We start from the raw sequence: 133,616 nt of genomic DNA, 5'->3' as shown, positions 1-133,616 counted from the left end.
ACTTTCCTGTGACCTGTAAGCTAAGCTCCAGCTATAGGCATGAAAAAACTGAGAAGCTGGCTTCTCAGGACCTGAGAAACTCTTTTCTCTGAGGAAGTACAGAATCAACATATCGCCTGTTCTACCAGCATTTTGGTTCTGTTGTCCCTGCAGTATTGGAACTGCTTTACAATGGTTGTCACTCCTGCTCACTGTACTGGGAGATTAGCTCCGTGAACAATCTAGCTTCTGGCACAGACCTGAATGAGGAATAAAACTGGTGAGTGTGCTTGTATTACTGCTAATCCACCCCTCCGGGCGGGGGGTGGTGGGGTGAATACAAGGAGACCATGCAAGACAAATGCTGGGGCATGGCGCCAAATGACGGCATGTGGTTATTTTTGAACATGAGGGGTATTGGGAATTATTCCTACTCATGTCAGGTATCCTCTCATAAGAGACAGCAGATGCCCTAATGGATGTGGATTTGCTGCATCCTATAGCAAAGGTCCTATAGGGACGCTGGTGGCGCTGTGGGTTAAACCACAGAGCCTAGGACTTGCCGATCAGAAGGTCGGCAGTTTGAATCCCTGCAGCGGGGTGAGCTCCCGTTGCTCAGTCCCTGCTCCTGCCAACCTAGCAGTTTGAAAGCACATCAAAGTGCAAGTAGATAAATAGATACCACTCCTGCGGGAAGGTAAATGGCGTTTCCGTGCGCTGCTCCATGCACCAGAAGCAGCTTAGTCATGCTGGCCACATGACCCGGAAGCTGTACGCCGATAAAGCGAGATGAGCCAATAAAGCGAGATGAGTGCCGCAACCCCAGAGTCGGTCACTACTGGACCTAATGGTCAGGGGTCCCCTTTACCCTTTTATAGCAAAGGTGAGGAGCCTTAGGCCTGGGGTCCAAATTGGTCCTGACCCTCAGGACTCTGCCCAGGCCACATCCCCTGCATAGCAAAACACTCTTTCATTGGGCCATACCCCTCACTAACCCTGCCTTGCGTTCCCCTTGGGCATGTTTGCCTGCCTGCAGTGTTCCTGGACTCAAGGGTGGGGGAGGTGAGTGTGTGCAGAAACTAGTCTGGTGTACAAAGGCAAAGTTTGCATTAGCTGCTCTGCTTGCTTTTGCCGCTGCCCCTTGCTACCACCGTCATGTGCTCCCCAGAGGGGAGGTACCTCAGGCTAAGATTCCCCCCATCCCTGATCTACAGTATCTTTTCCCTCCTGTGGAATAAAGTCAGAGCCTGTAAAAGCAGCTGAACCCATTTCACAAACTCCAGCTTTGTCAGTTCAGTGGATTTGTCTCTCAACGGTAAGATTAATCCAACAAAATTCCTGGAAAAGTCTTACTCTGTTTCAGGCCTGCTGTGAGGCTGCTCCTTTTAACATATATGGTGATCATGGAATAATCCCTGCTTGCTGCCCATTTCCCCAATTATGAATGCGCATCCATCTCATTGCAGCGTGCTTCTGAATAGTTCCGACATGGGGACTGCCTTCCTGTACAGCAGCAAGCACATTAACCACAGTGGGGACTGTTTTGCCATTTGGTTTTTAACAGCAGGCCAGCAACTTTGACCCAGTTGGAGACAGATAATGAAGAGATTTCCTTATGCCCCAGTAACAAATCTGGGACGCATCACTTAAGGCTGCAATGTGGAGATTTGAATGCTTTCCCCTGCATGTAGAAAACTAATTGTTGGGAGAAAGGGGCCTTGTTTTGTCATCACCCTGGCATGCTATTTTCCACTTGTCAAAGTGTTTTCTAGCCAGCAGAATATAGTGCAGAGTAGGCTGCAGTTGGGTGGGGCATTTCTGAAATCCAGCAAGATTTGGGGATACGGCCTTTGCATTCACCCACAGTTAGGGTCAACACACAAAGCAGTCTACTTCGTATAACTTTCATTTCTGTGTCACATTTTTAAAAACAAGTTCCAGGCATGTGTATGTTGGTGATTTTGGTTCTTATGCTTCAGGTGCTAAACTATTTTAAGCTGGATTTCCTCACAAATAGCATCTGCACTAACTGATTCGCAGTATTGCCTGAAGGTGAGAGGGTGAGTTTACCCACCTGTGTTCATAACTTTGGGGCCATAGCATCAAATGGTTTCCATGTACAAAACGGGTTCTCCATCAAGCACATGGATGCAGCCTTCATGCAATCTCACATCACTTCTAACAAAATTTCAGTGGAGGCTGTTCTCACAAGCTTGCTGCTTTGGTGAATCAGCCCCGGTGTCCTTATTTTTTGTGCTATGCTTGTCCCTTATCTCAGAACTTCTGCCTTCCTTTTCCTAATCCACCTTCCTCCACATGCCTCATATCACAGCATCATCTCTGGAGCAAATGGGATTGACTTGCGCTTCTTGACTCGCAGACCTGACACACAGGAGGGGGCGTAAAATGATTTCCAGTCAATGTTCTTCCTTGCTAGCTCAAGGTTCCCTTGAGCTCCAATCTGAGGCAAAATTGTGGTTTTATTGAAGCTGGTGGCTAAAAGCTTCCATTATCCTAAAAGACCCCAAGCTTTTGCTACCAACCGCTCAGCAGGAAAATGTGTGTGATTGAAGGTGGGGCAGGAAAGAAGGATTTGGGCAATTTGATCACATGACCTAACAAGAAGCACAGATTCCTCCCACTGCAGCTCAGTTCTCTTTGCTACCTCTTCAGTCATCATAATCTTGAGTGGGAAAGCACATTTTTTGTAAATCAAGTTGTGTAACTGCACCCTGTAACAATGAAAGGTGTACAGGGGTACTGTTATTCATTGTACCTGCCAAAGTATCCGCTAGAGGGCACCCAAATACTTTTCTACACCGCCTGGGAAAAGTTCAGGTTTGGATTTTTACATATTAAATTTATTTTATAACAGCTGCTTTGTAAAATCAATTCTGCTGTGGGAGATGGCTGGGAGAAATTTTTGTGTGTGTTATAAGCCAGACTGCCACTTTGCCTCTTCAGGCCTTCTCTGGATTGGGTTTAACAAGGTTTTTATCATTAGGAATCCTTCCATTTCTGGTCTGAAAAGTTATTTACACTCTCTGCCATCATGCACACAACTGGTTGGTCATTACTATTATCAGTCCTGTTTAACAGATAAGGAACAGAGGCTGAGAGTTCGTTGGGAGTTCAGAGTCTCTAAGATTTGGTATTAAACTTAGATTTGTATGTATGTCTGTATCCAGTATTTCCATGGCATATTCATATCTATAGAGACCTATGAAAACCGATTCTCTTAAGTGTGAGATGGGTTTCCCTACTGTTGTGCAAATGATTCCAAAGGGATACATTATTTGCTATGTAATTGATTTATTATAGGCATATAATAAATATACTCCATCCGTTAAACATTCCCAAGGCAGGTTGCGAAGTTTCAAGATCCAAATTGCCTCTTCACGTCCCTAACTCCTCCTGGATCTATTTTCCCTTTCTGAATGCCTTGACCTGAATACCTTGATCTTCCACCAGCCACCCATTCCTATTGGTACAATGTGAGCACTTTTTGTTCCATTCACTGCTGGCCAGTGAAACGTTTTCTATTTTAGGTGAGCTTTTGTTTCCTCTGGGCAGGACTCACCTGGAGAACCTCAACTCATGTCTTTATCTATCCTTCTCCTATTGATCTGATTCACGTCATTCATAGAACTAGAGTAGACTCTGCCTGGCAAGCTTGGTTTTGACTTGTTAAAGAGTATTTTTATACCATCCTTCCAGCATATTCCCTGGACATTTTACAAAACGGACAACACCACTAGATATGAAAATTAGTAAGATAAATCCATAAAATTATTTGAAAAAACAGCATAAAGCAGTCAGTCTAGGGTGTGTGGAAGCAAAGGGGAACATTACTTTTGCACTGTTGCCATCTGGGTAGAAGAAACTTTGGCAGGTGCATTTTCCATGCAGAGGAGAGAGGAAGCCAAGTATGTCCAAAACACTCTTTTCTACCTAATTGTTAATAGGACAGTGACCCTACCCACATTGCTTCTAGACAGCTTCATCCAGATGCAAAGTTTCCTTGATCATGGATGGTCTTTTGCAGAAAATAAGCAAAGTGGGCAATCTTGCAAAAACGGGGATTGTGGTTTGGAGTTGTTTCTGAAACCATTTTTTATGCAGGCACATAGCATGGCTCCTGCTAGGCAGACTGCATTGCTTAGTTTAGTTGTCCCCATGGTGTAGTCTGGTGAGGACAGCAGGCAGGGGACCAGCAGGAGAGGGAGCAACCAGGATGTATAGCTGTGAGCTTTTGATGTATAATGAAGGTAAATCCATTGTCCTTTGGAGTACTAATGGGGATGGCATGTTTAGCCATCATTGGGGAGGTTGAAACAGTTGAGAGAGGAGGGCTTTAACTGGGTATCCCCTGCATTTGATTGTTTTTATCTGTGCACTGTAGCACTTTGCTTCCTACAAAGATCCTAGATTTTTCCTTCTGAAGGGGTGAGCAGAACTAAGCTGGGAAATACAAGCTCTGTGGAGCTGAACAGCTGGCTCCCATGCATATTCATCACTGAAACCGCCGCAAACATAGTGCATAAGTTACCACAGCAGAAGGGTAACTGAGCTAGCAGCTGACCTTTCATGTTGAAAATCAATGAAGCATGTCTATGGCTGTTCCTCAGGTTGATAAGAGCTCCCAGGGAAAGCAGCCCTCACCTGTCTCACTGCCATTCATACCTGCACCACCTCCATCTTTTAATACAATTACCAGCTAAACTTGCTTTGTTATGTATAATTTAACTCCGGCAGGAAGCTTGAAGATAAAGGAGACCTTTGCAGGCATCACTTTTAATTTCAGGAGATTCTTCCTCGCTTAAAGATGTGACTGAATTATTAGCAGGTTGCAGCAAGCTGTACTACTTGCCTTTGGGCCAACAACTCTCTTAAGAATGCACCAAATATAGAAAGTCTTAACATTCCATTTGCACATACAAGTAATTCAGAATGTAATGCTAATGTGGCTATTCCAGACATTAACTAATCCACACAGTTCCCTCCCCCCCATTTGGTGGCCTGAACAAAGGCACAGAGGTTAATCCTTTTAGAGATGGGTGCTTTCAGAGATGACATTCTCTGCTCACCTGCATAGTGAAGTGGGAAATCTCATTCAGCTGGAGGGCAATCAAGAAGCAGCTGGAACATCTTCGACTGAAACTGAATTGCCACAGGCTGGCACACCCACTGTAAGAGTACTGTCAATGGGACACAAAGAGTAACTTTATTCACTACCAAGCAGAAATTCAGTGTGTGTGTGCTCAGGTGAGAATTAAATGGAGCCTGGGCCAATTTTCAAAGAGTTCAAGATGGTTTAACATCTGTCAGCCCTGATCTAAGTCAATTTTGTGATGTAACTTCTGCTGTCTGCTACCTAGGTCCACGTGCTTTGTTTACAGTTTAATATTCCAGGACGTGATTTTAAGGTTCACAAGTAGACATGGAGCCTGTTGATAATCCTGGCTCTGTTCTTTGGATAGGACACTTGGCCACACCTTCAGAAAAAAGACAAGGGGCCCCTGAATCTTCAGGGGAAACTGGCAACTTTGGTTGGGAACAGCATGATCAATAGAATGATCAAGATTACTAGATTCATACATTCCAACTTTTTCCAACACAAAACCAGGACGCGAGTCATGTGACCTGTGCCTCGCTCTCACTTTTTCAGCTTTTTTCCTGGGGCAAAAGCACAGGGCAAGAGCTTGTAAGATCACAGCATCCAAAATGGCTGTCGAGATCTTGTGCCTGTTTGTTTCAGTGTGCTTAGAAGGTATGTCATGTTAGGATTGCACTAGTACTGTACGTTGAATGTAATTTGAGTGCAAAGTCACAAATCAGCAAATAGGATTTAGAGGGAGTGAAATTCAGGTTGCAGCTATGCAGTCAATACTTTACACATCTTCTCAGAAGTAAATGCTACTGGGATCAATGGGATTTACACCCAGGAAAAAGTGTGTTTAGGATTGGAGCCTGAGTCCTGTATATTGCATCTGCTGGAAATAATCCGAGAGCCAGTCAAAGCTGCTCCATATTTATAACACTGAATTGGAATATTTATCTTAATCTCTCTCAAAATTGGACTCCTGCTGACCTTTGAAAATAGTTAAGCAAAATAGAATGTTTAGAGTTTATGCATTTTGTGGGTGGTGGGGAGGGAATGAAATGAAAATCCTATTTTAATATCCTTCTAAGCAGCACATTTTAAAATTCGAATTGTTTTTTTCCAAAGTTAAATGTTTGGCATTCTAACGAATTTAAGGGATATCAGTATTTCTAGACTGGTTTTTATACATATTTAATGAAAATGCTTCTGTTGCTTTTGATATACCTGAATTATGGACCCATACCTTAGAAAAGGCAGACCTAAATATTTGTGTGCATCTGTTAGAAATCTCCAGAGGAAATGGAAATAATTCAGTGTTATATATAAAATCCGTATATTCCACACGCTGACTAATCAAGTCTGAGTCTTAAGTAACTCACTAGCTGGCTTTGTGCCCACAAGCATTGAGACAGGCATTGTCAGGGTAGAAATCTGGGTGCTGCTTTTAGTAGCTGATTGGCTTATAGCGCTGTGGGTTAAACCACAGAGCCTAGTACTTGCCAATCAGAAGGTCGGCGGTTCGAATCCCTGCAACGGGGTGAGTTCCCATTGATTGGTCCCTGCTCCTGCCAACCTAGCAGTTTGAAAGCACGTCAAAGTGCAAGTAGATAAATAGGTACCGCTCTGGCGGGAAGGTAAACGGCGTTTCCGTGTGCTGCTGTGGTTCGCCAGAAGCGGCTTAGACATGCTGGCCACATGACCCAGAAGCTGTACGCCGATAAAGCGAGATGAGCCAATAAAGCGAGATGAGCGCCGCAACCCCAGAGTCAGTCACGACTGGACCTAATGGTCAGGGGTCCCTTTACCTTTACCTTATGGCTTATCTGACTATCCTGATCATTAAAAATACACATCTTGGGGCTCAGTATCCTTGGATGGGGTTAATTAAATTCTGTTTAATTTTGGCATTTCCAACTGAGAAATGCAAACTAAAGTGGAAAACTGAATGTTAGATTTAGGGTTGCCGTACAGGTGGAATTTCCTGGACATATCTGGAATACTGCAGTCAGCAGCAGTGTCTGGGCAGAAAAGCTCAACTTATCTGTCCAGATTTTTCCAACCCTATTGGAAAAATGAGAAACTGAGAGAAATAGAAACCGACCGATTCACCCTTTCCTACTTGGAATAAAGGACATTGAGAGAAAACTATCTGACAGTCCAATCTCTGTTAAATACTTTACACGTTGTTCTCTGATATTTTGTACAGTGGTACCTCGGGTTAAGTACTTAATTTGTTCCGGAGGTCCGTTCTTAACCTGAAACTGTTCTTAACCTGAAGCACCACTTTAGCTAATGGGGCCTCCTGCTGCCGCCGGAGCAGAATTTCTGTTCTCATCCTGAAGCAAAGTTCTTAACCTGAAGCACTATTTCTGGGTTAGCGGAGTGTGTAACCTGAAGTGTATGTAACCCAAGGTACCACTGTAGTGCATTCTGTAAGATACCAGCTGGAAAATGGTAACATAACAGTGCAATCCTAATACTGTATAAGTCCTATTGAATTCAATGGAGCAGCTTATTTCCCAGGTAAGTAGGGTTAAGACTGCGGTCAGAGGCTGTGTATACTCTGTGTACACACTACACCTCTGAAGCACATTCAAAGCAATTCTGCCACATAAAAAAAGAATTCTGTGAATTGTAGTTTGCCCCTTACAGAGCTACAATTCCCAGCACCTTTAATCTACCGTGCTGAGGATTCTTTGATTGGGGAAGTGTGCTTTAAACATATGGTATGTATGTGGCCGTTAACAGCTTAAAATGCAGCAGGCCACATTTTTTCTCCATTTAGATTGAACTCACATGTGCCATGTGAACCTGAGTAACAGCTCTTCTTAGTTTTTGAATCTGTGGAGGTTAAAGATATCATTAATATTGTTGCCCGAAACATGAGGGTGAGGGAGCTAAGCATTCCCCAAAGAATTAAAGTTACATCAAAAGAAGTCATTAAAGCTCAACATCCCTGGGAACAAACTGGAAATGTTGAGCGCTGCATACGTGTGTGTTTAGAAGTAAAAATGCTGTAAGACTTGTTCTTAAACAGAAACCCAAGTTCACATTTGCACCGCCCACCTTTGCAGCATTTACACGAAGTCATGGTTTTATTTTAACTCTCCTTTAACAAAGGGCCTTTTTAGTCATCGAATTCCAGTCATGTTTGGTTTCTCTGGCTATCCTTCCTTTCCCCATTCAACTTCCTTCTCTGGTTTCTAGGCCTTGTTGATTGCCAAGTGGGGGGGTTGTGGAAGCGGGACATCTTCTACCTGCTTTCAGTGATGTGAGACACAAATCCCAGAAAAAAAAAAAATTCTCAGACTTCTCCTCTCCCCCCTCCCCCCGTTTAATCTGCATTTGCTTGAGTGACGGGAAATATCTATCTCAAAATCTATCCATCCCAATAATTGCTTGAAGGTAAAGGGACCCCTGACCATTAGGTGCAGTCGTGACCGACTCTGGGGTTGCGGCGCTCATCTTGCTTTATTGGCCGAGGGAGTCGGTGTACAGCTTCTGGGTCATGTGGCCAGCATGACTAAGCTGCTTCTGGCGAACCAGAGCAGCACACGGAAACGCCGTTTACCTTCCCGTTGGAGCAGTACCTATTGATCTACTTGCACTTTGACGTGCTTTCGAACTGCTAGGTTGGCAGGAGCAGGGACCGAGCAACGGGAGCTCACCCCTTTGTGGGGATTTGAACTGCCGACCTTCTGACTGGCAAGTCCCAAGCTCTGTGGTTTAACCCACAGCGCCACCCACGCCCCAGAATAATTGCTTAGTAGTTACATTACTTTCATGGACCTGGAGAATAACAGATGGCCTTGCTGTCGCTTTCCCCATGTGATGTTGAAGTCATACTTCTCCTTCAGGCAATAAAAGGCTGGTGACTTGGGAGGGCTTTCTGACTGATGAAAAGGCACAGGGTGGTGGTGGTTAGCCTTCCCTCCCTTTACAATGCCATGCCTAGCCATCACACTCAGGTAAGTTAGCCCCACAAGTGATGACAGCAGCAGGAAACACAGGTCTCAACTAGTGTTTCCTGCAGGAAGAACCTAAACTATGGCTGTCCTACAGATCGTTAAAGGTCCACAGGTTCATGCACCTGGGAACCCTAACTGGCACAGGGTCGACAATGTATGATGCCCCTAATTTACAAGTATGCTGCAGACAACACCACCTGTATTACCACTAAGTTCTTTGCATACCCTCCAACATTTGTCTGACAAAAATAGGGACATCCTATTTAATCATCATCATCATAATTATATTATTTATACTCTGCCCATTTGACTGGGTTACCCCACGCACTCTGGGCAGCTTCCAACATATATATAAACATCATAAAACATAAAACATAAAAAACCTTCCCTATACAGGGCTGCCTTCAGATGTCTTCTAAAGGTTTGGGGGGTCGCATAACTCCATACCCATATTTCTCTGATGAAAGTAGGGACATCCTAAGGAAAAGTGGGACATTCCAGGATCAAATCAGAACCTGGGACAGCTTCTGTAAATCAGGGACTGTCCATTGTAAATAGGGACACTTGGAAGGGTGAAATACAAAATGAAAGACCCTCCCCTCCCAGCTTTTCGTCGTTGCAGAAAGAGCCTTAAATGGGACAAGGGAGATCTGTGGCCAGGTCTCGAAAGATACCCCCCCCCCAGTTAAAAAGCTGTAACACCCATCCTCTCTTCAGATTTGGATTGAAGATTCAGTGCTGGGGCTGGGTAGGAATAGGAAGCAGCAGGCTTGGAAGCTAAATGTGGTCCTCCATGGCTTTCTATCTGGTCCTCATGGTTCTCCCTATAGCAGTCCTCTTCCCTAGGCCACACCTATCACCAATCTGGCACCATGCCCTCCCGGAGCGATGCTGTCTGGGCAGAATGTGTCTTTGATCTGTGTATTTCCTCTTCCTTCCTTGAACGGAGCTTTAAGAGTGTGCAGAAAGCTCTGATGGTAGGAGTCACAACACTTACTCTGCTCACTTTTGCCTCTGGCCCCACCCACAATTAGCATGCACCAAAGGTTGTTCACTAGGGACCGGTGGCTTTCAGGCTAAAAGAGGTTCACTGTTTCTGGGATTAACCCCTTTTTCTTTGTGCCATTACTTTAGTGGTCCTGAGGCTGCTATTAGCTGCAGAGGGGAGCAAATAACAGGTACCGGGCAGGTTAGCGCTTCTCAGACCTGAATTCCTTGTTTGTTTCTGTACAGCCATCCCATGCTGCGTCTCTTAAAAATTCATGTGAAGCAGTTTCTAACGTTTGCACGATTCCACAAAAGCAAACCCAAACACAGCAAACTTAATTCAATGTTGGTCTCAAATCCTGCTTTGAAGCCAGCTTTACTCGGAATAATTCACAAAGTTCGGAGCGCAGGGGGTGTACAAAGGCTCTTTGAAAAGGGAAATATTTAATTGCTGTCAACCCTAGTCTGTCTTGACCAGAATCCCTAAGGCAGGTATAAAAATCCACCACAATATTCATGGTGGGGTTTCTCTCCCATAGACCAAAAGGGGGGAGGCTGTCACTGTTCATTTGCATACTTTTTTTTGTTTTAATTTATGCATTCTTTTTCCTTTTCCTTTATTTTTTCCTGAATTTTCCAATACATATATTGGCCAATAAATGTAAGCCAAATGTCAACTGCTGGGGGGGGGGGATGGAACAGAGATGGAAAGTGAGATAAATGTTTGTGTTTCATATAATCTTAATTCACCAAGTTTCCTATGCTTGAGAATTTGTATTGTTTTCTCCAGTGCTTAAGTAACTGACCTGGTGTGTATTTGTATTTGATTGGCTGATCTCTCCATGCTTAATTTCTGCACTGTGCCCCTGCAGACCCTCCAAGTGTCCCTATTTTCCAGGAACGTCCCTGATTTTGAGAAGCCATCCTGGTTTCTGATTTGATCCCAGAATGTCCTGCTTTTCCTAGGACATCCCTATTTTCATTGGAGAAATGTTGGAGGGTTTGGAGTTATCCGACCCCCAAGCTGTCCGAAGGCAATCCTGTATAGGGAAGTTTTTTTTAAAAAAAATGTTTAATGTTTTTTTTATTTTTTTTATATGTTGTAAGGTGCCCAGAGTGGCTGGGGCAACCCAGTAAGAAGTGTGGGGTATAAACAGTAAAATTATCATTATGGAATGGGACGTCCCTATTTTCACTGGAGAAATGTTGGAGGCAGCTTTCCTTGTTGGGTCGAATTGCAGTTATAAAGATGAATGTATTGCCTAGAATGTTGTTTTTGTTTCAAACACTGCAAATTTTGGACAAAATGGATTGTTTCAAGAGGTGGCAGAAAGACATTTCTAAATTTGTCTGGCAGGGCAAGAAGCCCAGAATAAAATTTAAGATATTAACTGATGTAAAGGAAAGGGGTGGATTTGCCCTGCCAGACTTTAAACTTTACTATGAATCAGCAGCATTCTGCTGGTTGAAAGAGTGGCTGCTTCTTGAGAACACAGACATTTTGGATTTAGAAGGTTTTAATAATGTGTTTGGGTGGCATGCATATTTGTGGTACGACAAGGTTAAAGCACACAAAGCTTTCAAAAACCATATTGTCAGGAAAGCATTGTTTAACGTTTGGATAAGATACAAGGATTTACTAGAAAATAAAACCCCAAGGTGGTTGTCACCAATGGAGGCTAAGGCTCAGAAAAAACTTAACATGGAGGCCAAATGGCCAAAATATTGGGAAATTTTGGAGCAAGAAGGGGACAGTTTGAAATCGCAGAGTTTTGAGAAATTAAAAGATAAAGTGCGAGACTGGCTTCATTATTATCAGATAATGGAGGCTTACAATTTGGATAAGAAAGTTGGCTTCCAGGTGGAAAAATCTAAACTGGAAACAGAACTGTTAGAACCCAAAACTAAGACTTTGTTAAAAATGTATAATTTGCTGTTGAAATGGAATACTCAGGATGAGACGGTTAAATCTGCTATGATTAAATGGGCACAAGACGTTGGACATAATATTATGTTTGCTGACTGGGAACAGTTATGGACCACAGGTATGAAGTTTACGGCATGTAATGCCTTAAGAGAGAATATTATGAAAATGATATACAGGTGGTACATGACCCCAGTCAAGCTTGCAAAAATCTATCATTTGCCCGATAATAAATGTTGGAAATGTAAGGAAACTGAAGGTACATTCTTTCACCTTTGGTGGACGTGCCCTAAGATTAAGGCTTTCTGGGAAATGATATATAATGAATTGAAAAAGGTATTTAAATATACCTTCTTGAAGAAACCAGAGGCCTTTCTCTTGGGCATGGTCAGCCAATTGGTGCCAAAGAAGGACAGAACATTTTTTATGTATGCTACAACAGCAGCAAGAATACTTATTGCAAAGTATTGGAAGACGCAAGTTTTACCCACTCTGGAAGAATGGCAGATGAAGATGATCGACTGTATGGGATTGGCAGAAATGACTGGCAGAATCCGTGACCAGGGAGAAGAGTTGGCGGAAGAAGACTGGAAGAAATTTAAGGACTATTTACAGAAATATTGTAAAATTAAAGAATGTTGAATGATGTTGGATTGAAATTAAGGGGTTTCCAGCTGCAATGTTTTGAGATAAGGATTTGCTGAATAAATAATTTGAATTGGAATACAAGAAGGGGAGGTATGAGGAGGTCAGGGAAATATGTCATTGAAAATTGAGTAATGTGAACTGTATGTGTTTTTATTTTATTTTTTGCTTTTTTCTTTTTGTTTGTATAAAATTGGAAACTTAATAAATATCTTTATAAAAAAAAGAGAGAAATGTTGGAGGCTATGCCAGTGTGGTGTAGTGGTTAAGAGCAGTAGTCTCGTAATCTGGTGAAGCGGGTTCGTGTCTCCGCTCCTCCACATGCAGCTGCTGGGTGACCTTCGGCTAGTTACACTTCTTTGAAGTCTCTCAGCCCCACTCACCTCACAGAGTGTTTGTTGTGGGGGAGGAAGGGAAAGGAGATTGTTAGCCACTTTGAGACTCCTTAGGGTAGTGATAAAGCGGGATATCAAATCCAAGCTCCTCCTCCTCCTCTTCGTCTCCTTTTCATTCTTCTTCTTCTGAGCATTTTGCTTTGCTCACTTTCTTGAACAATCTGCGCTCTTCTCCTTTCTTCGTATTCTACCATGGATTCACTGTCCCCCCATTGGGTAAAATGATTTTTAGAAACTTCAAACCCTTGACTATATCATTATTATAACTCAGAAAGGTTACCTAGGCCATATACTGCAGATCAAAATGCACATATGCATTATAGCATAATATGTGTGTGACTTGACCTGTTAGTGTGTCACCTGGCTCATTCTCTTAAGCTACCTGCTCTGCATATTCTTTTATTTTCTGTGCTGTTTGTGACACAATTGTAGAGGCCACAGCTAGTTGGTAGAGCAGATACACATTCCGGGCATCTCAAGGTACAGCTGGGAAATACCCCTTTCTCAAATCCTGGAGAGCTGCTGCCAGTCAGTACAGACAACACTGGGTGAGATGTGGGGGCCTGGTATCATTTACAGATGGTACCACTTGGTAGCAGGGGACTTGTGTTGTTGTTGTGTAGTTGTTTAGTCATGTCTGACTCTTCATGACCCCATGGACCAGAGCATGCCAGGCACTCCTGTCTTCCACTGCCTCCCGCAGTTTGGTCAAACTCATGTTTGTAGCTTTGAGAACACTATACAACCATCTCGTCCTCTGTCGTCCCCTTTTCCTTGTGCCCTCCATCTTTCCCAACATCAGGGTCTTTTCCAGGGAGTCTTCTCTTCTCATGAGGTGGCCAAAGTATTGGAGCCTCAGCTTCAGGATCTGTCCTTCCAGTGAGCACTCAGGGCTGATTTCCTTAAGAATGGATAGGTTTGATCTTCTTGCAGTCCATGGGACTCTCAAGAGTCTCCTCCAGCACCATAATTCAAAAGCATCGGTTCTTCGGTGATCAGCTTTCTTTATGGTCCAGCTCTCACTTCCATGGAAAACCATGGCTTTAACTATACGGACCTTTGTTGGCAAGGTGATATCTCTGCTTTTTAAGATGCTGTCTAGGTTTGTCATTGCTTTTCTCCCAAGAAGCAGGCATCTTTAATTTCATGACTGCTGTCACCATCTGCAGTGATCATGGAGCCCAAGAAAGTAAAATCTCATGGGCAAAAGCTCCACACCGTGGGTATAGCCAGGATTTTTGTTAGGGGGGCAGAACCACAGTTAGCTACATATTTTTATTGATTTTGGGGGGGGGCAGCTTCCCCTCCTTGCACCCCCTGGCTGTGCCCATGCTCTACACCGAACATCAACAGTACCCTGTGGCTCCACCTGTATGAGTTCCCAGCTTCATCCTGTGCTGTTCCTTGATCCTTTGTATTTCAAGAGCTGGCAAAGCTAGAATAGGATTGTTTAATGACCTGCAGACATATAGGTATGTAGGGCAAAGACACTGTCCTTCTGTGTGTATGTGCAACTCCCCCCTCCCATTCCTTGCAATCAAAGACATTCAGGTGTAGCAAATAAGGTGTAGCATAGAGTTATATGTGCCTTGCTTTAAACTGCATCTGCCTGGCAAGGCAACTCGGTTCTGCTGGGGTATTTTTAATCCCTCCTCCTTCACCCCCACTTGCTTATCTTCAAAGTATCAGCCTTATTCTCCCCAAACCAGAATGCAGTTGACGTTCTATGGTGGTTCTGCCTGGTCCCCGTGGATTTCCTCTGCGGGTGGTTGATTTGACACAGGCAGCTTCTTTCCTACATCATGATGGAAGATAGCTTCTTTTCAACTAAAATGCTCTTTTGTAACAATTCCTAATTGAATGGCATTTTTCTTCTGAATCTCAGCAAAGATCAAGATGCAGAAAGTTAATTATCTAAGAAGAAATACATTTTCAAAGGTAATAGAATTTGGATTTCTTTTTTCTTTTTTCCCCCTTGCAGAAAAAAATCCCCACACAGATAAGATGCGGGAGGACTGTTTCAGTGCATTGACTTTTATGACATAATCCTGTAATCATTTCCATGGAATCCATTGTTAATCTCTGCCACTGGATACTTAATTTATTTACATCTTTAGCTTGCCTAGTACCAGAGGCATGAATCAGTAAGCAATATATTTTAAAACATATGAAATTGTCACATTAAAATGAAACAGATCAAGATTAAACATTGTCAAGTCCCCCCCCCCCGCAGGATCTGGTGCCTTTATCAGCTATGTGTGTGACAAGCGAAGATTCTGCATGCAGATTTCTCCTCATTCAACTGGTTTAATACCACAGAAATCCCATCAGAAAAAAGAGTCAGCAGTAACTCTTCTTAATTTCCTTCCTAAACCGGCATTAAGCACCGACACCAAACACCAGTGTGTGTAAAAGGTCTTACAGCAAAAGGTGTGGATTGGGTTGCCTGGCAGGTGCCCAAACTGCACCTTTGACACGCTCCTTTCCCTGACAGGAGGTTGCCATATCTGATGAGGGATGTGTTTGAAAGTGCAGCTGAGAGTGGCTATTGCTGGCCCAATCCATGCTTAAAAGCTCTGCTCAGGTGGGAGAAGTGAGGGTTTCTGTTATGTGTGTATTGTCCCCACCCCGTCTTAAAGTTTCCGGAAGATGCTTAGGCTCTGGCCTCTCTCTCTATGGCATAGCTGTCAACTTTTCCCTTTTTTAAAAGGGAAATTCCATTATTCCAAATAGGATTCCTCGCAAGAAAAGGGAAAAGTTGACATCTATGCTCTATGGGCCAGATTTTTTTGGGGGGGGAGGAGGGGCAGACACCAGGAATGCCTTTGTGTGTCTGCAATGTTGGTAGCCACAAGGATTCTTTCAGGATGGAGCATGACCTGTCTGACTGTACAGAGGGATCAGATTATGCCTTTCAGCACCATGGATGATACTGCAGTATCATTTTAGCAACCAGAAAAACGACGACGAAAATGCCCCATTCTTCACTGCAAGAAGCACAAACAATGAAAATAGCCAGAAATGGCAGCTGGCTGATTTTCTTGCTGGTTTTAAATCACACTATGTACATCAGGGATGGGGAACCTCAGGCCTTGTAGCTGAATTTGACCCTCAAGGCCTCTCTATATGCCCTTTCAAATGCTTCCCAGGCCAGTATTTCTGCCTGGCTGGAATGTGGCCTTGAATTCTGGCAATGTCTCTTGCTTCTCTGGCTGGTAGTCAGAGAGAAGTGTGTGTGTGTGTGTGTGTGTGTGTGTGTGCGCGCGCGTGTGTAGAAACTAGTCTACTGTACAAAAGCTAAAAATTACATTTATTGCTCTACCCACCTTTGGCTCTGGCACGTGGGCCCTGGAAGACTGCCCAGAATGAGAGAATGAAGCCCTCAGGCTGAAAAAGGTTTCTTCACCCCTGACACACTTGAACTTATTTTTCCAGCTCCGTGTGCTAGGAGATGACGACAAAAGCCAGGAATTCCATTTGGACAATGGAAGCCTGCTGCCCAGTCCAAAAAAGTCCTGTGTCTGGTAAGAGTTTTGGGTTTGGATGTGGAGGACCTTGGCTCAAAGGGAGAGGAAACCAAGTGTTCCAGGCAGGCATGAGTCACAGCACCTCCCTGATTCTAGAAGCAATTGCTGCTTGGGGCATCTCCTGTTTTGACCGGAAACTACAATGGCCCCAATTCTCACCCCCCAGGGTTGTTATGGGAACGAACATAGTAAGGAATATGCATTATTAATTGACAAACAAGCACAACAGCAATTATACAGCAGTGGATAATAACAGTAGGAAAAATAATACTACAGCACCACAACGATAATAATCACAGGCAGTGGCATGTTTGTTACTCAAGGAAGTTTGAACCCCTTTGGTGGCATTTTAGGATTAACTCTGTGACTAATTGCCACTTTAGATCCTGGAGAGTCTTCTGCAGGGGGCTTGCCTGAGCAGCCTACCAGGTGTCTTTTAACTCAGCTTCTGGGAAATCTTAGTTTGAATTATGATGTGGACACCATATATTATGTAGCCATCAGCATGCATCACGAGACCTTGAGTTTTGTAAGTTGTGCAAACAGCCCCAAGCCAGCACATTGTATAATGATGTTCCCAAGGCCTTTTTTATGACACCCAGGATCACTGAATGTTTTTTCCTAGATCAGAGTTGACCTAACTTCTATCAATCAGCTGGAAACATTCCTAAAACATCAATCGTGCAGCAGGGTAGTGTCTTAAGAGAGTGAGTACAGGGTGTCTGCAGGACACCCTCATTATAGTAAACAGTAAGGTAGTCTCATTAAAGGGTGAGTTAAACAGCAGCAAACAAAACATTTCTCTGCTTGGGAATTAAGCCAGATCCTAAGCAGTCCTCCATTAATCTCTTGTGCTGACCACCTCTTGTTAAGCTAGGCCCTGAAAAACACCAGGTGAGCCTAACAGCATTTTAAAAGTCTAAGTAAGCCTCATCCTTGGATCTTTCCCTGACGTTTCCTTAACAATGAAAGTAGCTGGCTCTCTCCATCTTTCTTTCACAGCTATTACTTTCTGCATTATATTTGAACATCCACATGATGTAAAAGTCACTTCTTGAAAACTAGTGGAACACAGAACATGTTTAGTGTTCAACTCTGTGCTATTTGATTTCAGAGAAAAAACATACCAATTTGCCTAGAAAATTAGCCCAGAAAATTGTGGGAATAAAGTGATGAAATTTGGATATACCAGCATACAGTTCTTTCCTGCTGTTTTTTGTTTTTTTTTTTGTGGGGGAATCATGGAGAAACAGAAACACACATGTGCAGAGAGGGTGGGGGAGTAGCATCATTGTCCGATGATGTTCACTGTGTCACACCATGCCCACTGGTGTGGATGAAATTTATTGTGGCATGCCAATATCATCACTCAAAAAGGCACAGTTCCATAATGCAACAGGTTACTGCAGTGTGACTGGAACATTAGAAAACAGGGCAGGATGATAGAATTGTAGAGTTGCAAGGAATATGAAAACAATTATAATCAGGAAAACAAACACACTATTCCACATGTCTGAATGCACCTTTAATCTGGCTGCAACGAGTCTTTGCAAGATTAGGCCCTAGAACAGCTATATTTGACAGGTACGCTGACTGACCTATTTGTTAGGGGAAGGATTGATTGAAGAGAGGCGCTGGCTCCAGGCCCAGAGAGAATCTCTTCTCCTCACAGCATTGCTACAATAAGGATGACATGCCTATTATGGAAGGTGGCCTCTTCCGCCTTTCTAAGCTGTACATCCTGACTCAAATCGGTGTGCTACATTATGGTCTGTAGCTTCTAACTATAAAGTTAGAAGAGGGACTCTCTGTCCATCTGAGAGACATCAGCATTTCCCTGACAACCAGATCCAGGTTGCCGTGCTTCTGCTCTGCTTCTCTCTCACACTCACACACCTGTCAGTCACTCTGCACCTGACTTGACAGCAAAGAAACCCAGTGCCTCTGAGCAGCCTGGAGCTGACACCAGGTAACAAGCTCTTCTCTGAGGCCTGACCTTGTGCCCAAGCAAGTGATGAGGCTGCCTGGGTCTTATGCAGAACAGGCACCGAGTCATATAGGCCACACTTGATACCTGCTATGAACGTTTTATCTCTCTAGCTCACTGGGAGCTTAGAAGACCAAAGCGGGAAGAAAGCTTGCTTTTACTGGTAAACGAAATAAAGCCTAATGTGTGCCACTGTGACATTGCTAGAATGCTTAAGATTACATGCTATCCCCCCCCCCCACAATTCTGCTGTTGAAAGACAATGGGTAGCTTAGCAATGCAGAGATGTGCTTGGTTTCTGTGCAAGTTTTGCTCTCCCACCAGAATTCCAGTTGGCTATCATTTGAGACTTTCTTATGCCCCTGTTTTTCAGTTCGGCGACTAGGCTAAAAATATTCTGGGTCACTAGTTGGGAGGTTTCCCCCCTATGCTTTTAAAAACTGCCATTGCTATTGCTTGTGCTGTGAAAATCACAAAAGCCAATGTTTTTCTTCTAAAGCGACAAAGCCACAGAAGACTGCACGTGTCACACCTCATCTTGTTCCTTGGCTTGCTTCTCCCTCCATCTTCCTCCCCACCTGCTCCATATGGAAGGTGGCTGGCTGGAGGGAGCTGTGGAGAAGCTGACCTGGATGGGGTCGTACTCTTCTTGCTGGTTCCCTGGGTCAAGTACTGGCAAGTAAACAAAGATCAAGACTCATGAGCAAGAAATGGCAATAGGGGCAGGAACTGGTAATGATAGGAAGAAGGTGGAAGCTGAGTAAAGGCCACCTAGTCTCCTTCTGGTTTCTTCAGCTCCTTTTATGGGAGATCGCCTATTCTCTGCAACCATAAAGGTTAGAAATACCAGATTTTCTTTGGAAGAGGGTTGGGGAACTGAGGGCCAAATGTGCTCCTCCAGGACTCTCTCTGGCTCTTCAAACTCTCCTCTGGCCACACCTTTCACCACATCTGCTTAGCAACCCCCTTGGGTGTTTTTGCCTGGCTAAAACATGATCATGCTTCTTGTTTGCCTAGATGGACAAGAGAGGAGTGTGAAAGCTCACATTTGTTGCTCTGACCACTTTTGGCCACACCCACCAAAAGGTTGCCTGGGAGGAAAAGTGGTCCCTGGGCTAAAAAATGTCCCCCAGCCCTGCCTTAGAATAAAACAGAAGCTTTCTCAGAGCTCTTCAGCAATGACCTGCTTTGAAGGTTCTCCCCCCCCCCCGCATTTTGCAATGTAATGGGCCAAAGCATTTTTGGGAGACATTGTGACTTGCCCAAAGCAGAGCTGGGATTTGACTTCTGCCTCATCTCCAATATTTATATCAAACCCTCTTATTTGATGTTTGCTCTAATTGACAGAGCAATATCTTGCTAATGGAACACATCTGTGCTGGTGAGAAGGATGCTGCCTTTGAGGAAATCTTCCTTTTGTTTGGTGCACTTTTTTCATCCACACACATTGACCAAACCACTTCCGGCAAGGGAAAGAGAGAGAGGCTGTCAAAGGCAAGCAGGGGCTTTGTCCATCTATGGCATGGATGTTCTTGATATGCTGCTGCCAAGTGATGCTCTACTCTGAAATGAGGTAAGACTTCTTCCCTTTGGCACTGAAAAGCCATACTAAGGAGTTCTGCCCTTGAGTTGAGGACTTGGCTTTTTGCAAGTGTGAAGGGATAGCAGCTGGAGCTGGAAGTGCAAAGGCTGAATGCCTTCCTTCTACTGCCACCAGATTTTATGTCTGTTGTAAAAGTTCCAGAGGACGGTCAGCATGCAAGTTTCCAATGAAAGTGAATGGGGGTGGGGGAATCTGGACTGGGGCCAGTCTTTGCTATATCCATTAAGCAAAGTGTCATTAGGTTCTGGTAAAGCAGCAGATTAAAATAATAATAATGGGGTGATGATGGCTTTTCATAGAACATGGCCACTTGTATACCACGCAGAAACAGGGCAATTTGCATAAGCTAATAGGTGTGTGTGTGAATACAAAAATTTAGAAATGCTTCTTCCAATAGACCGTGACCAAGTGACCTGGATCCATCTCTGCTCAATCTGCTGCCCAGGTGCTCACTGTTGACCAGCAACTTCAAGGCCCTTCTTGCTCCCCCTTTTTAGGGTTCCTTTTCCAGCTTGGGCCAGGCTGTCCTTTCAAACAGAGGGCTTCTCCTTTGTAATTTATCTAAATAGGTTTGCTTTTAGTTTTACTGAAAGTGTTGGGGCTGCCCACTCCTTTTGGGGCCGTTTTTCTTTTCTTTTAATACAAGCAGTGCAAGAAGAAATGGAAGGTGAAAGCCAACACACAACATGGTGTCAGCGAAATTAACTTTTTATTCAAAGAAACTGAAACAGTGCAGGTCTAGAAGAAGAAGTTTGGATTTGATATCCCACTTTATCACTACCCTAAGGAGTCTCAAAGCGGCTAACAATCTCCTTTCCCTTCCTCCCCTACAACAAATACTCTGTGAGGTGAGTGAGGCTGAAAGTCTTCAGAGAATTGTGACTAGCCCAAGGTCACGCAGCAGCTGCATGGGGAGGAGCGGGGAAGCGAACCCGGTTCACCAGATTACAAGTCCACCGCTCTTAACCCAACAACTTTCCCCAGTAGGTCTTGCCCTGATGAGACAGTTGCAAGGACTGTAGGTTCCTGCCTTCCCACAGCTGCCTAAGTTGCCTCCTTTCCTTTCTGCTCATTTCAGAAGACCTTGCAGAAGAGGAACTCTTGATGGATTTTGCAGTAGATTGTGAAAGGGATCCATGGCACTTCAGCCATGGATATTGCGCAGAGCCACAGTTTGGGAATGAATGATCACACTATAGTATTCCCAATGCCTAACTGCTTAGGAATTAACTTTCCTCCAGTTTTCAGCCCTAGATCGTAATGTTCAAGGTCCTCTTGAATTCTTTTTTTAAAAAAAAGATATTTATTGAAGTTTTCAAAAAATAGAGAAAAAACAAAAAAAAACACCAATTAAAAACACATAAAATTTACATTCCTTACTTTCAATAACATGTTTCCCTGGTCCTCTTGAATTCTTAACGAACTTGAGGGGAACTGAGAGATCCTGGTTTTCAAAGTGAGATTGTCTGTCTCTAAGGAGGATCCATAAGGGCAGTTTCCCAACTTAAAAAGTGATCTTGTTTACAGTGCAGTTACAGTACAGGACTCAGAGGCAAGTCCTGTTGAGTTCAGTAAGACTTCTAGCCACCTTAAAACACTCTCGTGCATCCCCATCTTATGAACAATATTACTTGTGTTCATATGGAAGGCCTGCAAGCCCTCAGCAGCCAAAGTTTTAAACACAATTGGCTTAAGAGCTGAACCCAGCTCAGCCCTCACTGATCATAGGCATGGAGTCAATGTGGACAGTGATGGCAAGCAACTGCTGCACTCTAACCTGTGCAGGCAAATTGGCCCTTATCACAGATGGTTTATGTTTTATGCAGGTGATGACTAGCAAAGTAGCTGTTTGACTACTGTGTGCCCATCTTACAACTTAACCAACCAACATTTAATGGGTTACTAATGTGGATGAACTAACATACATATTATGCCTGACCTGTGTGGCAATTAGACACACATCCTTGCCATATGCTGAACTAATCCATGTAACCTGTATCTCCAAATAAAGTTCTTAGTGAGCTGAGCAGTTCTCCTATCAGGAATCTGCACAACAAGCCTGTGTTGTAGGCCAATGTCCCCATCAGGCAAATAATGGCCAAGGCTGGTAGTGGCTTGCCTAAGGCATCCTATGACTTCATGGCAGAGGTGCGGCTTGAACTGAAAACTGCATGGATTCACTGACATTGCTATCCCCATATGTCTACTACTTGTGTGCATTTTCTAATCTACAGGGTGAGTCATATGTGTAAAGGATTCATGGGGGTTGCCTGAAATCCTTGTGTGCACTAACCCTTTGCCTGTATGCAGCTGCTACCACCCACAGACTTATTTCTGGCATACTCTTGTAAACCACCAGCTCTTCCACCCGCGGAGCAGTGTAATATTTGAAGCCGGGGAGCACACAGGGGTGGAGCTAGCATGCTTACTTTTTAAAGAATGCCCACATCAGTATCACCCCAACTCTTCTGTGGTGGGGCAACATTGGCAAGGGAACTGATCCCCACTAACTCCTCTCACAAGGTCTGCCAACCTGGTCCAAATGGATCTGGTAGGAAATGGCTCTTCTCCTTTATGAATGGACTCTACCACCACAACCCTGTGCACACCCACCTGGGAAAAAGCCCAACTGAAGGCACTGGGACCGGTAGGATCACTCTGCACCTGTGAGTTTGTGGTGGTGTGCAGAAACACAGACCTGCTCTGTCTCCAGTTGGCAGTGATGGCCGTAGGGTAGGAACCACAATCCCGAGGCTTGGTTGGGGACTACGGTAGGGTACCGGTATGTTGTCGTTGGAATGTTGACATCTTTCCTAAGCTGGAAAGAGATGCCCACCTCCACCTGGCACAGGCGAAGGTGGCGAGGCTGGCTTCTCCAGGATTCCCGGTGGCCCACAGCCGCAAGCTGGCTCGCTCTCCCCGCCTCCCTAGCCGCTCCAGTCATCTGCCACTGACTGTGGAGCACCTGAGCAAAGGAGGAAGAGGGACGAGCCAGGCTGCAGGTAGTGCCGCCGCCGCCGCCGCCACTACCCTCGCTGGCAACACCTGCCTGCCTGCTGCCCTCCCTTCCCCACCCAGCCTGCCTGGTCCAGGAGATCCTGCTCCGTGCGCCTGCCGGGCTCCAGCGGACGCCACTTCTTAGCGGCAGCAGAAGCAGCAGCAGTAACGCCTCGCCTGCGAGAACCGCCGCCTCCCCGCTGTTGAACCAGGCGGGCGGGCGGGCGAGCTCCCAGCAGAGGGAGGCGCTTGGCGCCGCACCTCCAAACTCAGCGCGCGCGATCCACCCCCTCCGCCGAGTTTACTTCCCCTGTTCCCCAGGCTCTGCCGATCCGCGGGCGGCGACCCGAGGAGGCGGGGAAAGCGCCGTGCCTTGGGCGGAGGGGCGCAGCAAGATGCCCGCCTGCCCCCGGCCATGAGCCCGGCCCGCTCGCCTTCCCCGCCTCTCTGCCCTGCCCAGCCGGCAAGCGCGGAGGGAGGGCGGAGAGGCTCGGAGCGCGCAGGTAGCCGACGACAACAACGGGGAGAAGAAGGCAGCAAGCGCCGGCAGGCGGCGGCGGCGGCGGAGCGGGTGGCCGTAGCCTCCTGGCGCCGATGGGCGAGCAAGAGGCGGGCGAGAAGTCCGGGCCCGGCGCGCCCGGCCCCCCGGACGGGGTGGCCGGCGGAGAGCGCCCCCACGCCGGGGCAGGGCGGCGACGCCGAGGAGCCGTGCGCGCCCTGAGCAGGCTGGCGCGGCGCCTCTTGCAAACTTTGCGCGGCGCCCGGCAGCAGCAGCAGCAGGCGCGGCGGCGAGAAGGCGCCGAGCCCGAGGACGACGAGGGCGGCTTCAAGCGCCCGCCCGGGCCCGAGCGCGAGAGAGGCCAAGCCAGTGGCGGCGGCGGCGGCAGCGGTGGCAGCGCCCGGCTGTCGTGGGGCGCGCAGAGTCCCCTGCCGGCGGCCGTTCCCGGGGACCCTCGGCCGCTCACGCCGGGCGCGCAGGGGCTGAAGAACCACGGCAACACGTGCTTCCTGAACGCCGTGGTGCAGTGCCTGAGCCACACCGAGCTGCTGGCCGCCTTCCTCCTGTTGGCGCTGCCCGACCAGCAAGGGCCACCCGGACCTGGAGCCGGAGCCGCCTCCGGGGAAGTCACCCAGCACTTGGCGGCGCTCGTACGCGCGCTCTGGACCCTCGAGTATACGCCGCAGCTCTCCGCGGACTTCAAGGTAGGGGGCGCACTTTTGCGCGGGATCTGTCCCTCTCTCCGGGGGGCCCCGGGGAGAGGGGAGGGGCGCTCGGGAAAGAGGCTCCGCGTCTAATGCCGGAGTCCTTCTCAGCCACCTGTAGGCAGTCTTCGACGCTGCATTTCCAACCCCCCCACCCATCCCCAGTGTGACCTGCTGCTCAGGATCTGGCTCCGGCGAGCGGTCTGACCTCAACTCTGCCAGGCGCTGCGGGGACACTGGCTGCTCACAGGTGGATTGCTAACCGTCACGCAGCTTCTGCACTTCGAGATGTGCTCCTTGGTGGCAAACGGCTCCATTGGGCAGAGTTAGAAGGATTCCTTCACGCGCTCTCTCTCTCACACACACTCTTCTCTCTTTCTTTTTTCTCCAGCCACCTGTTTAGTCACACCGCACGCTTTAAAGCAAGCTACTGTGCTGCAGGCGGATTTGGCAGTGGGGCCAGGTTGACTGCCTAGGCAGGTGGAGGAGTTGGAGGGCATTGCTAACAGATGGGCTCGTGGTGCCACATCAGGGAGGCTAACCAGGATTTTTAAAAAGAAAAAAGGAGCGGGACAATAAAATGCTCTTATGTGTTTTTTTTGTGAGGAATTTCCAGATTGTTTGTGATCTCACCCTGCTTCAAGTTCATACTTCCAGCAGCCTGAGCTCTTCCTGTTCTGTGTAAGCATAGTGTTTGCTGGTGTTGTGACAACTTGGTCAGGTCCTTGCCCATAGCCAGAAATGAGGAAAGTGCTACTTTTTATCTTGAGGATTTTTAATTTAATAAATAAATAAATTTCTGGGAGGGTAGTAAGAGAAACATTTGTGTGCCTTATAGAGCCTTTCATAAAGAATTTCACTCCTGCTTGGCTCCACCAGACACACAAATGCTTCCATAATCACCTTCCCAGAACCTCCCCCCCCTTTTTAAAAAAACCTCATTCCCTTTCTCTTTTTTCTGGGCAAAGGCGCTGAAGGTAGGGATGTGCTGGAGAGGGTTTTGCTTGCGAACGTTGCACACCTGGGAAGCTCTCCTGAAGTCTGTGGTGCTGCTGAACATTTGTACATTGCTCAGCATTTGTGAGCTGTGCTTTGAAGTTGGAAATGAAATACTCATTACTGAGCAATTGCTGTGGGACTGCTTCCCTTCCTCCTCCTCTTCCGGAAACCCCATTTTTCTATCATGAGGGCCATGAAGCTGAATGGGTCACCCTAACTGGATGTCTCTGCTTCTGGAAGTTCAGAACTGTTCTGGTGAGCGTTCTGGGTTTCCCACCCAACCAGTTCGTTGTGATCCCCCAGCTAGGTTCGCAGCACTTCGGGAATAGTCAGGCATGATACTCTGCACTCTGTGTGTCAACACTGCCTGCTTGCCTTTAGTTCACACTCTGAGGGGTAAGGAGCATTTAATCTGGGGAAGCAGACTTGGTTCTAGAACTGCTTAGAAACGCCAGCTGGAAGGGAAGAGATTGTCAAGTCCACAATTTCCTGCCTGCCACAGGGCATGGTTGCCTGTATAGCAACCCCAATCTGACTGGCAAGAAATAATAATGACAATAACAGCAATACAATATTGTTATTTATATGCCACCCATCTGTCTGAGTTGCCCCAGCCACTCTGGGTGGTTTCCAACAAATTAAAACATCAAACACAGTAAAACATCAAACATTAAAAACTTCCCTATTCCAGGGTGCCCTCAGATGTCTTCTAAACGTCAGATAGTTGTTTATTTCCTTGACATCTGATGGAAAGGCATTTCACAGGGTGGGCATAGCAATGAGGGAACCGCCAGAAGGTCCTTGGAGCTGGATCTCGGTGTCTGGACTGAATAATGGGGGTGGAGATGCTCCTTCAGGTATACAGGGGTGAAGCATTTATTTTTGGGTGGGTGGGAGTCCCAGGTGTTGCTTGCAAGTGGACTTCCACCCATCTCCTAATCAAGTGATGCATAGACTATTCAGCCACTTCATTAGGGGGCTGAGCATGGTCCAGTGTGCTGAGCCAGTGATTTGCCCTGGTGGCTTGTTTAAATGCCTGTAGTTTACTGAAGAAAAGACAGATGAGTGTGCACTGTGGAGGGTTTGAGTAGCAATGGTGAAAGATAGGCCTCTCTTCCATGGGTGGAAGGGAGAGGAATTGCCATTGGAATTTTTTGTTTTGTTTTGGGAATTCCTTCCCTAGAAGAGTGGACCTAGGGAGCTAGGATCAGGAGGTTCTGTGCAGTTGAGGGATTCTGATTTATTTCTGTTGTTTTGAAGCTACAGTACTATCTGGTCACTTTTGTTGACAGATTGTATTTCTTCAGAGGTGAGCCTTTTCTCCTTCTCTGATGCTCACATTTGGCTGCTGGCTGTCAGAGGCTTCTTTGAAGCAAATGCCTGAGCTGTAGCTTTGGCAAATCTTGTGTTACTAATTCAGCTCCTTGACAGTCCTGCTGATACTAGAGTGGAGTGTGTGTGTGTGTGTTTCTTTCCCTGTTGATGCAGCAAGCCACTGTCAAAGGTGAAATTGTCTCAGCGTCATCTGGTTATTATTATTTTTATACCATGCACAGGAGCTGTATGCTAAGAAGGAACCCCAGGTGGATACTGAATTATAGGCGAGGCATCTGAATCTTTCAGCACTTTGCATTTTGTGGCGGTTTCTGGAAACATAGATTTCAAATTCTATTTGGAGAAAATTCTCAGAGTGGAATGTGAAACAAAAATGTCTCAACATCGAACCTTAAAATGGGGCATGCGGTGGTATAAGGAAGGGGCTAGATTCAGCCCCTGAAGGTGATGACACGCTCTCACCTTCAGAGTTACGGTATTTCCAAATTAGTCATACTCAAGTTCATTTAAAATTCCTGTTTTATGTCGGATGCAAAAAAGCTTTGGGTAAGGAGAATGGTGGTGGAAAGACGATGTACTGGGCAATGTTGGGTGGTGGGTTTGAGCCCCACATTGGGCAAAATATTCCTGGATTGCAGGGCTTTAGACTAGCTGACCCTCACGGTCCTTTGCAATTCTACAATTCTGTGGTTCTGTGGAAAGAAGCTGGGGCAGCCACATCCTCACTCAACGATGGCAGCATCAAGACAGTTGCTTACTTACATCTTGAATTGCCACCATATATCTAACACCACAAAAAAACCCAAAAAACAGAAAGGCACACTTTTGTGGTGCCTCAAATGCAACTTGGTGGCGCCTCAAATGCATCACTTTGGTGTCTCTTCACACACATGTATCAATGGGCCTTCTCAGTGGTGACTCCACACTAACGGAATGCTCTCCCCAGGGAGGCACCCCAGTTCCATCATCACATATCTTTGTGTGCCAGGACAAAACATTAATTTTCTACCAGGCCTTTGGCTTTTAATTATCTGTGGCCTCCTTCAAGTGTGTGTGTGTGTGTGTGTTTAACTCTTCCTTTTAAAAATATAAATGAGTTTTGGATTTTACTCTGTCTCAGTTTTATGCTATTTACTTTTCTAGTTGTAAATTGCTTTGAGTTACTTTTTGCAAAAAAGTGTCTAGTAAGTTTAAATAATAAAGATACTAAATGTTTAGTAATCAAACAGTGTTACTAGACAGAGTGTACAGGTCTACAGTTGGCAGATGCTCTGCATACTTTCAAAAGGAGAACTTCTCAAGTTCCTCCTTATGTCATCAACATCTATACAAAGCATAGTAGTGGAGGTGCAAATTTCTAAAACTAGTTGATTCTCCATATTGTTTTCACTGCACTCTTGTTACAAGTTGGTAGCATCATGCCACTCAGGCTGCAGAAGGAAATTTGAATTCTCTGTGGAAAGCCGTGAGCTTCCTGTTTGTAACTACAGTCAATCATCATGATACCATTGAAATATCAGGTATTTCTTGTGCACACATACCTGACACTCTAATAGTCTCTGGTGAGGCAGGTATCATGTTGCCTCAGATTCTCAGTATAGCACTTTAGGGCAGGTATGTTCAATTTTTGGCCTTGCAAAAGCTGTTGGACTATATTTAGTTCACATCCTCCCTGACCATTAGCCATTCTGCCCAGGGCAAAAGTTTGAGTCCAACATCACCTGGATGGCCACAGGTTCTCCACCTTTGCTTTTAACATAAACTTTACAAATGGGCCATAGGTTGTGGAATTGGCGATGCTTTCGAATGGTTGTAGAGAGTGGCTTGGGATGTGGAACTTGAAGCATGGCATGATCGTTCATATCTCACCTCTGCCATGACTTTCCCAGGGGCTCTGAGTGCAGCATCTGCGATATGGTGATGACTTACCTGAGATTATCAAGGACAAAGCTGTCAGTATCTCCTGTTGATGACAACAGGTGGTGGGAATGATGATTGGTTTGCACTGTTTAACAGACATGGGTTTTTTGTGATGAAGGCTCCCATGCTCTGCAATATTATTATGGTTGTACACTACCCTAGTCTCCATCTGTACATGATTCCAGGTGCTTACCTAGGGTTGGTGTTTCCTTTTGAAATGAGGCAGTGGAGACTGTGGTGTCTTTCTGATATATGGCTTTTTTTACACACATATATACAACCTGAGCCTGTGACGGAGGGGTTCCCAACATTAGCACCTTAAGAGGGCCTTGCTCCCCCTGAAGCTGTGACCTTGGATTCAAACAGATATCAAACATTGCTCTGTCTCTCTCAGTTCCTTGTTTGATTCTTTGCTTCTAACCCTCATCACTCCAGCTCTCTGCTCTCAACTCTGGCTTTGTCCTTCTAACTATCTGTGGGCTGAGGGAGGGGCCCCACCTATTTGCCATCTCACACAGAGCCCCTTTCCTTTGTCCCCCTTAATGGCCCATCACCCAGGCCCATCACTTTTCAGGAAGCTAGCCTGGCTGATCTTTTAACACTTGCTGGATCCAGGGGTTAGGAGGGTCTTGGGCATACAGCCTATTCCCCCTCCTCCAAATCATAACATTATTATCATTTTACTTGGGGAGGGAGTGACTTCCATCGAACACAGTAGGGCTTTCTTTTGTGTAATCCTCCATAGGCTCCTTTTACAATTGCTGATACACACACACACACACACACACACACACACTTGTGACTGGATCATCACAGATCTAGCTAACATTGCAGAAATAAATAAGAACTTCCACATTGCCCAGTGTCACCTCACGTGCAGGTTTTCCTTGGCATCAGCCCACGCATTCATCTGCCAGCCCTTGAGAATTGGGTAATCAAAATGATGTATATATGTTCGTGAGCCAATTCTACTCCCTGCTGGCTGTCAGTCTGGGAACCCACCAGCTTCTCATATATGCCAGGCGGACGTGGCCTCTCTTACTTGAATGGGAGCTGGGAACCAAGCCGTGCAGAGGGAGGATTTCCCCTGAGGGGCCTGGTATAAAATGGGAACATAAAACTTAGGACCTCCAGACAACACTTCACATTTCTGAAATGTACCAGCCAGCCAGACTTTATGTAGTATTTTTTAGCTGAGGGTTTGAGTTTGGGGGATTAAAATTGGATCACCATCTCCAAAAGCTGAAAGAAGAACGCCCTTGTTCAACCTCAGTCCATGTATGACAGTTGTAGCTGCTGGTGGGTTTGAAGGCACTTTAGCATGTACACACCCTCTGTTTATTTATTGTGAGGCTGAGTAGTGATGTGTTTGTGACGGGCTCTGTTTCTAGGAAACAGCAAGGCAAAGGACTCCGGGAAGGAGACTGTGCAGGGAAAAGACGGCGAGCGCAGAGAGTCCTGTTGAGAAAATTCCTCTTGTGCCGGTGCCATCACAGGCAATTTTCGCATTCCCGCAGAACAGAATCTGCCCTTTTCCAGTTCCACTTGAGTCTGCCTAGCACACTTCTGGTTTACAAAAGGACTTGGGAGTGTAGGGGCCTCATTGAGTCTCTCACACAAATCCCCCTGTTGTCTGGTCACTTGGGAACCGATTGCTACAAGGAGCCTCTTTGGTAACCTTACCCTGGGAACACCCGAGAAGATCTTTTTTCATTCAGTTCTGTTCCTGATGATCAGGTGGAGAGGAGGGAGGCTTCTGGCTGCTGGCAGACAGGCAGACAGGCAGGGGACCTCTGGCTGCTTGGATTGAACTGGGTTGCTCCTGTAACAGCCTTTTTAAACACCCAAGCGCAGATGCTGAGTTTGAAGCCCTCTTCAGTATCCAGGGCTCTCATTCTGCAGCAGCATTTTTAACCTCAGGGCATTTCAAGAGTGAGAGCGGAATCTTTATCCATCACCTCTGCTACTCTTGAGCTGCCCTAGATCATCCGTGGGCCTCTTTGCTCTTTCCAAATAAGTTTGCCTCAGCTATTCTTAGTCCCCATGAGACAGTGGAAGGGGGTGGGGTGCAGCTCCAGGGCTTACAGTGGTACCTCGGGTTACAGATGCTTCAGGTTACAGACTCTGCTAACCCAGAAATAGTACCCCGGGTTAAGAACTTTGCTTCAGGGTGAGAATAGAAATTGCGTGGAGGCGGCAGCGGGAGGCCCCATTAGCTAAAGTGGTACCTCAGGTCAAGAGCAGTTTCAGGTTAAGAACGGACCTCCAGAACGAATTAAGTTCTTAACCCGAGGTACCACTGTACTTTCTTTTCAGAATAGGAACTATGAAATCATCAGCCAGAGATCCTCCGGGCTACCTGGGGGCAGAACATCCCAATTTATCCTCATAATAGCAGCAGCCCTATGAGGTAGGCTAGGCTCAGATGGTGACTGAGGTCCAACGATGGTCACACACTGAATTTGATGGCCGATCAGAGTTATGAAGTCAGATAGACTCCTCAGCCCAAATGCTAACCTGGTGGGAGAGGACCTTTTTTGGCCCAGAAGGCCAGATCTTTCTCTGTCCTCACCCCTGTGGGTGAACATTGACAGATGGGCAGTGCCTTCAACCTTGCTTTCTGCAGGGATCACCTGAGTGATCGGGTTCCCCATGGGGAACTGAACTGCACAGCCGACCCAGCTGTGTCTCTTCCTGGCCCATACCTGATGTCACATATGATATCAGGTGGTGGGACAGGTGGGCCTGGTTTGTGGATCACCCTTTGCGAACTGATCATTCTATGACTATCAGCTGATCCTAACAAGACTGAGTAATGCGGTGTGTACTATCACTCTTTGGGTGTGTACAGTAAACTAGCACAGCTGTCTTCATTCTTGGACTCTCCTGGAGAACAAGGCTATAGACTCTCCTTAGGGGTACAGCTGTGGAGGCCATCACAACAAACTCCTGTCATTCAAAATTTACAACTACATCACTGCTTAGACTGAGAAGCCCACATTCCAATTGTGCATTCCACTGTGCTGTATGAGTAAAAAAAGGGAAAGGACCCCTGACAGTTAAGTCTAGTCTCGAACTACTCTGGGGCTGCAGCGCTCATCTCGCTTTACTGGCCGAGGGAGCCGACGTTTGGCCATAGACAGTTATTCCGGGTCATGTGGCCAGCATGACTAAGCCGCTTCTGGTGAAACCAGAGCAGCGTACTTTACCTTCCCACCAAAGTGGTACCTATTTATCTACTTGCACTTTGACGTGCTTTCGAATTGTTAGGTTGGCAGGAGCAGGGACCGAGCAACGGGAGTTCACCCTGTCGCAGGGATTTGAACCGCCGACCTTCTGATCGGCAAGCCCTAGGTTCAGTGGTTTAGACCACAGCGCCACCCGCGTCCCTTGTATGAGTACCAGAAGGTTAATCCAGTACTGTTTCTTTTTTTAAAAAAGGTTTGAAGAGCAACAAGGGTAAACACATCCTATGTATACTCTGCAGTTTCAGGAGTGTTTTGAAAAAAATAGCACAGCTTCCTGGCTGTGCATCCTCCTGTTGAGAACACAATACCCTTGGAGGGCAAAAATATCCCTCCATCATTGCCAGAGTGCAGGTTCTGGAATAATCCTTGAAAGGGCTAAGTATCACTTTCTGCCCCACTGCTTCTTTGTGGAAATATGTCCTTTCGAAGATCTGCTTTTCTTTACAAAACCCAGCTACCAGGGCAATATATATATATCCCACCTTTCTAGTTTATTTAATAAATGTATGCCCAGCTTTCCCAAGTTATCCGTGGCAGCATTCATGGGTAATAAAACCCATAGAACCCATAGGCAGTACTAGACGACCTCCCGTAACAAGGCTGCCATGATGCAAGAATGGCAAGCTAGCAATAAAATTCCATCAGGAAAGACATGGGGTTTACCTGGCTCCTTAAAGAAAACAGTGCAGGTGCCAGGCACACTGTTTTGGAAAAGGTATCCTACCAACAAGGTGCCACAACTTAAAAGTCCCTGTCTCCAGCAGCTTCCTACCTAAGCTCGATTGGTGGAGATACCTGGAGTAGTATTTCTGGTGATGATTACAATGGATGGGCCAGTTTCAGTGGTAACATGTGGTTTGCTCCTCAGACAGTAGAGTTATTGGGGCCAGAAGGATCCAAGATCTGATTCTCACAGGCCTCCATTGGAAAATGGAGACAAATGAGCAATACTTTTATTGGGTTTCTGAAATGCTGTTTCCACATTTGACTAATAATTTGCCTATGGGTGTTAGGAACCTCTGTTCTCATTCTCGGGTATTGTGAGGTGAGGGACATGCAAATAAGGGTTGTGTAGATGATCTTCTCTCCTCCAGCTCCAAACTGTGTGGAACCATTCCCCTTCTTTCAGTGGCTTCTGTGAATAGTTGGTGAATCCTGTTTGGCATACTCTGTCCTGTGCTGAAAATGGTACATGTTGTCCTAGCAATTCAGCTGGGACAATCAGACAGGGCTAGAGGACTGGCTGGCTCTTCCTTGCTCAGCCCAGATGCCTGTCAGTTTGGTCTGCTCTGAGATGGTTTGGCTCATGTTTATTTATTGCCCATGTTTCTGCTGAGCCCATACCAGTAATATCATACTTTTCATCGCAATGCTGCCACTACCACACCACTGACCTTCCTTTTCATTCTTCGCCACATACTTGATCAGCAATAAATGAGGTGTGTGGGGGAATTAAACAAAGCCCACAGCAGGCATTCAGATCCCAGACTTCAAGAGATAAAAGCAACAGTCCTTTTCAACTCATTTTGGAAATCGGTTAACCAGGAGTACCTGAATTTGAGGCTGTTTACTCCCACGCACGAACATGACTAAAATCCACATTCCCTCACTTAAGTCACTGGGATATAAGAGCAGCTGAAAGGAATGGTTCATATACAGCGACAAAGAGAAGCTTATGCCTTAATAAAATGGTTAGCCTTTAAGGGGCCACAAAACTCTTCTAGTGTTTATGCTGCAGTAGACTAACACAATTATCTTTCTGGGAATCACTAATGTGAGTTGCCACTCACCATTTGTTCTGCAGTTATATATTCATGAGTTGGAGATGCAATGTATAGTGTTCTGCATAATTTTGGTATTCTTGTGACACAAGAGTGGGCAGTTTGGGTGTGTTATTGTCTCCAGAATGCTGGCCTCCAGCTGCAGGCCCAGGACCCACTTCTGCAGGGATAAGGAATCAAGCCTTCTAGGCCTCTCTTATCTGGCCCTTGGGACTCTTCCCAGGTCACATCCCACCACCAGGAGTGCCCCACACCACTCCAACGTTGTTATTTCCTAGAGTGCTTTTGCCTGGCTTGAATGTGTTCTTGAATTGTAGACATGCTTCCTGTTTGCTGGTAAGGAGGTGTGTGTGAGAGAGAAAGAGAGAAAGAAAGAAAGGCTTTCTGGGAAATGATCTATAATGAATTGAAAAAGGTATTTAAATATACCTTCCTGAAGAAACCAGAGGCCTTTCTCCTGGGCATGGTCGGCCAATTGGTGCCAAAGAAGGATAGAACTTTCTTTATGTATGCTACAACAGCAGCAAGAATACTTATCGCAAAGTACTGGAAGATGCAAGATTTACCCACTCTGGAAGAATGGCAGATGAAGATGATTGACTGCATGGGATTGGCAGAAATGACTGGCAGAATCCGTGACCAGGGAGAAGAGTCGGCGGAAGAAGATTGGAAGAAATTCAAGGACTATTTACAGAAATATTGTAAAATGAATGGATGTTGAATGATGTTGGATAGAAATTAAGGGGTTTTTAGCTGTAATGCTTTGAGCGATATGGAAAAAAGAAAAAAGAAAAAAGGGGTATAGAAATAGGTTAAAAATTATGGATAAGGATTTGCTGAACTAACAATTTGAATTGGAATACAAGAAGGGGAGGTATGAGGAGGTCAGGGAAATATGTTATTGAAAAATAAGTATTGTGAACTTTATGTGTTTTTAAACTTTTTGGCTTTTTTCTTTTTGATTCTTTTTTATTGTATTAAATTTGAAAACTTTAATAAATATATTTAAAAAAAGAAAGAAAGAAAGAAATAGGGTGTCTGTGTGTCACCAGTTGAGTGGGGATTGGAACTCTGGTCTCCAAGGTCCAACCAGTACACCATTGCATCTGCCAGCATCCCTTCTTCCGGGTGTCCAGAAAATAATTGATAGAAAGTCTTTAGGTTGGAAGCTTTTGAGTGTGTGTGTGTGTGTGTGTGTGTGTGTAAGTAGTGCCTACTTTAGAGCAGTACTTTTGCCAGAATTCAACAATTAAGGTTGCATAAATTTTCTCTGGAGAAACAGTTTTACTCTTCCCGCCTTTCCAGCTCAGACTGAAATACTTCAGCAGCTCACCGTTTGGCCATGCCCACATTGAATTAGCAGTCAGTTTTCATCAGCCACATCTCCATACTGCCCCTTCAGAGATCGGGAAAACCGGTGACCAATCTTGATGCAGGGGAATTTAACCCCCATCATTCTGTCTGAAAGTGGGAGGGAGACAAAATGGTGATGGAATAACCAGACATGCTTCATTTGACTTCTACATTTCTTGCCTTTCTTAATGTGGGGGTGGGGGGAACTGCCCTAGGTTAATATCTGCATCTCGGGGGGGGGGGGCAGGGCTTTTTTCCCTGGGGGTACGCATACCGCTAAACATTTTGTGAATCTAAGTTTGGCCTCATTGAGGGGCAATATTTCAATATGAGTAGGAAAATGAAAGTACCCCTAAACATTTTTTTTAAAAAAAGCACTGGTAAGGGGCACAGGTATAGGAAGAGTTCAAAAAGTTGGCAAGCCTAAGTTTTTTAAAAAGCCCAGACACTTCATCACCAGAAATTTCTCATAAATTTCCCCTGCCTCCTGTTTTCCCAAATTAAATGTTAATTTGCACAGACACAGTAGCCTCTGCGTGTAGCATGAAGCAGAGTAACTGACCTGCCTTTTTGTGGGTTGTGCAGCGCAGCAATTTCTGGTGATTGCTGCCCACTCCTTCATGATGTATAGGCTCACCAAGGGAGGCTGCTGAGAACAATGTTTTGTTATAGTAATATTTCCCTTGCAAGTCTGGGTTTAATTTCTGTTTAATAGGATGGTTATTATGCAGCCACAAGGCTTCAGCGATGAGCTACCTGCTGAGGTTTCACTACATGTTACAGATAAGTATCTGGAGGGCAGATCTGTTAACACTCAGTTGGCTATATAGTTCCGTTAATAATCAAGGGCTTGTTAGCGTTTAATTGCTCTTCACTACCCAAAGAGCATGGGAAGGAGCCTTGCTTGAGGAGGAAGCGGGTATGAACTGCTTCCACAGCCTGCCCTCTAGGCTTTTGGACTGTGTGTGGCAAGATGGCTGCTGATGGACCTGGTCTCCTAGAACAGAGACCAGTCTCCTGTGATCCTCCAGCATTTGTTGGACTCCCAACTTCCACCAGCCACAGCCAGCATGGCCAGTGGTCTAGAATGGTTGGAGCTGGAGTCCAGCAACACCTGGAGAAACGAAAGGTAGAGGATGCTGGTGATGTCTCACATCTGACCTCACCTGTTAGAGGGACCCTCAGGCATTCTAGTCTCACTGGGTAATGTGTTACATCAGCAGAAGCCCTGGGCTTCTTCTGGCACAACTGGGCTCCCCTCTTCTCCTCCCCCTGCACACCCAAAAATTGGCTCAGAGGGGTGTTTTGGGAGAACACCCAGAACACTTGGGGGCAGTCTAGGAAGCTGCAATGCTTGACAAGGACGTTCAGCAGAGTACAACACTGAATTCCACCCACTATGCTGAGGACTCCTTGAAGGGAACTTTCCAATTTTACCTCAGGCACGACTTTTGTTCCAGCTAGTGAGTCCTGTCACATAATATCACTGCAGGGGTACAGGGTGCAAGACATTATACTGCCTGAGATGGGAAAATCAAATGGTGTTCTCTCCCCCTTCTCCCGTCCCCAAATCTCACTGTCCATAATAAACATACACACAATAAACATAGACACCTTCGCCACAGGAGCTGTGCAGAGGTCAAGCCAGGATCTGGATATGAAAGGGGTAAGCTGTTGATAATGCCTCCAGACCAGGAAGGCTACGTCCTAGCTGAAATATGAAGCTGTCTATAGCTCTGCCAATGACCAGCCTGGGAGAGTGGTGCCAGTCCACAGCCTGAGGTTACAAAGATAATGTCAAGTGTAGGCTGCACATCAAATGCCGATTGAATCCCTTTCCTTTGGAGTTGGCATGTGCCATGATAATTTTACACTTCTCAGCCCTTCAGCTGAGAAGGGCTGCACCTTCTCCCCACCCTCACAATACTCTTCAGAAGCTTTCACCTCCCTGCTGTTCCGGGCTAGTACCAAAATCCTATGGGGAGTGAGAGAGTCTCTCACCTGCCTGATTTTAGTCCAGCCCATTTCACTGAAGCTCAGGTGTGGTGTGGGCAGCCCTGTAACTAGTGTTGCTTTGTACACCTGCATTCCAGCACAGCCTGGCACAATGCCCCGTGCTTGGCACACATTCTTTCTGTGCATGCTTTTTGCTGCATATTTCCAGGCTCTTAGTATTCCCGTCTCGGCATACTGAATGTCACACTTAAACAAGCATAGCAGTATTTAGGGAGCAGCTTGCTCTTGAAATAGAGCGTGTGGGAGACGTTAGTGTGGAGAGATGGGGGAGTAAGGGGGAATAGACCTTTTGGAGCACAGGAGATAGATCCTTAAGGCGTGGAAGTGCCCCGGATTGCACAGGAAAGGGGAGGCAGCCTAATTCTGATCACAAGATGCTAAGAAGGAACAAGGAGTGGCCATCACATTCATACCTTGCTTGCATTTGGTGGCCAGAGGCATTTGGCTGCCTGCCAGAGAAGCGATAATGTGGGACTAGATGTACCTATTCCCCCTCATTCTGATTTAGAAACAGAGTGTTTATTTACATTCTTAAAAAGGTCATCCCTTCTGCAATTATGGCATTGGGGTAGGCTTGGAGACTTAGGCTGTCACATTAGAGCATCACAATCTCTAGCAGGCTAGTGCTTTAGATTTCCTCTTGCGTTGCAATTCTGCTTTTTCAGTACCTAGCTTGGGGACAGAACTGATGGGGGGAAACCCATGCAACTCTTGGCCATCGTGCACAAAGAGAGCTCTGTCTTCGGTAGCCGTTGGATCTGCTGGTTGCAAGTAGGGTTGATACCACTGCCCTCCCAATAGGGCACCTGTGGCTTCAAGGGAGGGGTGGGAACTGTGGGTCCTCAATTTTTTTTTGCTGAACTACAACCAGAGCCATCTTTCCCATAGGGCTTAGTGGTGCATCGCGCCAGGGCGCCGGCCTCTCAGGGGCGCCCCAGCAAGTGGGGGAGTGCTGGGGCTTTGCCTGCGGCCTCCACTTTCCCTGCATGCCCGCCAGCAGTGCCCCACCAACCATAAGGCTGGCGGGCATGCAGCTTCCCTCCCAAGCCTCCTTGGGAGGAGAGCGATCCCCACAGAGGCTTAGGATGGAAGCTGCGCCCCGCCAACCATACAGCTGGCTGGAGTGCAGCTTGCCTCCCAATCCTCCCAAGCCTATGCGGGGATCGCTCTCCTCCTGAGGAGGCTTGGGAGAGGCACAACTTCACTCCCAAGCCTCTGTGGGCATCGCCCTCCCACAGCGGCATAGAGGAGAGTTGTGCACCCCCCAATGGCTGGCAGTGCACAGCTACGGTCAACCCAACACTATCTGTGGTAATTTGGGGTGCTGGGCAGATATTTGCACCCCAGCACCGCATCTACTAAAGACGGCCCTGACTACAGCTCCCATCACTCCTGGCCAGTGCTGTAGCGTGGGTTGCCAGTGTCTGGGGCCGTGCGGAGGAGTGGGTGGGAGAGAGGGAAACGGATGGAGTACACATGCACATGCAGCTGCCTAACAGTGTCGCGTCACCCAGGAGATCGCTGCTGCAGAGATAAGAAAAGAAGAGTCCTTCCATTCTCTGGAGAAGCCATTTCCTGGTTTGCATGGAGAAGCCGTTTCAGCGGAGCACAAAAATTGAAGTACACAGTTGTCTTGAGGCAGCACTGGGTATTGATAATTAGTGCCTCCTGGGCTACCACCCCTGCCCCCCACGCTACACCACTGCTGGGGTAGATGGGAGTCATAGTGCTGAAGCATCTGTTAGGCCACCACTGCTTACCAGCTTCATGAGAGACAGACCACTGCTTTTCCCAGCATAGATGGGGGGGCAGTTCTCCTTGTGAGTTTGTGCCCATCCCACAGCTCTTAAAGGCACAGGCACCTTGCCAGAACAAAGTGTGTGGGGTGGCTTCATGGGTACCTGGGGCAAGCTCCTAGTGAGTGGCTTTGGGCACAGGAATGGTGTGTCAGAGGAAGGTTTTCCAGTTTTTGTTAAGCTGGACAGGGTGATGTTCAGAGCTGCAACTGACTAGACTCTTCTTCATAGCAGAGATAATTGGCTCCTTCAAAATGTCCCCTTGTCAGCAAAGCACAGCAGGAAGTGGCTGGTTTTGCTTTGTGATCTAGGAGGACTTCTTTGCCCAGGAGCTGCAGGTAGGGCATCAAGGTGTAGCCTCCAAGAGGAAAGAGCAAAGTGGCCCTGACAGGCAAAAAAGAGAAAGATCCTGAACTCTTCTTGTCTTCGCCCTCCTGGGTTCCCAACAGTGTAGCTTTGGTTGTCATGGTAACTGTTGGGCAACTCAGAGGCAGGCAGAGAGCCTGTGTTTGTCTCCTGTAGATCCGACATTGGGGATCAATTTAGCATCCTCTTCTATTGCTGCAGGGATAAACCGTGTCGTCCCAATTCTTTCCTTGTGAAATGTAAGCAGGGGTCAAACTGCAGAGGGACATGATTTAGGAACTCGGTTGGTCTGGGGATTATTATTATGATTTTTGAAATGTGGAGTGAGCAATTCTGGTTTTGGTAAGTCAGGGGAAGATCACTTGCACAAAATTGACATGGTAATGATGTTGAGGATGATGCCACACATTGTGGGATAAGCTTTTCTAGGGCACGAGCATGGTGTAGCTGTTAAAAAGCCAATGTGTTTTAGTGGTTGTCCTAGACTAGGAAGACTTAGGCTCAAATCCCTGCTCAGCCATGCAACGCAGCCTAACCTACCTTACAATGGGCGGGGGGGGGGGCTGTGGATGCCACCTTGTGCTTCCTGCGGGAAAGGTTGGTGAGAAACCTAATAAATAAATTGAAAACTTTTGCTAGATTATCTGCAAGAATTGGACCTTTTATTCAGCAGGGGAGAAATAGTCTTCTTTGTAGCTTCAAGAGCAAAAAAAGAAAGAATAAGGACTTGTGTCATTATGTAAACAAACCTACTGCATTAGGTGTAGAAATAGGTTTGATGTGTATTGCATTGTATTGGAGAAGTTCCTGCTTTGTTAAGTTAAAAAGTGAGGAGGAAATGTCAAACTGAAGAGTAGTTCAGCTGCAGGGTTTCTTTTTCACAACTCCATTGTATTGACCAGATTTACAACTATTCAAACTTATTACGCCCAGATGCTACAGTGAGGGGGGGAAAGTATTTGGTCCCCTGCTAAATTTGCCCGTTTGCCCTCTGACGAAGAAATGACCAGTTCCTAATTTTAATGGTAGGTTTATTGTAGCTGTGAGAGACAGAATAACAACAGGAAAAAACCCCAGAAACCCAGAAGACAAAAGTCAGAGATTGATGTGCATTATAATGAGTGAAATAAGTATTTGGTCCCCTATCAACCAGCCAGATGTCAGGCTACCTGGTTTCTTCACTGTATGTAACGAGCTGAGATTAGAAGCACCTGCTGTAAAGGAGAGGTCTTTTTTTTTAAAAAATAATATTTATTAAAGTTTTAAGGGGTACAAAAAGAAAAAGTAAAAAACATCATTTTAAACCAAAAAACAATACAACACATCACAACAGGTAAAGAAAAAAGGATAAGATACAAAAGGAAAAAAACAACAGAGAAATAAAATCCATTAAACAAAAAAGAAAAAACAAAGAAAAATACAACAAATCTTCCCATTACTTATCTTTCATTAGCTTATTTCCTTGACCTCCTCACACCTCCCTTTTTTGTATTCTAGATCGATTATCTATTTCAGCAAATCCTTTCCATCTTTTCAAATTTTAGTCCTGTAATTTATCTTAGTATAATGTAGCTTTACTTTCCCTCCTTTCACCAATTAACAGTCAGTTATTCCCAAATCCTTTATATCATTCCTGCTAAAGTCACATAACATCATTCCAACATCCTTCTAACATTCATTAATTTTACAATGTTTCTGTAAATAGTCTTTAAATTTCTTCCAATCTTCCTCCACCGACTCTTCTCCCTGGTCTGTAAGGGAGAGGTCTTACCTGTAATCCCAGCTCGTTACAGTACCTGTACAAAAGACACCTGTCGACAGAAGCAATCAATCCAGCAGATTCCAAAGTAGCCACCATGACCAAGACCAAAGAACTGTCCAAGGATGTCAGGGAGAAGATTGTAGAGTTGCACAAGGCTGGACTGGGCTACAAGACTATTGCCAAGCAGCTTGGTGAGAAGGTGACAACAGTTGGTGCAATAATTCGCAAATGGAAGAAACACAAAATAACTGTCAACCTCCCTCCATCTGGGGCTCCATTCAAGATCTCATCTAATGGAGTTGCAATGATCAGGAGAACGGTGATGAAGCAGCCCAGAACTACACGGGGGAGCTTGTCAGTGATCTTAGGCCAGCTGGGACCATAGTCACTGTGAAAACAGTTGGTACCACCCTACGCCGTGAAGGACTGAGATCTTGCAGAGCCCGCAAGGTCCCCTTGCTCAAGCACATGTACAGGCCCATCTGCAGTTTGCCAATGCACATCTGAATGACCCAGAGGAGAACTGGGTGAAAGTGTTGTGGTCAGATGAGACCAAAATGGAGCTCTTTGGCATCAACTCAACGTGTTTGGAGGAGGAGGAATGCTGCCTATGACCCCAAGAACACCATCCACACCATCAAACATCGAGGGGGACAAATTATGCTTTGGGGGTGTTTTTCTGCTAAGAGGACAGGACACCTTCACTGCATCGAAGGGACGATGGTTGGGACAATGTATCGTCCAATCTTGAGTGAGCACCTCCTTCCCTCAGCCAGGGCATTGAAAATGGGTCGAGGATGGGTATTCCAGCATGACAATGACCCAAAGCACACAGTCAAGGCAACAAAGGAGTGGCTCAAGAAGAAGCACATTAAGGTCCTGGAGTGGCCTAGCCAATCTCCAGACCTTAATCCCATCAAAAATCTGTGAAGGGAGCTGAAGGTTCGAGTAGCTACACATCAGCCTCGAAATCTTACTGACTTGGAGAGGATCTGCAAAGAAGAGTCAGACAAAATACCTCCTGAGTTGTGTGCAAACCTGGTGGCCACCTACAAGAAACGTCTGATCTCTGTAATTGCCAACAAGGGTTTTGCCACCAAGTACTAAGTCATCTTTTGCAAAGGGATCAAATACTTATTTCACTCATTATAATGCACATCAATCTCTGACTTTTGTCTTCTGAGTTTCTGGGGTTTTTCCTGTTGTTATTCTGTCTCTCACAGCTACAATAAACCTACCATTAAAATTATGGACTGGTCATTTCTTTGTCAGAGGGCAAACGGGCAAATTTAGCAGGGGACCAAATACTTTCCCCCCTCACTGTACCTGTAGATCTGGTCCAACAAATGTTCTACATTTTTTCCCCTCTGTTAGGTCAGGAGTAGGCCTTGTGCGAGTTTTGTGGCTGCCTTTGCCTAGCTGAGGCTACTTAGATACATATAGGGCAGTAGAATGGGGAAAGCTTTGAAGCCATGGGGTACCATCCCACATATTTCTCTGCCCCGCTTCTATGGTTACTTCTTCCTGTGTCCCTTCCCTTTAAAATTTCCTCCATGTCCTTGCCTACCGCTGTTGCTGTCCTTGCTACAAATAACACCGTGTTCTTTGAATCCTGCCATCTTGGAGCTGGTCCAGATTATACAGCAGAAGTCATGCAAATGTGCTCTGCATAATTCAGGCTGAGCTCTCGCTTAGGTGACAAGCCTACATCTGGGCTGTGCCCTTTCTCTTATTTCAGTCAAGCGAATGAGTGACTTTTCCAGGGTTACTCAGTGTGACTCTTAGGGCTTGTTCTCACTCAGGTGGTAAACCTTTGTTTGGACTGTACCACTTTGACCGCAGTTGGGGACCTCCCTTGATGGACTGCTTCTCCATATCAAACAGTTCCATCCCCACAGAAAGTGGGTGTGTCTGGGAGGACACTTCTGGCTTACCTTCTCTCTGATGTGCCAGCCCCCACTTGCACTCTGAAATGGTACAGTCCAGACATCTTGTTTTGATGAGGCCTTATTGTTATTATTAATGTGATTCTTCTGCTCTTGGCTCTTTTTGATTACCCACAACTTAGCCCAAGCAGAGGGAAGATGTCAAGGAGGATCAAGGCATATGAATATCTTTTACCCTTCCATGGCTAGGGCCCCTTTCCTACACCATACAAAATATTAACTCTGAACTCTTGTTTGTTTGTTTGTTTAACTGCAGAATGTCGTATCTAAGTATGGCACACAGTTCCGCGGAAACTCACAGCACGATGCCCTGGAGTTCTTACTGTGGCTGCTGGATCGTATGCATGAAGACTTGTGTTCGGTGTCTCTTAATCAAAAACTCAAGGTGTCTGGAAAGGTCAGTGCCTGGCAGGGGATACCCTGAAAGCTCTCTGACTTTACACATCAGATTGTAGGAATGTGCATAGAGTAGCTTTTGCATCTCATTTCTCCTTCATTTGAGGGGTGTTCCCTCAATGTGCAAATAGTTCCCAGGTGACAATGGGACTGGCTGCTAATGTCACAAAAGCACTGGTGTATTGACTGTTTTTTAAGCTTTGATTTTATTTATGTTCTACTGATTTTCACTTTTCTGAACTACCAGGAGGTTGTGTTTAATTGGGTGGAATTTAAATGCCACACAGTCAATTATGGCTTCACTAAAACAGAGGGGAGTAGTTACATTTCCCCAGTTCCTTAGAGAGATAGTGGGTGCTCACTCCCAGGTGAAAGGCTGCAGGTTTCCCAAATGCAGTCTGTTATCTTCCCCTCCTGCTCAGCTTTCAGACTTTTCCTCTCCCTTCCACACTGGGAAGTGGTTCAAGAGGAGATGGTAGACTGACAGACCAGAATTCCATTATCCCAGGAGCTATTTGTGTGCCAATGCAATTTGGTATCTGTAGATATGTGTCTGTTGGTTTCTGTATCGCAGTGCTTTACACACTTCGAGTGCTTGGGTCAAACTTATTTCCTGCATTGTGACTTACAGCACACACATTCTCTCTCGCACACTGCTATGCTGTGTCTGAGTAAGAACATGACGGATACCCATCAACACGAGCCTCTGGCAAAACACACGTTTTTCCTTCCTCTACCTGACTCTTGCCTTAATTATGGGGCTGGTACAGGGAAAAGCTGACTGAGGTGGGACACGTCATCCTGCCTTAAAATCGGGACAGGTTTCTGATGGACTTACCGGTAAATGTAATAACCTTTCCTTTGGCTTGTTTACTTCCTTAGGGCCTACAGGAAGGAGGCTGTACCAGGTTTGATCTTTGGTTGTACAAGGTTTTACCAGATGTGGACATCTAAATCAGTGATTGAATAAAAAAGGACATAGAGTCAGTGTTTTCTCCCCCCGGTGTGAATGTGGGCCTGCAGGTGTTAGATGGGGGTGGGGGGTTAAGGTGGAACTACCCTGGCTTTGATAACAGTATATTACCAAGTGAGAGCTGTGGCAGTGCCAGGCTGTTCCAAAGTAGCCCCCTCTCCCTCTTTTTTGCTCGATTCCTCACTTTTCATCCTAAGGATCTAGGCTCTGGCTCTCTGTCTTAGCCACTTGCTCTTATTAGTGGCATAGGGACACGGGTAGCACTGTGTTCTAAACTACTGAGCCTCTTGGGCTTGCCGATCAGAAGGTCAGTGGTTCGAATCCCTGCGACGAGGTGAGCTCCTGTTGCTCTGTTCCAGCTTCTGCCAACCTAGCAGTTCGAAACTGGTACTTGCATACCAGTGCAAGTAGATAAATAGGTACCACAATTGCAGACAGGCAAACGGTGTTTCTGTGCACTCTGGTTTCCGTCACGGTGTCCCATTGCACCAGAAGCAGTTTAGTCATGCTGGCCACATGACCCAGAAAGCTGTCTGTGGACAAACGCCAGCTCCCTCAGCCTAAAGAGAGATGAGTGCCGAACCCCATAGTTGTCTTTGACTGGACTTAACCATCCAGGGGTCCTTTACCTTTCCCTTATTAGTGGCATGTGCAGAAGCTTGAAGTGCCAGGGCTGCCTTTCAGCACCTGGCATCCGTTTCCTGGATACATTTTGGTTCCTTTCTGGCTGGAGATGGGTGTGTGGCTGAGAACAAAATCTCCTCCAAGATTACTAAATGTGCCACCCTGGAAAGTGATGCCAAAGTATTAAAATTCGGGTTGCAAACTTGTTAATTGACCTGTGGCTTTCTAGATGTTCTTGGACTCCTGCTCTCAACAGCCCTGGTCAGCATGGTCCAATGATCAGAGATGATGAGAGTCAGGGATGCTGGAGAGCCATGGCTTCCTCAGCCCTGATCTGAAGCAGCAATGGGGAACCTGAGACCCTTCAGATGTTTCTGGACTACAGTTCCCATCATCTCTGATTACTGACCATGCTGGCAGGGCCTGATGGAAGTTAGCATCCATCAAAATCTGCAGGGCCTCAGGTTCCCCCAGATCAGGTTTTGATCTGTATGGTTGGAAGTTATGAGCTTGTTCAAATCTCTGAGTTGGTTTTGGTTCCCCTCAAAAGTTTGCTCCCTATTTTGTGGCATTTTGTTGGTCCTAATAAGGATATTTGTCACTTTTGGATGTTTCCCCCTGCCGGCTATTTACACTTTTGGATACTACTCGGTTAAGACCAAGCTAGATGTGACTCTGGCCACCTTTTTCTTTGGTTAAAATCATCAAGTGTGTGTGTGTGTGTGTGTGTGTGTCTGTCTGTCTGTCTGTCTGTCTGGCTATATCTCTGTCTCTATCTCTATCCATGGTATCTATCTATTCTATGATTCAACTACATAAATTGCACATCCAAACTCTCTCAATAGTTTGTGTGCTTCCCCTTAGGCTGTTTCCTTCTAATCATCCCACAAGCGTACATATTATATACTAAGTACTGTAATCAGTGCATTTTCACTCCCTTAATTAGTGATCTTGTTAATGTATGTTCTTATGTTTGTTGCCTGTATTTTAAACTTTATTTCAAAATAAAATCCCATAAGTGGGATTCAGCTAATGAGTCCCACCAGTGGAAATGCTACACAAGGACTTCTGTTTGTCCAGCAGCACTTCTTCCCCTCTTCCCCCCAATGTTCCCCGCGATTGGTTCTGGGGTGGGGTGGGATAACCCCCTGGAACAGTGCACTGGGGGAGGTGAAGGGGGATTGTTCCATCTGGCAAGCCGAAATTCTTGTCCTGGAGGAATGATAGCCTTAGCACAACACTGAATTCCTCCCCATGTTGTTGTTGCTTAAATCTGTGCCAGGCTGGTGGTGATACTTTGGTAAGGGATGTGGGGCTGATGGAAGGATGATTAACCATTTGGTGCTATGCCATATCCCTAACTTAAACCTTCCCCTCACCTGCTGTTAGCCATGGAGGTGAAAAAGGCAGGTCCATTATGTACCTGACCTTGAGACCCCTCCGAAGTTAGGAACAGCTTTGGTGTCAGCATTGAAACCATGGAGGACAGAGGGGGGAAGCATGGAGGAAAGGCGTCAACCCCTCTCTTCTAGTGTGTTGGCCCTGATCCAGTGTCCTCTGGTGGCTTTTAACCTACTTATCAAAAATATTTATTTTATTTTATTTCCAAACCCAACAAACAGTATATGTATTTTCTGACAAACAGTTTCCCTCTTTTTTATTATAAAAAAATTATTAATTTCAGGTAACAAAGCATAGCCATACATTTCCTCTTTAGGTATATAAGCAAAATCCATTTAAGATATTTCTAAATGATCTTCGTCCAATATACTTTGCAGCAGTGTTCTATTCTTGTCCTGTGGCAGAGCCCACAGAGCAAGGCAGATCTGTCATTTCAGCACCGAGGAGAGCTCCTAGTGATCAACTTGTTCCCACAAGGTTTTGAAGTGAAGCAAGGCCTTGTGCGCCTCTGCCTGTAAGTCCACCTCTGCTAAACTTAGCGCCTTTGGGGAGAGCTAGAGTCTTTTAAAGCAGCCTTTCTCAACCTTGGGTTCCCAGATGTTGTTGGACTCCCAACTCTCATCAGCCCCAGCCAAGATGGCCAGTAGGTTCAGAAATTATTGTCCCAACAACATCTGGGGGCTTTCAAGTCACTTGATGTAATGTTCAAAGGCAGTGGAAGAGATATTGTTTTAATTGGAGCTGTTCAGAATTGGGGGAAGAAGTTGAGTCCAGTGTTACTAAGCCAAATCCATAGAGGAGGCCTTCCATGAATACATATCTACCATTAGGGGCCTTCATTTTTGTACTCTATAAAGTCAGGTTGTGGGTATTGGGGCACAGGGACTCTTACATTTTTAGTTTCATGTAACCAATTAAAAGCCAGGTAGTCAATCAGCTGATAATTATTTGATATATGGACGGCCCTAACTGAAACAACAAGACAAATACAGCCGTACCTTGGTTTTTGAACAGTTTAGTTCTCGAACGTTTTTGCTCCCGAACGCCGCAAACCCGGAAGTGAGTGTTCTGATTTGTGAACTATTTTTGGAAGCCGAACATACAGTGGGGCTTCCACGACTTCCAGTTGGCTGCAAGAGCTTCTGGCAGCCAATCAGAAGCCACACTTTGGTTTTCGAACGTTTTGGAAGTTGAACGGACTTCTGGAACAGATTCTGTTCAACTTCTGAGGTACGACTGTAGTTTTTATCAGTGGAATCCTCAGGCTTCAGTTAATAGTTCACATGGTGACAGATGACAGACTTGCTGACAGATGTATCTCTAAACAAGTTCTGGACTTAATAACAAGCTTTTTGAAATCTGAGGAGAATTGCCTACAAAAAACAGTGCACCAAGGACTGCACCATCTTTCCCATGGTTCAACAAACCCATTACATGGAAAACTCTGCAAAGGCCCGGCTAACCACCTTGACCTTCCAGGTAGACTTGACCACTTCCAGATGGATCATAGAGTTAAGCCGAGGAGATGAAGGAACTCTCTCTCTGCCTCTCTCCTCATTGTGTGAACCCCCATCAGAATCCCACTACTAATCTGCCACTAATTACACTTTCAGACAGCTTTCTGGAATGGAGTGGCAGCTGCTTTGCTGCTGGCAAAAATAATTTTTATTTATTTATTTTTTAAAGCAAGCTACAGAATGTGCCTCTCTGTCTGTGGATCATGCACACTGAGCTGGAGTTAGGGGGTATTTCTTCAGATAGTGCAGAGACTATACTTTTGAGCAAACGGCTCCTGTGTGTTGTGTTTTGCTGAGGACAAATGTTCAAACAGTCCACACCCTCTCTGTTGGGAGAGAGATCAGGGAGAGGGTTTTAGAGCCCATCAGTCAAAAGACTTGCTTTGCTGTATATGATGGGAGCCTCCCACCTGTCCTGTGAGGCAGAGCAGATTGAGATGTCCTTCTTTGTCCTATTATGCAGTAGCTGCCATCACTCTCTGCTTTCTTAGTCTCAAGTCAGGAGAATCTTAGGACTTAATGGATTTCTTCTGGGGAATGGCATGAATGCTCTTATGTTTAAAACTTTCAAAGGCAACCTGCATTTGACACGGGGGCAGGCCATCTCCCCTCACCCTGTAAGGCACAGCATGGAATTATGTCCAGCCACTTAACGGAGGGATTTTCAAAGGCATTCTTAATCTGTGTGGTGCCACACAGCACTTATCTCAAAGCGACTGTAGGACTATATAAAAAAACCAAACCTTGGGCTTTCCCATGGATGATGGAGCAAGCTTGTTTTCTGCTGCTCTGGAGGGTAGGACCTGAACCAATGGATTCAAATGACAAGAAAGGAGACTAAACATTAGGAAGAATTTTCTGTTTGACAGTGGAATGGACTACTTCCGAATGGGGTGGACTCCCCTTCACTGGAGGTTTTTAAACAGAGATTGGATAGCTGCCGGTCAGCAATTCTTCACTGTAGAGGGTTGGACTAGATGACCCCTGGGGTCCCTTCCAACTCTACAGTTCTATGATCCTATGACGACCTGATAAACTGCAAGCAGCCACACCCTGCAGAAATGTGAGCTACACCACATATTTATATATATATATGTGTGTGTGTTCAATCCAAGCACTGCTCCAGGTGGTGCAAATCAGATAAGTTTGCTCCAAAATGCAGAGTGAATCTCTTAGCAGCAGCTAGCCTAGTTAAGCCAGTCAAGAGCTGGTTTGGAGGGTTTGGTGTGAAACTTAATATTCTGTAGTGCCTCGGAAAGCGTCCATTTAGGGGACTGTACTGGTTACTTGTCAATATAGGGAAGAGAAGTGAGAAATGGTTTCATTTCTCATTGGCCAGAAATAGGCAGATTTTCCACTTGGAACCTTGATATTTGTATTTTCAGGAAAGTGTAGGATGTGCATGCTTTGCTCACTTCCCTGTAATGTAGGAAGGAGTATTTAGGACAGAGATAGGAGTACCTAAATGTTGCACACAGAAGGGCTGGCTATTTCCCCTACATGGTATGGTTTTGCTGTACATTTATTCTGTGTACATTCCAGGATTTGCTGATAGTGGCAAAACGGGGATGTAGACTGCACTTAGGCAACACTCCCCAGAGTGTTCTACATGATGGAGATAATAGCAGTGTCCTACCTTACAGGGTTATTGTAAAAATTACTGAGATAAGGGATGTAGAGTTAAATGGACATTCAAAAATCCACCATGACAATGCCAAGTAGTTCTACCAAGCGCCACTATTACTGCAAGACTATCTTGCCTGGTGGCAGTTTCTACAGCTAAGTGCTACATCTGTGAGCCTGGAAGAACCAGAACTTCAGAGCTGGGTGGAGGAGCAAGAAATATGCATGAACGTAGCCAGGATTTTTTGGGTGGGGGGAGCAGGGCTTTTGTTAGGGGAGCAGAATCGATGCGATTGGTCTATTGTTTTACTTGATCTTGGGGAGGGGGCAGCTGCTCTCCCTGGCTATGCCCATGGTCCTAAGATTCTCTCCTGCTGCTGGAAGGGGATGTTGCAGATGTTTGGGAGACTAGTACCAAGCTGCCGTTGCTGATGCAGATGTCTCTAACAATCATTCTTTAAATTTTCTGTGTCTGTAAATTGAATGAAAGATACACATATGCACATATAGTCTCTCTTTTGCTTTTAAAAAAAATATTACTTCAACAGCATTCCAGAGTGACACATTACAGGCTAAAAAGAGAGTGTTCTTGACATCAGGTTATCTTCTCTTGACTTTTTCAAGTATGCAGTTGAATTTTTTAAGCACATCGTATAAAGTATACTGTAATGAGGAGTATATTTGGCTGGTTCTCAGTTTATAGCATGTCCTTGCAACTCTTACCCCCTTATCTGATCTCCGCGAAAACAGCTTGTTTCCTCCCTCAGTGTTCCAATACTACCCTTTTTCCATGTGCTCCCTGGAATCTCCAAAGGATCTCCATAGAGCAGCTCTGCTGCCTGTCCTAGCACTAAACACCACAGCGCTGTGATCAGAGGTGAGCCCTTTGCCTGCTCCCTGTGAGTAAAAGGGCAGCTGTGGAATGAGGGTGAGGAAGAAGGCTGCCTTTTACTTTAAAGAGCAGGTGGAGGGGCTTATCTCAAGTCTCAGCACTGTGCTGCTTGGCACTAAGAAGGGAAGTAAATGATCCCTCTGGCTGCTCTTCAGAGAACTCAGGGAGTGGCAGAGGGATTCTATCTCTTGATCTCAGCACTGAGACTGGGAGATAAAGGACTCATATCTTCTGACCAGATTGGGAGATGAAGCTGCGAGACTGGTAGGCTACTTCCCGCATGTCTTTGTGGGCCAGATCTCGTCTGCGGATTAGCCACCCCTGACCTAGCACTATATCATATTTTCAGTTGGGGCTATTAGGGATACTACAGAAAGAGGGGAAGAAATAATCAGATCAACCTTTATCACATAACACCCTTCATAAATATATTTATCCATCCTTGTTTTAATGCTAATCAGATGCATTTGTCTAGACGGCTTGTCTGCATTTGTGACAGGTGTCAAAGTGTGATTGGCAGCTACCCCTAGGCAAGGATGAGAAACCACCAAAAAAGCACAAGCTTTTTCTTTCTTCTCCCCCTGGCAGGTGGCTTAGAACCTGCACCCCAGCTAGGTGAGGCTCCCCTTGGAATCTGCTAAGTATGCCAGCGGACCTGTTGCCGAGTGTCACTGCACACCAGGGTAGACGAATCAATAACCGTAGACACTAACTGCACAAAACCCAGCTTGGAAATATGCAGCAAGAAACCAAGCATTGTAGTGGATGCTTCTTGGCTGCATTGGGATGAGTGTGTGATGATGCCGTTCTTCTTGCATTAAGTGATGCAACACAGTGAAACAGTGGAAGTTGGAGCAATGTACTATTAGCAAAGCAGATTTAATCTGTTCAGACTGCAGATCTCTATGCAGGAGTAAGCCCCGCTGAATGCAGTGGGGTTTACTTCTGAGTAGACATGTACAGGAATGCACTATTGTTTGCTTTTCTGGGACCTGCTCAAATTGTGATTTCCACTGGTATTTGGATGGGAGGTGTAGGAGATGAGCACCAACTACTTGTCAAGGGGAGAATATAATAATAATAATAATAATAATAATAATAATAATAATAATAATAAGAAGAAGAAGAAGAAGAAGAAGAAGAAGAAGTAGTAGTAGTAGTAGTAGTAGTAGTTCATACCCCGCCCTTCTGGCTGGTTTTCCCCTGCCACTCTGGGCAGCTCCCAACAGAATATTAAAAACACAATAAAACACCAATCCTTTAAAATCTCCCTATACAGGGCTGCCTTCAGATGGCTTCTAAAAGTCAGGTAGCTGTTTATTTCCTTGACATCTGATGGGAGGGTGTTCCACAGGGCGGGCGCCACTACCGAGAAGGCCCTCTGCCTAGCTCTGAATGTTTCCCATGTTTTCCATGGCAGATGCCTCTTGCGCTGGAGGTAGGGGTTCCATACTGATCTGGGTTTTTTTCTTTTTAAATGGAAAGCAATATATAGCCTGTTGTTCAAAGGCTTATGTGCCCTCATTTTAAGTAGAAATTGGGACTTGAAACAGACTCGGTATCCCTCATCCCCTGTGTTCAGCAGGGAGGCTTAGTTGGTGTTTACCTGTGACAGGGCCTTCTTCGTGGCAGTTCCTCATCTGTGGAGTGCCCTGAGTCTGTCTCCTTCATTATTAACATTCATGAGGTTAAAAAGCTTTCCTGTTTACTCAGGCATTTGTTAGCTGCAATATACTGTTCCTAGCAATAATTATTAGCTGTCGCAGTATGTTTTTAGATGTTCTCAATGTTTTTTAAAATACCTTTTATTTATTTATATTTTATTTTCAATTCTGTTATTTTGCTACTTGGCTGTTTGCCACCCTTTGGGTGGAAGGGCAGGAAACAGATTTTTTAAACCAACCAAGGAACGAAACACACTTCTGGACTCCTCGACAGCACTTGTGCTCATGCCAACTGCCGCTACCAGACATGAGCTTTCCTCAGATATATTTCATTTAACTTTAATTTATTTCATATTTATCCTACCCATCATCAAACAAGTGATCCAGGGTGTGGGGCACACCAGATATATAAAACCAAACTAACAATAATATAGCAATTATTGTTACATTAAAAGAACAGTAAAAACAATTGTAATAAAAGTACAAGAACAATAAGAAATCAATGGGGACAGTCTGTACAACTACAGATGGGTCCAGCTCCTGGATTTTCAAGTGAAAGGGTCTCAGGTATGAAAGTCCTCTGCCCCACGACCCTGATTAGCTGTTACCAGTTAGTGTAAATAACACTGGGCAATTCCTTTGACTCCCATTTGGCAGAAATAGCAGGAGTATGCTTCCCTTAGATATCTACTTAGGTAGTCATACATGAGCAATGGTATAGCCATTTTTAAATGTAAGCATTCTTAGCTGACTCTTGAAAACTGCTTTTCCTGTTAAAGGCATCTGTTGGCAAACAAAATTGTCTTTTTGCTTGCTTGCTTGCTTGCTTGCTTGCTTGCTTTATTTATTTATTTATTTATTTATTTATTTATTTATTTATTTATCTATTTATTTAATCAATCTATCCTTCAGTTGTGAGTCTAGAAATGATGGAGAAAGGGGGCTGACTTTTCAAACAATTCAAATTCAAACAATTTTCTGTATGGGCATTGCAAATATGAGAGAATGAGAGAGAGAGAGAGAGAGAGAGAGAGAGAGAGAGAGAGAGAGAGAGAGGTGGGAGGATAACTGCTACCACACATTGCCACAATAGCACTTCAGGGAGGGAATTGTATTATGAGCAAACTCTATGTTCTCTACGAAGCTGCTGATTTTTTCCTTAAGAAAAAAGCATCTTCTGTGAGTTGCTACAGCCTCCCAGTGATGATAGGCTTGGCTTTGATGCAGTTTCCCCACAGAGAAACGTCTCTCTGTTAGGAAAACAATAATATCAGAAGAGGTGCTGAAGAACAAATCTGGTTTGGGAAGTGAGCCAGAAACAAGAGGAAGGGGCAGTTGCCGTCCCCCCTAATGAGCTCCCATCGTGTAATAAGCTTGGATCTTGGCAATTGGTTTACATCTCCAACAAGATCCCGTATCTCTGTGCTTTGCTTTCGCTAGCAATGTCAGGCTGGGCACATTGCACCTTCCGAGGCTGAACACACTGTAATCCTACATGCTGAGATAAATGTTTGATTGTGCAGCCCTTATCTCTTGCTCTGCTGCTGGCTGTGATTTGCTCAGGTGGTTCCTTGGGGAAGACAGGAGCGTGTGCTTCCTGGAGCACTGCAGGCATGTGCGTGAACTCTCTCTCTCTCTCTCTGCTCTCCTCCCACCTTAAATAGAGTGGCTTCTCAGCTGTGACAGAGCTCAGGCTTTGGAGTTGCCTTTGAAGCACCTGTGGACACTCTTCTGCTTACAAGGTCTTTCCAGCTCAGGCTCTCGCAATCCCATCACACTGTGGTCTGATGGGCGGAGGTGGCATCCAAGGAACTCCTTTAGGTCCCCTGTACAGTTAAGTACTTAAGTACTTAATACGTTTCAGAGGTCTGTTCTTAACCTGAAACTGTTCTTAACCTGAAGCACCACTTTAGCTAATGGGGCCTCCTGCTGCCGCCGCGCCGCTGGAGCACGATTTCTGTTCTCATCCTGAAGCAAAGTTCTTAACCTGAAGCACTATTTCTGGGTTAGCGGAGTCTGTAACCTGAAGTGTATGTAACCTGAAGCGTATGTAACCCGAGGTACCACTGTTTTGGATTATTTTAATTTCAGGAAGAATGCTTAACCTTAGCCACTGTAGATACCTACAATCTGGCATGTTTTCACTTCCCTTTCATGGGACGAAGAGTACATAGCTGTAACTAACAGAAACTCACAGGTTTTGTCTGTTGCCCATTGAGGTACTCGTCACATGTGAGGTATTTCCCCCTCCCCCCCAAAAATAAAAATCATTTTATTAACTTATAGTAAAGATTGACGAGTAGATCAAATGCAGCTGTCAAAAGAATGTAATTCTCTGCCAAGCCAGAGCTGTACTGACTATGTCATGTGCCTTCTTAGCCTATGCACTCTCTCCCACATACATTTTCCCCCTGCATGTGTTCACACCTCTCTCTGTCTCCTTGCCATACATAGATGCTGTCTGTGTTTCTCTCTCTCTCTCTCTCTCTCTCTCTCTCTCTCTCTCTCTCTCTCTCTCACACACACACACACACACGGTACCCTACCAAGAGGAAATCACCTGCTTTTGTGCAAGATACACGAGGCTGCCTAGCAGCTGAAGCGAAAATTAATTGGCACTTATCTCAGTTTAAAAATGTGCCTTTTGTCAGAGCATGCGGCGAGCACTGAACTCCTCCTGCACAAAGCACTGTGTTTCCCTAATTGCCACTGAAGACATCAGCCTCGGGGGAAGAAGCTCTTAGAACCTGACTTTACCACAAGTGGAGGGCAAATAGACATGAGGTCAATTTGAAGATTCCTGCAACAGGCAAATCTTAACAGTAGGACACCAGCCCTTAGCATATATTCCAGAGCAATAATTGGGATGGGGAAAGGTATTGTTACCATAGCTGTCAACTTTTCCCTTTTTTAAAGGGAAATTCCCTTATTCCGAATACGATTCCTTACAAGAAAAGGGAAAAGTTGACAGCTATGATTGTTACACACCACTCCAATGACTACGGTGGTAGAAGATTCCAGGCACTTACCCAGGGTTTGTGTTTTCTTTGGAACTGAGGCATAGCGGAGACCATGGTGTCTTTATGATCTGTGGTTTATTTTCGCATATTTACAACCTAAGGCTGTGATGGAGGGGCTCACAGCATTAACACTCCAAGAGGGTCTTTGCGTCTCCCATGGCCACAGTCCATGGCCACAGTTGAAACCACTGGGAGTTAGTTTCTGCTCTCCTACAAAAGTGGCCACCACACAGCCCCCACCCCCCAAAGAGGCTCCTCATCTCTTGGTAGCTTCACTACTCCAGTTACCATCTCAGCCTTTTTATTTGGCTCCTTTTTATTGGGTCTCTTCCAATCCTACCTGGAGATGCTGGGGATTCAACCTGGGGCCGTCCCCATGGATGGACCACACCAGGCAGAAGAACTGCTTTGAGAAGGTGGTACACCTGATGGTGATGATGGGCATAAGATACCATGAACAGGCTATTTTTATTATTTTTTTAAAATAAGTGTAGGCCAGATCTTAGTGTTTGTGTCTAATGGAGGGAGAGTTCAGTGTATGTACCAACCTAAGCCACTAAAAGGTAACTTTTGATAGATACATGGACTGGAGAACCAACCATGTAATCTAGAGCATGCGGGGTGCCAGGTGTGACACACAGCTCAGGACTGGCTATAATTCTGCTGTAATGAATAACATCATTTATAAAGAGTGATTTTAAAGACTTGACACAGCTTAGGTTCTTTAGACTGGAGGCAGCTTAGCAATGTTGGTGGTCATTAAAGCAGCCACCCTGAGCCATTTCCAGGACTCGGATGGTCCGCCTACCTGTTCAGCAACTCTGAACAAAAGTAGTTATATCTAATAACTCTCTGCAGCTGTTTCTTTGTACAACAGGGAACCAAGTTTGCGAGTTGTTGCTCTTTTTGCCAGCCAAAATATACGTGACCGAAATGGAGCAAGCTGTATGAACTTAAAAGACACCAAGTCATTAACTAAACTTCCTGCTAAAACTTTCGCTTAATATTTATTCTGTGTGCTTCTGCCCCTCTCTTTGAGCGGATTCCTATCTTGTTCTCTTGAAGCATGGTTTTACTCTCAGTGGCTCTTCATTTCTGTGAGAGCGGGGATCTTGGGCTTGCCACCTATATTCTCTTAGAGTACGGGTGAAAAACCTCATGTTCTCTTAGAGTACGGGTGAAAAACCTCATGTTGTTGGACTTGATGACTCCCCATCCAGTAATGAGGGATGATGGGAATTGTAGTCCAGCAACACTAGGGAATGCTGCAGGCTCTTCATCCTTGTCCTAGAGCTGGTTGTTCTAGATTCTGATGGCTGAGAAGAAGCCATTGGGCTTTCCACCTAAAAGTGACCAGATTAAGGCCGGGCATGTTCTCTCTGTGTGGAAAATCTCTGCTTTGCTTTTCCAGACACTGTCCATTGTGCACAGTGACCTTCCTGATTCCACTGGCTCTGACAAGGCCTTTGTCTTGAGGGAAGTTCCCTGAATGGCATTGTGAAACCCATGACTGCACTTGTTCCACACACCTTTCTTTCTGGCTAGCACACAGCTTTCGCAGTTTAGTAGGTGCTTAGAAATGTGCGTAGCCCTTACGTGCTTTTTTGTGGAGCCTTCGTGTGTTGTGTGCTAGGCACTTGGTGTGTGAAGGCAGTCCTGTTCAGGGAAGCTTTTAGTGTGTGATGTCGTAAACGGTGTTTCCATGCGCTGCTCTGGTTCGCCAGAAGTGGCTTAGTCATGCTGGCCACATGACCCGGAAGCTGTACGCCGGCTCCCTCGGCCAATAAAGTGAGATGAGTGCCACAACCCCAGAGACGGCCACGACTGGACCTAATGGTCACTCAGTGAGGTGGGTGGGGTTGCCCTGAACATGCTGGGACATATGCGTTCTCTTAGGTATTTGCACCCTGGAAATGAGCCCTGAGTGATGGTGCATAGTGGTAGCTAACATGTCAGATTAAAAAGTTAAGAGAATTTGGCTAAAGACCACCTTAAAGTTCATTTTCAGTAAGAGTCATCATTCCAGGCCAGTAATCCCATGCAGATGCCAGCTATCATCAGCCCCGCAACCTCGCTCCCACAGTGTGTGTATGCACAGGCTCACATACGCATGTAAAATGCAGGCAGGTGGGGGTGTTTGTGTTCAGCTGCAATGCGCCCAAATTACCTCTTGCTGTGTAGTAATTAGCTAGTATAACTGGCGTTATCAGCCTGGTTGTTAAAACGTGGATGGGCTGTAATTTGGTAAGCTGACTAATGCATCTTGCTGGCAGCAGCTGACATGCTGTTTGCGCACATACTTTGCATTTATATTTATTTATTTGTATTCGAATGTAGAAGCCATTGTTTGGCCAAAGCAGCTCCCAAAGCAGCATGTGACAATTACAAAGTACAATATGTGTGTATTTGTGTGATGTATTGGTAAAACAGTAAACACAATAAAACCGAGCAGCATAAAATTGAGAGGCAGAAGCAGTTGGCATCAGCAATAACCAACAATCTGGGCAAGGGAGCAAATCAGCCCATGATGCAGGCCTGTTAAAACAGGATGATCTCTACCAGTTTCTTGAAAATTGACAGAGAAGAAGCTCCCAAGGGCTGGTTGCTACAACTAAGAAGGCCCTGTCCTGCGTATGCAACTCCTGAGGACCTCCATGGGCAGGCGTAATCATATGGGAACAAGCAGCAGGGACTGGGGAACCAGTAGCCCTCCAGATGTCACTGGACTCCAACTCCCATCAGCCCCAGTCAGCATGGTCAATGGCCAAAGATGATGGGGGTTGTAGTCCAACAGCATATGGAAAGCCATGGGTAAGGCACCTCTGTTTTAGAGCTTTAAAAGTGATAAGCAGCTCAGAAACAAACTGGCAGCCAGTGCTGGCCCTCAGCAGTGGCCTGCTAACAGCATTCTGCACCACCTGCAGTATCCAAATGCCTTTCAAAGGCGGCAGCCATGTGTAAAAGTGTATAACAATAGACTCCACGGAACAGAATGATAATTGAAAGGCAAGGGGATAAACAATGTGCTGTTGTGCGGAGTAGTAAGCCCCAAGGGCAGGGAGTTGCACAGGAAAGATGGTATCCTGATACCACACCTCACTTTGATGGGAACTAGCACACGGAGCTGTAGTAAAGATCAAGCCTTCAGTTCTTCTTACTGGAGGATTTTGACCATTGCAGGCAACAGCTTGTGGTGTACTAATGGATACTTGTCTCTCCACTCAGCCTGTGCCATGTGTTTCATCATTATAACAAATATACTGCTTATTAGGGCTGGGCGACAACTGGTTTTCAATATTGTGATCTATCACCAGCTAAACATCGCAATATATTGACATATCACGATATCTGAAATAAGGAAGGCACCACTCAGAGGTGAGCAGGACAATGTCCTGGCAAATGCTACTACATAAGGGTATAAAACTGATAACTGATGATATTATCAATCACCTCATGGACACTATCAGCGGCATGCAAGCCAAAATGCATCCCAATAGGACTTTTGGCTTTGGGCTTGGCTACCAAATGGTGGTGTTCAGGGCAAGCCAGCGTATGGTGTTGAGTCATAGTGAATACAAATAATCTGGGACTGCCAGACTGCCAACAGACCTGCTAGGCGACAGAAGCGGTAGCAGCCTGGTGACGGCAGAATCAACAATGGCAGGGAAAGGGCAGAAGCAGCAGCAGCAGCCTGGCAGCAGTGGCACAATAATCAGCAGCCTGTGAAGCCTCGCCACAGGAGTGGGCAGTGGCAGAAGTGGCAGCCGCCTGCAAAGCCTTGTCGTGGTGGCAATTGTGCCGCCGCCATAAGGCCTTGCAGGTTGTTGCTGCTACTGCCGACACATACCACAGTCATGGTAAGCTGTTTCTGCCACTGCTGCTTCTCCACCCCCATCCCAGGTTCCTGATCTGGATTGGTCCACCATGCTGGAAGAAAACTCTTGTGAGCCTTGCACTCAAGGGCAAACCATGTGATTGAAAGGTGTTAGGTACTATGGCTCTGACTGTGACAGAGTAAACACAATAGGGAATGAGTGAGCCCCAGCCAAAGGAGCCTTCGGACCAAGATTTTTTTGACATCTATTAGTTAAGAAACCCAAGCAGGTAGACCGTCCTGGAGACACATTGGGGTCTGAGAAGGCTAGGCATCCCTTGTCTCTTAGTGGGTGCATTTGTATTTTCAAACCTTTAATATTTAGGATCACTACAGCATGCAAAGCTGGTGGTTAAGTTTCTAAGATTGGGGCCATGCCCCATGAATCAGCAGGCAAGATCAGGAGTAATTTTATTAAAGCAGGGATGAAACTAGGCTCATTTTCACCCTGGTCAAAGACCCAGGTTTGGCCCCCCCCCGGTGTATTTGCATACACACAGGCTGGTGCCCCTTTGGAGGCTTCACCCGGTGCAAAAAACCTGGCTCCCCCCCCCAAGCTACGGCTCTGATTAGAAGCTGTTTATTTGGAAGTGGAATGACAAACAGGCAAGATGAAAGAAGTACCGTAATCGCAAAGTCAGAGGTGTACCTAGGGGTTGGCAAAACCAGCCCCTACCAGAGATGCAGGCACGGGGGGGGGGGCACACAAACCACCTGTCAGGTATTGAAGTCCTCTCATGACATCTGGAGTGCCCCCACTGGCTCAGAAACACAGTCACTGCTTTGTCCACAGAAGGAGTCTCCAGCAGGAAAAGCTGCTCCTACTGCAGGAGGAACGGAAAGTGGCCATTGGAGTGGCTTGCAGGCAGAAAGCCGCATCCAGCCCTGAAGAGGCATGTTTCTCCTATCCAGGCAACCTTGCCTGCTTCTTAGATTTTCCCTCCGGGGGGTCTGTGTCCCACCAATATAGCTCCTTGCTGAGGGTGCAAGGGACTCTAGGTACACCTCTGCACAAAGTATTAGAGCTGACTTAAACTGCCATAAGCTAAAGGTGTTATGCAATTTCAAGAAGGAAAGGACACTCTGTCTTGTTCCAGGAATGGAACAATTGTTATGGGCCCACGGCCAGGCAGTAACCCAACCCCTTCTCACCTACGCACCTGTAGCTCGGTTGCGTTGGATGTGGGTCAAGCTGACGGGAAGACAGAAAGTCCCCTTTGAAAGGGAGCAAACACAAAGTGGCATTCAGCAGTGACCTCCCGTAATTGTGCAATTTTGGGCTAATCTTGGCTAAACTCCCAAAGGTTGTTTTGGAGATTGTATCTCCAGGCAAAGCTTTGTTAAGCATACAAAAGTCAGTTTCATAAGTTGTCTCCAGCCACTGTATTCTTGCAACCCAAAGTTGTATTTAAGCAATAAAATGAAGCAAGACATAACTGCCCTGTGGTATAAGGGGCATTCATGAGACTTAATTCAACAGGGGATATATTTAAGGGTCTCAGTAAGTGACAGGAGCGAGCCAGCAGGAAACTACATTGAGCAAATTGGAGTTAACTCTTTACTAGAAAAAACGAAAGAAAGAAAAGCATTTGCACAGGATGTCAGGCCGGCTGAGCAGAGCAACTCTTCTCTGGCAGGTCTCGTCCCCATGAAGCAGTTGCGGAGACTGAAGGTCCCCAACTCCCCACAGCTGCCTAAGTCCTCTTCTCTCCAGGGTTTCCCCCAAGCAATCTGACACTGTGCCTGCATGAAGCTAACTTCTCATCTGCCCTCTTCATGCCTCTTCTGGTTCTGGGAGACCATGGGGGAGGGGAGCTTGTTGCAGCAGGAGAGGGAGACACCTGTGTATCTTCAACAGCCAGATTCATCTCTGCCTCTTGGCCTCCCTCCTCTCCTATTTGAGCTTTTGCCTCTGATTCTGAACTTCTCTTTGCAACAATCTCTCCACCTCCTCCCTCACTAATCCCTGTTACCTCTTCAGCCTCAGACAGCTTCTCCCAGTCTTCACCCTCTGACCACTCATCGTTTTCCCACCACCAGTCCCCTGGCTCTGAGCCTTCTTTCCTTGAGGGTTTCCCAGCTGGTTCCTCCAGCCAGTCTGTGACAGCAAGTGTCTATTCCCTGGTCAGAAGGGAACACTTTAAGGTGCGGAAACCCTCCGCATTCAGTTGTGTGAGCTCCCAATTTGCCGTCTGGAGTGGTACACACTGGCTTGACATAGTCAGAACTAGGAAAAAATGTATCAAATTCAGATGCAAAATTGAAGCCATGTCCAGATATTGTGAATTGAAGCCATGTCCAGATATTGTGAAGTTCCAGATCCAGCCAGATAAGTACTGTATTTTGTATTAAACACTGACTCAGTATGAGGCAGTTTCCTATGTTCCTGTGAATGGGGAGAGAGGAGGAAAAAATAATCTCAGGCAGCAGTATTTTAAATTATAGTTCTTATAATGACCAGGTGGGGTGGAAACAATTCAGGAAGTCTGCTGGAACAGCTGCTGTTAGGCAACAGCTGACAGAGAGCTAAAGCCAGCTGATCTCTCAACGGAAGTGACACAGCTCCTCTCTGTGCTTACCTACCTGGACCTTAAAAAAGTGGGACATGATTTGCTTTCTGTTCAGGTGCCAGGGTGTTCCTGTTTTTGAATCATCCCTGGACTGAAGTGACAGCACTCTCTGGTTCTGAGGTGACCGTTGTAGAAGATGCCTCTTGGGTAGATGTCGGTGTGACTTGCCTCTCTGCAGCATAAGGTCTTCTGCATGCCGTAGTGACTCAGGTGGTGGTGGATCTGCCATCTGAATGCTGGCATTGTTGCAGCTTAGCTGGATGGGGCAGGATGGTGATGGGGTTGGGAGTGTGGGTGGGCATGTGGGCTTCGTTGGCACATCTGCAGAGCTCCAAACGTGCTCCACCCAAATAAGCATTAAGCAATGCTGGTGTTGGGAGGGTGGCTGCACCCATACTCAGCCAACTTTCATCTCTTGAATTCTCCCTTAGGAGAAAGTTCTTCTTATGGAGTGTGAGCCATGCAGAAAGGCTAAACTCTTCTGCGACCCTTTAGGAGTGCTAGTGGTCAGATGCAAGAGAGGACATGTATCTTGGTGTTCTAGTGGTGAAGTGGGAATTGTCTACTATTAGAGGTGCAGGACCCATGTCCTCTTTTGCATCTGATGAAGTGAAGGCGACTTTAGTTCTCTGCTGTTTGTGGCAGCTGTTTGATGGCTGAGGCTGTTTCCACAACACAGGAATGCCAAAGTTTAAGGACTTGATAAAATGGAGGGATGGAATAGCCATCTTCACCCCTCCCCACCTTAAAAAATGACAGTCCAGGAAAAAATGTAATGGAGAAGCAAGGAGAATCTTAAAGGATCTTGGTGCATAACAACACCCTTAAGAGTATAGCACCTTGCACATTACTTTTCCTGTTAGTCCTTTGGAATAAGTCCCCTCTGCTCAGGTCTCATGAGAACCAATCTTAGGCCAACAGTGTTCAAGCTACCAACCTTCTGAGAAGCCTTACCACAGTGAGATGCATCTAGAGCAGCAGTTCTCAACCTGTGGGTCCCCAGATGTTGTTGGACTAAAACTCCTATCATCCCTGAGCTCTGGCTTTGCAAACTATGGGTGATGGGAGTTGTAGTCTGGGGTCTCACAGGTTGAGAAAGGCTGATCTAGAGGGACCCTTTGCATTGCAGAAAGTGTGAGGTGCAGTCCAGAATCATACTGTTCTCATGGGCCTCATTGTTTACTTGCATGGATTTTACTCTGCAGCACGACCAGCACCCTCTTCTGCTTCTTTGCATGGCAAGGGGGACTTGATAGGAACAAGAGATCTTTCAAATACCTTGTCCAGAATTGTGAACTTTTGCTTGGAGGATCCCCTAATAATAATCTTCCAAAGAACATAACCATTAGGTTTTTAATTTTTAAAAATATTTACTTCACTTTATCAATAATAAAAAACTCATCTTGTGTGGCTAACAGCATGATTTGAAAGATGACAAAGCATTCGTTAAAATACAGAATAGATAACTGAGTTCTTGCACTTCTCTTTGAGCCAATGTGTCACCATGTTAGGAGATCAACTCCCATTTTAGGGAAATCTCCTTGCTTCCTAGAGTCTGGGCGCTATTACCCTCCTATTCTGTTGTTCTTCCTTGCGTATCAAGAGAAATTCTCTCCCTTGCTTTCATAGAGGGGGTGAAAAACACTTTTCCAGACAGGGCAAATGGTTTGATTAATAGCATCATGAATTCTTTTCCTTCCATCCTGCTACGTTTGAGAAATCCATTAAAATGTTAAATCTCCTTTGTCTTAATAGGAGGGGGCAGGTGTGGGCAGCCTTGCTTCCTGAGCCGTGAGGTCACTGAGGCCCAATTCAGATTACTATTACAGCCCAGCAGCGGCTGCTGAAAAAGCCTACTTGCATGCTCAGAGCACCGTGTCACAGCAAGCGGCAACCATGCAGATCTCCCAGATTGTACAGTGACTTCCAATGCTGGTAGCACTTAGATTAGTGTGTTTGTGTAAGCCCCAGGCAGAAGTGTCACTGGCATACGCTTTCATTGCAAAATGGAGCCTTGACTATGCAGAAACAGTTTGTGGGAAACAGTAGCTGCAGAACAATGGTAATGTAGCAAGGGTGGGGGACCCGCTCTTCCAGAAGCCAGTGGCCAATGGTTGATGGGAATGTTGGTCCATCCGCATGGAAGGCTATAATATAGGATTCCACTGACTGGTCCTGGACTCGGGTGGCAAAAGTTGCTTGCATGCTTTGGCTTAGTATACATTCTACTAAGAATAGGGCTTGACCAGGTGTCCCTTTCTGGTCCCTAGGGAGACCAACCTGCCTGCTTTATTTGCAGATACTTTTTTTTATTCCTTTGTTGTCACACTGCGTGCAACAAAATGTGTTTGTCCTGTTCTGGGACTGGCAGGTGCTGGCTCAGCCTGCTTCTCCCTGATTTAATGAGGAGAGAGTGAAAGATTCCCAAACACCTTGAAGCTGGTAATTGAGCTTTTGCACCCTCTTCTCTCATCCAAACAACTTCACAGAGCAGGACAAAAAATATGTGTATGTTTATGAAAACCCATCAAAACAGAACCCTGCCAGAATTCTTTTTTTTTTTTAATGCCTGTTAGCAAACATGGTCACCTAACCAACTCTCTCTATTCCCCCTTTTAGACGTGATTTTGCTGCTGAAAGGGAGTGGGAGATGTGAAAAAGTGAGAGAAATGTGGTGGTGATGGAAGGGCAGGGAGAGAAAGTGGGAGGAAAGCAGGGACAACGAGCTGGAAGAACCCACATTTTAAAACGGTGTTAAGAAGGCAGAACTATGATGGCGGATTTGGCTGAGTGTCCATTGGGAGAATGTTTGTTTTGGGAGGTGTTTTCAGCGGCAGGTGGAATGTTGGGAGTTGTAGTCCAACAAGATCTGGAGGAGGGGCAGGCTCCCCAGTCCTATAACTCAGCCGTGCTCTCTTATTTTCTCTGCAGCTTCCATCTGGGCAGGAAGAGGGCTCCACCAATGCGAGTGCTCAGCCAACCGCCCAGCCGCTAAAGGGCCAGAGCTTTGTGCAGAACCACTTCCAGGCACAATACAGGTAAAAAGGGAGCAAGTGCTACTCATTGCATTCCGGCATTTTGTTACTTTCAAAAATGGCCAAGAATTGTGTGCAAATATATGTTTCAGAGCACCTCCAAGGCAGAACATGTGGGAGATGCTGCAGGCAGGCCAAAGTCCTGGAGGACCTGAGTTTAAGCTAAGGAGCATAATAGCTGACTAGCAGAAAGTGCAGGGTGAGCGAGAAACAGTGATTTAGTTTGGACATACCAGAATTGGCTTGCCTCCTTCTCAGCTGCTTGCAACAGCAACTGTGATAGTGCAGCACTCACAAATACAGTGGTACCTTGGGTTAAGAACTTAATTCGTTCTGGAGGTCTGTTCTTAACCTGAAACTGTTCTTAACCTGAGGTACCACTTTAGCTAATGGGGCTTCCTGTTGCTGCCGCACCACCACCGCGTGATTTCTGTTTCATCCTGAAGTAAAGTTCTTAACCTGAAGCACTATTTCTGGGTTAGCGGAGTGTGTAACCTGAAGCATATGTAACCTGAAGCATATGTAACCCGAGGTACCATTGTACTGCATCAGTGGGTTAGTTTTGGAGATAATCAGGTGACTGATTCTGAACTCCCTGCACCACTGTGGTATTACTCTCTTCCTTTGTCCATCTGAGCTGCACAAAAAATTGTAGGGACATGATTGGACTGCAAGCACACCCTTGCACCCGTGCAACTGCATGCACCCCTGCTGCAGGTCGTGACTTCAACAGCAAGTACCCTCTTTCAGAAGAAGTGTCCCCCTTTCCATACACCACCCCAGTGCAGACGGAGAGGCTAGTGAAGTGTGGAATGGAACAGAACGTGGCACGGCTCTGTCCCCCTTTGTGTGGCCAGGGGTGACTCGCCTTAGCACAATCTTGCAAGCCTAGCAGCTCCTGACTCTTTCAGCCACCCTGAGATGGATGCAGGCCGAGGGAAGCATCGCAGCCGTGCTTTCCTTAGAATGCACGCACATGACATGCACGAGGCTCCTGCTGCTGACACTGCTGTTTTGTGTCTCTGGCGGTGGGATGAAAGAGCTGGGAGCGGAGTGAAGTTTGAAGCTCCCGGTGTGAGGCTGCTCTCAAAGATAAGGCATTAATGACTAGCGCTTGCCAGAGCTTTCCATTGTAAGTCTCTCTCCCCCCACCCCACTGTGCACTGAATAGGGTGAGCCCTTGCTCTAGGCCACAGCAGGAGCAGGGACACAGCAGCCAAGGAAGCAGACGAGGCTCCCACATTTGTCTTCCAATCATCAGAATTTAGTGGAAGCCAGTGCTGGACTTGCCTCCACCCTTCCGAGTATCTCAAGGGCACTGGCATCTCTTTCCCAAAGAAGGGTTGTGCGAACAGAAGGAGAACATGTGGATGTGTTAGCTGAGCATGCTGCCATCCAGACTTATCACTTGTGTTCTTATTCTTTTGTTGAAGTAACAGGTGTCACTCAATTCCAAAACGTAGCACATCTGTAGGGGTTTCTTCCCATTTCACTTGCTCAGTCCCTTCCTCTGGGTTCTGCACAGCAGCTGTCCTGTGGGCAACTTCCACATCAGTGCTTCCCCCTACCAAAAGGGCATTGTTGTAGTTGGGACGGGGAGAGGGGCACACACTCTGCTTCTTATATGGGTGGCTAAAAGGAGCCAGGATTTGCGATCAAGTTTCTTATCTTCTGACCTGCGAATAAAATCTGAGCTTTTCCTTTGAGGAATGCCGTGCCCCATCCTTTCCCCCATGTGGTCTTTCTATCTTCTTCTTGAGAAGGGATAGCAAGGAACCTAAAGGCACAGGGCTTCTAGATCATTTCTAGAACATTAGAGGTCTTTGGCACGTTTGCACTTGTTAATCTTTAAGGCACCACAACACCCATTGTTGCTGCTGCTGCTGTTTCTACTCTGAAGGGCAGAGTAGAAAACAAAACTCCAAGCTCTGGAATCTGGAATTCTAGCCAACTCAGCCAACTGTGAACTTGACTTGCTTCAAAAACTTGGGCTTAAATTGAATTAGCTATATTATTCCCACTGCTGTGGCCCAGATGCCCGGTCAGGCCAGCAGAGGTCCTGCAAGCAAGGTACGTATCTGTGAATTTACAAAATATCCAGGAGCAGGTTCTGAATTTCTGAGTGTTTATTAAGAATTTTGGAGACACTGTTGCAACAGACATTTCAGTCACACTCATGCTTTCCTTTATCGTGTGGCTGCTGCACACGCATAGGTTTGGAGGTTACAAATTCTGCCCCGATCTACATTCAAGGAGAGCCCTGTCTATATTGCTTCTTCTGATCTGTGCACATTCTGCAGCCATGGAGCCTTGAACAGGTATATTGTGGCAGGCTCCAAATGTGATAATTGCTAAATCTGAATTCGACTTTGCCCTGTTACAAACTTCAGGTGGAATTAAGAATTGTGCTAATATGATCATTCCATCAGTGTGATCATTTCTGCTTGTCCAATGGAATGATTTCTCTCTCTCTCTCTCTCTCTCTCTCTCTCTCTCTCACACACACACACACACACACACACACCTGTGTTGCTCTGGGGGTTCTCTTAACCCCCCAGAGTGGATTTTGGGTGGAGAGGAGGAATCCACATTGTACTAGTGGGTGTCTTCGCACTGGTTTCTGCTCCTATGTTTTTCTGGGTAGTATTCAGAAAAGCAAAAGTGCACATAAAAGTGTTGAATAAGTCAAGACAGAACAGAGATAGGAAGAATTGTTTTGTTGCTTTGCCCCTAAGCTGCTGAGTAGGTTTTCCATAAGAGGAACTGAGCTAAATCAGACCCAAGGTTCATCTACTTTAGTAACCCACTTCTCACAATGATGAACGAGATGCCTCTGGGATGCTCACCAGCTGGGCATTGTGGCAGTAAGCCTCATCTGCTTCTGGTCCCTAGCAGTTGGCATTCAGTGATACTATGTCTCTGAATGCATAAGTTCCATAAAACTATTATTGCTCCTATCCACTGATAATTACTGAATTCATTCATGAATTTATTTAATTTTTAAAAGCCATCTACAAGATGAATAGAGACCTAGTGCCCTCTAGATGTTGTTGGACTCCAACTCACATCAACCCCAGCCCGTCTGGCCAATGGTCAGGGATGATGGAAGCTGTAGTCTAACAACATCTGGAGGGCTACAGGTTCCCCATCCCTGATCTAGCCTGTTGCACTCGCCAGTTGCATGGCCACACATTCTTTAATTATTTTTGCATCGTGTGAAGAAGCACTTTCACTTGTGTATCCTGGTTATCTCTCATGCTTTTCTGTGTTTGCTTGCTAAGCCTATTTGTTCTGCCGCACATAGAATTCTATGTTTGGATATTTTCTTGCCAACAAAACCCCATTGTTTCCTGGAGAATTGGACATACACATCCAGTCTTTATTTGGAGAGACTCCAGTCTTTACCAATGAGGTAGGAAGAGAAACAGCTATGATGCTGTTATCTAGTACCTGTGATAGGATCAACAGCTGCTATCACAGCGTGACCAAAACTGGAGCAGCTGCTGTTAGCTAGCACCACAGATCTTCAGGCCAGCATTTTCCTTTGAGTATTGTGCAGTGCTGCCAGAGCTTGTGTGAAAATATGGAAACATATCCTGGCTTGGCTCCAGTTTTATGAGTTTTGAAGTGCATCAGCTGGGCTTTTTGGTCCATAGAATAAGGCTTGGTCATCCCTATTCCCGAACCACATCTGCATTGCTTTGTTATATTTGGAGAACAGAAGAAGTGCCTTAAAACAACCAGCAAGCAGAAAGTGAGTTTTGGAAAGGCTAAGAACCCTTTGAGATGAGTTGTGCTTAGAAAATCAGATGCTGGCAAAATCTTTATGGAATTAGGTTGATGACACCTGGACTTGTCCTCTGTGCGGCACGCAAGCTGGTGGAGCAAGTGACACTTGTGGAGCCAGAATGAAGCTGACAGCTGTTAACCAAAAAGGCTGCTGCATTAAGGGGCCGGAGCGTGTCAAACAGGCTTTAGTAGAGTAAAGTGGCTTAGAGATTGCAAAGTTAAATTTATTCCAGTGCATGTGGACCTCTACAGCTTGTGCTTAGAGGACCTTATGTAGGGAGAGAACTAAATGAAGCAAGTTTTCTCAGTGGTGCATTCTGGAGGGTGGCCTCAGTTGAACTCCATGCCATATGCCCAAAAAACCTTGGAAGTTTACGTCGACAGCAATGGGTGCCACTTCAGGGGCAAAAGCAATCTTTATGGGAGATCCCCCCCTGCCAATGGAACTGGAGCAAAGTCAGATGTTCCATCTGTCTGAGTGGCCCATCCATTATTGCTGGTTCTACCTGTCACTTAGTCGGCAAACCGCCCATCACCAGATCTGCAGAATGCCTTGTGTTAGTTGGGGCCACAGATTGCGCTGTCCAAGGTGGTTTCCGTTGCATTTTAAAATCTGGGCAAGTGTCATCTGGCAGAGGATAAAGTGTGTCACATTTGAACATGTGACTTATGTTAAAACTCTCGTTCAGTGGTGGACGACCCAAGAGTGATCTTCCTCATAAAGATATCTCAGGGGGAAGGAAATGAAGGCTACATCTGTTGTGTGTTGCCTGCTCAAGACATCCAGCTCTGTGTACAGTGTTGGGGTGAGTGGAAGAGCTCATCTCATCACACACTGAACAGTGCTTGGGTGTGTGAGTGATTGTGTGGCCCACTGTAATGTGTGCTCTGTATTTTTGCCTAGTTGGCGAGTGACTTGTATTTATTTAAATATTATAATCTGCGCCTTCGTAAAATATATCACGCAAAAATATAAAATCCATAGAAGTATGCGTGAAACATAATCCAAAGCATGAATAGATATTGGTTGGTTAAAAGAGAAATGCAGATTGTGAAGGACTGTCTAAATAATACTGTTTTCACGTTTCAGGAATGGTTCTTGCCAAACCTCTACTGCTAAGGAGCTCCACAGAGTAGACATCTGTATTCCCCCACAGATCCTGGCAATGCACAAACCTTCCCTCCCTTCCCTCATAATGACAGATATTTTGCTAATAAACAGATAAGAACTAGTTCACTTGTCACACCCTCAGCCCAACAGAGGTGTTCCCAGGGCCGTTGACACCCTGCTACAGTGGGGCCTTGCAGCTATTGCTTCCTATGAGGTGGGGAATTTGCATTAACCCAATTCCCCATTCTGGAGGAGCAGAGGTGGGAGATAGGAGAGACCAGCCCCCCAATCCCCCATGTTCATTCCCAAGTCTCAGACTTGCACTGCTTTGCTCCGCCATGTGACATTGCAGCCATCTCCATGGCAACCCGTTGTAGTGTTTGAAAGGGTGGCTGGCGTGGTGGTAGCTAGGCAAATGCCGCTGCAGGGGCACACGCTAGGCTCCAGGAAGCCACTTTTTCAGCACCTTACTTTCCCCGGCTGATATCCATGCAAGCAAGCATTTCCACCTGGAAATGTGCTCAGAGAAAAAGGCACCCTCACCCCACCCTGCGTTGCTTTGCATGCCACACGCCACTTCCCAGCTTGCATCCTGCGAACAAAAACAGCCTTTCCGGCAGGAAATTGAAATGGCCCCGTGTGACAGAACTGGCCCCTTCCTGAGCTCTGGAGAAGTCTCATTTTGGCGGGCTTTCTTTCCTAGCGTGAGCCATCACAAAAACTAATAGAAGTGCAGGGCAGTTGCTCTCCGTGGGGTTCTGCCTGTGCTGTGTGTATATATACACCGTGGTTTTGTGTGTGCTCTGCAAGGAGCATTAAATTCAGTAGCCTGAGATTTGCAGAGGGTGGGGGGCAGGTTTCTAGCCCTTATGGCAATGAAGGTGAGTTTAATTATTTTTGTGGGCAATGCTTGGTGTAATCTCAGAAGCCAGGGAGGCAGGTTGGTGTGCGAGGGAAGGACAGGCAGCTAGGAAGCAACAGGGTGTCATTACTCTTTATATCTTCATGCCCTTCCATGTGCCTAGTGGAGCTGAACAATTATAGCGGAAGAGAAATGAACAAACACACACATTTTATCGGTTTCCAAAATTGAAAGAAGTTTAGGTTTTCATTAAAAATAAAAAGGAGTGCCCTGGACTCCTTAAATAGTCAACACAATTGCACCCTCGGTTAGCAGAGGCTCTGTAGTTTTGCTCCGGACCAAATCATAAAAAATTGCTGCAAATCTGTTCTCTGATAGCGCCTACATGTGGTGGTTGCAATTTCCATGGTATCTGAGGCAGTTTAAAGATTCCATCCACCTTCTGCAGTGAAGCAGAAGAAGAGCTTTAGATCTCTCCTTGCTGAGCCAGCCTCCCCCACCCCCAGCCTAACCCCATGTGCCCCCCCAAAGGCCCCCTTTCCCATCCTGCTGGTTGGCAGAGAGAGACACGCCAGGCATGCCAAGCGGCTCTCCACTCCCCAATTAATCCCTTTCCCATTAATGCTTATTAAAAAGGGCTGCTTTCATTTTCAGCCTGCCAACTTCAGATCTGTGCGTCAAAGCCTGTCTATATGCAAACGATCTATTAACGGTGCAGTGCTGCTCCGCTCTGAGCTGGCTGATGAAGGAATGGAAAAAGTAGGGCTCGGAGTTTGGCTTGACTTTAATTTAGGACGCTAGTGTGTGCGTTTGAGTGGGGGGGGGACGCGAGAGCGAGAGCTCGGGAGGTGAACTGGCTATTTCCATTAAATATATATAATATCCCTGCGGAGCTTGGATAGAGCACTTCTTCAAAACTTGGTACCTGAGCGGGAATGGCAGCAGGTGGGAGATTGAGTTTGCCAGTGTTTCTTGCTCATGCATGGTCTTTGGGTGGGGGGTGGGGTGAGCCGCCACAGCGCCATTGATAGCCATTCTTGTATTCTGGCACTGTGATCAGGGAAGGTAAAGAGAGCCCCGCTGGATCACTCCAAAGTTCCTCCTAGCACAGAATCCTCTTTCCCACAGTGCTCAGCCAGATGCTTCTGCGCAGCCCAGATACAAAGGGAACAACCCTCTTCTGTTCTTTGACCTCCCTCCCCACCCCGCCGCCTGCCCAGCAACTGCCTCTGAGCTTGGGGTTGAGCTATTACGGTCAATAGTCACTGACAGACCGATTCCCCCTCTGCAAATTTGTCTAATCCTCTTTGGAAGACATCTAAGGTAGCGCCCGTCCCCGCATCTTTCTGGTGGCAAATTCCATTAGCTGTGTGAAAACAGTACTTTCTTTTGTCCTGAATCTACCCCTTCACCAGAATCATTGTGTGATCGCAAGTTCTAGTATTATGGCAGAGGGAGGGGGGAAGATGGATCTCTCTCCCTCTCTGTTTCTCTTTCCGTGCATAATTTTGTGAACCTCAGTGCCATTCCCCCCTTCAGGCATTTTCTAAACGAATCCCTCCCCCAGTGCTTCAGCCTTTCTTGCCTGGGAAATGTGCTCCGGCTCCCCGATATTGAGGCCTTTCCTTAAATGTGTGTATGAGAGAGAACTTGGAGTCCTACTGCAATCGGAGACATCCATTCCCCCCTTTGATCTTATCCGCTAGGACTCTTCTTACAGTTAAGCTATGGAATTTGCTATTACACGGTGTAATGATGGCTGCTGCCTTTGACAGCATTAAAAGGGGATTAAGCGCATTCATTGGGATAAGGCTATCTTGATGGTTATGTGTTAACTCCAGGATCAGAGACACCATGCCTCTGACATGCTGGGAATCGCAAGTGAGGAAAGTGCTATTGCACGCAGGTTCTGCTTGTAAGCTTCACATAGGAATCTGGTACGCCACTGTTGAGAACATTAGTGGACCAGATGGGCCTTTGGCCTGATTCAGCGGGGCTTTCCTTATAGAATCATAGAATTGCAGAGTCGGCAGGGACCACAAGGCCCATCTAGTCCAACCCCTTGCAATGAGGGATCCTCCCCCCCCCCACAGCGTGGGCTCGAACCCATGGCCCTGAAATTAAGATGCTCTACTGACTGAGCTGTGTTCCTCATTAATTAAATGATGATGGTGGTGATGATGGTGGTGATGATGATGATATAGGAGGCCAAATAGTGCTCCAGACGTCAAATTCAGGAGTGAGGGGAGGTGGTTTGCTTCTCCTGTTGGTTTCACCTTGGCAAAGTCAGACTGCTAGTGCATGCAGTGTGGTTGTGTGAAAGTGAGTGGGAGCAAAAGAATGCAGATAAAAATAGGACTCGGTGTCTTTTAAAATAATATTTCAAGGGTAGCTGCAAAGAAGGAGATAGGGCAAGCTTTAAGTACTGAGCAAAGCGGCTCCTGCTACACAATACCTGACTCCCCACCCCTCCATAACAAATGCCAGCTTCCTAGAGGGCAGATTTAAATGTAAATGATGGTGGTAGTGGGGGGGTTAGACTGTCTCCCAGTGCTGTGCCCTTGATCCAAATCTTTCCTTCTCCCCTGCAACACCTTATAACAAAGAAAAATCCATTGGCCAATCTGATCTCCTGTCACATTTAGTTTGCCCATTAGTCTCGAGATGTTGGCTGCAGTTTCTCAATGGGGGGAGGCCAAGCATTCAAACACCTTCTCCGTTTTTATTCCTTCACAGGTACAAGAGCTGAGCCTTGTACATGTATCTGCTAGAACTCTGTTTAGTGCAATGGATTGGTCTAACTGAATGTGGATTCCATGCCAAATCCTATGTTGTGTATGTATGGGGGGGGGGGTAATGCACGGTACCTCCATGCCTGCAAATGCATGTCCAAAGGGGTTGTTTTGGGTCATTTCTGGTACACATTTAGCAAAACTGTGCTACAGATGCAGTAGTGCTTTTGAGTGGCATGATATGATGAAGGGTGTTACCTGCGTCCTTCTGAAAGTGCACCTGTATATTTAAGTGAGACTGCACCACTGATGAAAAAGGGACTTACCTGAAGTATCCACATAGGTGAAGATAACTTTCTATTATTAGGGAGTAGCTGATTGTTTTCCTTTCTAGAATGGATTCAGCCCTGCATGTTGAGTCTAACCCTCACTTCTTCCTTTTGGGGAATCTTTTATTTTTATGTCACATACTGGAGCCTGAACTCCCAGGTAATCTTGTTAGGTGCAATCCCATTAACTGGCTAGGACTTGCACCACTGAGCCAATCTCATTAAAAGCTGGTCTCACTTCTGATGATCGGCTCTGTTCACTGCTGAGGAAATAAGTCCGCTTCTGGTGGAATGGGCTAGCCCTGCTAGGTGGAGGGCTACTTGTGGAAAACCCACTCTTTACTGCTGAATCGGAGCAAGCAGCACGAATTGCCGTTTGTTCTGATTCAGCATTCAAGAGCAGTTTTCTTGGGGAAAGCAGTGGGGCAAAAAATAACCACTCTGACTTGGACCTTTAAAGGGTGGACCTGTGTCTAGAAAGAGCAAGGATGAGCCCTGCTTGCAGTATTGGTCTTTTATCTGTTCTTTGAAACCAAGGGTATGTATTGATATGCATCAAGGGGATTTCTTCAGTCAGCCACAAATCATCTTGGTGAAGCACAGAATGTCTCCATCACAGAAACGGATCTGGTGCTATGAGGCTACAAACAAGTGTCAGGAAGTGACACTATGCTGGATGAACAAAATGTGATTTGGTTATTACAGTGAACCCAGTGTTGGATGTGAGCTGAGGGGTCATCTTTGTTTGTCAGCATGTGTGTAAAACATGCTCCCACTCCAGGGCAACTATGGGAGAGAAAAGTTTCATTCAGCGATAAGAGCTTTGAAATATTTTGTAGTATCTAGCCTGTAGATAAAAGAATCGCTGGTTGTGGCATGAAACTGGTCACAGTGACATAGAGGATGAGCATGAGTGTAGTAACCAAAACTGTTGTTGCCTGGGGGACAGGGAAGAGTGTATTCATTTATGGAAAGTCAATTTACAGGGATACAAATTTAGAACTATTAACTGTCTGATCTTAAGCTCCTCAAAGTGACTTCAGTATCATGCTGCTTTTGATAATACTCATAGACTGGGTGCAGATCTTCCTTGTGGTCATTCTTCTGTGGGGAGTCTACTGACTCAACCCTCCTTTTGTAGAACAAGGGGCCCCCTGAACAGCCCTTTGGCTGGAGCAACTGTACCTGTGAGATTAAAATGGTAAATCTAAACAAATTTACTGGGAAGCAAGTCTCGTGGACCTCACCAGTGTTTATTTCCAAATTGTTAATGGGCAAATTTGACAAGGGGTGACCTCCGAGGACCTTAGTTATTCTGCATTCCACAAGTTCTCCTTTTAAGCCTTGAGGCCAGATATGAGCTTCAGACTCCTAGAATACAAAATGTGAGGTCAGCCCTACATTTTCACTGGTGTAGTTATCCCTTGACATGGGATCTGACAATGTTTCTCTCCCTCCCTTTCTAGGTCCTCCTTGACTTGCCCTCACTGCCTAAAGCAGAGCAACACCTTTGATCCCTTCCTGTGCATCTCATTGCCCATCCCTTTGCGCCAGACCAGGTATGTGAACCAAGTACCCACACTTTCTCTCCCAGATCCTAACTAGGGAAATGGTGAATCATTCTAATCAGGTCTGTGTCTCTTCTGCATGCATTGACCCATAACTCCCTTGCACCCCACTTCTGCGTGAATCTATGATTTCAAAGAAAAGCTACATGAAAATTCACATTTTAATATTCATTTTAAAATGTATTTTGAAATTTATTTTCTTTCAAAATGTGCATGCATTTTGATATGTTCTTGATCCGCAAACTCCCTTTGAGTTCAGTGGGGTTTACTCCCATGGAAGTGAGTCCAGGACTACAGCCTGAGTTCCGATTCATACATTAGTCTGGGAGGGGGAGGATTATCAGGTCAGCTCCTAGTGAAATTAGCAAAAACAGAATTGCTCAGGCATCCCTGGTCCAGCCTAGTAAGATCAGTGAAGTGGCCTGCTATTCCCCCCAGGCAGATTTCTTCATCAGCCCCATTTCAGGTGCTGAAAAGCCTGCATATTCTTAGTTTTCCTCGAGGAGAAAGCAGACTGTCTTTTTGTCCAACCAAAGCAGGACCTTTCCCCTCTCAGAATCAGTGCAAACAGGCTCCTCTGCACATCTGTTGGGAGTTGGCAAGGCAACTGCAATGGTCACCTACAGAGATAGCCCTGTTCACTTGCACTTTTGAGTCATTTCTGAGGGTTCACCCCTCACTCCCGCCCAGCAAAACGGTGTCTCTCTCTGTACATGTTGGCTTAGCAAACACACACACACACACACACACCACAAGCCAACAACAGACAAGCAGTAACTAGTCCATGCTGTCCATTTATCGGCATGGTTCTACTAAAGCAAGCATTAAAACCAGGAAAGTTTTTTTAAAGCCTTTAAAAATGCTCCCAAGATGTAAGCCATCACCATAACCTGTAAGTCCTGGGGGAAAAAAAGATATTTTCCTCCATTTACTTGGTAACTTTACAAGGATGTTGTGTTGAGTGGGAATGAGGAAATGCACCCCCCCAATAGGTACATGGGGCAGCCATCTTTATTTCTGTATACTTTCCCAGGAAGAGACTTCACTTTATGATGTTTGGGTGCTTACCAGGAGTGTTGGATTGTGTTCATAAATTCTATAGACCCGCCCACCTGCTTAATCTTCACTCGCCCTCTGTAGATTAATCCACATTATTCACATTTATCTGTTTTTGATCCACAGATGGGTCTGTTGTTCCTCCGCCCCAGTGGGTAGTTTCACTCCCAAATGCGGAGCTAACTAGACTCCTCTGACATCTCTTTTCTGATGGTGCAGGAGTACATGTGGAGTCTGTCCTGTGCAGACTGCAGATGAGCCAGTAATGACTTTCCCCTCCAGCTAAAAACTTGCAGTCACAGCCAGTCACCAACTTCCAGCAACGGCGCTCCCAGTTCTGCTTGCCATGGCTGATGCTTGGTGCATCTTTTCTTTAATAGCTAGAGGGCTTACCCAGGCCTCTGGTAGGCAGCTCCCATTTGTCGGCTGTTGCTGGAGCAAAGGAAGACAGAGGATGCATGCAGGGGAGAAGAGACCAGTGTATCTAAAGCAGGCATGGGCAGACCTCAGGCTTGTAGGATCTACTTTGCTGTTAGGCTTTTTTTTTACTTTTGTTTACTAGAACCCTGAGATCTACTTTGGGAAGCCCAAACATTAAAAACTTCACTGTTCAGGGCTGCCTTCAGAACTAACAATAATTTTATTATTTATATGGGTCCCAGGGCTCCCTGTATCTCACCAGGGTGGGGCAGGACTGCCATTTGGCAGCCATTTTGCTGCACCATTCTAAGTTCCCTTTCCTGGCCCCTTTCCCTCCAGGCCTTTGAACGTCACCCTTGTCTTCCAATCCAAGAGCCAGCGATTTGTGCGTGTGGGCCTGGCTGTGCCTCTCCTCAGCACCGTGGCAAAGCTGAGGGAAATGGTGGCAGAGGAAGGCAAGATTTCACCTGACCAGGTAAGCCAGACTTGTTCCTGCCCCCATGCTCTGGGTGCCCTTGTTCCCTGAGAACTGCATACAGTGGTACCTCTGGTTAAGAACTTAATTCATTCTGGAGGTCCGTTCTTAACCTGAAACTGTTCTTAACCTGAAGCACCACTTTAGCTAATGGGGCCTCCCGCTGCTGCCGATGCGCCGCTGCCGCCCGATTTCTTTTCTTATCCTGAAGCAAAGTTCTTAACCTGAGGTACTATTTCTGGGTTTGCGGAGTCTGTAACCTGAAGCGGCTGTAACCTGAAGCAGCTGTAACCTGAGGTACCACTGTATAAGCCAAGGAGGTTTTCCTTTCTCATATACTGCCTAAGTCCTCAAGCCTTGCAAGGCCCTGACCATTTCACTCTGCCACTGCAGGTGATCCTGGCTGAGCTGGGCCAGTCAGGATTCCGGTGCTCCTTCTCAGACGACGAGGACCTGAACACCATTGCAGAGGGCGACAACGTCTACGCTTTCCAGGCTCCTCTCTCCTTCAGCAGGGCCAACTCTTCCCGCCTCTCAGGTGTGTCCTGTTGTGGCAGCTGGAACGCATTCTGAATGTCCCTCTAAAAATGCCTGTCAAATAAGCTCTGGAGAGGCGGCCAAGTTCTTCTCCATCCTCAGGCCCCTGGGCCCCTGCTATTGTCCAGCTGGCTCCTCTCTTCCCCCTCTCCACATGGAGGTGTCTGGCACTCAGAGCTTCAGGTACTTTTGTATCAAATGGTGAAAAGTTGAAGAAAATAATAATTCCCTCCACTGAGTATTTATCCCCTCTGCCAATTCCATATTGTGCTCAGCCTGAGGGCCAAACCAAATATCAACATCAACAGAGCTGTGTTCTTAAATCCAGATTGCTGCAATAACATACCTGCCAAGTGCCCTGTTTTATGAGGGATGGCCCCATTTGCTTTGAAGGCTCTGCCTTCACCCCAGGGTTCATATGGATTCATATGGCTGGTGGGCAGGTGGGCAAGGGTGAGCGGAGAGCAGGTGGGCAAGGGCAAAGGTGAGTGGAGATTGGGTGGGCGAGGGTGGGTGGTTGTCTTGCTTTGCCCTCCCAGAATGTTGCAGGGTATGCAATAATACAGGAAGCCGTTTGTGGAGGAGCCTAATTTAAGGGGCAAAAAGTGCTGTGTACAGCTAACCCCCACTTTCCTCAGCCTTTTTCCTTTCATCCCCCCAGCTTGCTGCCTTTCTTCCTGCTCGAATCACTTCCAGTAGTGGGACCCCCCAACTGGAAGACAAGGGGTAAGGGAGAGGGGCTGTGGGGGTGTAAATTGAGAGAAGAGCTTCTCTCACCCACACATCCGTTTTATTCCTCAAACAGGGACACCCATCTCCTTCACCCACGTTCTTGGCCATGGCAGCAGATCCAGGTTTAAACACACTGATCTGCTGATGCCCATGTCTAGCATGGCCTTGAGAAAGCCAGGCGGCCATGCGACAATCATGTGTGACGGACAGGATGCTCCTTTTTTCAGTGACCAAGCAAAGATACTGCTGCCAAAAGTAACAGCCTCAGAGCCGGGCAATTTACTCGGCACTTATTAAGAATGTAGTACCTGTGCTGATGTTGTGAAGGTTGGGGTGCTTTGCACAGCGGCATTCAGAAGCCAGCATGAAGGAAAGGAGGAGGAGGAGGAGACGCCCGATGCAAGAGGAGAGAGTTTTCCTGGCTTGATGGGATCACAAGGAGGCCAGTAACTTTTAACTGAAGACTGGCTCTATCCATCAGCCTGCCCTTGTCTCCTCCAGCCAGCACAGATTAGCCACAGTCACAGCAAATAGCCTCAGAATGAGTGGGCTTTAGGGGCGCCGAGACTCTGTCACTTTAACAGCCTCTTATTAAGATCTACAGTCTTGTGATTGCATCATGAGGCCTCTGGGAAATACCTTTTCCCTGCAGAGTCAGAGGACCTTCTCCGCCTCCGCTGGCAGCTTTACTACCTAGCTATGCAAAAGGCATTTTTCCTTGAGTCTGCTCTTTGTTTGGCTTTCGGCTGGCTCTGGCAGACTGTGAAGAGGTGATGCACCTGTAAGGCTGAGACGCAGTTGCCGGGACCAGGTCTAAACTGACAAAATGGGACAGCTGCTTCTGAGAAGAATTGGATGGATGCTGATGCATTGATCAGCCCAGGAACCTCTCCTGTGCCCTTGGTCCTGTTGCTCAGCCTCCTGGCCTGATTTCCTTCTGAGAGGTTTCAAGTGATTTAGCACTGAACACACAAGTGGGTGTTGTTGAAACTGATGCAGTGAAAGCTTTCCTGCTCCTGCTTTTCTGCAATAAGTGTGTTCTTCGGTTCCTTCTTTTTGAGGGTGTCTGGAGAGCACGTGTGCTATAGACCTCGTCTGCTAGGGTCATCTCAGAGTTAACATTGTTTGAAAGCACCTGCTTTGCCAACTTGGGAAACTTTGCACATCATGGATGCTGCAAGGTTTCACCAGGGTTATTAACCTTCTGCATACAAGGCGAGTTTGATACATAGGTGCATTCACATAAGTAGCTCCACACATGCATTCAGAGGTGGCCCTGGGCCATTTGGGAAAGGTGATTTCTGAACAGTGAATTGCTCAAAGGATGCTTCCAGACCATTGCTATTTTCAGGTGGGATTCAGATCATGTACCAGGAAATTCAGGTTGATTAATCAGGTTGATTAATGAATGAATGAATGTTAATATGGTGCTCTTAAAGCAAACTGGCTTCCTCCCCCAGATGGGACCTTTTTGTAATAAGCAAAGTGGTAGAAAAATACACTGGGAAGTGTAGGATAAAAGTTGTATGGCATGTTTTCTAACTTCCCTGCAAACAAATAAGAAATGAATGCTCAGTAAATCAATGACATCACGTAACCTCCTTGCAAACACTTGATAAACCTGTTAATTTTTCTGAGTGTTTCAATGCTGGGAGACACCACAGTTCACTAGAGCTTTTCTTTTCTCCCAGTGTTTGTTTGCTGCAGCTATTTCGCCCCCTCTCCACCCCCACTTCCCATCTGTTCTATTCTTTATGATTCCTTGTTGTGGCAAAAGATAAATAAAGTACAACAAGCTGATATTTTGCAATGAGTAACCAGTGCGTATTGTTCTGTATGCAGTTGGGTTTTCTTTTCTTTTCTTTTTCTTTTGCACCAAATATGCAAGGTCATATTTTATCAGAAAAAACTCTTACATTTTAGTATGCTTTGTTTCCCTACTCCTAACTTGTTACCAATATGAATCACAAAATCATAAAATTGTAGAGTTGGAAGGGACCTTGAGGATCATCTAGTCAATCCCCCTGCAATGCAGGAATATACGGGGACCGAACCTGCAACCTTGGTGTTATCAGCTCCATGCTCTAGGAAGCACTATTTGGACTACAAAGCTATAATCCAGGTTAAAGGCAGCATTAGATTAGGAACACTTGTAAAAAAAAAAAAAGAGAAAGTACTTAAGAAATTACGGTATAAAAGAAAACTTATTGGCAGAATCAGACTGAACCTTGCATTGTATGAATATAAGTTTGTAGGGAAGTTAACGGAAACTATATAAGAAATATGTAACTGTACGGTATAAGATAATCAACAGATAAAGTACAGCGAGACTAATTGGAAGTCATTTTTAATTTCTTGTTTTACAAGTTTTACAATCGTTCACATCATTGGGAGTACAAAGGATGTTAGTGATAAGAATTGTGTTGTTTCATATATTGCTTTGTTGTTGTTTAGTTGTTTAGTCGTGTCCGGCTCTTCTTGACCCCATGGACCAGAGCACGCAAGGCACTCCTGTCTTCCACTGCCTCCCGCAGTTTGGTCAAACTCATGTTTGTAGCTTCAAGAACACTGTCCAACCATCTCGTCCTCTGTCGTCCCCTTCTCCTTGCGCCCTCCATCTTTCCCAACATCAGGGTCTTTTCCAGGGAGTCTTGAGGTGGCCAAAGTATTGGAGCCTCAGCTTCAGGATCTGTCCTTCCTGTGACCACTCAGGGCTGATTTCCTTAAGAATGGATACGTTTGATATATTGCTACTGCCTGTCAATTCATAGTTTGTTTATTTGATTGTATATTTGTTTGTTGGTTTGTTTGCTTTCCTGGCAGAAATGTATCTATTTTAATTTCTCAACCTGGGATCCTCCAGATACCTCCCCCCCCAGCATGGCCATTTGGAGAGCACCAGGTTGGGGGAAGCTGCTATCTGCCCCTAAGCCTGCTTAACTATGGTGTTCTGCCTCTGCCTTTCAGGCATTTGGGGAATGTTATGCTGTGAACTAGTTCATGATGTACAGCAGGAAAAGATATGCCCATACCCTCTCCTGCACAGCATTCCAAGGTTTCTCAGTTTAAGCTTGAAACACTGAAAATGGTTTAGGTTTGTAGTGATAATGCAGCTATATCAGGGGGGGAAAGCCCATGGGAAAAATGTCTCCCCTAACGTAGCTGAAATGGAAACAGACGTGATTTGGCTGTTTGCAATTGCTTTCATTCCAGTTATTAGCAGGCAGATGAAAGAGAGGTGGCAGGCCTAAGATGGGACTGAGAATGATGTTGGACTCCACCTCCCATTGGCAGGTCTCAAAGAAGGTGAAAAGCCCTAGAGTTCCACCTCCACTTTCAGAAGTTGCCTGCTCCCATACAGTACCAGTTGTTGGGAATTGCAGGTGTTTGTGCATTCATCTCCAGCTTGCAGTCTTCCCATAAGCACCTGCCTGGTCAGCAGGCTCTTCTTACCTTGTTCTAGTTCCATGGCTACTGTGCAAGCTCAGGCAGGTGTACCTGGGAAAAACAACAACAAAGAGACAGATCCCCTCCTGCAAACACATTAATTGCAAAATTAATTGCAAAACAGGTAGTGATTGAGTCTGTAGAGCAGGTATAGGCAAACTCAGCCCTCCAGATGTTTAGGGACTACAACTCCCACCATCCCTGACCACTGGCCCTGTTAGCTAGGGATGATGAGAGTTGTAGTCCCAAAACATCTGGAGGGCCAAGTTTGCCTATGTCTGCTGTAGAGCAACAACATGGAGCATCTCCAAACACACACACACACACACACACACACACACACACACACAAAAACCACAGTCCCTGGAAGATTCCCCTAGGCATTGGAAGGTAGTGGCAGCATGAACCCACCTGTGCCAGCTCAGCCAAACTCTACGGCAAGGGTCTTGTTGGATTACAACTCCCATCATTCCTGACCGCTGGCTGGGGTTGATGGGCGGGTCACTGGACCCCTAGAGTTTGACTGAAATGACACAGGTGGACTCATGCTGCTGCTAATGTGCTGTGTGCTTTGGGTACCTTTTGGGGACAATGATTTTTGGGAACTCCTGATGTTGTTGCTCTAGAGCAGCGTTTCTCAACCTGTGGGTCCCCAGCTGTTGTTGGACTACAATTCCCATCACCCCTAGCTAGCAAGGCCAGAGCTCAGGGATGATGGGAGTTGTAGTCCAACAACATCTGGGGACCCGCAGGTTGAGAACCGCTGCTCTAGAGACTCACTTGGATTGTAGAATTGTAGTATTGGAAGGGACCAGAGGGTCATATGGTCCAGTCCCCTGCAATGCAAGGATCTCAAGTAGATCACCCTACGTCACAGAAGGCCACCCATCCTCTGCTTAAAAACCTCCAAGGAAAGAGACTCCACTACCTCTGTCCATTGTCAAACAGCTCTTACTGTCAGTCAGTTCTTCCTGATGTTTAGTCATAATCTTCTTCCTTGTAACTTTGAATCCATTGGTCTGGGTCCTAGCCTCCGGAGTAGGAGAAAACAAGCTTGCTCCATCCTCCGCACGGCGGACCTGTGATCAATACCGTTTTATAATTAGTGTGTTGCCAAAAGGGGACCCATCTCTGTTTTGTGACTAATACAAGAAGTTATTTTTAGCCTCCCATGGACCTGGCAGGCAGCCAAGCCATCCGTGCTTCAAAAGGTCAGGCTCTGAATCGAGATAAATTGGTTTTACAGTCTGTAAAATGCCACTAGAGATCCAAAGAGCTCCAAGTCAGGGAGCTGGGAGGTGTTGTGAATCCTGGAGTGGCAGGAGGGTGTAGCGAGGCTAAAAGCCCATAAAGAACGAGAAAAGAAAAGAGAGGCAAAGGGGAACAATGGTGCCTCTTCTAAAGAAACCCAGAAGTTTTGGGGGGAAACAATAGTAAATATTCGGCATGCTTCCACCTGCTCTGTGTAGAATCATAGAGTCATAGAATGTAGAGTTGGAAAGGGACCCTGAGGGTCATCTAGTCAACCCCCTGCAACACAGGGATCTCAACTAGATGATACACGACAGGTGTTTTGAGTCTGTTTCAGTGTGTGTGTGTGGGGGGGAAGCATTCAGACATGTAACCCCTGCCTTCAGCCTGATGTGGAGCCACAGGCCAAAAAGGGCATTACTGCTTCATTCTGTTGATTTGATAAATGAGCCAAATGTGACTTCCAGCTTCATCCCATTTTTACATTTTTTAAAAAAATGTATTTTTATTAAAGATTTTCTTGGTTTACAAAAGTATGTGTAATGTCTCTCTCTCTCTCTCCCTCTCCCTCTCTCTCTCTCTCTCTCTCTCCCAAGTAACATTTTTTTACAGATCAGTTTTGTTTGTTGAGACATTAGGAAGAAAAGGGGAGGAGAGGTGGAGAGGGGGAGGTGAGTGGGGGTGGGGTCAGGTCCGATTTGAGAATCCCACAGCTGTGAATTCTGAGATACTTCCCTGGATAATAATAATAATAATAATAATAATAATAATAATAATAATTATTATTTACCGCCACTCTGGGCGGCTTCCAATCAAGTGTTAAAAACAATACAGCATTAAATATTAAAAAACTTCCCTAAACAGGGCTGCCTTCAGAGGTCTTTTAAAGATAAGATAGCTGTTTATTTCCTTCACATCTGAAGGGAGGGCATTCCACAGGGCGGGCGCCACTACCGAGAAGGCCCTCTGCCTGGTTCCCTGTAACCTCACTTCTCGCAATGAGGGAACTGCCAAAAGGCCCTTGGTGCTGGATCTCAGTGTCCGGGCTGAACGATGGCGGTGGAGATGCTCCTTCAGGTATACAGGATATAGACTTTGCAAGGCTGAGGCTTTAAGAGGGCAGCTTGGTGGGGAAGAAGCCAGGTGCTGAGAGGAGAATGGGGATGAGCTGATCCTTGGCACTTGTGGCTGCATTTTGGGATGGATTAGCTTTTATATGCAAAATGAGAAGGGAAACTGGAGACAAAGTGCCGTGGCAGTGATTTATTGCCTCTCCAGGCTAAACAAGAGGCCTTAATTGAAAAACATCAGAGGAGACAGCGCACGCAGATCTGGGAGATGAAGTTCATGGCAATCCTGCCTTTTGGACAGCCCTGTTGCCAGGTGGTTTTGATGAATTGCGCAGCCCAGATCTGGGGAGGTGGACAGATCGAGTTGCAAATTGGAGGTGCAGATTGGACTGATTATGCGTGAGCGTTTATTGCTGGTGATAATAGACACCAACTTGTTGAGAGTGTTAATGTTTATTCTTCCTTGCAGAATCACAGATCTGGAAGGGATTAATCTGAATCATTTTGTCAAACCTTTGTTCTAAGGCAATATGTCCTATATCTTATGAATTTCGGATGATCTGTGTCTAGATTTTCTATGAAAGTTCTGGAAATCGAGAGCCCGCAAATCTCGAGTCATCGTATTCCCTTGCTATCTATTATAATTAGGAAGCTTCCCCCCCAACCCTGAACCTCTCATGGGTTTTATTTACCATGGTATGGGGGTAGGAGGGAGCTGGGGGCACTGTTATGCAGTGGTTCCACTCCTTCCTCCTGGGCCATGTCCAGAAGGTGGCATGTAGGGATGAGTGTTTGGACCCCTGGGCACTCACTTGTGGGGTGGCTTGGGGCTCCATCCTCTCCCAAATTGTTTTCAACATCTATATGAAGCCACTGGGGGAGATCATCAGGGGGTTGGGGTTGAGTGTTCACCAATATGCAGGTGATACCCAGCTCTACCTGTCTTTTAAATCAGAACCAGTAAAGGCAGTGAATGTCCTATGTGATTGTCTGGAGGCAGTTGGAGGATGGATGGGTGTTATTGGATTGAGGTGGAATCATGACAAGAAAGAAGTACTGTTTCTGGGGACAGGAGGCGGGCGGGTGTGGAGGACTCCCTGGTCCTGCATGGGGTAACTGTGCCCCCAAAGGACCAGCCTGGGGGTCATTTTGGACTCACAACTGTTCTTGGAAGTGCAGGTTAATCCTGTGTCCAGGGCGGCTGCCTACCAGCTCCATCTGATATGCTGGCTGAAATCCTATCTACCGGCACACTGTCTCGCCAGAGTGGTACATACTCTGGTTATCTCCTGCTTGGGCTACTGCATTGTGCTCTGCATGGGGCTACATTTGAAAGTGACTTGGAAACTGCAGCTAATCCACAATGCAGCAGCTAGACTGGTGACTGAGAGTAGCTGCCGGGACCACATAACACCTGTCCTAAAGGATCTTCACTGGCTCCCAGCACATTTCTGAGCACAATTCAAAGTGTTGGTGCTGACCTTTAAACGGCCTTGGCTCAGTATACCTGAATGATGTTAAAAGCTCATAGTTAAACCATGGAACTCACTCCCCCAGGAGAAGCTGATCGCCACCAACTTTGATGGCTTTAAAAGAACATTGCACAAATTCATGGAGGGTTGGGTTATCCATGGATAGCAGCCATGATGGCTATGCCCTGTGTCCATGACTGAAGGCAGCTATGCTTCTGAGTACCAGTTTCTGGGAATTGCAGGAAGGCAGAGCGCAATTGTGTGCAGGACCTTCTTGCAGGCTTCCCAGATGCTGCTCTAGGATGCTGGGCTAGATGGACCATTGGCCTGATCCATCAGCTCTTCCTATGTTCTTCTTTAAGCCATTCCCAAAGTAGTTGTCCAGTAGAGGAGAGGGATGCCTTGGGGATTTACTCATGTGCGTTATTCTTTCCTTTTCCCAGGTTGTCCCCACAGCCTCCCATCCTCTCCCAACTCTTCTGAGCCCGAAGGCCAGCGCTTGGCTCATAACGGGGCCATTTCATCGGAGTTCCTGCACCATGGCGGAGGGGACAAGATCCTGCTCCTTGTCTGTAATGTGGCTGGGGCAGGGCAGCAGGCCGTGCGGTAAGTCCTGCTGAGCAGGAAAGCTTATGCTAGAACGGTTAAGAGTTCTGCCACTGTGGCTCAGTGGCAGAGCTTCAGCTTTGCATGCCAAAGATCCCAGGTTCAATTCCTAGCATCACCAGGTAGGGCTAGGAGAGACTCTCTGTCTGAAACTCTGGAGGACGGCTGCCAGACAATAACTGAGCTAGATGGACCAGTGGTCTGACGCAGCATAACACAGTTTCTTAGGTGCCTTTCCTGAACTGGGCACTTGACCTGTTGGCCGCCCCCTGTTACTCTCAGGCTCGCAGAGGCCTTTTCAGAGGGATGGGACTTCGAGCTTGGGAGTTAGTTAGTTGCTTGTTTTTTTGTTTTCTAGATCCCAGCTTGCTGATTAGCAGCTCTGAAAAAGCCGGAAGCAATCACAGAAGCAGCAGCTGGGCTTGTTAAGAGCAGTTTCCTTTGTGTCATTTGGCACAACATCTGGGCTGTGTAACATTAATGTTGAGCTCTGATAAAGCAAGCCTAGTGGCAAGTTAATTGTCTCCACTTGGTGACGAAGGGGCTTGGAATGGGAGCGCTGTCGCTTCAGCCAAATCAAGCTGTGCAGCGGGTCTGGAGAAACAACCTCCGAGTGTCCTGAGCTGCGCTTTGGACCATTTGGCCTGCAGCAGTGTTCTGCCTGGTGTGCCACTTGTTCCTTCAAAAGCCCATTTCTTTCCCATGCTGGAGATGTGGATGGAGGTGGGGGGGAAGAGCTGCACTCGGTTTACCAGCCACTGATGGCTGCGAGGAGCTTGCGGGAGGGCGATTGGATGCAAAAGCACTGTAGGCGGGTAATGAATTCACATTGCACATCCCAAATGTCATTAAGTAACGCTCTGCATGCTTGCAGTGGCTAATAAACCAGTCATCGGCTGGGAAACGGCTTGTAACATGCTGAGCTTTATGGAGGGCAATTTATCTAGCAATATTTCCGTGTTACGTAGGCAAGCCTAGCATGTCTCCCTCTCCCCTCCTCCCAACCCAAGTGCTTTTGCAGGGACAAGAACTATATGGCTTGATTCCTAGAACTTTTGCCTGTCCTTTCCGTACCCCATTTATTCAGCCAAACAGCACACACAGATTGCAGGGCTCAGGAAATGGGGTACTGATAGTTGTCAGAACAAGAAAAGAGCTTATAAGATGCATTAGAGGAGAAGGTACCAGGAACTTACTTGAATCTACACTTTTGGTTCTGTCACATTGCCGCAAATGGGTGGTGATGGTAGCCATGTCTCCTATTTTTTCAGAGGACAGTCCTCTATATGGGGGGGGGGGACGGTCTTCTCTTTGAAGGGTCATCTATTTTACAGGAACCTTAATGTAATGGTTATATGGGTTGCTCGTGCGTAAGTTGCTGCCACTCCTGGCTAGGTTGCCTGGTTAAACCCTTTCTGTCTGGACAGCCCTTCACTTTGTGGCTGCTTCAGTCGCTAGCAGAATCCGTCAGTGGGCGTTTCTTGAACCTCTTCCAGCATAGAAGTTCTTTGACGCCAAGTCTCCGCCTACTCTCCCTGCGCGGCAGTCTTCTGCACAGGGTGGGTGTGGGCAGCGGAGGACCCGTGCTCTCCCCGCTGGTCTCTGGCAAGGAGTCCTGGAGCCCTCTCGCCAATTCCCCCATCTGCCCCCCTTTCTCCCTGGTGTCACGCTGATTTCCTTCCCCAGCCGATGAGCTGCCTCTCTCCCTGCTGGGCCCTTCTCCAGCATCGCTTTGGAGCCTTGCCTCCGCCTCTAGCTCCGATGGCAGTTCCCTGACACTTAAGATGGGGGAGCAGAGGTCTTGAAGTTGCCCATCAACAGTTAGCAGTTGGATAGCAGATTAAGCAGGCAAACAGGTCACTTGTGCACACGCCATACATTTAAAGCACATGTCTTCTCCCCAAGGAATCCTTAGAGTTGTTGTTTTCCACTCAGAGAGCTACAGTTCCCAGCACCCCTACAGTAACTACAGATACCAGAATTATTTGGGGGAAAACATGAGCTTTGAGTACATTATCATGCCCATTATGTTGCATTTCTGTTTAAATCAATAGTAATCATTTCTGAATTTGCATTTAGAAATGTAAATGTGCATATGCAAACCTCTTCTGGAGATGCATTCCCCACCCCTTTTTTGGCAATGTGTGACTAGCCACCCTAAACTGGAACTGGAGGGTATATGTCTCCAATAGATCAAGTGGTTTGCTTGTCCCCCCCCCCCCTTATTTGATTTTGAAGGGAGAAAGGTTTTCCTGGCTTCTCTTCCTATCATTTCCATTAATTCTCTTTGTAGCTCTTAGGAGACTCAGTCTTTTGAGTTCTGCAAGCTGACCAAAGGAGCCTGGAGTTCCAATCTGTCAAGTCTGGCTGAGAGTTTCGCTGGCACCACCAGAGTTTTGAGTGCCCAGCTGTCAACTTTCAGCCTGGGGAACTTTTAAGAGCATGGGATCAAGCAGTTCAGATCAAAAAGTGCAGTCTCTTGAATCCCTAGGTCAAATATGTTTAGATTCATAAAGAAATAAATTATATACTTTCAAAACAAGCAAAATAGTTTTAGCATGGAAAATAAAGAAAGCAGAAAAACACACACACTTTTTTCTGTTCCTGGGATGGATATACGAGACAAAGTTTCATTTGCCTTTAGTTACAGAACTAGTAAATGGCTATGTGGATTTTTGTGGTTTTTTAACCCAAAAAGAAAATATTTTGCCAAAGAAAGTTAGCCTTTACAGTAGAAGACTTGCCTGCCCCAAATCTTTCATGCAGACTATCCGGCCAGCCTAGGCTTTCCCTCAAACAATTATCTTGGCTTTGAAGTGGAAATAAGATTTAGCTTTCCATTTAGTTGATTTGCATAGTCCCTAAGCCCGCCTGCCCTCAGCCTAAATTTGTTCAACTGCTTCCCGCCCATTTCATAGTAGACTGTGGAGTACAAGATCTGATCACACCTGATGAGAATGATGAATCAGGGGAAAGTCCTGAGCAAATATCTGCCATAAAATGCAAAATTTCCCAGACATGACATTTTGATTGGCAATAGATGACTTGAAGCATTTCCAGGTTATCCAGCCCACCTGTTTTTATATCTCACAGGTGACTAGCATGCCAAGTTTGTTATCTGCTTTGGAAATGGCCGAACAAGATTTTCTAGAACACTGGGGAACTGGTTGAGTATTATGCCAGAGACCCTCGCAAGATCATTTATTTGCATAGATTTCTCATAGTACGTTTACCTCTTAGTTTACCCCTCTTGCAAAACCGATCGAGTTATTTCAGAATTCTCTTAGTTTGTGCTTTCACGTCTCATCACGACATTGGATATTGCTTGGGGAGCTTTCTTGCACCCAGTAAAGCTGACTGATGCAGAGGACTGGCGAAACAACAGGGTAAGAGCACAGAGAGACCGTTTCCCTCAATCCTTTGCCTGCACTGCCTCCTGCTGGTCTTGCACCCTTCGTCTTGATGAGGTTCCCTTTAGTCTACATAGAGAAAGCGGAGATTGGTAATGTAACCACCACCACTGTCAGCCATTCAAGAAAACATGAATGCACAACCAGTCACCCCTTAATCATTCTTCCCTTCTCAGGCAGTATCAGTTGGGGAGAAGTACAGAGGAGAACTGGCTGAACAAACATAGGGAATATAGGAAGCTGCCTTATAGCAAGTCAGGTCACTGAATGCATCCTGCTCAGTATAATTTGCACTGATGGGCAGTGACCCTCCAGGGTTTCAGACAGGGGTCATCTCCAGCCTTTCCTAGAGTTGCTAGGGATTGAATCTGGAACCTTATACACGGAAGGTTATATTCTATCACTGAGCTACGGTTCTTCCCCAGGTCAAGCAGCACGTTGGTGTGAATGCTTTAAAAAGTGCAGGCATTTATATTAGTGGCTTGAGCGCAGGATGCTCTTTTCCTACCCAGGAACAGCAATGGGACTTTAGTTTGCCGGCTGCCCATTGTCTAGGGTCAGCAGAGGGTCGTCTGAATGGTAACATTCCAATTGGGTAGCAGCCTGGGAAGAATATCATCCCAACCTCAGAGATGCTGCTCCATTATCCCCTGACATCTGAAATGTAGTTGTATTTTCCGGAGAGCAATGGGCCTGGGCAAAATGATGGGTGATGGAGGAGGAGAAATGGGAAATTTAGATCATCTTTCTTGCTGAACTCTGGCAGTCGGCTATTCTGAAATAAGTCCCTGCTGGCATGATCAAATTAATGTGATGTTGAATTCCACCCTTCATTTCATTGGGAAGTAACTTTAAAATTTAGATACCTCTGCCAGTGAGTGAGTGATGTCTTGGCTTCTTTTGTATCACTAAGTGAGCAAAAGGCACCTGAAGGCTAGTTTCTTTGCACAACCTACAGCAATTCTCTAATGTGTTTTTCAGGTTTGGCCCACCTTTACTGATGCGGGAAGACAGAGCCATGTTGTGGGATCAGCTTCAGCAGTGCATCCTGGGCAAAATGCGCTATCTGATGAGAAGGGAGGCCCAAGTACAGGTGAGTCCATCCTGCTGTCCAGGCACTGTTGCATCTGCCCTGTTGCTCCTGCTCCTGGCAGTAGGAGAGATGCAGTGTTTGAAGGGTAGCAGCTTCTTACAGAACATACTGTACTCACAGCAAAAATTAAGCAGGAACAGAGTGCCAAGAGTCAGTAAGCATACCAGGGAGCTCTTCGGTCATCCTAACCCCAGTCCCAAATCCCTTAGGAAGCAGCCATCGCTCTCCCAAGTCACAAATCATGATGGGGCAGGGGAAACTGCCTCCACTTACAGGTAATTATTGGCCTGTAGCTGTAGTTATTTGTATATTTCTTTTCCATTTCAAATTGTTTATTTGCTTAACTACCCTTCATCAGCAAGAATCGTGGGGCAGTGTAGAGAAATATGATTAAAACAAGAAGTTCCGTCGAAGCACACAAAAACGTAGTAGTGTAGAACAATAATCTGGCCTTCACCTTAATTAATGCAACCAAATCAATGCAGAACAGCATCAAACTCTCCCAAAGACCCAAGGGAAGAAATGTGTCTTACGACTGTCAGAAACTCAGTAATGAGGGTGACAACCAAAACATCCTGGGTGGGGTCATTTTATGGGCAGGATGCCACCACTGAAAAGTCCTTGTCCTGTGTTTCGTGATCATGAGCAGTGCTCTGACCCCCGCCACCAGCAGCAGATCTCAGTACCTTGGCACTCCTTCAAAATATTTGGGTTCAAAGTTGTTTAGGGTTTTTAGTGTTAACATCAGAACCTTAAATTGGCCCTGGCATTGGCAGCCAGTGAAGGTTGCACAGAATTGGTGTTATGTGGTGCTTTACTCTATATAAGAGAGCAGGTCCCTGCCTCAAGAGGCTTACAAACTGGAATATAGATTGACAATAGCAAAGAAAGGACAGAGGAAAGGAAAGGAAGGAAGGCAGGGCTTACTTATAGCAAGGCACAGTGACAAAATTATAAACTTTTGATCTATTTCTGAAGACACTAAATTCCTCATAGGGGAAAAATGATTTAGTTTAAGTGTTATATTTTTGTGTGTCTGTTACTTGCCTTTTGGAGTTGCTCTAAGTGGGTAGCGTTTTAATTAAATTACAGCTTATTAAATCATAATTGGTTGCCACAAGGGACCTAAAATTAAATTCCTGTGCAAAATGAAGATTGATTATTGCATCCAGATCCAGGGTAGTCACTTGTAGATGCTTGGCAGGTCTTTTTCCCTGGCATGATTGACACCGTGTAGTACTCTCGGAGGGGAGAGAATCCTGCTTCCGGCCTCCTAATCCCCTCTGTTTCTTCCAAACCGAACATTTGGAAATAACAACTGCGGCAATAAACACTGCCGATTGCATGCAATGAGTGGAAAAAAGCATTCTCAGGGGTTGTATGTTTATAAATAGACATTTCCTCCTGTCTGTGTTCACGCTGAATGTTTGGCAAGGACTCATGTTTTCCCTTTTATGTTGGCTGGGACAGCAGACAACAGCAATGTGCTCACTGCGAACAGGGATGGGGTGAAGTGAGATGGTGGCTGCAAGGTTAGGGGAGGTATGGGGCAGCAGCAGTGACAGCCCCAGAGGTGTGCGTATAGGGCTGTTGTCCCAAGGCTCCCTCAACCTCACCACTGCTGCCTCGCCTCCTTCTGAGGAGCATCTCTGGGAGGATGCCACTGCCTCTGCCACCCCACCCCTCCATGAGCCCCCACTGGTACACATGAGCTGCCATTATGAGGGGTGGCAGGGACGCCTGCATGGTGTTTCTCTGTGCCTGCATTGGCAGTGATAGTGGTAGTCTGGATGTGCTGCACAGCAGTTTGTCCCTCTACTTTTTCTCATAGGAGCGAGTAGACACCATTCATTTATATGGGTGGAAGCAAAGCAATGTACTCAGGAAGGTAATTGGAAAGGATGACTAAGCTGGCCCCTTGTGAACACTGTGGCTGGGGGTGCACTCTCATCTTTTTGCTGAAGGCTTTGAGAGGGTACCTGTAGAAGAACCGATGGCTACAGCAGGCATTTCCCAGCGTTTGATCCTGATGTGTGGCCCAGCTCTTGCCTGCCTCTCCTGTGTTTGTGGATAGCAAGTTGATGTGGTTCTTTGCAGTCTGTGAAGTGTTGTGTGCCCCTGTCTGGAAGAAGATGTGCCAGGCATATAGTTCTGCTATTTTATTTTTTTTAATTTCAGCTTCTATAACTAAATTATCTAGTCAAACACTGAAAACAGTAGGTGTTCCTCTTGGAAGAGGTGCTCTCCAGATTCATCTCCAGAGCCGATCATTTCCAGTGTAATTTGTGACAAAAAGTGGAGGGTGGTGGTTTTGTGCTTATCAGCACCAGGGGCCCCAGGGTAGCATGAACTGGGTGCCAAGACTCTCCTCGCCTCCCGCAAGCCATTTCAGCCATCGCTCCAAATGTGGGTGTTGCAGAAAAGAATGTTCTACTTCATTAAGGGTCCAGAAACCAAGCCTTATGAGGAATGGTTCAAGGACCTGCGTATGTTTAGCCTAGGAAAGAGGAGACTGAGAGGAGATATGATAGTCATCTTCAAATAGCTCTATGATTCTGTGATCATTACAGCTACCTCAATGCCCTGGAAATTACAGCATCCCAAAGTCTTTATGGGAAGTCCAGTTGTTCATTTATATAATGTGACATTTGGGACCTTGGTTCTCTCTGGAAAACTACTCCCATCATGGCTTGTTCACCCATCCTAGTGGTGCTTATGGGTTGTCTGTGCTTACACAGCTGTGAGTGAAAAACACTCTGCCCACGTTCAGTGGCATTCTGTTATCACTTCATGTATTTCAGGATTAAGGCCTGGGAATAGGGGCTCCCGGACTCAACCCATGAAGTGTTATGCTTCAAAGTAAGAAAGAAGGGGCAATGAGAGAGAATTCTAAATGCAGAGAGATGATTTCCAATACATTCTGTTTTCCCCTAAGACCCACAAAACCCCAGAAATTCCAGGTACATTTTATAAATGAAGGTGAGCAGCCTGCGGTGTATCATTCATTCTCCTCCATTGGTTATCTTTTGGAAGAGCAGAAAGAAATATATTGCTATTGCAGACTGTAGCATTTCCCATTGATCTGTACAAGTCCATTGTCTGGTGGCCCATAGTAATGAACTGTTCAGAAGAAAATAATGCCCCTACGTAACACGCCTGGTCAGTGAATCAGGGCATGGGGACAAATTCATCCTTCTTGAGCTCAGCAGCTGCCTTAAAACATGCCATTAGCACGTGCACAGTTTATGCTGTTTCAAGTTACCTTCATTCCACCAGTCTAACTAAAACTTGGCTACTTTCATTCCTTCCCAGTGATGTGTCTCCTAGGATGGACTCGAAAGTCAAGCATTGCTTAGGATGGTTTGACAAGGAAAGAGTGAGCTGGAAAATAAAAGCAAACAAATAGCTACACAGTTGTCCTTTTAAATCTGATCACATGCAGAGTGCTTTATGTTGTGAGCCTGGTATGTACAGCAGCTTAACAGGCCCCTTCAAGCCAATGGAATTTGCAGTGGACAGGGAAGATTGGATTTTAGACATGGTCAACTACTTCCATGGGGAGTAATTATCCGCACAGATCCAAAACAATCCGGGTAGTTTTCGTTGTTTTTATTTGGACCCACCCTATAAGATGGAAGGGCTGTAATTCAGGGGTGGAGTGTATTCTTTGCGTGACCCAAGTTCAGTGCCTGCCATCTCCAGATAAAGGCTATAAAAGGTTACTGCCTGAAATCCTGTAGAGCCACTGCCAGTCTGTTTACCAAACTAAACGGACTGATGGTCAGATTCAGTACAGCAGCTTCCTATGTTTCCATTTGTGATTCTGAATTTGGCTACAAGTGAATATTCACCAGATCTTCCCCAGATTGCTTTGCTTTGACCATCTGACACCAATGGGGACCTGTAACTGGTATTTTATTTCAGTAGTTAAATGTAATTACAAAAGCACCAAGCAAAAGTCACCAGCCGCAGGCTGGGTGTTTATAGCGAGCTGTCCTTTAATGGCAAGTGCCTGCACAAGTGAGAGCAACTGGGCATTTCTGCTTTGTGCGCTGCATTCCCCCCCCCCCCTTTCCCCTGTCAAGGCGGCAGCAGCAGCTCATCTTGCAAAAGAGTCACGGAGAGTGGTGAGCCAGCAGCACGGTTCACCCGCAAGGGAGCCATCCCATAGCTGCTTGACATGAAATATTAAGATGGAGCTACCTAGCAAGACTGTGCCCCTTGCAGGAGGCATTGAGAGCCAAGACGTTTTCCCCGCTGCGGGCCAGGCAGCGAGTGGAGGTTTGCGGTCCATGAAGTCTTAATGAATTGGCTTCATAATAACAAGCTTCGAAACGAGCAGGCCAACTGCTGCACCTTGGCCCAAAGACTGCGCGAGAGCTCGAGCAGGAAGGCTTCCCCGTGGTCATCACCTTGAAATGTGAAGGGTGAGAAGACTCACAGAGGCAGGCAAATGTTGCGACGCAAAGGCAGGCCGTTCTGCCAGCATGGAATTCACCATGTAAAATCGCCTTCTTCTGGAAAGGAAGCAGGTTGTGTCTGGTTTTTGTAGAAGCTTCCAGCACTTCAATGGGCCATGGGGCTTTCCTGTACAGCTGAGGGTAGGATTTTACTCCTTGTTGCGGAACAGAGCCTCTTCTCCTCCAAGGAGAAAGCAATGGCCGTAGCCCAAAGTCCACAAGAACCAAAATCCCCTTGTAAAGCTCGCAGAGCATTGTGCAGTCCCCTAAGGATCTGAAGCGAGGCTGTTCTAATTGCAAACAGACCTCACAGGTAAATAACCAGGCCATGACAAGCTCCTGAGGGGCAAACTTGTGATTTTTAACATGTCACGATGAGAGCCCCTAGTAACTGTCAGTTGCATGAATGGGCTGCACATGCTTAAAAGTGCCTCATAGAATCATGGAATTGTAGAGTTGGGAGGGACAATGAGGGTTGTCCAACCACCTGCAACTGAAACCTTTTACCCAACATGGGGCTCAAACCCACGACCCTGAGATTAAGAGCCTCATGCCCTACCAACTGAGCTATCCACAGGGCTGGCCTTCCATATCTCATTCAAATGGCTGTTGTCTTCTTTCCTGATAATGCGGTGTTAGGAACTGAGTGTGTTCAGTGTCCAGGAAAATATTGAGGAAGCAAAGGATTTAATAAGGTGAAGAATCAGTCGGGGGGTTGGGCAGATCTGTGGCAAAACAAGAAAAATGGACTTAGGTAACAGGCGTTGATTGATTGATTGGTTGGTTGGTTGATTGATTTTTTTTTAAGAGAATAGAAAAGCCACATGGTGGAAAGCTCACTTGAAACGACCAAGGGAGAGACCTGGTCTGAATAGAGACTTTGGATTCTTATCTCATTATACATGATAAAGCTATTTTTAGCCATCTCACCCCTTGCTTTTTCCTGTAAGACCAATTGCAGTCATTAACAGTCATCAGCAGGTTTACCACACCTATCAGCCAATCACCCATTTCACCACCCTTCTGAGCAATACCCCTCCCCACCCTCTCACCTTATATAAGGGTCTGGTGACTTCTGTTTCAGTGTATCTGAAGAAGTGTGCATGCACACAAAAGCTCATACCAATAACAAACTTAGTTGGTCTCTAAGGTGCTACTGGAAGGAATTTTTTAATTTTGTTTCGACTACGGCAGACCAACACGGCTACCTACCTGTAACTAGAACTAGAACTCATGAACATTCCATGAAACAGTGTTGGAATATTAAGGACAGACCAAAGGAAGTCCTTCTTTACATAGCACATGGTTAAACTGGAATTTGCACCCACCCGATGAAATGATGGCCACCAAATCAAATAACTTTAAAAGAGGATTAAGTATGTTCATGGTAGGTAAAGCTGTCAATGGGTATTGGTCATAAAGTGACACTCACACACCTCCCCTTCCTGTTGTTAGGAGGGGCTCCCTAGTACAGTGCAGGGTCTCAGTTATACACCCCACACCCTGCCATCTTTTGCATGATTCCGCTGAAAAGGAGGCCATCTACATCAGGAGCTAACAAGCCCCCTTGTAACTTAACGCAGCTTGTTCTGGGTTCCTGGTTCCAAAGAGCTGTTTTCATTAAATTAGGTTTAATTAAAACATCCAGGTATTTAATTAACTCTGTGGCCCTCTGCTGCTTTCATGGCTGCCCCGGGGATATTTATAGAAGTGCAGGCAATGGAGCCAGCTGGCCTTTTGGAGGCAAATAAGTGGGGGGCGGGGTGGGTGTGGCTCTGCTGCCCTGCAGCTTTGAAGACCAGACATAGGAAAAATTACGCGTGAGCAGAGCAATTTTTCTTATCCTGTATATCGAGACTGGGAGTAAAAAAAGGGGGAATCCTTAAGCATGTCAGGAAAAGTGAGATAGATAAAGGCAGGGCTAAGGGCGTTTGATTTTCTGAATAAGAATGACCCTACAAATTTTGTTATTGGGTTCCTCCTAAAAATGCCTGTCTGTAGTTTCTGGCTTGCATGGTTGCAAGGAGAGCAAATGTGTCAGCAATATATCGTGAAATGTCTTAAATTGGGGTGGAGTAGTAGAGAGAAATTGATCAGGATTTCCAGTGGGCATGGGGGCAGAGCGTATGCACCCTGCAGAACTATTTGGCTCTCTCCCTGGTTAACAGAAGCAAAGTCTTACACAACATTACTAACCAGTTTGCATAATGTATGTTTTGAACTGACCAGGCACCACCTCTTGCTCAGTGCTGGTGGTGAGACCCAGTTGTGAAGTCTTGAACTTCTGGACAGGAGGAACAGGGGGTGCAGATACCTGGTTCCAATGAGGAGGTTGTCCTTTCCAGTCCCCAGTGTGTCCAGGGTCCTGTGTTTGTCATGTGGAGGAATGAGCTCGTAAACCTCTAGCTATCAGTGGGAAGTCTTGTTCATTTCACACTAGGAAAATAAGGAATCCAGTAAATACCAGCTGGCTTGGAACATACTGTCTCCTGGAACTGTGATGTTGATCAGTTGACCTTTGTCAAATATGTCCTCCATGTTTTTCTGGTATCCTGGACCCTGCTTGCAGATGGTGGATAATTGGGGCTCTGTCGTTCTCACTCCAGAGACTCAGCTTATTCTCTCTGAGCTTTTTGGACTTCCAGTGTGGCATTCTCTTCATGGCAATGTACAGTTTTATTAGCTGATCTATAAACATTGGGTCTGCTGTTGCCTCCTCAGCTCCATGCGGATAGGAATGTAATAAGGCTAATTTTGAAGCGACACCAACTCCTGCTGGCAGAAGCCAGGGAAGAGGTGGGGAGGAGGTGCGGGAGGTCAGAGTTGCTGGTTACTCCATGCTCCCATCCCCAATACAAGCGGTGCTGAGGTGGGGGGCACATCACTCTTTCTGACACCTGTCCAAGGGGAGGGTGGATTATAATCTGAACAGTGTCAAGATAATGGATTCATATTTGTCCCCTCATCAGGTCTCATTACATTCTCTGTCAAGAAGACGAGGGAGCTGGACACAAAACATAATGAAATCTGGAATGTACTGGCTAATCATACTCTGGTTTTAATGACAAAACAGCATTATGGAGCGGGAGGGAGGAGTAAATGAATCCATTTGTATGACAACAGGGAAATTGCAACTGGCACCAGGGGGAAAAGGTTGTGGAATGCTAGACAATTTTTGGATGGAGCGGGAGCCAAGTGAAATGGTCGTTGTCGTATGGGATCCATCTGCCTGTGTGAACATGCAATTTACTTTAAGTGCGTTATCAGACCCACACTCTTTGTGTTAGATTAATTAGTCCACAATACTGATCACCTCCTATTTCTGTTTGGAAATGGAAATGGAAATCACAGCTCCGCTCATAAGCATGCACTGGAAAACTAGAGGAAGCTTTCTTTTGCCACTCTTTCTTCAAACCTCCCCCCTTGATAGTATGAACAAAAGGATGCTCTGAGTTTTATTGTCTACTAGCCACACACCTGACTTTAGGATGGGTGGGCCTAAGAAATAGATGTGAAGAGGATCTGTAACCCTCCAGGTGTTATTTGGTTATGGCTCACATTGTCCCTGAGCACTGGTAGTCACACTGGCTGGAGCTGAGATATTATTGCATGGCAAACGGTTTGAGTCTTTGAGAAATGAGCTCCATAGTGAACTGTTTGAGTACTAGAGAAATGTGTGCCTCAACAACTACAACACTCTCATTTTCCCTGCAATTGCTAAAGAGGGGCAGCAGCCCACTTTCCTGCAGAAGAAACAGACTGTGTTAACCATTCCGTAGTAAGGTACTCATTGAAAATCTTCTGGAGACACCTAGATTTACTCCCAAAGGATATGCGACACAAAAGATTAGCCAAACAGCTCTCTTCCCACAGTGTAGCTGCCTCATTGTTTTTGCCCTTGTTTGCCCCACTGAGCCCCTGATTTATCAGAAGTCTTCGCCAGGGAGAGCAGATCCTTTGACTCCTTCTCTCTCCCCTTCCTTTGTCTTTTTCAGGCTACTCCAGGCCTGTTCCAGGTGCGAGTGGTTGGCGGCTCTGCGCTTTGCAGCTACCTCTCTCCCCAGGACAGCTGGCCTCTCTATCATCCAGCGGTGGACAGGTAAGAGATCAGACATAGAGATACTGCTAAAAATAAGTGACTGGAGGGATCCTGTAATCGAAAGAGCAGAGGACTGAGGACCTGCCTGTTCTGTTCTCTCACTAGTCATGGATCCTGTTTACTGAGCTTTTTCTTCCCTAACTTTATGCAGCAACCTCTGTTCGCCTTCCTTCCTCCTGGGCTCCAAGAAGAGCTCCCTGTTGTAATAAGGAATTACAGTGATACCTCTAGTTATAAACTTAATTCGTTCTGGAGGTCCGTTCTTAACCTGAAACTGTTCTTAACTAGAGGTGTGCTTTCGCTAATGGGGCCTCTTGCTGCGGCTGCGCCACCAGCACACGATTTCTGTTCTCATCCTGGGGCAAAATTCTCAACATGAGGTAATGCTTCCAGGTTAGTGGAGTTTGTAACCTGAAGCGTTTGTAACTCAAGGTACCACTGTATAGTGGTACCTCGGGTTACAGACGCTTCAGGTTACAAATGCTTCAGGTTAGCGACTCCGCTAACTCAGAAATATTGCCTCAGGTTAAGAACTTTGCTTCAGGATAAGAACACAAATGGCGCGGTGGCAGTGGGAGGCCCCATTAGCTAAAGTGGTACCTCAGGTTAAGAACAGTTTCGGGTTAAGAACGGACCTCCAGAATGAATTAAGTTCTTAACCCAAGGTACCACTGTACTGCATTTCTTTAGATTCTTAAGCTTCCCTCTTCTCTGATTGGGTATCAGTGTGCTGGTGCTTGATGGCACGTTCAAGTAAAACTTTTAACAACAGACGCAGGATGTTAAAACACCACACCTGATATGAAACATGATCCAGAATAAACAAGTTCCAAGAATGCTTCTGGATGATGCTCAGACAAGTCTCAGAGGGTTTCTGTGGTTGTGGGACAGCAACCAAAGTCGCCTCTCTAACATGCATTTGATCTAAAGTTGATGCATTGATGTTGGCCCCAAGACCTGTTTAGCCTAAGCTGTGTACTCACTGTACCATTAAAACGCATGGCGTTTCTTCTCTCTGTGCTCCTCCCAGCAGTCATTTCTCTCCTGGTCACTACTATGGACACTGCTATTGGCTGTGTAAATGCAAGAACCAAGGAAGCTGCCTTATACTGAGTCAGACCATTGCATCCATCTAGCTTAGTAGTGCCTACACTGGCTAGCAGGAGCTCTCCTGGATTTCAGACAGGGAGTCTTTCCCAATCCCACATGGAGATGTTGTTGAGGATCGAACCTTCTGCCTGCAAGGCAGGTGTTGTGTTGCACAGAGTTATGTGTGGCAGTTCCGTGCCGGTTTCCTTCCTTGGCTTGACAAACTGGGGTCCTGCCGGGTGGGTGCAGCTAAATAGATGGTGGGCAGCTAATTTCCTTCCATGGCATCTTCCCTGCTTTCAAACTCCCGGCACCAAGGCTGCGCACCAGGCCTGGCAGCCCTGAAGCGGCAGCGCCCAGCCGGACGTGCATCGCTGTCGAGCCATCGCGGAGGGGCCGATGAATTATTAATGCCTTGCCGCTGCTAGCTGGATTCTAGTCAAAGATAATGTTAGCTCAGGTAATGTCCCCAGGAAGCAGAGAAGTGAATCGGCTGCTGTCACCCTGCGTGTGTATGTGCCACAACCCTTGCTAATTGCATTACTCACTGGCTCCCAGAGGATTCTATGGGGATCCCCATTGGGGAGTTAGGTGCATGGAGCCTAAGCGGAAAGAAACAGGAACCCAACCTAAGCATCTCTTCTGTGTGTATGGGCACACCACAGCAAAAGGCTGAGGGCTGGGAGTTGCCAGTTGCAGGAAAGATAAAAGGTTCAACTTTGGCTCTTCCACTGAGTCTGAATTGGAGTGATGAGCCTAGCCTGCCCCTATCCTTGCCCTTTAGGGCTGCAGGTGCTTGAAACTATTGCTAGCTATGCAAGTAGGCCTCCTGCTCCTGAGCATCTTAAGGCAAGAATGGGGACATTGTGGCTGCTGTGGGGAAGAGCAGACCCACCAACAGGTCTCAGGGCTTTGCAATGAGGAAGCAGCCAGGTGGCTAGAGGTGTGCACTAGTGACAGCATGCCACCTGATTCCTGCATTGCAGGGGGTTGGACTAGATGACCCTCAGGGTCACTTCCAACTCTACAATTCTGTGCTCTGTGTGTGACGGCAAAGAGGCTTTACTTCCCATTGGTTTATCTGTAGAAAGAGATGTGCCCTGGTTTTGAAGCCTGCCAAGGAGTCGAGCAGTCATGATCCCTGATCTGGGAACCCTAGTTCTTCATTTCAGATTTGCAGTTACTGCCTGTGTGTTTTTTTCTCAATGGTACTTTGCACCTGATCAGAGATGAATTCTTCATTCTTACTTTACCTCCTCCCGGGCTGAGCCCTAGCACTGAAGACATGCACAGAATTCCAAATACTTTGGGAGGGAGTTGGACAAATGGGAAAAGGCCACAGTTTACTACTACTACCACTACAACAGCAGCAGCAGCAGCTTATTATTATTATTATTATTATTATTATTATTATTTATCCCCAGCCACTCTGGGCGGCTCCCAACAGAATATTAGTAATAATAATAATTAAAACAACAATAAAACATCAAACATTAAAAACTTCCCTAAACAAGGCTGCCTTCAGATGTCTTCTAAAAGTCAGATAGTTGTTTATTTCCTTGACATCTAATGGGAGGGCGGGCACCACTACCGAGAAGGCCCTCTGCCTAGTTTCCTGTAGCTTCACTTCTCACAGTGAGGGAACCGCCAGAAGGCCCTCGGATTTGGACCTCATGCAAACTAGGGTCTGGCTCCATAATGCCCACACTGCAGCCCTTTGCACAAGCACGAACAAGAAAATATGAGGCTTTTGAGGAGGCAAACCGCCATAGCAGGATTCCAGAAGCAGGAGCTGATTAATTGCCAAACACTTCCGAAGCAGTTTGGAGTTGGGGATCTTCGGAGACAAGCCCCACAGGTAAAAGTGACATGGAATGTACGGCAGTAACAGGCTTAGATGCTTCCTGGTGCACTGTTCCCTTTCCCTGTTACAAGTGTCTCAGTAAGCAAAGGAACACCAGATGAAGCTTCTTTGAAACCATGCGTTTTATCCAACTAAGCTCATCTCAGAACAGGCCCATTGAAAGTAATGGACCTATGTTAGTCCTGTTCGTTAATTTCAGTGGGTTTATTCTTTCTGAACCAAGATTCTCCAGGACTAACTGGACTCCCCATTTTCTCTGGGATATGCCTGTCTGAATCATTACATTCAAGGCTACTTGCATTGGAGCCTGCAGCATAAATCTAACGCCTCCATCTTCCTGCAGAGCACTTCAGTTTGGTGGTCCTGGTGGTCCCGCACATGTGAAGCTGGTGATCGAGTGGGATGTGAGCACCAAAGAATGGTGAGTGTGCATTGCAAGTACGTTGTGTTAAATCTCCCTGGCCGGCCATCATGGTGGGCACAAGTGTGGCTCCTTAAAGGACTTTCACTCCTGTTGTTGTTTTCTGAAATTCAAATGGCGTTTGCACCACACTGCATCTTCTTTGCCCCACATTGACAGATCCCTGAACTGGACCTAATGGGGCATTTGCCACATCAGCACAATTTGCCAAATGCATTACCTTCTGCCTGTAGAGCCCCTCAACTCTAATTTCCATTTTTCACCAAGGGTGCGCACCCCCCCCCATGCTCATGCATTGAGACTGTGTTTACACAAAGGGCAGATGCATGCCATTCACACAATTCTGGCCAACTGGGCAGAGGTATTATGGATTAAAGCTCTGGATGGGAGTTGGGAAGAACAGGTGGTTGGCTTGGGCATGCGGGCATAATGTAGACCCATTTGCCTATCCATAGTAGAGTCACGATCAGGTCTGAGCCATTGCTGACCCCCTTCATCTGCATTTTTGCAGCTTGTTTGGCAACATCCAGGAAGAAGTGGTTGAGGATGCAGAAAGCGTGAGGCTGAAGCAGCAGCTCCACCAGCAGCAGCATAGTTGCACCCTGGACGAATGCTTCCAGCTCTACACCAAGGAGGAACAGGTATCCTCGCATGAGTGCCAAGGACATGCTGGGATTCAGCTTGCTTATCATTCATTTATTGCTTTTATCTCTGAGGTGCGCAAGGTGGCGTGCATAGTTCTCCCTGTGAGGTAGGTTGGGCTGAGAGGCAGCGACTGGCCCAAGGTCACCCAGTGAGCTTCATGGCTGAGTGCAGATTTGAACCCTGGTCTCCCAGGGTTTATCCTAAACCACATGGACACTCAGTTGTGATGCAAACAACTGAAGCAGGTCTCTCCCTATTGACTGGCAGATGGCAAACAACGCAGACCCTGCCATCATCATCGGAGCCTCTTCTTTATGTGGCTCCTCCATGAGAAGTTCAGAGTACGGCAACACGAGACGGGGCCTTTTCTGCAGTGGCTCCTTGCTTTTGCAATGCTCTCTCTAAGGAGGCACGCCTGGCACCCCTGTTACATATCCTTAGGCACCAGTCAAAAAGATTCCTTTCCCCCCAAGCCTTAGGCTAATTAAACTATATATAGCCTTTTAAACTGTGGGGGATGGGGATTGTTTTTGTTTGTTACTATGTTGTGCATATTGTAAACGGCCCTGTGATCCTTGGATGAAGAGCAGTATAGAAATTTAATTAACAGCAACAGCATGACCAATAGATATGGGAGTGCTCATCTTGTTCTCCCAGACTCTGTTTGGCTCAGGGGTGTCCTACATTTAACATGACTAATAAGGGTGCATAGAAGAGGGGGAAATAATTGATTGCTGGTAGAATATGCCCATCAAGCAGTGTTGCCCTCCCCGCCTCATTCAAGTGATTGCTGTGTCTGTGCTCCAGTGTCTAAACCTGACAAAGCCACTTTGAAAAAGACTGGGAACCATTCATATTATATTTTCAGAAACAAAGAAAGTCAATTGACTTGATGGCAGGATTTAAATAAACATTCACATTATCAGCATTAGAAAATGTTTAGAAGATAGTGAAATATGATGGTGCATTTACTTTTATTTTTATGTTTTTAGGCTTGATGTTATGTTACTAATAACTTTTTCTGTTAAGAGATAGCAAAGTGGGTGAAAATAGAAACAAACCAGAAGCGGAAGTTGGGGGAAGCCTTGGCGGGGAGGGAGGGAGGATTATATAGTAAATGTTAAGAATTTGAGATGTATGTAATGAATAAAAAAGAAAAATGAATATGTTATGTACTGAAGTTCTCACCCTGGGCCAGCAGGGGGATACTGTAGATAGTTATGCAAATAAGGGATTGAAAGTGACGTTCAGTGATTGGATAGTTTTAGAAAATAGTTACAGTTACGTTGTACTGGAGCTCTATATAAGCAGGCTGACTGCACCCTTCAGTTCAGTTCTGTTCTGGCCTCTGAATAAACAAGAGCTGTTTGAAGAATTGCTGTGTCGTCTGATATGTTCACCCACAACTTAACAGAATATTTTTTTTTAAAAAAAACCTGACAAAACCCCTGTTGTCTGTTTTCTGTTCTATCTATCTATCTATCTATCTATCTATCTATCTATCTATCTCTCCACAGCTGGCCCCTGACGATGCCTGGCGCTGCCCTCACTGCCAGGTGCTCCAGCAGGGCATGGTGAAGCTCAGCCTATGGACACTGCCCGATATCCTCATCATTCACCTGAAGCGCTTCCGGCAGGTGGGCGAGCAGCGCCACAAGCTCTCCACGCTGGTGCACTTCCCCCTCCGCGGGCTTGACATGGCTCCCCACGTGGCCAAGCGCAATCGTGGCAGCAAGTGGGGCCCCTGGAAACACCCCGCCCTGGAAAGCGGCCAGTGCAACTTCCTCTATGACCTGTACGCCGTCTGCAATCACCACGGCAGCATGCAGGGCGGCCATTACACGGGTGAGTGTCCCACTGGTGGTGGGTGGTGGAAGTGCAGGAGTCAGTATAGCTGTGGGCAACTGCTGCTGAAGGAGATTAGTTTGCTGGGATTTGTGGGAGAAGGGGGATCCAGAAAATCCTGCTCCAAGGAATGGTGAATTCTGCAAAATGAATACAGGTGTCCCCTTGCCCATGCATGAATGCATAAATGTGTGGTGCTGGGAAATAAGTAAATAGTTCAATTCAAACCCGGAAATGGCAGGAGGAAGCTGGAGAGCCCTTGTGGCCTAAAGAGGATGTCAGTGAGGGCGCAGGAAGCCCCAAAGAGATCGGAGGCACAGTGGGGCATTGTTTACCATAGTTAAATGACTCTGCATTTAGGTCTTTGCTCTGCATACCGTATTGGCCCAGATATAAGCCGCAACCAAATATAAGCCGCACGTTTAAAAATCAAGGAGCGAAAAGAAAAAAAGACAATACCCGAATATAAGCCGCTCCCTTAAAATTCCATAGGCATTCATACCCATAAATGGCAAATATAGAAGAAAATTCTACAAGTACTAGAGAGGACCTACAAGTGGGTTAAACACCTGTTCGTAGCACCGTAAATGCAAATAAAAAAATCAATACTGCACTGTAAAATACGGGGAAGGCGATGAATGACATTTGAATTAATTGCACAACAGTCTCAAGCTCGCAAATTGGCAGTAAAACTCCCCCCCCCCCATTTTACCATATGTCTGTTTAAGTAGCGATAACGTAAAAGCCAATTTTTGTAAGGTTGCGAATTTAAGCCGCACTTTAACTTTTCATGGTCGGAATTAAAAAGTGTGGATTATATTTGGGCCAATACGGTATATTTCATTTTGTTTCTGCTAATTGTGGGGCAAGAGAAGGTGCTCAGATATCGCTCCCTGGAAGCACCTCTTATCTCATTTCTCCCAGATGTGTTCAGGTTTATCTTCAGAGTCAGAAAACTAGAAATCTCTTTTGAAAAAAAGAAAACTAAGGCTGTGGGAGGAATTCAATGTCATGCTAATTTAAAGTTGCTTAGCAGTGCACTAGTTTGCACTAGCAGATGCTAGTGCAAGAAAAGGCATAGAAAACCATCCCTGGTTGTGCAACAGATAACTACTGTAGTCCTGATACTTCCTGGTGCACAACAAGCTTCTACTTGCACAACTATTGCACTGCATTTTGAATTGCACAAGCTTTATATTAATCCTTACACTAGCAGAACAGCCCTTGTGCTGGCGGTTGAATCCAGGCCTGAGATTCTTAGGATGCTGAATACTATCCATGACAACAAATGTCTCTGTGTGAGACAATCACAGGCATGATGTGGATAGAAGTACTGTATTTTTCGCCCTATAGGACGCACTTTTTCCCCTCCAAAAATGAAGGGGAAATGTGTGTGCGTCCTATGGGGCGAATGCAGGCTTTTGCTGAAGCCTGGAGAGCGAGAGGCGTCAGTGCGCACCGACCCCTCTCGCTCTTCAGGCTTCAGGAAGCTATCCGCAAGCCTTGCGAGCCCGGCGGGAGTGCCCGCCGGGCTCCCAAGGCTTGCGGGCAGCAGCCTGCAGTCCGAAGCACGGGGCGCGCTCCGGAGCGCGCCCCGTGCTTCGCGCAGATGTCTGCAAGTGTTGCGAGCCCGGCGGGAGTTCCCGCCGGGCTCACAAGGCTTGCAGATAGCAGCCTGTTCTGGGGGCTGGGGTTGGGGGAAGCTTGGGCTTCCCCAGCCCCGCGGCTGGAGGGGAAATAATTATTTATTTATTTATTCCCCCCCCCAAAAACGAGGTGCGCCCTATGGGCCAGTGTGCCCTATAGGGCGAAAAATACGGTAAGTTTATCAAGCAGGAAATGAATGTGAAACTCCAGTTCTGTTTGCAGACTACCTGCTTGGCCTGATCACATGCTTGAAAATTATCCCGCTGCCCAGCAACTTTTCCTCCCTCTAGTGAACCCTTTGGCCCTCCAGATGTTGCTGAACCACAACTCCCAACCCCAGAAAACATGGCCAATCGTCAGGGATGACGGAAGTTGTAGTTCAGCAAAATCTAAAAGAGTCAATGGTTCCCCATGCCTGCAATAGATGCATCTGAAGCCCTCCATCTGAGAATAATCATTAGGATTGGTCTGGATCTCTCTCAGCAGCTTCAGTATAAACCACACGTTTGGAGGAAGTTCAGTCCCACCAGCCAGCGTCTCCGTTAATGTGGTTGTCTACTCTGTCCCCAGCCTACTGTCGCAACACCTTGGATGGTCATTGGTACAGCTATGATGACAGCACTGTGGAACCTGTCTTGGAGGATGAAGTCAGCACTCGTGGTGCTTATATCCTCTTCTACCAGAGACGCTGTGTGGTTCCAAGCTGGTCTGGTGGAAGCTCTGTTAGAGGTGCGTAAGCAGTGCTTAACCCATTGAGTGACACTATTCTGGGCATTTTATCTTTTCCATGTCTTTTACTGGTGGAATTGACAGACACACAGAATTCCAACAGACACGGTATGGGATTTTAGAGCATGAGTCTTGAGACTCATGCTGGTGTAAGTCAAAGATGTGGGCCTCATTCAGTCCAAAAGAAGTCACTGTAAACTTGCTTTAGCTTGATGTGAGACCATTGCAGGACTCGTTGGGCAAGCCTCCACTGCCCAAGGGGTTTCAGACCTCCCCACCCCCCAGTAAAAAGGAGATGAACTTGAGAAAGAGCCAATCCATTTCTCCAAAACTCAGGAAACAGCTTGGCTGATTTCAGAGCTAGTCCCAGTTCAAATCCACTTCTTTGAACCTCCCTACCCACTAGGTTATTTTTTGTGTCCCCCCCCAAATAGATTTTATTAAAGTTTGAAAAAAGATATGCAAAAGTTAATATCAAATACCCAATATCTTTTTAGAATATCAAAGGTAAAATAATCTAAATAAAAACACACAAAAAGAAAAGAAACAGAAAGAAAGAAAGAAAAGAACGAAAGAAAGAGAAAAATAAAAGAAAAAGGTTATTTTTCTAACAGAAACATTGCCATTTTGGAATGTCGTCAACACTTTTCACAATGTATATTGGGTGTGCTTGCTTTTGGTTTGTTGTTGAAGCATGATTCTCAAAGCAACACAAAAAGTCTCTGGACCTGAAAATGGACGTGAGATTTTGGTGGGTCCTCCCCCCAAAGCAATATTTTCTAAATTTTTCCTTTCAATATGTCAGCCAGTAATTTTCTCCTTTCCACTGTCCCTCTTCATCTCTAGCTTTTTAGTTGCTTTTACGGGTTTGTATTGTTCAACAAATTCTGGGCTTACCTCACTCCAACCAACCCAGTCCTACATTCACAACATGGCAAGTTTTAGGTGACCAAGAGAAGGCCCATCTGGACCTCTGGTTGTGCAAAGCTTGCTGCTTCCCGTAATCTCTGGCTGACTTTGATAGCTGCACCTATTTTGGGGGAGTCCTTGGTGGAAGGCTCTCCCCAGAACACTTTAATTCTGTGGATTTCTCTTGCAGGTTCCACCAGTTCCTCTGTCTCGGAACACTGGCTGGCACGCCTCAGCGGAAACAGCAAGCGAGAGAGCCTGGTGTCCCGGAGCTCTGCTACCTGCCCATCTCTGACAAAAATGCCAGACTCGCCTACCCTCACCAATGCCAGCAGCTGCCCAGAGAAAGGTGCCTGATTCATGCTATGCTGCTCACTATACACCAAGGCTTTCTGGTACAAAGTCCACCTCATTCCAGCTGGCAGACCAGGTCCCTAGCCTTTGTCAGTGTTGACAAGGCTTGCAGGATGCTCCCTTTGCTGAATGGCTCTCAGTGGCAACCAATGGACTGTTCTGCTAGTGTAAGGATGAATATAAAGCTTGTGCAATTAAAATTGCAGTGCAATAGTTGTGCTAGTGGAAGCTTGTTGTGCACCAGGAAGTATCAAGATTACAGTAGTCATCCGTTGCACAACTAGGGATGGTTTTCTATGCCTTTTCTTGCGCTAGCATCTGCTAGTTCAAACTAGCGCACTGCTAAGCGACTTTAAATTGGCAAATGTGCCTCAGTCCTTTTGAGCCAATCTCCAACTCTGTGTTTGGTTCATCCGTTTGCCCAGCTCATCCTGTATTCAGATGATGGGCAAGCTTCCCACCCCTCTGAATCCCAAATCAATTGGCTTGGAATGAAACCAAGCTGTTTCTTCTAGAATTGAGAAATAGCTTATTTGCAAGCCAGTCCGCATTCAGACTGAGCTCCCCACCCTTTGGAACACCCTTTGGATCCCCCAACACGTTATCCAAGCCTCTTCCCCATCCCTCCCTCGTTCACTTACCTGGTTGGTGCTGATGTTTGCTAAAGTCAGGAGGGATATATCTACCTCCTAGTGCCTGGTGTGCAGCAACCAGGATGTGTAATTTTCCCCAAGGGCTGTTATAATATCAGCAGCCAGATAAATAGGATTTTTTTGTGGGGGAGGGATATTGGAGGATTAATGGGTGAGTAAAAAGGAGATGAATTTGAGAAAGGTCAGCTTTGATTAAAATCTGAGCCTGAAAAGAATTCAGAAGTTCTAATGTCACTGAGGTCCAAGAATACAAGTCTGGGTCTGGGCAGCGTCACTATTTTTCTAAACAAGCTTACACATTCCTGTGTTGAGAGTGTGCGTTCTCTGACTTTAGAGAGTAACTGGAGCTCCTTCCAACCATCTTAATTTTCTTTTCTAGGTGGCTTTGAGTCACGACCCCTGGTGCGCGGTGTTCAAGGCAGGAGCATCAGCCTGAAAGCTTCTCCCAGTAAGGCCAAACTGGGAGCCCCCAAGCCAGTGCCCCTGCGATGGTCCTTCATGTCCAAAGAATGGCCAGCAGAGCCTTCTGGGGAACTCGTGGAATACCTGGAGTCTGGCCGCAGACCGCGGTTCACGAATGAGTCCATTGTCCCCCTCATGACCAAGGAAGGAGAGGACAGCGGGCCTTCAGTCGCCAAAGCAAAGCCCAATCCTCTGCTCGCAGGCCTGGGCACCACAGAGAGCACTGGCAAAGTGCCCACCAGCTTGGAGAACACAAGCAGCATGAAAAGAGCTGGGAAGCCAAAGGAGGATGTAGGTGAGCAGCCCCGGACTCCAAAGAAACTGGTGCTCTCTCTCAGCACAGTACCTCCAATGAAAGATGAGGAGCCCATGGGCAAAGTGAACATCAATGGGACCTTGCGCACTGGGACAAACCTTCCCCCATCCAACTATCAGCCCAAGAGCAGAGGAGCCCAGGACCAAAAGCTCATGCCCTGTGTTGGGGAGAGGGACACTGAGGGCGAGAAGCAGCCAGAGGGGAAGCTGGCTGTCTTCAGAGTTGGCTTCCTGCGGAAGGACCCTAAGAGACACAGTGAGTCTGAGAGACATGGTGCTGCACCACCAGCCATGGCATCCTCCCGGTCATCTCTCTCCAATGGTACACTGAGTTCCATCACAGGCAGCAGAGCAGTTGGCTCCACCCTGGGCCGCAGCTCCACGGAGGGGCTGCCCAATGGGCGGATCTGCCATTCTGAGTTGGACATCAAACGTGCTCAAAGCTCCTGCAGCAGCAAGGGAAAGAGTGACTGGTTGCTGAGCAGGTCAACCTCCTTCGGCAAGGCAAACAACAGTGTCTCCTTGCAGGGTTACACACCACCGCTAACTCTAGAGGGGGTTTCTTGTGGCACTTTCCAGCGGGCAAGATACCACACAGCATCTCTGGGCAGGAGACTAGCTGTACCCGAATCCAGCTTCTGAACTAGCCCGTGATTTCATGTGGAAGTACTGAAAGAGTGCCAACCCTGGGTGCTCTGGAGGTGCCAGGGCCTTTGGAAAGATCTGTAGATTGCTGGAAAGTTTCGCTGGTGCTTGGTGCTTGTTTCACGGGGAGTTTCTCAAGGGGTACTGAGTGACACCATTGCCTTGCCTGGGAAGGAAGATGCAACAGGGATATTGTGAACCTTGGGGTTAGAAGGGGGGCGGGGAGAGAGGGATAGATCAGATGTCAGAATCTTAGAGTTAAAAGTATTTATTCTGTACCGAGAGATAGCTTTAATGATGCTAGTGAGAGGATGTGCTGTTTTGTGACGGCATTTATTTTGGTACCAGGTAATGGGGAAGAGAAAAATATGGGGAGAATCTAGACATTGCCCTATGCAATAATACCAGCTTTTCTATTTTCTGCAGGCCTTTGGGTTTTACAGATCTATTTGTTATTAAAAATGTCTCAAATGCGTGATGAGCCTCAATGGTTTGGGGGATCAGTGGTGGACCTGAGTGGGTTAATCTAGAGGTTGTCTGTTCACTCGGATGTTCTGGCAATGGGGAGGGGTAATTTTGGTTTTTGTGTTCCAATATGCTGGAAATGGGTTCTGAAGCATTCTTCTCGAAGCCTTTAAATGTATAAAGTACACAGTATAAAATGGACTCTGGGGGCAACTCTGTGCATTTCCTGGAGCTCCTTCCTACACACCAGAATGATCAAATTAGAGCTGTCTTAGAAGTGAAATGTTTGATGTGGCTGCTGGAATCCGAGTTCCTGCTATTAAGTTGCCTTGCTTGTGGCTCCACTTCATACGGGATTCTTACCTCAAGCAACCAGATATGCCTGCATATTCTTGCCTCCAAAAGGTCCATTAACTTCTGGGTCTACTCTTAGTGTGAGACAATGATGAAATAATCAGACAGATAGTTAGCATTGTGGGGTGGAATGATGGGAGAAGGCTTTGGATTAGAGAGGTAGAGCTGGGAAGCCATCAGTATGGGGGTAATACTCAAAGCCATGTGATCTGACAGAGACTTCCAGGAGGCAGTGTGTAGAGAAATGATAGAGGCAATAATAATAATAATAATAATAATAATAATAATAATAATTATTATTATTATTATTATTATTATTATTATTATTATTATTAACCCCCCCGCCAGGGACCCCAATGGAGGGGTGTGTGTGGAAGCAGAAAAACAAACCACCCCATAGAAAGGTTGGGTGAGTGTAGGCAGGGAAGAGCACAAGACGAGGCCGGTCGCTGAAACCTAGGGCATGGGAGGAATTGAGTAGGAGTAGGTGATCCGCTGTCCACAAAGGGGTTAAGGAGAATTAGGACAGAGATCTTTGGATTTGTCAGTGTCTAAGGTGGTTGGTGATTTTGGAGAGTTCCGCTTCAATGGAGTGCAAAGAGCAGAACCCAGACTGCAGGGAGACGAGAGAGAGAGAGAGAGAGAGAGAGAGAGAGAGAGCGCGAGAGCGCAAAAGAGGGATGCGTCAGAAGTGTGTCATTATGGTGCTTGTGCAAGCAGTGCAGCCTGCGGAATCCAATTTATACTTCTGGTGTGGGGCCCTCGCTGCACAGTCCTTTCTAGAGCTACAAAGCAAGCTGCTGCGCAGACGTTCTTTCAGAGGGTGTTGGCATTCTTAGGCTTTCATTGCTTCTGCCTAGTGTGTTTCTATCTATCTATTCCCAACATCTGTGAAGAAAAAGCTGTACACCTGAATGACAGCCCTAGTTTCCCAGACTCCCTGGAAAATGTTCTTAAGCGTGCAGGAGAGCATGACTTTGGACTCATTAACTTGCTGGCACAACCGTGTCTCTGGCCGAATGTAAGCATCCCCTTACCAGGCTGCTGCAGGCTGAGCTTTGTTGACATGGGGGATGGAGTGAGCCATCTCCCACTCCCTGGGGGCTCTTTTGTTAAGCCATTGCCTAGCAACTTCAGCAGGAGCACAGTGAGCTATGGCGTCCTCCCAGGCAGCCAGCAGCTTTTTATACCACACGGATGATTTCACCTTTGAAGAGAGGACTTCAATGTATCAGTTGCGGCTGGAGAGGCAGAGAGTGGATGGGAAGGTTTGTGCCTGGGATGAGCGGGAGAAATACTTCCAGGGGTCCTCCAGCCCCATATTCACCAAACTCCCTGTGGGAGCCTAAGGACCCCTTAACATGTGAGGGAGCTTTAAATAGGGCTAGCTATAAAACCCTTTTGGCTGTTTGAAAAAAGGGGGAATTCAGACAAGTTTATTTAACTGAAGTCATGGATGTTCTTAGATGATGGAATGTTCTGCACTTCCTCTTGACGTAGGAAGCAAATGCTTATGAAATCTTGGGTGCCAAATGTAGGTTTCACTGTTTTCCAGCCCCCAGAGGTGTCATGTAGCACCTCTGTTTTTCCAGCACCTACACTGGAAACCAGGTAAGTTTTGTGAGGCTTTGCAAATAAGTGCACACCCACTTTTGTCACAAAGTCCATAGTTTGTGAGCAGTCTCTGTAAGAAGTCATGGTTTCTGTTTTGTTTTGTTTTGTTTTTAAAAAAACCAACTTGTGTACATGGCTGAGTGAGCAAAAATTGGAGACATTTGGAGCAATTAAGTGAATATATATGATTGTTTGTTTGTTTGTTCATTTTGGGGAAAACACTGTGAATGACCCTCAAATATTCTGATGGAGTACATCTAAAGATCTGTACTTTCTTGGGAGACAGTGGCAAAAGGATGCTTATGTACACACATGAAAGAATCCTTAGCACTTGGGTGTGTCTCTGGCCAGTGCATTGACATGTGACTGTGTGTCATTAGAGAATCCCAACTTCTGATTGGCCAGCAAACAGAAACCACTCTTGAAAATTTCTAGTCACAGATTGGCTGCTTCATCTTACCATTTAGATTTGCATTTCTGTGCCAAAAATAATTGATACGTACATTATAATTCCATGGCTGAAATTTGCCACTGTTGGCACAAATATGTCTTCTCTCCCTGTTAATGCTGCTGTAGATGAACTTAGTAAAAAAATGGATCTCAGGTAACAGCCCAACTTCTACTCCCCAAAGTGTAGCTCCTGCCTGCCCATAAGTTTTGAAATGTCACCACAAGGCTCAGATGTTATCGTTAGAGGTCAAGTGTTGCCTGAGCAACGGCTGCCCCATTCAGCTAGCCTGCCAGTGCCAAATGCCAAAAGACAATGCACCTTGGGGAGAGAAACATGCATGCCTGACACTGCTCCTAAGACACCAGGAGCCACGGTTGTCAACAAACAGCTTTGTTTGGCCAGAACTGCCTCATGGTTGATGCAGAGTGTAACATTATCTGGATAGATTTCTATGATTTATTCAAAGCTCCCCAAGCTCCATCTCCCAGAATCAGGTTTTTAGAAGCCAGGCCACTATGTCAAGGTTTAAAGCAGGCACCTCAGGAAAGGGGCGTTATGAGACGGAGACCGAGATGTGGGAGAAGCAGGAAGCATCACCCTCTGAGGAAGAGAGAACAAACTTACTTGATCAGCTCCTCCATGAAAAAGTGCACAGTGGCACAAAGGAAACAGTGAGTACTCTAGATCAGGGATTCCATGTACCTGCTTAATTCCTCACTGTGGCTGAGGGTGTGTGTGAGTGTGTGTGTGTGTGTGAGAGAGAGAGAGAGAGAGCAGGGCTCGAGTGTGTGATATATTAGCTGTGAGCAATAGCTTGGGTGGAGTGAGGGGGGGGTGCGGGACTGATACCTGTGTCCAAAATGACACTGCTGAATTTTGTGGATACAGTTTGTAAGCGTGTGTCTGTTTTGCCCACTATGAGTTGTGTGGGCAGGAGGAGGAGTTATGCTAAGACCAGACCATGTCATTACCGAGGAGGCTGGTTTAGTCGTTGTTTGAGGACTATCCCTGCCTCCAGGTCTGGTCCTGACCGGAAGGATACAGTAATCAGCAAGGGAAACCCACATGACCTGAAAGTGTTGCTGTGCAATGCCAGGTCAATGATGAATAAAACCACTGTCATCCACGACCTGATTGTGGATGGAGGATTTGACCTGGCATGTGTGACAGAGACCTGGTTGGATGAAGCAGATGGGCCTGTCCTTGCCGCTGCTTGCCCACCAGGTTTCTCTTACGCACAGCAACCCAGGTCATGTGGGCGGGGAGGGGGGGTTGCAGTGATTTTTAGGAAGTCATTAGTCTGCACCAGGCGTCCTATTGGGAAGACCCAGTTTTCTGAGTGCATGTTCTGGAAGTTGGGCAATAGGGGCAGTACAGGATTCCTACTGGTGTACCGACCTCCCCGCTGCACCAAGGATTCCCTGCCCGAGCTGCTTCAGGTCGTGGCGGATATGCTCCTGGAGACACCTAGCTTGGTTGTCCTGGGGGATTTTAACATCCATGCCGACACGACCTTGCAAGGGGCCGCTCGGGACTTCGTGGAAAGCATGGCCTCCATGGGGCTGTCCCTGAATAAGTTTGGCCCAACTCATAGCCGTGGACATGCCTTAGACTTGGTGTTCACCTCTATGGATGTTGGTGATCTGACACTAACTAAAAGCGAAACAAAAGAAGTGCCATGGTCAGATCACTTCCTGGTGCAACTGGACTTCTCCGCAACCCTTCCCCTCTGCAGGGAGGTGGGACCGATTCGGATGGTCCGCCCCCGCCACTTAATGGATCCAATGGGCTTCCAGAGAGTGGTAGGGGATGCTTTATCCCAAGCTGATGGCCTTTCAGCTGATTCCCTGGTGGCACGCTGGAATGCGGAGTTAACCAGGGCTATTGACTGTCTGGCTCCGAAGCGCCCTCTCCGATTGCATGGAGCCCGGACAGCCCCATGGTTTTCCCCGGAGCTGAGGGTGATGAAACAATCGTTGAGACGGCTAGAGCGCCGGTGGCGGAAAACTCATTCTGAATCAGACCGGACACGGGTTAGAGCTCAACGTCGAGCCTACCAAGTGGCAATGGCGACGGCGAAGAGGGCCTTCTTCGCCGCCTCCATTGCATCTGCAGAAAACAGCAGCAGGAGACTTTTTCAAGTGGTTCGCAATCTATCGGAACCACCTGTACCACCGGGGCCTGGTAGGGACCCCAAGATCTCCTGCAATGCTTTTGCAAAGTTTTTTGCAGATAAAATCGCTCAGATTCAGAAGGAGGTAGACTCCACCGTGGGAGCAGGGCCAGGGCGGGAGAGTGCTAGAGTTCTGTCTGGTCCTGTTACATGGGATCAATTCCAATCTGTTACCTCCGAGGATGTGGACAGGCTGCTTGGACAAGTGAAACCGACCACCTGTCTCCTTGATCCTTGCCCATCCTGGCTAATAAAAGCGAGCCGGGAAGGGCTGGGCGATGGGCTCTGCGGGGTGGTGAATGCTTCCCTCTGTGAGGGAGCCTTCCCAGACCCGCTGAAAGAGGCGGTCATTAAACCGCTTCTTAAAAAAACATCTTTAGACCCGGCCAATTTGGCCAACTATCGCCCAGTCTCAAATCTGCCATTCTTGGGCAAGGTGATTGAGCGGGTGGTTGCTGAACAACTCCAAGCACGCCTGGAGGAAACGGACCATTTGGATCCCTTCCAATCGGGATTCAGGCCTCACCATGGGACTGAAACTGCCTTGGTCGCGCTGGTTGATGATCTCCGGCGGGCTAGGGACAAAGGTGAGAGCTGTTTCCTAGTTCTGCTGGATCTCTCAGCGGCTTTACCTCTCCTTTAAATCAGAACCAGTGAAGGCGGTGAAGGTCCTGTGTGAGTGCCTGGACGCGGTTGGAGGATGGATGGCGGCTAACAGATTGAGGTTGAATCCTGACAAGACAGAAGTACTGTTTTTGGGGGACAGGGAGCGGGTTGGTGTGGGGGATTCCCTGGTCTTGAATGGGGTAACTGTGCCCCTGAAGGACCAGGTGCGCAGCCTGGGAGTCATTTTGGACTCACAGCTGTCCATGGAGGCGCAGGTTAACTCTGTGTCCAGGGCAGCTGTCTACCAGCTCCACCTGGTACGCAGGCTAAGACCCTACCTGCCCGCGAACTGTCTCGCCAGAGTGGTGCATGCTCTAGTTATCTCACGCTTGGACTACTGCAACGCGCTCTACGTGGGGCTACCTTTGAAGGTGACCCGGAAACTGCAATTAATCCAGAATGCAGCAGCTAGACTGGTGACTGGGAGTGGCCGCCGGGACCACATAACACCGGTTCTGAGAGATCTGCATTGGCTCCCAGTACGTTTCCGAGCACGATTCAAAGTGTTGGTGCTGACCTTTAAAGCCCTAAACGGCCTCGGTCCTGTATACCTGAAGGAGCGTCTCCACCCCCATCGTTCAGCCCGGACACTGAGATCCAGCGCCGAGGGCCTTCTGGCGGTTCCCTCATTGCGAGAAGTGAGGCTACAGGGAACCAGACAGAGGGCCTTCTCGGTAGTGGCGCCCGCCCTGTGGAACGCCCTCCCATCAGATGTCAAAGAGATAAATAATTACCTGACATTCAGAAGACATCTTAAGGCAGCCCTGTTCAGGGAAGTTTTTAATATGTAACGCTGTACTGTTTTTAACACTGACTGGGAGCCGCCCAGAGTGGCTGGGGAAACTCAGCCAGATGGGTGGGGTATAAATAATAAATTATTATTATTATTATTATTATTATTATTATTATTATTATTATTAATATTAGACCTTAGAAAGCATCTTTTTGTATCCCTGATGAAAATGGGTCCTGGGCCACTAGAATCTGTTGCTCTTCCAGTCTGCTTCTTGGGACCCAGTTAGCCCTTGCTTGATATCAACACAGTCGCTGCCCTTGTTTTATCCCTCCTAGAAGCAGGTGAAAGTTGATAGTTTCGGGAGAGCACATCAAAACCTCCTGTTCGAGTGATGTTCACTGTTCACTTATTCATCCTCTACTTTTCTGAGATTGGAACAAAAAGGAATCACTTGGAGAAGTGGCAGAGGTTTACTTCTTGTGGCCCATGTCTTCTGTGAGACATCTACAGTGTATCCTCAATGGTTCCAAGCAGAGTGACCTACCAGGAGAATATCAAACCCTTTATGCTCACATATTCAAACACACATCTATGCCCCTCCTGTCAGTGTTGTAACATGCAGTCTGGCTGTTCCTATTACTGGTAAGTGAAGGGCCTATTTTCTTAGTAGGTGTCCCAATTCCAAGCATAGGCCTAAATATTCAAGCATTGCATCCAATTGAATTGCAGCAATATGGCTCAGCAGGCATCCTTTTGGAAGCCATAGAAATTGGAAGTGAACTTAGTGTGGAACTCATCTTTTTTTTAAAGGTATGATATCTGAATGAAAAGTGTTTTGTACAGGGAATGCAATATTGATACTAAATGTTTCCAAATGGAAATAGTCAGCCATGGATTAGTGGACATAACTTGCTCGCTGCTGCACTGTGACCAAATATTTTCTTATCTAAAACAAGTGTCATTCAGTTTTCACCTGGTAAACATTGAAGGGTAAGTTGCATCATGGGCCATTTTCCTTTGATCTTTAGCATTCTACAAAACCAGCCACTTAAATTGCACATTGATGGATTTAAATGTACGCAAGATGAAAATGGGCTATGTATGGCTTGAGCACATGAAAACGAAAAACACGAAGACATTGCAAAGCAGGGGTGGAGAACATCTGGCCTGTGGGCCAACCTCAAGGGCAGTCCAGCCTTCAAGTTGCCTCCAGATTTTAAATGGTTTTTATTGAAAGAGTTTCATAGACAACAAAGGCACATAGAACGTCTCTGTTTTGAATTCACAGAGTCCTGTCCACAGGTCGGTGTACATTTGGTGTGAGACGTTGCTATCATAGGCACTCTCAGGTTCCGGAGAGGGGAGAAAGAGGTGGAAGAAAGATGCATTGGACTACAACTCCCCTCAGCCCCAACTAGTCAGGGCTGTCATAATGAGTGCCTATTTAATTATAACACAAACACAGACTTCAGGCTACGCAGCAAGGCTTCATTCACAAGAGCTCATCCATGAGCATACTTAATCATGCAAGCAGAATAAGTATTTTGAGTGAAATGTCTTAGTTTACTCAAAGGAAGTCAAGCAGAAAATAGATTGCAGGGAGGGGGAGGGAAATTAATTAACTAACTCTATTTCACCCTCTCTTAAACTAACAAACAAGGTGCAAAATCTTAAATTAGAGCCAGTGTGGTGTAGTGGTTAAGAGTGGTAGTCTCGTAATCTGGGGAACCGGGTTCGTGTCTCCGATCCTCCACATGCATCTGCTGGGTGACCTTGGGCCAGTCACACTTCTCTGAAGTCTCTCAGCCCCACTCACCTCACAGAGTGTTTGTTGTGGGGGAGGAAGGGAAAGGAGAATGTTAGCCACTTTGAGACTCCTTCGGGTAGTGATAAAGTGGGATATCAAATCCAAACTCTTCTTCTTAAATTACAGTTTGTGGTAATCTTACAACCTCATGCTATTGTCTGTCCCAAAACCTTTGTAGGAGCAAATGACATTAAAAGTGGGACCGCATAACCTCCCCAGTATCACCATAAGCACAAATAATAATTAGGAATGTGCAATAATTGATGTTGCAAAATATGGCAGGGAGAAGAAAGACATTCTATTGATCACAACCAGAGATTAATAACAGAAGAAAGGTACCGCATTTTTCCATCTATAAGACGCTCTCTATTTTGGGGGACTCCGATTTAAGAAAATGGGAGGAGATGGCCCCCATGTATAAGATGCCCCCAAATTTTGGACATTATTTTCTTAGGAAAAAAACCTAGTCTTATACACAGAAAAATACGGTAATTTTTATAACAATATCAAAAACAACATCTTTTAAATATTATCTCAAAATGTAATTCTTTACACAGCTGATAGTATGCCTTAGTTTGTAGCTTTTGATAACAGATGCTTTCTTTTTGTCCTTTAGAAATCTCTTCTCCACCGGCTGATTTTCCTGGCCAAGATCTCACCAGAGCTGGCTGACAAAAGGGATTTAGCTGGTAAGGAAACATCCTCCTGCTGGCTGCTTCACCTTTCTATATAATTCACAAGAGGTTCTAGAATGGGGTGAGGCAAATGAATGAAATGGGCTGCCCATTGCCATCTTGTTAGCCATATTGGTGACTAGGACAAATATTAGAGGCCTTTGAGAGGCTGCCAGGGGGGGGGGGGAGAGCACACGAGCTTGGAAACATAGGAGAAAGGACTGCATGAAACTAAGTCGCAGAAGCCAGCACAAGTATTCCCACTAGTGCAGTGGGACTTCCTCCCCTCTCCCCTCCCCAAATCTGCTCCAGAAGGTTGGGAGAACCCCCAGGCTGGCAGGAGAAGGGAAGGCATTCTGTTGGACAAGACGAAATGTGTGTCTTTGAGTACAAACCAAAGTCAGCAAACTGTTTTTGCCTACCAAGCATAAATGAGATGCTCTTTTTTAGCTAAGGCAATTGAAGCAAGTTTCACGCAGGGAAAGTGTTAACCTGTGCAGCACTGAAACGAAAAATAGTAGGCCGGCGAAGAATTTTTGTAGGGTCGGTCGAAGAGAGGCAATGCAGAATCCTCGTAGGTGTGTCACTGAGTCATTGGGTTAAGTGTTGGGATACTTTCCATCTTTTAACATGAGCTTCAGATTCAAAGGTTTTCTCAGATTAATAGAAAGAGGGGCTCTTTAAAGAAAATGCAGACATTAAGAAAGGCATTGGGCTCCCTGCTCTACAAACCCACACCTTTCTTTCCTATTTCGCAAGCCTGATTTTAGTTTGGCTTTACAGCAAGGAAGGCAGGGGATGGGCGAGCCTGCGAGGCCAGGTGGGACAGGTGTCACCTGGCTGTGGCCACTGTATGGGGGTTGGCATGCTATTCCAAGAACGATTCAAGCCTGCCTTGCTTCTCCTCAGAGTACTGGGAACAACTGTTTGCGAGTCTTCAGCGCTCCTATTACCAGAGCGAGGGGGTCACAGGCCTACTGCTGCTCTACCCCGCATATGTTGTACACATACTGGAGGTAAGGTCTCTTGGTGAGGTGGTCCCACTGTTGAAATATATGTTGGGATTACATGGGATAGATCCATTTTTGGAGTGTGAGACTCTTTAGTCTCAGCGTTGGGTAAAAGATTCTTGCATGGCAGTGAGTTGGCCTACATGGTCCTCATGGTCCTTTTCCAACTCTACGATTCTATGGTTATGCTCAAGGTTATGAGTAACTCCATCACTCATGTCTTGAGGTTGCTGGATCAGTCCTTCGTGCCTATGGCCTGTCTATGAATTTACTGTTGTCTTGACTCCTGCCCCAAAGGACAGAACACACATTGGCACTAGCTGGGATCCAAGCATTATAACCCTCCTCTTTCACCTCTCTCACCACCTCCCACTCTATCTTTTCCCCCAGCCAGAGCCCTCTCCCCACAGGTCCTTTCCACCAGTGCTTGGAATGGCACCCTTTGCATTATTGAGGTAAAGGCCTTAACAAGGAATGAGAAGGTGAGATGGTGGCTCTGGAAAACCAGCTCCTTCATGTGCTCAGCAGCCTTACTAAGGAAATCATGAGAGGTTTTCCTTTTCCAGAATCTGTCGTGTTTGTTGGCTCCGTTGGTGAGGTAGTCTCCTTGGCAGTACCTGCTTTTTTCTCGTTATCAGACATCCTTGGATGTTGTGAAGTCAGCCTCTCACTGTTCGTAACCACGGCAACGGACAGCCTAGGAGTCCTTAGCTGCAGTTGGCATCTGGACCAGTTTTAGATCAACAGTTCCAAAATGTGTTAACAGTGGTGTCTTGCCCCTTCTTTCATTGTTTGGAAACCTTACATCACAATTCTGCTCCTTCAATACACACAGCACAACTTGTTGCACTTTCACTTCGATCTGAAAAGCCTGGGCTCGTCCACCCTTCCGTTTGTTCTGTGCCTAAAAAGCATGGCTCCCAGCAGTTTTCTGCTTCACCCGCACTTTCTAGGCATGGGTCCAAGCAGTTTCCCCCTTGCCCCACTCCTTTCCCAGGGAAAACCTGCTCTTTAGTACTGAATCGGAGCAAGTGTCAATCTGCAGAAAACCACTTTGTTGTTTGCTCTGATTGAACACTAAAGAGCAGTTTTCCCGGGGGTGGGGGGGTGGGTTGCATGCGAAATCAGGACTGGGTTAACCATTAAGCAAAATAAGCATGTGCTTAGGCATCAAGGGAAGGGGGACACCACAGAAATTTTCCATTGCTGGGCTTTTTATCATTAATAGTCACAAATTACTCAGCTGAGCATTCATTTTCTGAGTTGAATTGTATTAAAAATTCCAACAGAACAATTATGCAACAAGGCAAGCTGGATGTCTTATCTCTACTAAGTATAGAAGCAGATGTGCTATGCAAGATTAGTTTTGAGGATCTGATCAAAGACTTTGCAATTAGAAAAAGCAGCAGAATTTTTTTTCAATTATAGATAAAGTGGAAGTATACAAAAATAAACAATATTTTCCTTCTTACTGTTGGTTTTGTTCCATTTTGAAAAATAAAACTTTATTTGATGGTTTATTATTGTGTACACACTCACACACATTGATATTTAAAGATTCTAATCTGGTCTTGTGCAAAATGTTTGCTCTGGCACTGAGCTATAGCCCTTTCCCCTCAAACCATCCCAAAAAACAGGCTATTTGGAGCCTGCTGCACTTCTGCAAAGTTGTTCAAGATGAGTGCCCCTGCTTTATTGCTAGGTTGCATTTTTAACCAGATGTGTTGATTTTTCTTTCAGTCATCCAGTGATGTGCTTTATGCTGTCCTGCGAGACCTGAGGGATATGGAGCAGCAGCAGAGGTGAGCAGATGGTGGCAATTATGTGCCCTCTTCAAGCCTAGGGCTGGTTGTCAGGAGAGCAATTTTGATTAACAGGATTTGATCTGATATACTAGCAGTGCAATCCTCTCAGAAACACCATTAAGTTCAGCGAGGCTTACTCCTAGGCAAGTAGGCATGAGATCACAGTCTAAATATACCTTTCGATCTTGTAGGATGCAAGGACTGAACCCCATAATGCTAATGTTTCTGTAGGCTTCACTAAAGGAACTGTTTCTTTCAGCTTCCAGCAATTCCTGATAGACTGCCGTACTACATGACCTTGGACCTAGCATGGACTCTTGGCTTAGTCTATCATACAGGGGTGTTCTGAGGATGAATGAGGCAGGATCCCCCCAAACTTTTTGGAGGAGTAGTGGATAAAAACACCAATACTAATAGCACATATTCTGATACCGAGAGGCAGATGGGCAGTTGACATCTTTACTTCTCACTGACTCAAGTATTGTGGTGCCTTTTATATCCGAATGGGCTTGACAGATTTCGTATCACGTGAGGAAAGCAGTACTTAACATTCAACATTTTGCCTAACTACACATTATATTTATGACATGATTAGCAATCATGTAGTGGGTTTAATTAAAAACAAAATATTAGGCATTTGTGGGGGGTGGAGTGGTAGTGTATCAGTGTATCCTTTTCCAGCTGTGATCTTAATAAAAACGGTAATTGGCATTAGGAGGAAAAAACCAGTTCCTATTGACATCAATGGGAAGTTTTCTCTTAGTACTAATTGCCACATAGGGTGAGTGCGCATGAGACCTTTATGGAGATTGCAGTTGGGAAGAGGGGAGGTTTAAGCCTCTCTTGACACTGTGGTGTCAATTACAACATGATATTTAATTGTAAAAAACCACAATGTGACTGTTAATCACATCATGAACCTGTAGTTTGGCCTGAGTTACTGAGTGGCAAGAGTTCATATTTGCATTTATGAACCTGCCCTTAGAAAACATCAGGCCTGGGGTGTCACAACCTTGCAGGAGCTCTCTGGTTCTGAGGATGTTACTGCACTTGGCTCAGTTTCCAGCTTTTCATGTTTTGAAGCTTTTACAGTGGTACCTCAGGTTAAGTACTTAATTCGTTCTGGAGGTCCGTACTTAACCTGAAATGGTTCTTAACCTAGAATCATAGAATCATACAATCATAGAGTTGGAAGAGACCACAAGGGCCATCGAGTCCAACCCCCTGCCAAGCAGGAAACACCATCAGAGCACTCCTGACATATGGTTGTCAAGCCTCTGCTTAAAGACCTCCAAAGAAGGAGACTCCACCACACGCCTTGGCAGCAAATTCCACTGTCGAACAGCTCACTGTCGAAGCACCACTTTAGCTAATGGGGCCACCCGCTGCTGCCGCGCCGCCAGAGCACAATTTCTGTTCTCATCCTGAAGCAAAGTTCTTAAGCTGAAGCACTATTTCTGGGTTAGCGGAGTCTGTAACCTGAAGCATATGTAACCTGAGGTACCACTGTATTCTTTGAAGAGGCTTAAGGAATTCCTTAATGCCTATGAGTGGAAGGCTAGAGTTAGAACCTTTCATGGTGGTGATGTATTTGTTTAGAGCTTCCGACTCTGCTAAATGGCATTATGTGATAGTTTGAAATGTTTCTTCTCACCCAGACTGTAGTTTACCCCCATATAGCTACAAGCCCTATTAAACTACCAATTCACAGGATTCTTTGTGGATGTATGCTGTGCATGCAGACTCAGGCCAAATCCTGCTGTTGGGTGGAGGGGGTTTGTTCGCCCCATTGCCTTTGTTTCTGTCCTGAGAGGTACCCCACCCCACCCCAATAGTTGTTTTTCTCTTGGTTTCAAAAGAAAGTGCAAGCTCTGACCTGTGATTTCTTGGCCTCTGTTTCAGAGTGTTAGTCCTGGGTGCCAAGATCCTTGTCATGTCCCACAATCTTCCTTCCCGACTCTTCCAGCAGTGGAACTACAAAGTGCTGAATGTGCCTGAGAGATACCAGGAGTATGATGCAGCCCGAGAAGAGCCAACGGAGGCTATCATCTGCGAGTGCCTCACCACGCTCCTGAAACTTGGCAAGCATCTGCAGAGGTACCCCAAGGTATGGGCCCTTGAGCTGTTGCCAGAATGGGTCTGACATTCTCCTAGCCTGTTCTACTATTGTTTTTGCTGTTTTGGTACCTGCAGAGCATGCATTATTAGTATGTCAGGCGCTGCACGCACAGAGACTGAAGACCGCCACCAGCCATTTGCAATGCAGCCTGATATGATGGAGGTCACGTAGAAGAGATGGGAGCTTTTTTTTTGCCACGGAGGAGTGAGAGAAAGAGTGACTGAAGGAGGCCTGGCAACAACTCTCCAAGTTGATGATGTTGGTGGCGATAGTAGTAATTTATATACTGCTTAATGCCAGATTAGGCTTCTGCTAGTATAAAAACCAGTTGCACAGACTTTTAAACATAAATGCTCCCAATTAAAATACAACAGTAAAAAAAAATTCCTCTTAAAACATTAAAATATAAGCATCCATAATTAAAATATGCAACAAAAAAATCCCATTCGAACAACAGCAAGCTACAACAGCATCTCTTCCTCAAATAGCTTGGGAAGCTGATGCCATGCCATCAAAAATTAAGGCTGGTTTAAGTTTCACCTCTAATGCAATGGTATTTTTCTTTTCATTGTCCCTTTCATTGCACTGACTGGTAAGTGACCCAAGCGTTATAAAACAGGACAGGTCAGCAAAATATTCCCACCAGCACAGTGTTCCTATCTTCATATAGACCATGGGATTCACCTGACGCTGAGTTCTTAACTTCTTCTCCAGAAGCCCAAGAACCTTGAAGATGCCATCCTGGAGAAGGTCCCAGAGCTCATTGTCCCCCAAGATACCATCTGCCACCTGCTGGAATGCCAAGAGTTACTGAGTGCATCTCAGTACCTGCAACTTTATGACTCCCCTTTGAACATTCTGATGGATTCAGGTATGGACCAATCATGTAAAGCTAGGGAGGAAGGCCGTGGGTGGGCCCATAAGCCCAACATTTTGTGGGACAGGGGCCTAAGAGGCACAGGTAAGAGTCTCTAGGGGATGTAGAACACCTGCTTGGAAAATAGATGATCAAGGGTATGGTCTGAAGGCACATGAGACTACCACCATGTTGCTGGAACTAAGTGGGTTTGTTTCTGGCTGGTGCCTGGGTGACTACATGGAAACCACATGTATACTGCTTTGGGCTTCATGGTGAGAGAAAGGCCAGATTAGTCTGTTAGAAATCACACAAGCAAGGTCCTAGGTTTAATCCCCTGCATCTGCAGGTAGGCCCGGGAAGATCCCTACCTAGATCATGGAGAGCTGTTGCCAGTCAGTCTGATTTGGCAAAAGGTAGCTCCTTGTATTCATATTTATTGCAGAACTATCACAACATTAATACTGTAAGCCCAATACGTTTAAAGTGGTTTGATTTGATTAACTATTAATCTGATCACATTTACAAACAAGGGCTTAGAGTTTAGCTGTTATCCAAATACATTTGCGCTCATTCCCCAGAACATTGGAAGGCAAGAGTACTTCTTAGGAGCAAATGGGTAGAATACGCTGCCCTCTTTTCCTATGATCTCCACCTGTGAACTGGCCATAGAGGCTAAAAATTCAGGGAAGGAGACTGGGGGTATTCTTTAGGGGCCCCGGCAGCAATTATTTAAGGTCCCCAAAACAGATTTCCCCAGTGTTCCTACTAGAGATACTTTAAGTGGATGCACCAAGGCATGAACCTGGGGTTTTCTGCATGCAAATCATGTCTCTAATGCTTGGGCTAGCTGCCCAGCCACTGTGCTTACCTTAAAGGCAAGTGCCAAGACTGATCTTTTTGCTGCTGCCTTTTCCAGCTGCTGAGAGATGTCCTTGTGAAGCTGAGTGAATAATTATTTATTTTTAAAAAACACACCTTTACTTGGGCACCAAGGATGGGCAGCACCTGTGTACACAGAAGTACTTATAGCAGTACCTTACTGCTGTATTGCATGGACACTTTGGGAATAAACTTCAGCTGTACTGTGAACATCCATGTGAATGCAGCCTGCATCTGAACCTCAAATCTGTGAGCCTCAGGATATGCCGCAGGCACCCGGCTCACCAACCCACCAACATGTGCTGGCTAGAAATATAATAGGTTAGATTTTGAGAACAGTTGCTTAGCTTCTCAAAATCTAACCAATTATATATCTTAGGAGAACAGACACTTAGGTGTCGCAGCATCCTATGGGTGCTTGCTGTGTTCAGTCGTCCTTTCCTCCAGGAAAGTGCGCAAGAGATGACAGCCTTAGCTACCTCAAGCCCCTCTGCTGCAAAATGCTAGAGCAGAGTTCAAAGTTGAAATAGGTATTGGCTTGCCCAAGGCTCTCTACAAAACATTCAAGGCAAGGCTGGTGTACTTGCAAAAAGAAGGCGCTGAGCATCCTGCTGTAACATACCAAATTAAATGCAAAGCTCAGGAATCAGAGGACTCAGCTGGTCTCTAAATCTGCCTCCACCCCTCTAAGGATATTTGCAGGTATCCTGGAGGATTCTTGATAGCAACAAGCTTATTGGCTTGCCTGGGTCTAATGGCAAAATACTAACTGCCCCATGTAGTTAGCGAAGCTACTAGAAGAGGGCAGATGAGGAAATTCCAAAGTGGCAAACTTGACCAAACTCTGGATTTCAGAGAGATTTGCACAGATTCTGGTTGTGGTTTGTTAGTGTGTCTTCCAGGAGAAATGTTTGGCCAAAGGACACAAGATACTGGAGAAAAGGTCTTAAATCTAGGTCATTTAATTTGCCATTTAAAACTGGTATTCTCATGGAAGGAGAAGACCCGTAAAGTAATAAAGGTAACCAAAAGATGACTGTCTGTTGAGATCAGCCCCTTGGTCCTTCCAATTAGAATACTGTTGTGTTATTTTGGGGGGGTTCCATCTGTTCTGCATATGGAGAGGTACAACGGATAGCTCCACAGACATGGGACTCCTTGTGTGTTACGGCTTACTTTTCAATACAGTGGCAATTAAGTTATTTTTAACTTGCAGAGTAGTTATGCGTTTGCTCTCATCATGTAATATGTTATGTGCACCAGTGGATTTTGGTTCTGTGTGCCTCCAAGTCACTGCTTAGCAGTAGATTGGCAGCCAGGAGGTGAGCTGGGACTTCAATGGCCTAGCTGCCTTTTTGGGGGGTAGAGTAAAAGACAAATGGAGTAAGGTTACCAGATTTTTTTCAATGAATCCGGGGACACTTTTCAACTTCAGTAGGAATGCTAGGATTTTGTCAGGGGACTGATTTGTAAATCTGGGGACTGTCCCCGGGAAACGAGAACATCTGGTAACCTTAAAATAGAGTAACTGGATGCAGGCAGGGCAGAAGGCAGCAAATAAAACAGGAATAGCAACTATCCAGGCATTGCCAAGGAATCCTATGGGAAACCTTTTCCTGTGCTGCTGGGAGATCTGTGGACAGAAAGCTCACATGCTCTCAATTCTTGGTTGAGTTGTACACGCACACATCAATGAACGTATGGATGGACCAAATGCCTATACTGTATCTAGATCCATGTCTTGTGCTATAGAGCAGACACCCCTATTCGTCTTCCAAGTTTTATGAGGCAAAACAGCAGCTATGGGGAAATGGTACCATGCTAAGTTAAATTTCCTCCCTCTCTCTGCTATGGTTCCTATGTGATTCTATGTCTATACCTATGAACTAATTAAAACAATCTCCCAGATAATGTCCAATTGAATGAGCTGAGAGGCAATGGATCCTTCATTGCTATAGAAAGAAGCAACTCTGTGACCCAGATTCTCCCCCACCCAACCCCTGAATCTTACGTTTATTTCAGGCAATGTGTATGTAAAAGAGATGGTAAGTTGAGCTTCTGGCTGCCATAGGAAGACTTTGCCCAAGCACCTTGCTATCTCTGTGCCCTCTACTAATGTCTATGTTTGGATTTAAACATGAGTCAATTCCACACACTAAGAAAGCATGTGGATTTATTTCACTGGCTATGGAGCAATACAGAGAAAATGCCCCTTCAAAATTTATTTGATATTCTCTCTCTCTCTCTCTCATCCCTTTTCACTTGCCAAGAGACACATAAAAGGGTTTTCACCTTTGGCAGGCTTTAATTTGAAATCAGTCAATGCTGCCATTTATATAGCCCTTGTTTTGGTTGAAGGGCTTGTGTTTCGAAGCGATGATCCCACATCAGTTTAAGTTCTTCATGCAAGCGTAAAGGTACAGTACAGCGAATTGTATGCTTCCCACTGCATGCAGGCACTTGCATGATGCTTCCCAGCGCATGAGTATAGTCACAGGCCACTTGTTGCTAGACCAGACTAACACCACCTACAGGAACAACTTTTAGTCACCTGTCACATTAACATCGCTACCTGCTGCTATAGAAGCAATTGCTTTTGAATTCCACTGCTCTGCATAGTATTAATCACATTGCAATAAGCACAGGTTTGTGTGAACATGCAACACTGTATGGTATAGATTCCTCTTCCAATCCCAAAACAAAGCTGCTAATCCACTTCTGTACCATAGTGGGGGAAAGCTATGGAGACAGCAGTTTGATTATGAAGATTAGCTTATTTTAGAGATGGGAACTCCTCCATTATGTGTTTCTCCTCCTCAGAAGGCCACAGTGCAATGCCAGTTTAATGCTTGTTCCTTCCCACACTCCTTATGATGCTTATCAGATGCTTCAACACCAGTGATGTTTTCTCAGTCTCCCTCCCCCTTTGGCCAGCTAGCCCAAGGAAGAGTTCTGGAGAGCTCAAAAGCTTGCATACAGCACACACTTTTTTTGACATCTTGGTTGGCCTAATACGAACTTTGGGATTTTTTTCTTAACACCAACATCTTTAAGATTGTTTCAATAAATGAAGAAGGGGAAGTTGATCTCCAGCTATTGTTGGACTTCACCACCCCTTATCCCTGATCATTGGGCTAGCTGGGCCGGTAAGAGTTGAGAGGCAAATGGCACCTGGAGTTTCACAGCTTTCCCACCGCTACACAAAATGCTGTGGATCAAATGTGGTTGTTAGTTAGCTGTCTTGCTAGAGGAACAGCAGAGAATCTCGAGCTCATAATGGTCCCTGGAAAAGGTCTGAAAGCAGCATTCATCACAAGGTACGAGCTCTTGAAAAGCAGCTGGGTAAACTGGGAAGACAGACTAAGCTCTCTTGGCTATACAGGATGGTATCTCTGTTTTGTTTTTTAAAAAATAAGGGACCTGACTCTTGCCATTAATTCTCTTACTCTGTTCACACAAACTGCTATTCTAGGGGCTAAGGTCACACTACATCACTCACTCTGCTTGCGGAAGGATATTGTGTCAAAATTCATGTATGTTTGTTCATGTATGTTTGTTGTCGCCCGAGAAATACAGAAACAACAACAACAACAACAATAATTTAAATTTATTATTTATACCTCGCCCATCTGGCTGGGCTTCCCCAGCCACTCTGGGCGGCTTCCAGAAAAATATTAAAATACTGTAATACATCAAACATTAAAAGCTTCCCTAAACAGGGCTGCCTTTAGATGTCTTCTAAAAGTCTGGTACTTGTTGTTCTCTTTGACATCTGGTGGGAGGGCGTTCCACAGGGAGGGCGCCACTACCGAGAAGGCCCTCTGCCTGCTTCCCTGTAACTTGGCTTCTCGCAGTGAGGGAACCGCCAGAAGGCCCTCGGTGCTGGACCTCAGTGTCTGGTTAGAATGATGGGGGTGGAGACGCTCCTTCACATATACTGGGCCGAGGCCGTTTAGGGCTTTAAAGGCCAGCACCAACACCAAAACAAGAACCACCAAGATGCATACCTGTTGTGCTCCAAGCGGCTGTACTTTGGGCAGCATCCCTGTGCTCCCGTCAAAGCTAGAGGATAATCTCGTATTACAGCTTACACGTTTGCATTCTTAAAACAAAGCATGGGACGGATGCAAGCTTACTCTGGGCTAGCGCCTACAGAAGTGTCCAACACTGTTCCCTTTTGTATGTTAGGGCCATCTAAGTGCACACGGCCTTTTCTGTCGAGTGCATATGTGCATCAGCCACAAATACACCTTCCTATATGGCGGAACATTGCTTTTCTGTTTGCTTGAATTTGTAAACCGCTTTGAGCAGCACCTTTGTGAAGGGAACAAGTGACGCATAAACCGGCGCTTGTTTTTTATTGAGTCATAACCCCGTCTTGCCAACCCTTGCCCCCAGTCTGTCTAGCATAAATCTCCAGCACCTTGAGATGGTTCTAACACTCCACTTCTTCTGTCTCCAAAACAGAGACGACATGGCCTTTGGCAGAACGGTTAAAACTGCATCTTGAATGGGCTGCTGCTAAGGGAACCCACTTTCAATAAGGAAAAACGACTCAGGACAAAATGTATTGCATTTGGAGCAGAGTGGTAATAGCAGGAAATCAAGACTGAATACCTTAAGATTTGATTGAGAATTCAACAGCAAAGGAGGTGTTTTAAAGTGATCACTGGGAAGCATGAGTAGGATGAAAGGAGACACAGTTGAGCAATTTTTTCATCTCACTTGTTGTTTTAGTTCACCGTTTGTGGAAAGTATTGAAAATCTCTAGCGTTGCTCTGAAATCTTAGGCATTCCTTCAATTCAGAACCAGCATCTAAATGGCAATGTTTTCAAAATAAAGCATGATCTCACTTACTAGAATGGATTGCAAGACAGTGTGGTGCAGTAGTTCGTAGTTTTGAACTAAGAAGCTGTGAGATCAGTGTTCACATCTCCACTTGCTGATATGGGACAAGTCACAATTTTTCAGCTTGAACTACTGTAAGGAGGATAAAATGAGTAGTGGAGGAGAGGCAGTTCATACTAGTGGGGTAGGAGAGCTGAAAACAATGCAAATATATTTCACATCTTGCAAACCAATGCAACTCTTTGGTTTCAGATAGCCCATGAGTCTGAAAAGCCCAGGACACAAGTTCTCATGGCCCTCTAGCGGCTATGGTGTCTCATTTACCAGACATAATGTATTTAGCATTCCACTCTGGAAGTGTATACTCGATTCTGACCAAGCTAAGCCTCCAAATTGTATGGAAACGCCAAAGGAACGTGGGGAGAGCTGCCATTGTCAGTGGCTATTCAGGGAGCCTGCCACAGGTGTCCTTAAGATCCAGAACAGATGGGACATGCAACAACTAATCATACCACCTTATTAAGAGCGCAGATGCCTCTTGTGCCTAATGAGTTATTTGCTTTGGGCTTTGATCCTGGGTCCATCTGAGATAGCAGGAACATTGGCACTTGGGATGGAGCACACACACAAACAAGGAAATCCCCATGGAGCGAGAGCAGATGCCTGCAATTGTGCTTGGCAGGCAGCAGATGGGTCCTGGGCTGCTGCCACTTCCAAGAGGAGGAAAAAAAGAAATAAGGCTTCTTCATGGGGCAGAGTTTGCTTCAATTGCCACCTGATCAGCAGCTCTGCTGAAATGACCCATTACTAATTGTCAGTCGGTCACACTTTGGGCGAAGTTTTCCCCCCTTTAAATGCTGAACATGCCAACTACAGCTTTTGTGGCCTGAATTTGCCCCATTACAGCCAACAAGGTTTCTGTGTATATCTGTGCCCCTGGGTATCTGCAGTTGGTAACTTGAATAAAGGAGGAAATTGGGATGTAACTGTTTTTTTTAAAAAAGTTAAGATTTACACAGTGACCACACACTGGTGGCAGCCATTGGGGGTGAGGGGAAGCTGTTGGCTTTTAAGGAAGGAGAAAGAATCACTGAGCTCTCACCCTAAAATAGATATGGTGGCAGAACAGGGGCCCTGGGAGCAGGTCAGATATGAGAGGCACATTGCTTTCCCCACAGCTCCAGCAGCACAGAAGTTATTTAGGGATGCAGTGGTGGAATTGAAAACATCTCTCAGCGGCCCAGGATACATTAAGTGATTGCACATGTGCCACTCAGAGCACTATCGAGGCTCCTTGCACACATATGAAATACAGAAATCCATTTTTAAAATGTAATATGTTACAAAATGTAATATGTTTTCTTAAAAAAGAAAAGAAAAAACCCATGGACAGGGATTCAGGAAAGTAGCTTTGGCATTGCTGCATTTTGTATGGGTGAGTCACTTGTGACCTATATGCATTTGATCTGATGGGCATTTTTAACCAGCTCTCCACTCACCTTTTCAGGCTCTTCCTAGTGGTGGTGCATTAGGAAATCAATTTTTCCTACATTTCAAACCATATGTTTCTGTAGTACAATACCACTCCCATCATCCCTGACCACTGGTCATTCTGGCTGGGGCTGATAAAAGTCTTCTTCCACTAGGAAAGTAGTCCTTTGATCAGGATGAACAGGCCTGTCTCCATTACTCAATTCATCTTCTCCTCAGGGGATCATCTGCTGCACATACACTTGCTTTTAGCTGCCCTTGTCCTAAAGCCATTTCCCACTCAACATGAGAAAGTTGGGGGAAAGCCTGGCCAACTTCACCAGCTCCCTATCCCCTCCTTGCACCTGCACTGGCATCATGAAATCATTAGCACAGTGGGTTAGACAGGGAATGCACCAAGGAAAGAGTTAAGACTATCAGACCATCACCAACCATCTCTTTATCCAAGAGCAGCCTCAGGACAATACAGACCAGTAGCAGAGGCAGCCAGCTGTAGAAATACGTTTCTCCCATTCCATCTGGAGAAACAAGAAAACTGTAACTGATGAATGGTGAATATGAACACTACAAGCAACTCACCATTTATGCATGTTCAAGGCACACGTGCACCACTGCGAACCCGGAAGTGGCATGAAAAGAGGCAAAAATGGCCCTAAATGAGCACAAAAATTGGCAAAAGTGGTGCTAAAACAGCATCTAGCAATCCCATGAGCCTTTGCACTGACCTTTTGAGGCCTGTGGAGAGATGGAGAGGGAGTGATTCTGGTGGAGTTTGGCGGATTTGGGTTTTTTTTAGGGGGTTCCAGAGCTTTAGAGGGCGTTTTCAGGCTTTTTCAATGGCGTTCCCAGTATATGTGATTTCACTTACATGTGTGGTGCTTCAAGATATAAGGGTAAAGGGACTCCTGACCGTTAGGTCCAGTCGCAGACGATTCTGGGGTTGCGTCGCTCCTCTCGCTTTACTGGCCGAGGAAGCATGTGGCCAGCATGACTAAGCCGCTTCTGGCAAACCAGAGCAACGCACAGAAACCCCGTTTACCTTCCCGCCGTTTACCTACCTGTTTATCTACTTGCACTTTGACGTGCTTTCGAACTGCTAGGTTGGCAGGAACAGGGACTGAGCAACGGGAGCTCACC

The 133,616-nt window shown here is 46.1% G+C and overlaps 1 protein-coding gene and 1 pseudogene across 2 annotated transcripts; both read left to right on the top strand.

The window, feature by feature from the left end:
* Positions 1 to 23,244: 23,244 nt before the first annotated feature.
* Positions 23,245 to 111,000, top strand: USP43 (ubiquitin specific peptidase 43). 2 transcript variants are annotated; one of them, XM_053376163.1, is made up of 15 exons: positions 23,246 to 24,319; positions 43,098 to 43,238; positions 64,327 to 64,433; positions 74,720 to 74,812; positions 76,637 to 76,772; positions 77,166 to 77,310; positions 85,725 to 85,887; positions 90,279 to 90,390; positions 98,846 to 98,949; positions 102,246 to 102,323; positions 102,835 to 102,964; positions 104,486 to 104,813; positions 107,031 to 107,189; positions 108,289 to 108,447; positions 109,485 to 111,000. In XM_053376163.1, exons 1-15 carry the CDS (start codon positions 23,711 to 23,713, stop codon positions 110,522 to 110,524), a joined length of 3,504 nt encoding a protein of 1,167 aa, XP_053232138.1. In that variant the 5' UTR covers positions 23,246 to 23,710; the 3' UTR covers positions 110,525 to 111,000. The 2 variants fall into 2 exon arrangements, with proteins under 2 accessions (XP_053232139.1, XP_053232138.1); XM_053376164.1 differs by lacking the exon at positions 43,098 to 43,238 and having other exon boundaries at positions 23,245 to 24,319.
* A 1,620-nt stretch (positions 111,001 to 112,620) lies between these two features.
* On the top strand, positions 112,621 to 126,349 carry LOC128407616 (testis-expressed protein 47-like; annotated as a pseudogene).
* Positions 126,350 to 133,616: the final 7,267 nt, after the last annotated feature.

Source organism: Podarcis raffonei, chromosome 2 (genome assembly GCF_027172205.1).
Source record: "Podarcis raffonei isolate rPodRaf1 chromosome 2, rPodRaf1.pri, whole genome shotgun sequence".
Taxonomy (NCBI): domain Eukaryota; kingdom Metazoa; phylum Chordata; class Lepidosauria; order Squamata; family Lacertidae; genus Podarcis; species Podarcis raffonei.
Note: the sequence above shows the minus strand (reverse complement) of the source record. Positions and strands in the feature narration are given on the sequence as shown.

Coding starts and splice junctions, on each gene's coding strand:
- USP43 (XM_053376163.1), top strand. CDS start 23,711: ATGGGCGAGCAAGAGGCGGGCGAGAAGTCCGGGCCCGGCGCGCCCGGC. Junction 74,813..76,636: donor ATCCCTTTGCGCCAGACCAG/GTATGTGAACCA, acceptor CTTTCCCTCCAG/GCCTTTGAACGTCACCCTTG. Junction 102,324..102,834: donor GATGTGAGCACCAAAGAATG/GTGAGTGTGCAT, acceptor GCATTTTTGCAG/CTTGTTTGGCAACATCCAGG.